Source organism: Barbus barbus, assembly GCF_936440315.1.
Source record: "Barbus barbus genome assembly, chromosome: 32".
In the NCBI taxonomy this organism is placed as follows: domain Eukaryota; kingdom Metazoa; phylum Chordata; class Actinopteri; order Cypriniformes; family Cyprinidae; genus Barbus; species Barbus barbus.
This window is the reverse complement of record NC_136760.1, coordinates 9,081,768-9,225,946: the sequence shown is the minus strand read 5'-3', so window position 1 is coordinate 9,225,946 and position 144,179 is coordinate 9,081,768. Positions and strand designations below refer to the sequence as shown.

The window sequence follows — 144,179 nt, the reverse complement described above, 5'->3', positions numbered from 1 at the left end:
TATATTAATCTCATACATTTTAAACTAATAATAATGTAACATAGTTAATTAAGATGCGGTGAGAACTGTAGGGATAAAAATAAGTAAAATAAAAATGGAAAACGAAATTGCAACACAAAGATAAATGATCAGCCAATGTATTATAGGAAATGAACAGAAATATTTTAAATAGTTGTTATAGCACAAAATGTTAAATATTTGGTGAAAAACAGATTTCACTTAGGCCTACTTAAGCTTTAGTTTAAAATAAAAGCTAAAATATTTGAATGTAGCCTACATGTAATTCAACGAAATTTTAAATAATAGCACTATCAATTAGAATAAGCACTGTAAATTTAAAAATAAGAACACTAGTAACAACATGCCACCCAAAACTATCCTGACTGACTAAACCTCCCAAATGTTGATATTCAGATGAAATGGCAAAAGTAAAAATAGCATCACAAGTGCTAAAATTAGATTTTGCGCTATTAAGAGAAAAAAAGATGAGGAGGTTAAATATTTAATAACATTAATTGTGTCGGATTAATACAATTTAAGATAGCAAACAACTATTAAAGTTCTTTTTAATCTGTCGTATAAATATATTTTATGGTGGCCGAGAGTGTCACGAGGCCGGACTGCAGGTCTGCCCTTCCCCACCAGAGGTCGCCATCTCCCTTCCTCCCGGACTCCACTCACAGGATTACACGCATGCACCTGTTTCATTGCACACACCTGGCTAATCATTACACCCACAGCTGATCCCCATCACCACGGACTATATAGCTTCCACCTTCTCACCACTCTGTGTGCTTTCATTATATGTTGTTACCGTGATTCATGTCCTGCTCTGAGATCTGCTTATGTTATGTTTTGTTTTGATTTCTGTTTATTGTGCCGTGTTGGCCTTTGTGTTAGTTTGTTTTATTAAAGACACCTCCCTGCATTCTTGGACCCAGACCTCGTTTCTGTTCGTGACAGAATGAAAGCACCAAAGATGGGTCCAGCGGGGAGGTTATTGAACATGCGCCAGGGGGATCGGAGCGTGGAGGATTACTCCAAGGAGTTCATCGGGTTGGCTCGGCAGTCGACCGTCGAGAAGGAGTGTCTGGTGGTCTTTTTCTGGAGCGGTCTAGCTGAGCCGTTCAGGTCCCGAGCACCATACTGGGACCCTGAGGAGTCGTTGGATGGTTACATCGACAGGATTCTTCAGGTGAGCGGCTCAGCCTTCAGGGTGGAGTTAGCGGCGGAGATGTCGGCGGGGCACGCTCGCAGCGCTCCCGAGGCAGCGGTTGCCATGCACAGCGCTCCCGAGGCGGCGGTTGCCGTGCACAGCGCTCCCGAGGCGGCGGTGCCCGCTCACAGCGCTCCCGAGGCGGCGTTGCCCGTTCACAGCGCTCCCGAGGCGGCGGTGCCCGCTCACAGCGCTCCCGAGGCGGCCGTGCCCGCTCACAGCGCTCCAGAGGCGGCGGTGCCCGCTCACAGCGCTCCCGAGGCGGCGGTGCCCGCTCACAGCGCTCCCGAGGCGGCGGTGCCCGCTCACAGCGCTCCCGAGGCGGCGGTGCCCGCTCACAGCGCTCCCGAGGCGGCGGTGCCCGCTCACAGCGCTCCCGAGGCGGCGGTGACCGCTCACAGCGCTCCCGAGGCGGCGGTGCCCGCTCTCAATCCCCCAGAGGTGGCCGAGAATGCCGCAGCGGCGCCCACTGTGGAGGCTGAGTATGCCACGGCATCCCGCTCCCGGAAACGGAGGAAGAGACGGAAGAAGGCTTCCGTCTCACAAGGCCAGGAGGCCTCCCAAGAGCTCACTGCTGGCCAGGAGGCCGTGTTAGAGCCACTCAAGCTCCTCGCCCTGCCGGCGCCACCCGTGCTCCTCGCCCTGCCGGCGCCACCCGTGCTCCTCGCCCTGCCGGCGCCACCCAGACTCCTCGCCCTGCCGGCGCCACCCAGACTCCTCGCCCTGCCGGCGCCACCCAGACTCCTCGCCCTGCCGGCGCCACCCAGACTCCTCGCCCTGCCGGCTCCACTCGAGCTCCTTACCCTGCCAGAGGCCGTTCCTGAACTCACTGTCTGCCCTGTCACGGCCACAGAGACCGTTCCTGAGCTCACTGTCTGCCCTGTCACGGCCACAGAGACCGTTCCTGAGCTCTCTGTCTGCCCTGTCACAGCCACAGAGACCGTTCCTGAGCTCACTGTTTGCCCTGTCACGGTCACAGAGGCCGTTCCTGAACTCACTGTCTGCCCTGTCACGGCCACAGAGACCGTTCTTAAACTCACTGCCTGGTTTGTCCCTTCGGCCCCACCCTGGCTGGGCCCTGGGGTTCCTGTTGGGCTGAAGCCCCCCTGGTCCGTTCCTCCAGACCCGCCCTGGCTTCCTGCGCTGCCTCCATCTCCAGACTCGCCCTGGCTTCCTGCGCTGCCTCCATCTCCAGACCCTCTGCCCCCACACGGACCTGGCCCGCCATCCCTCCCCCTGTTCACTGTTTCACCCCCCTCCGGACTGTTGGATCTTGGGGAACGTCTGGAAGCCGTTCCTTTAAGGTGGGGTACTGTCACGAGGCCGGACTGCAGGTCTGCCCTTCCCCACCAGAGGTCGCCATCTCCCTTCCTCCCGGACTCCACTCACAGGATTACACGCATGCACCTGTTTCATTGCACACACCTGGCTAATCATTACACCCACAGCTGATCCCCATCACCACGGACTATATAGCTTCCACCTTCTCACCACTCTGTGTGCTTTCATTATATGTTGTTACCGTGATTCATGTCCTGCTCTGAGATCTGCTTATGTTATGTTTTGTTTTGATTTCTGTTTATTGTGCCGTGTTGGCCTTTGTGTTAGTTTGTTTTATTAAAGACACCTCCCTGCATTCTTGGACCCAGACCTCGTTTCTGTTCGTGACAGAGAGAGCTCAACGCGCTGCAACTTCAGAAAACATATGCAGATAGAAAAATCATCAGCAAATCAAGAAAATATCATCAGTTTGACAGCAGGGGGCTGTTCCATAAAAGACGCTAAGAAAAGCGGGGATTAAAGTCCAAAACCTGACTTGAAATAACCTAACAAATCAATCGGGACTAAAGTGGTTCCATAAACGACAATTCAAGTTCACGCAATCTGACTAATGCTATCCAGGTTCAGTGAGTCAGGATAATGTGACGTACACGCTTATTCTGAAGCAGCCCTTAATGTCGATCATGGATCAAATCGATCCACCGTAGCAAACAGCGAATATTTGTGCTGTTTAATGCATTTGAAACATTGTGTTTTCCTCCGTGCATAACTGATACGTCACAGGTATATTTTTTACATCTGTAAATGTCAGAAAGCCATGCAAATATATCCATTTAGCTGTCAGGAGTGGGCGGGGCTTATGCGAGAGAACGAGCGCTGCGGCGCGCATGCGCGCTACACAGACAGAGCAGAATAGAATACTAGCGCAATAATTCTGAATAAAATATACATTCTGCTAAAATATTTGTTGTTGGACATTAAATGTGACACATAGAATTTTACTACATATAAGTGTATTTTTATGATAGCAGCAACTGTTAATCACTAGCTCAAATGAGTTAAATGTGTGTTCCTCTTATCAGTTAAAATGTACTCTGATTTCTATTATAAATTTACAATTTTAATTCAGTGATTTTAACTTTTGATTGTGTTTTTATGCTTTAATGCTTTAAAGAGCCATTTTAGATTGTAATGTTTTAATGTTCTAATAACCATAAAAGGTACAGCTGTCATAAATTCAGAGAGAAAGGCTGCATGGCTAGAAACTTCTGATCAACTTCTGATTTAACTATGTTAAAATGTTATTCGCCTACATATTTGGGCACAATACATTAAATACAGTTGGTTGTAGCCTATTTTTTATTTATTTGATTAGTTAAGGTGTATTTTCTGTATACTTTTATTTTTGGACCGATAATAAATTAAACTGACTGTATGTGAGAGAGTCAGTGGTAATATCGATGCGTTCCTATTGGTCAGAGTTAGAGGAGCTCAGCTTAGCCTGACAGTTAGCCTGCTCTGGACCAGGTTAGTTTGCCAGCATAAGTTGCCGGGGTAACTGAGTTTGAACTTTTTTAAGTTTGATTTATGAAACCGAATCTACCAAAAATAAGCCTGACTAACCGAAATAAGCCTGGCTTATACTCTAATCTTGGTTTATGGAACAGCCCCCAGGTGCTGCAAATGCTCACAACACAAACACATAAAGAAACACACTACAAATGCTCACAACACAACCAAATAAAGAATTTTATTTGCAGCGTGTTTCTTTGTTTGGTTGTGTTGTGAATATTTGCAGTGCATTTCTTTATACTTTTGTGTTGTGAGCAATTGCAGCACGCGTGTTGTCAAATTGATGAAGTTGTTTTCTTAATTTGGAGGTGTTTTTTTTTCTATTTGCAGTGCATTTCTTTATTTGGTTGTGTTGTGAACATTTGCAGGGCCTGTGTTGTAAAATTGATGAAGTTGTCTTCTTAATTTGCAGGTGTTTTTTTTTTCTATTTGCAGCGAATTGAGCTGTCTCGGCCACGGTAATATTTGGATTTCAGGACACACCCAATTTACCCTCATTATACTCAATGAATTGAAGCCTACTTCTGAGACAGATTTGGGGTAAAGTGTACAAACTTAAGCATAAACCTTTAACGTTTATCTCTAAAGACCAACATTCACAATCCACTTTTAAATCAAACGTGGGTGACGTGCAGTAACTGTGTTCATTGTACCAATTTCTGCATGCCAGCCACACCCCAGCAGTGCCTGTCATGGAAGCTGGCACAGATTGGCATAGCTTATCAAAATTCCACAGCATCTGTTCACTGTGGCACGATGGAACTGCAGAGAAAATGAATGCAGAGCAGAGGATAAAAAAGCATAGCTTTTTTAGCATAGCCTACTAAGAATATACTTTTATGAAAATTAATTTAAATGCATTTAGTCACGTTAAATATGACATGTTTTTTTTTCATCTTATACTTTCTATTAGAATGTGTGAGTGGTCAGTGTTGCAACGCAAATATTGATAATAGAAAAGTACAATGTCCCCTTTATAGTGACATAGTATGTTTTCCCTTGCATAACTTTGGGTTTTGTGTTTAGTGTGTGTTTATATCTTGAGTATATGTGAGTATTGTGGTTGTTGCTTATCTGCACAGATGGCATGTAGTTGGGGGAGGGGATTGGGGGAGTAGTGGGCTATGGGGTTTCTGATGATACCATGCAATGGTTACATGGGCATCGGTAATTGGGCGCCATATTGCCTGGTTTGCAGGGCTCTGGGGTAGCCAGTCACCCAGCTGGACCTGTCAGATGGCATTGAATCCAGCTCACTGCCCTCTACGCTCGCATCCTTTCCTCTCTGTCTCTCCCTCCTTCTCTCACTTTTATATTTTTAAACACACTGTCACTTTTCTCTTCACTATCTTACATTCATTTGAGCCTTTGGTACACCTGTCCACATATTTTTCAGCGTTTTAGTAATGAATGTGTTAAGACCAAGAACAAAGAAAGGTTCTTGTGCAGAAATACTTCTCATTTAACTGTAATACAGAATCAATTTTGATAAGAATATCACAGTTAATTTTTCATCAGCCAACATTTCAGAAAATTAAGACTTATCAAGCAGGAAGTGTGTGCACTTGCGTAGAACAAAAAGAAAAAGAAAGTTTTATGTCCAATAGGTAGCTGAATTTGTCCGCACACTGAAAAATTCAAACAGACAAAAAGGTCTACTAAACATTTCGTTTTTTATTTTTCATATGCAAAAGTGAAAAAGTGACAAAAGTGCAAAGTGTATTAAAAAAAGACCAGAGAGCAGACATGTCAGCCCATGCTTTCTTCAGTGCTCATGAGGCAAAAAAGCAACATCACACTTACATAGGCACAATTGCAAATTGTTGACAGCTAATCTTAATCAATGAGGGATAATTCTCATGCCAACAATTTCCCTTTACAAAAAAAAAAAAAAAAATGCAAGATCCATCTCTTCATTTAATCTTGTTGGAGTTAATGATTTAAAAAAATCCAAAAAGCCTCTCTTTGTAATAATTTTCTATCACGGTTTCCACCTCTCCTATGCAAAAGAACACTGTCAATGGCCAGGAAATTGAAATCAGAAAAATAATGTTTTGCAGACTCAAAATGACGAAAAACCAGAGAAGTGTGATCTTGTCTCCTGATAGCACTCATATGTTTAACAATTCTAGTGCGAAATGCACTTTTTTTTTTTACCAACATACAGTAAAGGGCAAGAACACAAAATTATGTATATCACATGTTGTTTTACATGTGATCAATTGTTTAATTTGATAAATTTGACCCATTTGTGGATGTGTAAATGACTTGCATTTTAAATAATGAGAACAAGCAACACAATCTTTACACAGAAAATTTCCATGGGCATCAGAGAGGGTCCCAGGAGTGGGGATGTGGGTATTTGCACACACCAATTTATCCCGTAGATTTGGAGGCCTGGAGTAAACAAAGAGAGGTGGATCAGTGAACAGGCCTGACAAATCACAATCACTCTGTATGATATGCCAATGATTATTGATTTCCTTTTTGATATCTGGACTCAAGGGACTAAAAGTAGATTTGAATACACAAGAAAATGTCTTATTCTTTGCTGGGAAGAGATGTCACTAGAGGCCTCAAAACAAAGTCCACAAAATTAGAGATTGGCTCAGTTAAACTATTAATACCTGCCACTATAGGTCGTCCAGGAGGATTTTTTACATCTTTGTGGACTTTGGGTAAGCTATAGACAGGTTTGGTTGGAGAGCTGTTGAAAAGATACTGTAATTCTTTTTCAGAAACCAAACCACCAGTGTGCCATCTTAAGAAAATGTTCAATTTCTTTTTGAAATTGTATGGTACGGTTTGATGTGAAAACTTTATAGTAGGTGCTATTTTGTAACTGTTGAAAGTCTTCGGAATTGTAGAGAGTTCTGGGCAAAATTACTAGTGTGACGAGCGTCCCGACGATCTATCAGCGTTGCCCTGGAAACGCACAAGGAACACCTGCGCTCGCCCATTACGACTGAAGCGACCGCACCTGTCCCTAATTTGGCCGCGGCCAGATAAGCCGCGTGAGCCGCACACTCGGGGAGTCTCATCTCCAACCCGCCTGAGATCTAACACGCTGCTCTCTTCATCTTCCCACAGAATCCAGCCTTTGAACGACCCAGCCTGCACAGAGCACAGAGCCGGTCCTTCCCGCCACGGATTCACACCAGAGAGCCCGACGAGCACCACTACCACTCTGCACTGCACTTCCCCTGCACTTGATATCTAATAAATCCACCCTCCGGGGTAATAAGTTGAGCTCTCCTTGTCGTGTGTTGCTTCCACCCCGCCACACTGGTGGAGAATGCTGGCAGATTAGTGGAAGTTTACACCGACAAGCGATCTCCATCATACTCACAACACCTGTTTTTTTTTCCTCTCATCTTGTGTTCTCACAGGCGGCGCCTCCTCCCTCAGAGATGGAAGAGCTTCTCCGGCAACTCACGGAGGTCAGTCTGCGCCAACAGCAAATTGTGGAACATCTCGCTTCGCGGCAGAGCCAGACTGACCATGAGATCACGGAGATTCGCATGGCCGCCCGCCAGCACATTCCGTTACCTGACCCACGGAAGCAGGCAACCCAGCTGCTGCCGAAGATGTCCGCCCACGATGATGTCGAGGCATACCTCCAGCTGTTCGAGAATACGGCCGTCGTGGAAGGCTGGGATCCCGAGGATTGGGTGAGTGCGCTGGCTCCTCTTCTTACCGGCGAAGCACAGCGGGCGTTCGTCAGCCTCCCCGCCGACGCGGCGAAACAATATGCGGATGTGAAGCGGGAAATCCTGGCTCGCGTAGGCCTTTCGCCGATATGTGCCGCCCAGCAGTTTCATGACTGGGTGTACCAGCCCCGAGTCCCAGCCCGAACACAAGCGGCCGACCTCACGCGCCTCGCCCAGCATTGGCTCCTGGAGGGAGCCCTGACGGCGGCTCAGGTAACGGAACGCGTAATCATCGATCGCCTCCTGCGTGCGCTGCCCCGCACATTCCGCCAGGCTGTGGGGATGCGGAACCCAACCACCACCTTGGAGTTAGTTGAGGCGATCGAGCTGGCGGAGGCGGCCCAACGCCGTGATGCCGGGGAGCGAGGGCCGCCTTTTCCCCGGAGGGTGGTCCAGGAGCAACGCGCGCTGGAGGGCACCACGCGACCGCTGAGCAGAGCGGCGACCCCTGGGATGCACGACGAGTCCATGCCCACGGCTTCTCCCTCTCCAAAGTCCCAGCCCTGGTTGGCAGGCTGTGTTGTCCACCAGGAGCCCCCTCGAAGCGCCCCCGAAACAGAGGTACGGATCAATGGCCGGCCCCACCAAGCGTTGCTCGACTCAGGCAGCGCCGTCACCCTGGTCCACGTGAGAGTGCTCCCTCCCCGCAGCGAAGCAAAAACGCGGCTGCCCATAGCCTGTGTCCATGGTGATACCCGTGAAATGCCGACCAGAAGAGTAATGATCTCTGCCGCTCCCAGTTCCTGGCCCATTGAGGTGGGCATCGTAAAGAAGCTGCCCGTTGACGTGCTGTTGGGGAGGGACTGGCCCGGATTCGACGCGCTGCTAACGGCCACCACACAGCCTGCCAACACCAGAGGGGGGCGCCGCGGCCGGCGACCACAGTCTGGACCCCGTCGCCGCCCCGTTCTCTTGGCCACCGACAGTGGGAGAGAAGGTGAGTCCCCCTCCCATGATACTAACCTCTTCTTTGATGTCTATCAACAGGTGCTGGGTGGGGGCTCCTTCGGACGAGCCCAAAGAGAGGATGACCGGTTAAAACACTGTTGGCGGCAAGTGCGCGTCTTAGAAGGAAAGGACTGCCAACCTAAACCGCATCCCTCTCCCCACTTTGTCGTAGAGAACGGTCTGCTATTGCGTCGCCCAGCGGAGGGGGGAGGAAAAGCGCCTCCTGGTGGTGCCCCGCTCCAAGACAGAGGCGATTGTACAGCTGGCCCATGCTCATCCCACAGCGGGGCACTTAGGAGTGCTGAATACAACTCAACGGATCCGTGACCGCTTCCATTGGCCTGGCCTGGAGGCCGAAGTCTGGCGCTTCTGTCAAGCCTGCCCGACCTGCCAGAGGACGGCCCCGAGATCTCCTCCCCCCTCGCCGCTCATTCCGCTACCCATCATCGAGGTGCCCTACGAGCGCATCGGGATGGATCTGGTAGGGCCTTTGCCGAAGTCGGCCCGGGGACACGAACACATCCTCGTGATCGTCTATTATGCCACCCGGTACCCGGAAGCAGTCCCGTTGAGAAAAGCCACCGCCAAGAATATCGCCCGCGAGCTGTTCCTTCTGTTTAGCCGGGTTGGCCTACCAGCAGAGATCCTGACCGACCAGGGAACTCCCTTTACGTCCCGCCTAATGGCTGACCTCTGCCTCCTGCTCCGGGTGAAGCAACTGCGGACCACCGTGTACCACCCCCAGACGGATGGCCTGGTAGAGCGGTTTAATCAAACCCTAAAACAGATGTTACGGCGTGTGGCAGCCGACGATAAACGGGACTGGGATCAAATGCTGCCATACGTCCTGTTTGGGATACGGGAGGTACCGCAGGGATCCACCGGCTTCACCCCGTTTGAGCTCCTCTTCGGGCGGCAACCCCGCGGTCTGCTGGACGTGGCCAAAGAAGCTTGGGAACACCAACAGCCCAGCCCACACTGGTCCCTCGTCGAGCACGTCGCGGAGATGCGGCAGCGGATCGACCAAGTCATGCCGTTAGTGCGGGAACACATGGCCAAGGCTCAACGGGCCCAACAACGCCATTACGATCGGCCAGTTCAGCCCCGAGAGTTCCAGATAGGTGACCGGGTAATGCTGCTAGTCCCCACCTCGGCCTGCAAATTTTTAGCCACCTGGCAAGGGCCGTATACGGTGGTAGAGCGCGTGGGACCTGTCACCTACCGTGTCCGCCAGCCTGGGCGCCGCCACACCGAACAGCTCTACCACGTCAATTTGCTTAAGAAGTGGGTGGGGACCCGAGAACAGACGGTCGCCCTAGCCGCTGTGGAACCCGGCCCCGTCGATGTTAACACGGAACTCTCGGCCCCCCAAAAGGCTGAGCTCCAGCACCTGGTCGGTCAGTTCTCGGATGTGTTCTCCCCGGTGCCTGGACGCACCCACGTCCTCCACCACGACATCAGGACGCCCCCAGGAGTGGTGGTAAAGCAACGGCCCTACCGAATCCCTGAGGCTCGTCGGCGTGCTGTTGAGGAAGAGGTCCAGCATATGCTGAAGTTGGGGGTAATTGAGCCGTCCCGCAGCCCGTGGTCAAGCCCTATCGTTCTGGTACCAAAGCCGGACGGCACCCTCCGCTTCTGCAATGACTTCAGACGTCTCAACGAAGTGTCGGAGTACGACGGGTACCCAATGCCCCGAGTGGATGAGCTGTTAGACCGCCTTGGAAGAGCCCGCTATATCACCACCTTGGACCTAACCAAAGGATATTGGCAGGTGCCCCTCACCGAAGCAGCCAAGGCGAAGACGGCCTTCACGACACCAAATGGGCACTGGCAATATCGGACCCTTCCCTTCGGCCTGCACGGGGCACCGGCCACTTTCCAACGGCTTATGGACATCCTCCTTCGTCCTCACCAGCAGTATGCGGCCGCTTACCTGGACGACGTAGTGATCCACTCGGAGCGTTGGGAGGACCATCTAGACCGTCTGCGGAGGGTGCTGATGGAGCTGCGACGGGCTGGGCTCACCGCCAACCCAGCTAAATGCCACCTGGCCATGCATGAAGCAAAGTACCTGGGTTACCAAGTTGGACGAGGGCTCATTCGCCCCCAGGATAAGAAGGTAGAAGTTAATTAACTGTCAATTTACCTTCTATTAATGATTGTTATTATTATAAAGTGTTACCATCTTTTCTTTCAGTATGTTGGATTTAGTTATTGTGCACTTTTTTAATGTATATTTGATTTTATGGTACAGTGGTGTTTTTTGCAAATGTTCAATTGTTGAAAATGTTCAGATTTTATGCACTTTATATGCAACAGCAGTATTTGCACTCTAAACATTTTTTTTATTTATGCACAGTATATGCAACAGCAGTATTTGCACTGTAAACCTTTTTTATTTATATAAAGTGTGAGTGAATTTAAACTGTATGGCTATGCTGTGGTTCCTGTGCGTGCGTGCGTGCGGGGGGCCTCCATGTCCATTTTGCTTGGGGCCCCCAAATTCCTTCAACCGGCCCTGCCGCCACGGATTCACACCAGAGAGCCCGACGAGCACCACTACCACTCTGCACTGCACTTCCCCTGCACTTGATATCTAATAAATCCACCCTCCGGGGTAATAACTTGAGCTCTCCTTGTCGTGTGTTGCTTCCACCCCGCCACACTAGCCACCCCCTTTATCAGCAGGTTTAACCACTATATCCTTATCGCTGCATAATTTGCTGATGGAGCTGCGACGGGCTGGGCTCACCGCCAACCCAGCTAAATGCCACCTGGCCATGCATGAAGCAAAGTACCTGGGTTACCAAGTTGGACGAGGGCTCATTCGCCCCCAGGATAAGAAGGTAGAAGCCATCCGCTCCGCCCCAAGACCCCGCACGAAAACCCAGGTACGAGCATTCTTAGGGTTGGCGGGTTATTACCGTTGTTTTATCCCCAACTTCTCCTCTCTAGCCGCCCCTCTGACAGACCTGACCAGGAAGGGGCAGCCGGAACAGGTCCCCTGGGGGCCCAAAGAGGAGAAGGCATTCAAGGTGATCCAGCAGGCCCTCACGGAGAATCCGGTTCTGCGAGCCCCCGACTTTGGCTGCCCCTTCCTGCTGCAAACGGACGCGTCCGATACACGGTTGGGAGCCGTCCTGTCGCAAGTCCAGGAGGGTGAGGAACACCCTGTGTTGTTCATTAGCAGGAAACTGACCCCAGCCGAGCGGAACTATGCCACGGTGGAGAAGGAGGCCCTGGCCATAAAGTGGGCAGTCCTGGAGTTGCGATACTACCTCCTAGGCCGCAAGTTCACCCTCTACACCGATCACGCCCCCCTACAGTGGATGGCAAGAGCCAAAGACACTAACGCCAGGGTGACACGGTGGTTCCTCGCACTCCAGGACTTCTGCTTTGAAGTCCGTCATCGAGCCAGGGCCTCTAACGCTAACGCAGATGGACTGTCACGGATCTGGACAGCTTATGCAGGTCTGTCAAGGGTCACTCCCCACCCACCCCAATTTTCCCCCCTAGTAATGCCTTTTGTTTCCACCAGGACCAGGACAACGCTTAGGGGGGGGGAGTGTGACGAGCGTCCCGACGATCTATCAGCGTTGCCCTGGAAACGCACAAGGAACACCTGCGCTCGCCCATTACGACTGAAGCGACCGCACCTGTCCCTAATTTGGCCGCGGCCAGATAAGCCGCGTGAGCCGCACACTCGGGGAGTCTCATCTCCAACCCGCCTGAGATCTAACACGCTGCTCTCTTCATCTTCCCACAGAATCCAGCCTTTGAACGACCCAGCCTGCACAGAGCACAGAGCCGGTCCTTCCCGCCACGCAGGCCCGTCGCGACAAGGCAGGCAAACCAAGCAATTGCTTGGGGCCCCGAGCTGGCCTGGGGCCCCAAGACAACGACTGGTTAAGAATAAAATGCAGCGACAAACTGTGTGAGCGCCCCATTGATAGTGAATGCAGTAAAGTGCAATGACACTGTTATCGGGATCCCCCTCAAGGGGGCCCCCCTCGCTGACAGCAGCCAGCCAACCACGCAATCTCTGCTGCCGGCAAAATACAAAACTTCCTCGGCAGTCATGAAGCGGAATTATGCTTCAGGAAGCCAAAAAAGAAAGAAGAGAAAGGAAGAGGAGGATAAGAAAAAACAAGACAGTGGTAAGTGATAAATTACACACATAAAATAGCTCTACTTGTCTTGTACAAATGGTGCAATTTTGCAGCAGGTAGGCTAGCAGAAATATGTTTATGTATGTTAGCTAAGCTACCTGCCTGACAGCAAATGCTGCTTGTAACGAACAGTTAGAGCAACTTTTTTTTTGAACGGACGGAATATGGTTACATACTGTAATATGTTTTTTAACGGGATAAGGAAGACGCAGATCTGTTCCAGAATCGCTGTTTATCATATTTAATGACATGACATTGCTATAGCTTTGTAATAGGTTTTGATGAAAGTGGCATAGCATGCTATACTAACTATTCCACTGTGATAATCTATTTAGGAAAACCACACAATAAATTCCGTGCATCAAACATTAGCTTGGGATGTTTTTAAGCATTGGTAGTCGACTCACAGCACTACTAATAATTAGTAAACATTTAATTATAATTTCATTGTTTGTTAACAGTAAAAAGTTTATTTATATAGCACATTTCATACACAATGGCAATTCAAAGTGCTTTACATAGAAGAAATTAAAATAATAAAAAGAAATAAGAATAATTAAAACAGTTTAGAAAAATAAAATAAAATACAGTACAGTCGGACGAACAGCTGCACAGTGCTCATTCAGTAAATGCATAGCTAAAGACTAAAGATTAATTAACTGTCAATTTACCTTCTATTAATGATTGTTATTATTATAAAGTGTTACCATCTTTTCTTTCAGTATGTTGGATTTAGTTATTGTGCACTTTTTTAATGTATATTTGATTTTATGGTACAGTGGTGTTTTTTGCAAATGTTCAATTGTTGAAAATGTTCAGATTTTATGCACTTTATATGCAACAGCAGTATTTGCACTCTAAAATTTTTTTTTATTTATGCACAGTATATGCAACAGCAGTATTTGCACTGTAAACCTTTTTTATTTATATAAAGTGTGAGTGAATTTAAACTGTATGGCTATGCTGTGGTTCCTGTGCGTGCGTGCGTGCGGGGGGCCTCCATGTCCATTTTGCTTGGGGCCCCCAAATTCCTTCAACCGGCCCTGCCGCCACGGATTCACACCAGAGAGCCCGACGAGCACCACTACCACTCTGCACTGCACTTCCCCTGCACTTGATATCTAATAAATCCACCCTCCGGGGTAATAACTTGAGCTCTCCTTGTCGTGTGTTGCTTCCACCCCGCCACACTAGCCACCCCCTTTATCAGCAGGTTTAACCACTATATCCTTATCGCTGCATAATTTATCAAGAGCATCTTTTTCTGATTTTGATAAATTGAACTTTTGCTTTGCAGGGGAATTACAAAATAATTTTTCAACATCTCTTTCCACCAATCTATAAAAGGTATTCATCAAATGATTTGTGACATAAGGGCATAAAGTGCAGTTTGGCTTGAATTTCCCACAATCACTGTTAGTGATTACATTCTCTTGATTTGTTCTCACATTCTTATAGAAACATTTCACTCTTAGTGATCAAAAAAATTTAACAGTTAAATTTTCGTTGCAAAATTATCTGCTGTTTTAGTGAGAACAAAACTCAACCCCTTGTTCAAAAGACTTACTTCATGGGTTTGGAGTTCCTTGGCTGTGAGATTGAAGATCAAGTTGTCCTTTGATGATCACCCCTCTTTTGAGTCAGTTGTGACATTCCTCCTCTTGCCGGCCCGTCTACTCCGACGGGTCTTCTTCGTCGTAGTTGGTAATGGCGTGAGATTTTCCGATGATTGTGACTCCGATGACACTCGAATAATCCATTCAAAAAGCTGAATCACTGTCCCCACTGGAGGCTGAAGTGTGGACCTTGCATGTTGACTTGACAGAAATACCACCTCGATTAAGCCAGGGATACATTTTGTTTTCATTGTAATCCATAGTATCTCTATGAAATTTTCTTATCTTTTCCTTGAATTCAAGCAGAGATGAGTTCAAAAGTTCTAACTGTTGTCTGAAGTCAGCTTCACTGTAGGAGGAGACAATCGAGGCTCTGGTTTCAGCAATCTCTTCTTTTATCTTTTTTCAATTATTTCTGTGTGTATTCAACAACTAGAAGAATCAGATCTAGAGAGGCCTTATTCATAATTTCGCACCATCGTTTACAAAAATCTGGATCTTCTCCCCCAATTGTTGGAGACTTTTGGATCCTAAGACCCCTGGGAATCCTGCTGGCCCTTTTAGATTAAGACCTGTAACTTTTGTTCTTTAACAGGTTAAGATGCCTCCACCAACTTAAAAAAAAAAGAAAAAAAAGCTTTGTTATTTGTTGTTTTAATTTGTGTGTGTATATATATATATATATATATATATATATATATATATATATATATATATATATATATATATGTATATATATATATATATATATATATATATGTATATTAGGGATGTGCCCGAAGCCGAGTACCTTATTCGGAAAGGCACGGATAATGGCTTCAAAGCGAATAATGAATTCATCCAAATAACATAAAAAAATATTCGGCAGACACAATCACATGTAGGATGCAGAATCTCTAATCTCAACTTTCAACTTCCCAGTTTATTAATGCCCTAATTACTTCATTAACTCTGTTACATTTAGTATTAAAACAAGTCCAGCGATGCTAATAACTATATCTGGCAACATGGCGGAGCGGAGTGGAGACGGCATTTGCGCCAAGCTCGTTCACTCAGCTGCTGCGAGTCAGCCACATGAATTTATTCAGCGACATGATTTTAAATAATTTTTCATATGTTTTCACATTTTATTTTTGAACATGAAACATTTACGGAGGTCTGGACCTCATAGCTGGCTATGGGCCTGGATGTGTAAAGTGAATGAGTGCAAACTAGCCTATATGAATAAAATGAGCGCAAATCAATAGCCGTGTTGGGATCTATGCGCGTCTCTCAGAAATCAGAGCTTTGTCTGGAGTTATATCAACTAATTCGCAAAAATATCCTAAAAACGGTCCTAACTTCAAACCTTTTCGAAATCCAACTGTAAAAACGCATTACATTAGCCTTTTTTTGTGAATGGCATTACATTTAATTATACAATTTGATCAAGGCTTTTGGAGCGTCAAAATGATTTGTTGTGCTCTGTAAATTACTCGTAAATGATCACAGACTCCAGCAATACATGATCTCCAAGTTCCCTTCCAGGAACTTCGAGCTACGTCCGAAGACGCTATGGGAACGCTATCAGCGTAACCGGCGCTCTGAATATTTTATACAACAGTCTAATGGATGGGCGAGGCGTCACGGGCGGGGTGACGTCACGACCAGGAAGTTATATAAGCACGTGCGGCGGAGCCGGCATCAGCTTTTCTGTCATTCAGCAAGCGCTCTGTGTATTGTCAGTCTGATTCTTTGTCTTGTGAGTCTTATTTGGTGTTGTCTGTCTTGGAAAGCCAGGGAAAAATGCCTAAAGCTAAGGCAAAGACTAGGGGCGATCCCAGATCGCGTTTCAGGTTGTGTGTCAGTCCCTGCCCTCGTTACATCACGAGTGGAGACACACACAGCCTGTGCGTGGTCTGTTTGGGTGCGGAGCATGCGGCATCAGCTCTCGAGGGAGCTGGTTGCCTGCACTGTGAGCGGCTCCCGCTGCGCACACTCCGCACCCGGAAGGCTCTCTTCGAGAAGGGAGCCTTCGCGAGCCTCCCACGCGGTGCTGGCCCCGCTGCTGCCGAGGCAGAGCGGCTGCTACACTCGTGGGGCTCGCAGGCTGATCTGGCTGGCGGGAGTGAGACGGGCATGTCTCTATCTCCTCCCGTATCCGCCAGATCTGGTGTCCCGTCTCTCGGGGAAGCGGTTACTTCCCCCCCGAGATGAGGACTCAGCGCTTCGTCTATCTTCCTCCGAGGAGATTGATGTGACGAGCGTTGAAGAGGTTACGCCGCCTCTCTCGCCCCAATACGAGGAGCTTTTGGAGGTGGCAACTCGGGCAGTGGCCAAGCTTGACATCAGATGGCCCCCCGAGAGAACAACTGTGCCGCGGTCCAGCCTGCTGGACGAGCGTTTCCTGCGCTCGCGGCCGCCACCTCCTCGCAGGAGCCTTCCGTTTTTCCCCGATCTCCACACCGAGGTGTCGAGATCGTGGGTGAAACCATATACATCCCGCCCTTTCATTCCCGCGGCAGATTACTACGGTAATGTACGGGAATTGGACGGGCGTGGATATAGGGCGATGCCCCGGATTGAGCAGACGCTGGCGGGCTATCTGTCTCCTTCCACAGCATCGTCCTTGAAGGTATCCACCAGGCCTCTGCGCACCACATCATCCCTGGTGGGCAAGGGGTATGCGGCAGCAGGACAGGCTGGTGCGTGTCTGCACACGATGGCGGTGTTGCAGGCGTACCAGGCCGAACTGCTGAAGGATTTAGATGAGCTGGGGGATGTCAGAGCTGAGGATATCTCAGAGCTCAGGAGAACCGCCGATTTGGCTCTCCGCGCCACCAAGGAGTCGGCCCGTGCTATCGGCCGCTCCATGGCAGCTATGGTGGCAACGGAGAGGCATTTGTGGCTGACCCTGTCCGACATTAAGGAGAAGGACAGGGTCTGCCTCCTGGACGCCCCGCTTCAGCCTTCTGGCCTGTTCGGCGACGCCGTGGGTACCGTCGTCGACAGGTTTCAGGAGGCCCGTAGGCAAGCGGAGGCGTTTCGGCGGTTCCTCCCCCGCCGCTCTCTAACTCTGGAGGCTGCTGGGCGGGAGCAGCCTCCTCCGCATACTAGTTCCTCGCACAGGGCTGCGCAGAAGGAGAGCGTCGCCTCTCGTGCTCCCCCGAGGCGGAGCCGAGGGCAGCGGCGCTCCGCGCCGGGGGCCTCAAAACCCAAGACAGACCTGAGGGATGTCTTGGCGGCCAAGAGGTCCGCGGCAAGGAAGTCCTGATGGGCAAGTCCCAGGACTTCGGAGGGTGACCCCTACTGGGGTGGAGCGACTCACACCGCAGCTCACGGTGACCGTCTCCCCTCGGTGCCCTCCGGGGATCTGTCTGCCAACCCTGCAGTTCCAGGGCACAGCAGGTCCCAGCGAGTACTATCCTCAGGTTCTACCGCCTGTGATCTCAGCGGGCCTGAGAGACTCGCCCCAGCCGCCAGACTACGCGTCCCCTGCCGGTACGCTCCAGCAAGACAGCGGTCTGGCCGCTTCTCTAACACCAGAGGTCAGTCTCGAGAGACTGATTCCCTTAGTAGATCGTTTGGCGGCCTGGCAACGGCTGCCGAATGTGTCTCTCTGGGTCCTGCGCACGGTAGAGGCTGGCTATTCCATCCAGTTCGATGGGCCGCCCCCGCGGTTCAACGGGGTCTGCGTGACTACGGTCCGCCCCGAGCAGGCTCTGGTCCTGGAACAGGAAGTCAACACTTTGCTGGAAAAGGAAGCCATAGAGTTGGTTCCACTTCACGAAGTGCACACCGGCTTCTACAGCCGGTACTTCATTGTTCCGAAGAGGGATGGAGGGCTCAGGCCCATACTGGACTTGCGTCTCTTGAACCTCTCAGTCAGACCGCTGAAGTTCAAGATGTTGACGGTCAAGCAGATCGTGTCCCAAATCAGGTCCGAGGACTGGTTTGTCACGATAGACCTCAAAGACGCCTATTTCCATGTGTCCATCATTCCCTCTCACAGGAAGTTCCTGAGGTTCGCTTTCGGGGGCAAAGCGTACCAGTATCGGGTTCTTCCCTTCGGCCTAGCACTCTCACCCCGCACTTTCACCAAGTGTGTGGATGCGGCACTGGTCCCGTTGCGACTGCAAGGCATCCGCATACTAAATTATATCGACGATTGGTTGATTCTTGCTCAATCAGAGCAGTTGGCAGTTCGGCATCGAGATGTCGTTCTTGCCCACATGAAAGATTTGGGGTTAAGACTAAACGCCAAGAAGAGTGTGCTTTCTCCAGCTCAGAGAACCACTTATCTAGGCGTGGTGTGGGATTCGACCACGATGCAGGCTCGTTTGACCCCTGCTCGGATCGAGTCGATCCTCACGGCAGTCAGGAGAGTGCGAGAAGGCCAGCCATTCACTGTCAAGCAGTTTCAGAGGCTGCTTGGGCTCATGGCAGCTGCGTCCAGCGTGATTCCTTCTGGCCTGCTGTACATGAGGCCCCTACAGTGGTGGCTCAAGACCAGGGGGGTCTCCCTGAGGGGAAACTCGCTCCGCGCTGTCAAGGTATCACGGCGCTGTATCCGTGCCTTAGACATGTGGAGGAAACCCTGGTTCTTGTCCCAGGGCCCGGCGCTGGGAGCTCCTTGTCGTCGCGTCTAGCTAGCGACGGACGCCTCCCTCACCGGTTGGGGTGCGGTCATGAGTGGCCACCCTGCCCGCGGTCTGTGGAGTGGTCGCCACCTGACGTGGCATATCAACTGGCTAGAGATCCTAGCTGTGTTCCGTGCTCTCAAGCACTTCCTCCCAGACTTGAGAGATCGCCACGTGCTGGTCCGCACCGACAGCACGGCAGTGGTCTCTTACATCAACCACCAAGGAGGTCTGCGGTCGCGCCCCTTGTACAAGCTGGCACACCAGATCCTTGTGTGGTCCCAGGGCAAGCTCCTATCATTGAGAGCTCTGCCCATTCCTGGGTATCTCAACGTCGGAGCAGACGTCCTGTCGAGACAGGGGCCGAGGCCCGGGGAATGGATGCTTCACCCCCAGGTGGTGAAGCAGATTTGGAAGGTCTTTGGCCAAGCACAGGTGGACCTCTTTGCGACTCGAGAGTCTGCGCAATGTCCCCTTTGGTTCTCTCTAGCTCCTCCAGCGCCAGTGGGACTGGATGCTATGGTACAGACCTGGCCGAGGCTTCGTCTGTACGCCTTCCCCCCGATCGCTCTGCTCCCGGGAGTTTTGGCGAGAGTGCGCCGGGACGCGGTAAGCCTACTGTTAGTAGCGCCGTTCTGGCCGGGCCGAGTATGGTTCTCGGATCTGATTTCCCTCCTCGACGGCACCCCGTGGCCGGTACCGATCAGGAGCGATCTCCTCTCACAGGCCGGGGGCACCCTTGTGCACCCCCGCCCGGAGTGCTGGAGGCTGTGGGTGTGGCCCCTGAGGGGGCACAACTCATAGCTTCCGGTCTGTCAACCGAGGTTGTCGAGACCATCCTCCAATCCAGAGCTCCCTCTACGAGGAAACTGTACGCCTTGAAGTGGAAACTCTTCACTTCATGGTGCGGAGACCGCCAGCTCGACCCAGTCAACTGCCCGATCCGCGCAGTTCTGGAGTTCCTGCAGGCCCGCTTCTCCGCAGGGTTAACCCACTCCACTATTAAGGTCTACGTGGCAGCTATCTCGTCGTACCACGCCCTTATCAGTGGCCAGTCAGTGGGCAGACACCCCCTGGTTACACGTTTCCTCCGCGGTGCGCTGAGGCTGAGGCCGCCTGTACGGCCCCGTGTCCCCACGTGGGACCTGGCGGTGGTACTAGAGGCTATGGGCAGAGCACCCTTTGAGCCTCTCGGGGAGATAACTGATAGACTCCTCACGATCAAGACCGTCTTCCTGCTGGCTATCACCTCTCTGAGGAGGGTGAGTGACCTCCAGGCCCTATCTGTGGCCCCTTCGCATATCGACTTTGCGCCCGGTTCGGCGAAAGTCTTCCTCTACCCCCGTGCGGGGTACATACCGAAGGTTCTGACGGTCGTACCACAGCCGGTCGTACTCCAGGCCTTCTGTCCTCCTCCCTTCAGGGAGCCCGACCAGGAAAGGCACAACTGTGTGTGTCCAGTGCGAGCACTGGACGCATACATCCACAGAGCTGCCCTGTGGAGAAAGACGGACCAATTGCTCGTGTGCTTTGGTCCGCCTAAGAGGGGTCTTCCAGCTTCGAAGCCCACTCTTAGCAGGTGGATAGTGGATGCCATCAATCTGGCGTACGAGACCTCTGACCTTCCCCCGCCGCTGGGAGTCAGAGCGCACTCGACCCGAGGTGTGGCGGCCTCCAAGGCCTTCTGGGCAGGTGTCTCCATGCAAGACATCTGCAACGCTGCTGGGTGGTCCACGCCCCTGACATTAGCCAGGTTTTACAACCTCGACATCAGAGCCACTCCAGGCTCCTCCGTCCTTTCAGCCTGACACTAGGCAGGGACTTGTCAGTCTGGCGGCGTTGGTATTGCGTTCCCATAGCGTCTTCGGACGTAGCTCGAAGTTCCTGGAAGGGAACGTACCAGGTTACGTATGTAATCCAGGTTCCCTGAAGGGAACGAGAGCTACGTCCCGAGCCACACTTCCGGCATCCCTGCCAGCGCTTGCTTCATGACTTGAAGCTGATGCCGGCTCCGCCGCACGTGCTTATATAACTTCCTGGTCGTGACGTCACCCCGCCCGTGACGCCTCGCCCATCCATTAGACTGTTGTATAAAATATTCAGAGCGCCGGTTACGCTGATAGCGTTCCCATAGCGTCTTCGGACGTAGCTCTCGTTCCCTTCAGGGAACCTGGGTTACATACGTAACCTGGTACGTTACTTCAAGTTCAAGTGAGCTTTATTGTCATTCTGCTATGAGTACTGAACACTTTCTTTCCATTTATTTTTTTTCTACTAGTGCTCTTATTTAAGATTGTGGATGCTTGTCTCTTGACAAATTTGTACACAGTTTCACTGGAAAACAAGGAGAATAAAGTTATTTTTCTTTTTTGATCAACATTTTCTGTAGTTTTAAACTGAAAATATTTGCAAAGTTATAATTATAATAAAAATAATAATTTCTTTAGTTATGCAAGGCATATTTGTTAAATGAAAACAACGAATCGAACAGATTTGCATTTAAAATGGTATTTTCACGTAATTTGACGGACTTCCAGTTTAAGCCACGCCCACTTCCGGATCCATCCGAATACAGATACAGATACAAATAATTTTGAGATTGTCACAGATACAGATACAGATACAGATACAAATAATGGCTCCACTGCACATCCCTAATATATATATATACACACAGTGGTGTGAAAAAGTGTTGGTCCCCCTTCCTGATTTTTTATTTTTTTGCATGTTTGTCACACTTTAATGTTCCAGATCAAACAAATTTAAATATTAATCAAAGATAACACAAGTAAACACAACATGCAGTTTTTGAATGAAGTTTTTTATTATGAAGGGGAAAAAAAATCCAAACCCACATGGCCCTGTGTGAAAAAGTGCTTGCCCCCTAAACCTAATAACGGGTTGGGCCACCCTTAGCAGTGGTTTGCGATAACTTGCAATGAGTCTGTTACAGCGCTGTGGAAGAATTTTGGCCCACTCATCTTGGCAGAATTGTTGTAATTCAGCCACATTGGAGGGTTTTCGAGCATTTATAAGGTCATGCCACATCATCTCAATAGGATTCAGGTCAGGACTTTGACAAGGCCACTCCAAAGTCTTCATTTTGTTTTTCTTCAGCCATTCAGAGGTGGATTTGCTGGTGTGTTTTGGATCATTGTCCTGCTGCAGAACCTAAGTTCGCTTCAGCTTGAGGTCACGAACAGATGGCCGACATTTTTTGGTAGACAGCTGAATTCATGGTTCCATTTATCACAGCAAGTCCTCCAGGTCCTGAAGCAGCAAAACAGCCCCAGACCATCACAATACCACGACCATATTTTACTGTTGGTATGATGTTCTTTTTCTGAAATGCTGTGTTACTTTTACGCCAGATGTAATGGGACACACACCTTCCAAAAAGTTCAACTTTTGTCTCGTCAGTCCAAAGAGTATTTTCCCAAAAGTCTTGGGGATCATCAAGATGTTTTCTGGCAAAACTGAGACGAGCCTTTATGCTTTATGCTTTTTGCTCAGCAGCGGTTTTCGTCTTGGAACTCTGTCATGCAGGCCATTCTCTTTCTTATGGTGGAGTCATGAACACTGACCTTAACTGAGGCAAGTGAGGCCTGCAGTTCTTTAGATGTTGTTGTGGGGCCTTTTGTGACCTCTTGGATGAGTTGTCGCTGCGCTCTTGGGGGAATTTTCGTCAGCTGGCCACTCCTGGGAAGGTTCACCACTGTTCCATGTTTTCGCCATTTGTGGATAATGGCTCTCACTGTGGTTCGCTGGAGTCCCAAAGCTTTAGAAATGGCTTTATAACCTTTTCCAGACTGAGATCTCAATTACTTTCTTTCTCATTTGTTCCAAACACTTTTTCACACAGGACCATGTGGGTTTGGATTTTGTTTTCCCTTCTTAAAAAAAACCCTTCATTTAAATCTGCATGTTGTTTTTACTTGTGTTATCTTTGATTAATATTTAAATTTGTTTGATGATCGGAAAACACCTTTTGGGGTCGGCTGTATCGCCGGCGATACGAACTCGGTTTTTTTAAGATAAGTGCAAAAGACACTAAAATGCTCTGTTGATTTTGGTCACATAAATAAGTGTTATACATCAATCGAAACTGTTAAGTGTCTACTTTTTTTTGAGTACACTCACGATTACAACAAAACTTTGTGGTTTTGGGGAAAAAAGAAAACAAACAGGGTGCGCTCTCTGTCTTCTCTGTCTCCGCGATCTGTTTATAGTAACGCGTCACTAAAATGAAGTGTAACTCAGCAAATACTCAACACAGAAACATGAGAGTTATATCTATAGAAAGCCTAACGTGTCTGCTTTCAACTGAAGTAAGTGTTGTCGAAAACAAATGTTCTGTGATAAAGTAATCCGTATGAAACCGACACGATGTTCAGTCTGTCCAGTCTAACTCATTATTTCTAATGTGATCCCACCCCCTCGTGTTCACATGTAAATAACCACGTGACCCGCGCGCGCTTGGAGACGCCCAACAACAAACAAACAGTCACGAGACTCTGTTCATCTCTCCTACTGTTCGTTTCTGGAAGAAGACGTGCTGAGTAAAGGCTGGATTTACCTCAGAATAAGAGGAGAATCCATCCAGAATACATCGATCGATCTGATAAGTAAGTAAATGCTTCTTTTTTGCATTAGTTAGCGTGTTATTGTGACAAACCTGAACGCGTTTAGTTGGGTTTTTCCCAAACGACAACATGATGAATGCTACGCATCTAAGAATGTTTAATGTTCACAAATAGATTTAATATCGTGCTAAACAATAACAATTAGTTTCTCAGATATAAAATATCCTTTTTTTAATGGTACAAAGTAGCTACATCCTTTTGTAGTTCACAGCATACGTGAGTCTATGGCTGCAGAATCATAACAGCTACTATAAAATCATACATACTAGACTATATGACTGCAAAATCATAGTTGTTTTTCTCCCAAACTGTAATTCCAGACTACAGTGTTTGAATATGATGGACAATTCATTGTATTTAAATTTCTTACGGCACGATGATGTTTTCATGCTCTATATAAAACAATAAAAGTAATATGAGAGTGCATTGTAACATGATGAATGCTACGAGTCTAAGTATGTTTACAACATGTTTATTATTAATAGCCTACTCTGTTCAAAAATAGATTTAAATAATGTGCTAAACAATAATAAATCGTTTCTCAGATATAAAATATTTTTTTATAGTACAAATTACATCCTTTTGTAGTTCACAGCATACATGAGTCTATGGCTGCAGAATCATAACAGCCTCTATAAAATCATGCATACTAGGCTATATGACTACAAAATCATAGTTGTGTTTTTTTTTTTTCCCCAAACTGTTGTTTTCATGCTCTATATAAAACAATACAAATAATATGAGAGTACATTGTAACATGATGAATGCTACGAGTCTAAGTATGTTTACAACATGTTTATTATTAATAGCCTACTCTGTTCAAAAATAGATTTTAATAGGGTACTAAACAATAATAATTAGTTTCTCAGATATAAAATGTCATTTTTTGTGTACGATAGTACAAAGCATGCATGAGTTTATGCTCACAAATGTTTTTTTTTTTTTGGTTGTTTGTATTTTATTGAATCAGGTGCCTGAACCACAGATGAATCCTGATGACTTTCTTCAAGATGTTTTCCTCTGAGATCGCTGTACCAACATCAGATGGTCAACTACACTGATATTCTATGGTAAAACAAGATCCTTGACTACTGATTATGTTTTTTTCTTCTTGAATCCATGGAAATAAGTAAATGTTGTTGAACAGAATCTGTTGCAGGAATGACTCAAAGTCTGTTCACATCTCTGTGGTTAGATCAGTGTGCACAATAATGTGTCTTTGACCTTCATTATGTATGTTTTGATTATACTGTGCTGTAAATAAAATACAAATAATTTAAAAACCCCATTTTTTCAGTCTCCTCACACTCTCTCTCTTACCTGCCTCAGTCACAGTCACACTGATGGCCCATTAGCAGCTTTAGGGGAGGGCCCTTTGTCTCTCAGGTGAGAATCACTTAATATTCAAGGCTATTACCACCAGGGCTCTGAAAACGGAAACCGGAAACGAACAAAATTTTGACTGGAACAGAACCGGAAACAGAAACTAAATCAAATTTTATAGTTCCGAACAGAATCGAAAATTTGAAATGGCCATTAACCGGTTAATAAGGGTATTTTATCGTTCCATTTAATATTTTAAATTTGCTGTCAACCAATCACGAATTCAAGTAGTACAGACTATACAAATGTGATGCTGACGCATCCAGCGAGTGAAATGCCCGCCCGTGCTCAGCTGTGAACCCTAGTCGCAATGGCAATGAATTCTGCTACCATCTGTTTTAATGGAAAATCTGACAGGGTAGCACAAATCGTCAGAACACCGGCGTTAGCGTTTATCCGACGTCAGTGTAAGATGGATTCAACAGATCTTACACACCAGCGGTGCTTCGATGAAAGTAAAAGCCAATAAATAATATTTTAGTAGGCTATACGTCGAGAATATGGAAACATTTGGATTCGTGCCGAGTGAGAGAGGTAGGCATCAGTTTCACCTTTAATTTGTTTTTGGAATGACGTTTTTATAGCCTATAGGCTATCCTTAAGTTTAGAGGATTTGTTGTGGAGAGAAACTAATTACTGTGTTTATTAGGGATGTGCGGGTCTAGTCGACTAGTCGACTAAACGGTACAGCTCCTACTAGTCGACACTGAAAACAATAGTCCATTACACGAGAGAGAAAAAATAAACCCAAAAAAACATTTTATCATTCAAATTACCATCATTTTAACGTTACATTTTAAAACATTTTAAATGAGTTAAAATAAAACTTTTGAAAAAGAATACATATCAAAATATTTAAATATTTTTAAAAGCATATCTGGGCAGAAACTACATTTTTACCTCAGACCTCTCATGCCTTGTTTTCACGTCAGTTGTGGCGAGCTTAGAATGACCACACGAAAGACCTATGCGTTAGCTTGGAGGCTAGCCAAAGCCAGCAATGTCAATCTTTCATACGTCGCTGCGGTCAGTGATCCCATGCACGCGATCTATTCTTCTAAACGAAGACCCACTTCGGTGGTGCTGCGGGATTTCCAGGCTCTTTTCGAAACTCTCTGCGTGCCTGTGACTTCAGTTCCTGCCGAGCGAGTTTTTTTTTGTTTGTTTTTTCAAGTGCAGAATCGTCTAGTCCAGTCTTTCGCCAGACCACGTTAACACATGTGCATGGAGTTAGTAAAACTAGCATTCTTTTGTTTTTAGACAATATAGCCAACATGAAGTAAATTTTTTAAAGCCATTTTAATGCTATTCCTTGATAAACGTTTTTACTTTTGTTTTTATATGTTGGCTAACTTTATATGAAAATGAAGAATTCTGTCAGTCTATTGATTGATTTTCCATTTCTGCATTGCTCCAGCCGATCTGAATAAATAAGCTATGCACCGGTTTATGTTGAGTGTTAAAGCCCTACAAAATAATTTTTATATTGTAGACATCTATCGATTAGTGATGAAAAAAAAATCACCGCGCTGGTGGAAACAACAGGAGACCACACGACTGAGAGCAGCTCCATGGTGTTTAGTGTCCGGCAGCAGCAGGTGACTTCAGCGCAGCTGAATAGTTCTGTGTTCAAATGCACGCAATAGGCTAAAGCTTGCTGCAAAACCCCAGCAAACATAACCATGAATGTGTCTGCGGGAAATAGTAAGGAGATATTTGAACTATTTACTAATAAACTAATGTTTTCTGAGTCTGTGTCGCAAGGATGAAGTTGCTGATCCTGACTCACCGTCTCCTCATTAGACGCGCCTTTAGAGAGAAATGCATCTTTATTAATTATGATTAAGATTATAATAAAAGAGTTTTTGTTTTCAATTTTTTATTTCGTTAAGTGATAATTTAAAGCTTTCTATAGATATATTTATCATGTCTGTGAGGCATGTATTCGCTCAGCTTCAGTTCATTTTTATGAAGCGCTCCTGTTCAAGACGAGACGGCAGAAAGCACATCATGTTTGTTTTCTTTGTTTTATAAAAGAACTACCTTTTGTTGGTATTGTGAGTGCGCACAAATACAAGTAGACCCTTTACAGGTCGGAATGATGTATTATTCTTACCTTTATCAAACAAACAAACAAAAAATGACGGCGTAGGCTATTTTAATTTTTTTCCACTGAATGCAATCCAAGTGTTTGCTGGTGCCTCCATGTCCAGCAGAGCGCGCTTTAGCTTCCACTCTCCGCACAAACTTACATATAGGCTATAGCGCACATTATTATTATAGCAGGTTTAACGTTTAAACATTGTTATATACTTGAACTGTTTTAGTATAGCCTATCTATAGATTTTATTTTAGGCAAGTCGTGATGATATGAGAAGGCTAAATTTATCAAACATAGGCTATGATCAGCTCATGCCGCTGGCCGCTTGGTCGTTACTTTAAAAAAAAAAAGTATAGGCTATTCAATGAACAAAAATGCTCCCAACGTTTTTCTAAATTAACTTAATAAAAAAACAAAACGAAATATAATAATTTTGCCATTACACACAAAACGGAACTATTTTAATAGCTGAAAAAGTAGTATAAACTGTTTTAGGAGAAGGGGGAAAAAAAGGGCTCGGGTCGGAAATTCTGATAAGCTGTCGGACGTGGGCCGGGCCTAGCCTGAGCGTCTCGGGCCAGGGCCGGGCTAGGGCCTAAATTTGAGGGCCGTGCAGGGCTCTGTTGAGTGTATGCTCTTTATTTTTTTCTGTTTAACGACCGCCTAATATTAAATGATGATAAGGCGAGGCAAGCATAATCATGACCTATTTTTAGCAGAATTAATTGAGGGATTTGACACTGTGATTCAAAGATTTAAGTATTTCAAGTGTAGGCTGTTATATAGACACACGCACTTTTTTTTGCCATTTTTGGGGGGTTTCTAGCTTTTAGACTAGTCGACTAGTCGGATACAAAACTTCCATTTAAACGACAGTCAGATTAGTCGTAGCAAACATCCCTAGTGTTTATAATGTTTGTAAACATTTTTGATTTACTGGCATTTTAGCCTACATCATTTCTGAATAATAGGCTAATAAAATGCAGGCTTAGCCTTTGTTTTTTTTCCCCCTCAAAACATTTTATACAAGTAGCGTTTTTTTGTTTTTTTTTAACAATTTGCAGCAAACATCTTTAAAAAATTCTTTAATGTCTTCAAAGCATTAATAGATTTTTTTATTTTGTTTAGTAGCCTACATTTAGAAATGTAAAAATCTAGAAAAGATGATGCTGTATAGCCTGTTAGCGCAGCGGGTTAAGATACCATCTCTTTCTGTATTTTTTATTTTTTTATTTATTTTTCTTTTGTGTAAAGAAAACACAGTACTTTATAATTATTATTATTATAAATTTTAATAAACGGTATTAACCGTTATTTCTTCTACTCAAACCGGTTTCGGAACATTAATAATACAGAGGAACGCAGGAACGGAAACGTTAAAATATCCATTCTGCTCGGAGTGAACCGATTGACATTTTTTTTCGTTTTCAAGCCCTGATTATTTGAAAAAATAATAATAAATTAAATTGTTGTATAAAATACAGATTGAGCTTTAAATATAGATTTTCATATTATAGGAAAAATTATGGCAGCTACTTCAGTGGAAATACTAGAATTAAAATATCCATTGCGTAAAGAGCTGATATACAAGTTCTCAAACAAATGGTAGCTGAGAATCAAACAAATGATGCAAAATGGCCAAAAGAAGGAAATACTAAAAGAGGCAGATAAACTATGAAGGGAAAACAGGAAATGAGGAAACTTTAGAGCAGATGAGGAGAGAAGAAAAGGAGATTGAAGCACAAGCAGAGGCGATGGAAGAAGAAATAGAAAGGAAAATTAAACAAACAGAAAAATTAATTGAAGATGCACAAAAAATGGTGAAAGATAGAAGTAAACTATTAGAAAGCAGAGAGGAAGTGAGTGAAGGGGAGGAGTCATCATTTGATAAAGAAACATGGGAACAAGGAAGAGAAAAAAAATACTTGGACCACTGGCTGCACAACTCCCAATTTTAATTAAGGGTACACAGGGACAGTATGTCCCCTGGGCCACACAGGACCTTGAGGGGCTGGTCACTCGCCTCCCAGATATTCATGAGGGGGCTGGAAAGTGGATTAAGGTGTTCAAAGAAGAAACTATGGGCACACTTTTAGCTGTGGGGAACATTAAAGCACTTCTGGCAAAGATTATGGGAGGAGCAAAGATGGAAAAAATTCTTCAAGCATCTAATTTGAACAGAGCTGTGGACTTTTCAGATTATAGAAATAATAATAGATTAATTAAAATAAGATATACATTTATTAAATGACGTCTTAATAGATGAATAAAAATATTGCACATGCTTAAAACTTTATATCTTATATCTGAAGACGTCTAAAATTTATATCTTGTTATTCCTGGGAGACAGTGTGAAAGTAAATACATTATAGAGTTTCAAAGATTTGGTTTTGAGTTAACTAAAAGATAACTTGTGCAGTGAAATGTTGAATGAGAGCAAGATTGGGTGACCAAGTTCACAGAAATTTTAATTCAAAGTCTATAGGACATTTTACAGTAATAATGGAACTTGTTGATTAAATAACAAAATAAGATAAAAAGGAATGATTTTATGTTGGTTGGGAAAATTCATTCACCATTACTAGACTATTCTGAACCATGTATGCAATTATAGAAGAAAAATTATGATTGAAGTCTTTAGTTTTAGCATACGCATTTCATGCCGTTGTAGAATGAAGGATTATTTTGTTTTATTGTAGTATTCTTAGATAATAAAGGTAGCTGCTTTCTGCCGGTTGCAAAGAAAAAACTGCTTGCTGGTTTTCTGCAATGAAGAACTTGCTTGACTAAAATAGAATAAGGGAACTGCTGTTTTTAACCAAATTACCTTTTTCATTTATTTTATTTATTTATTTTTATTTAACCTTTTTATTAAGGAACAATTGAAAGACATGGTTGAAAAGTGAAAATTAAATAAAACACAATTTAGTCAAGAGTTTATAAAGTTTCAATTTGATTAATGCAGTCTTTGAGTGCTAAAAATTTCAGATGGCTTCTGGAACAGAGCGTTGACAAAAGGAAGCAAAGAACTGGAGTCTGTCTAATTATGTGGCAAAGAAGCAAAGACTCAGCTGCAGAGAGAAGAAGAGTGAGGGGGTGATGGATTGTCAACTCCCCTCCTGAAAGAGGAGGGCACACGTCAACATGGAGAAAGGCTGACTTAAAGCAGGAAAAGGTGAATCTTTCACTTGAGACTTTTCTTAAGAGTAACGAGAACATCCTGAAATGCAAAACTGGCAGGATCTATCAAAAGCCAGAATGAGGAGAGGCAGAGAAACAATGGAGACCATACACCACAACATTAGACCTTTGAGTGCCATCACTGACTGACGACCCAGTGCAACAGCTAAACAGCTTCAAAAGACTGATCTAAACAGAAGGACTTCCATCCCTTCCCTCTGCATGCACAGATGCTGCATATTTATTTGATCACTATAGAGACTGTTTCAAAGTTTATTTTATTAACTGTATTAATCTTGATTATTCATGGGTCTCCCAGCAGTTCTCTGAATTCTGTGTTTTAACTAACAATCTCTATCTGCTTTTCAGTAGGTACCAGTTCAGCCTTATGTCTTGAAAAAGGAATTTTGACAGACAGAAGTGGGTGCTTGACTCGCAAATCAGATAAAAATGGAGCTGGATTTGGCATAGTGAGGGCTATCTCATTAACCAACTAAGGGAAATGTTCAACTTAATATTGAAAACAGTGCTGAGCTTTAAAAAAAAAAAAAAAAAATAGCATCAAAAAGGGTAGACAAAATGTCTACTAGGAAAAATATAGCTGATAAAATAAAAAAATACTGGTCACTCCATTTTGTTTAAAGGTAATTTAATAGGGCTAAATTGAATAAAATAACAATACAAATATTTACTCCAGAGATCCAAAATTATGAAATCATAAATGCTGTCATCACTGGGGGTAACAAGATAGAAATGTTGATGGCCATGGATCCTAGATTGTACAGAGATCTCCAATCCTCTACTTAAAGTAGCTCATGAGCAATAACAAAAAGTATGTGACTAAACTTTAAATTACACACACAAGTGACATTTGAGAAATTACCATTGGCTCTCTCAATTGCACAAAGCAGACAAATATGCTAAACAAATTAATCTATTAGATTTTTGTTAAAGGAAAAAGAATTGGTTTTATACTGCGGTGTTAAATTAAACTTTATGGTGACTGATGTTGTCCAGATACATTTGAGATTCAGAAACTATGTGGAATGCTACCAGGTCTACGCTCAGTAGAGTGTAACAAAAAGAGTTTGTTTTATCCTATTCAGAATACATGGCATTCCACAGCTAAAACCATTCAGTTCACAATCAGATGACACAGAGAAAAAATAAGGTTTGGCCATAAGGAGGATGTGAAAGAGTGTGAATGATGTTGGGGAGTGAATGAAGGTGTCTGACGAGACGCTGAGGCAAATCAATTATTTTGCCAAAACAGCTGTATGCTAATTTTAATATGTGGGTCCACAGGGCAAATTATGCCCAGTAAAATAATGACCATGGATGAATTTGGTTAAGTTTCCTGGTCAGTACCTAGGTCATCATTATTGTGGCAGAAAGGAAAACAGTGCCACACTTGCGCAGCGCAATACATGAGAAGGCAAAGCAAGCAAGCTTGCTCTGTCCACCCCATATCTAACTTTCTTTTCAGCATATCACGATGGAGCTGATTCTGTGTCAAAAGTATAAAATATTAACTTTCTGATTGTTAACATAAAGTGGGTTGAGTGTTTTTATGCTATGCTACCTATGCTACTGAGCAAGATAGGCACAGGAAATTATCTAGTGATATAGTGGAACTATACAAACAAAAAGATACATGAATTAGTACATTGTTGAGAATAAACTTGAAATCATTTGAAAAATAATAAGGATGCAAAAAACTGAGTAAAACCAAATTCTTTATTATATTATAGGAAATGGGTATTAGTCCTATAGTCAGTATATTGACAGAACTGGGTTTGTGAGAGCTCAAAAAAGGGGCCAGGACAGCCCTCAACCCACATGAAGTTTCCACAGGTCACACCAAACAAGACGACTGGCCAGATGAGCAAATGAGCATGCTTGATATCACTAACAAAAACTGTGAAGGTTTCCATTTACAGGTTACAGCAATTCTGTCAAGGCCAGGGAATGGTTTGCTCCACCAATAAGAACCACTTCAACAACCCCACACAGCATGAAGTGAGGGGTGAAGGGCGTGCTAGTAACGACCCTCCCTTGCCAATGAGGGAAAGACCACTGCAACGACTCGTAAAGAGTAACCCTGGTGAAGATGGAATGATTGATGGGAGATGGCTAATAAGATAAAATACTTTGGAGCAGATGTGGGCCAACAAATGGAAAAGAGGAAGTGGAAAGAAAAGGAAACAACAAGCAGACAACTCAGGAAACAGTGACAAGAAGAGACCAGTGACACAAGATGAAGTGCAAACTGATGAAAGAGATAAGCAAGGATCTCACATTCTTTTGTCAGAGAAGCAGAAAATAGAAAAGATATATGATGATCATCACATGCCTAATGCATCTAATTCTACAAGCTCAGGCCGTAGACAACAGCACCCAGACTTGCCTAGAATTGACTTTTAAACCCTCATTTGTATCTGGCATTGGCTTTTACGTAATACAAAATGAATAAGAATTGGATGAGAAGTAAAAAATATCTAGATAAAATAGACACATTGCAGATAATAATCATAATATCAGTTATAAAAAATTAACAATTCAAATGTATTATGGGAAAAGGTAGAAGAAAATAACTGGTATAAAATGGTAAATTACACACACACAAAAAAAAGGGGGGGGGGGACTGCTTAGTTTGCTTTGAAGCAAATATATAGTCTTATATATTGTACCAATACTCATACACAGTTCAAGGTGTAGAATAGAATGGTTTAAGAGACAGAGGTTCTCAAACTTTTCCATTCCACGAACCACCTGAACAAGTATAGGCTAATCTATTTGAAGACCCACCAAAATATTTGAGATAAAAAAACAAATGACATTACGGTAAGCTTAATCTTAATTAAAAGTTTAATATGGTAGAAATTAAGTATTTAAGAAAAATATCCATTTTACTTTATAGTACAACTGTAAATGTTCACTAAATACTATTTATGTTTTAATTTCTTCATTTACAGATGAGTATATGAAATGTAATCCGTGCTGAGAGTGTTGCTCATCACGGTGTTAAGCGCAGAAAATGCTCATATGATCCATCCGTGTGTGTAGGGGAGAGCGGAGCACAGCTCAACACTTTTTATTTTAGCAAAGCAAAAGAAGCAAAGCAGAACTATCTAAAAGAGTTTGGAGATTAAAATATTTGTGAAATAATTGTAAATATTTTAAATAGGCCTAAACAAACCAAGATGACAAATTTATTTCAGCCAGAAATGTACTTTTGCAATGATTAAATAACTGTTCAGCGATATCTTCAAAAGATTTTTTAACTTTGGAACATTTTTCTCTAGCCTAGTAATGATATAGCAAGGAAATAATAGGAAATGTTTCTAAATTTTGTTATGCTAGCGTGTGGAAATATTTAAATCTTGTAGTGTTACAATTAACCCTACATTTGTGCCCCGCTCACCTCGTACAAGTGAAATGCTTTTTACATACCATTTCTTTATTGGGAGGCAGACAAATTAATATGAAAGAACGAAAACAACTTACTCTTTATATGGAGTGAGTGAGTGAGTTTCTTCTCATTAATAGCCTAATGCGGACTGGGCCTCTTAATAGTGAACCATCGCTCTGAGACCCTTGCTGTTGTTATAACTAGTGAATGCTCGCACTTCAAAGCATACAACGTATGTTTAAATCGCGGCTTTTGAGATTCGAAAATCGCACTAAGCAATATCGCAACTCATAATTAATGTTGGTGTATCATGCAGCCCTAGACTGAACTGAGTATGTGTGTGCGTATCATTAAAACCCAAATTTAGCTACAGCCGAGTGACTTTGAGCGACCCACCTTGTCCCACTATGTTGGAAGGTAAATGCTTAATAGAAAGAGGCGATAAATAAATACCTTTAGAAATTGTACTCAAAAAATGGCATTATGCCCATGCTGGTGCTAGTTTCTCCAATCTACAACAAACTACAAAGAAGCAATTGAATTACAATGCATATGTTCCCGTAAATGGTCAACAGTAAGGAAAAAGAAAATACAAAAGCCACAAGGAAAAATACAATTAATGGCATTTCAGGAATTTGAATGTTATAAGAAGGGACATATTGACGTAGGAAGATGTGAAGAAAAATGAAGCAAAATATGGAAAACACCACGATGTAAAGATGACTATGTAATGATAAAACAAGGCCAACCACCTATATTTGATGACACCGATATTGCAGTGACAGACATGTGTGGATTAGAATAAGGCCTCTTAACAACATTACCAGAAAAATGGTCAGGATTATGTATTAGGGTTATGCTGACACATAAAATGAGCCACATCTCTCTAGAATAGGAAACAACAAATGAAGAAAAATCCAGATCTAAAAGAGCCTATGAAAAAGACCCTTTTGGTCAAGCTAAAGGCATTCCTAACAAATTTAATGCAAGAGATGAAGTTAAATCAGGGTATGAATCGATATAAATTGGAATTAAGAAAAAATAAATTACAAAATGGAGCAATTACATATATTACAATCAGCAAAAAAATATTAATTACACTGATGAGGCCTTATAACTTCTAGAAGAGCAATTGGATGCAACAAGCAGAATGACAGAGCAAAATAGAATAGCTTTATATTATTTGTTAACTGAAAAACGAAAAGTATGTGTTATGTTTGAGGAACAATGCAGTACTTATATCCCAAATAATACTGCTTCAAAAGGAGCTTTTAGTGAAGTAATAATCAAATTAAAAAACCTAAGGTTAAAACTTAAAGCAAATGTTGGGACAGATAATAAAATGTGGGATTGGTTTGAACTAAAGTTAGGAGCATGAGGAGCATGGATAGCTAAATTAGGAATGTTTTTAGGAGTTGCAGTATTAATAGGAGGATTACTGTTTTGTTGTGTGCTTCCTATACTGAGGTCACTAGTTGTCAAAGCCACAGCTAGACAAATGGAAATGCTAAGATGTCAAGATGATGAAAAATGGAATTTGAAGTGTAATCAAAATGTACACTACCAGGACTGGGCTTATGCACCCAACTGGAAGTCACAAACATTGTCAAATGATGGAGATTCTAGTACCTCAACTGAGGACAAAGAAGAAGTATAAAGATGAACCATACCCTGGGTGAATGTGCTAGCCTAACCTCTGCCCAAGGGTGGCCCTCTACGATGCGTAAAGTGTCTGGGCTGAAGATCAACTATGCTATTTTTGTGTGATGTTATATGTTTTATGTTTTGAATTTTTATTTCTGTTGTATACATAACTGTGACAACAAAAGGCAAGTGCTGAACCAATTGCACGCTCATGCTTATAACATTGTTTTATCTTAAATGAGGAATTAGGGAGACAGGATCTTTTACTCCTTTCTAGTCAATTGTGGGGGAGAGGTTTGGTCCTGCTGCTCCGCCAGAGTGCTGTTGCATAATCTAAGTCATTGGTGATAAAACTGTGTGACTTAATTTGGTCACTAGGTAGTAATAACTGATGAGACTGAATTATGAAACTGCACTCTGGGAAAGACAAATAAAAATGAGACTTAGTAAGTCTCAAAGGGGGGAATGTCGAAGACTTTTATTAATCAAAATACAAATTAATCAAGTGTAATCAATGTGAATATTGTTTTCCTCGTCCTTGTAATAATAACTTGGTCTCCTACACTGAATTTAGGATTCACTTTCACATTTGCTTGCTTTCAGTTTTGCACACGTGCTTCACGGTGCTTCTGTTTAGATCAAGCAGACATGCGTCGATTTGGGTATCCCAGTCGCCTAGATGTTCATTCTTTGCAAACCATTCCTTAACAGATCTCACGGCTCTTTCCGTGATTCCGTTCATTTCTGGTCGGTATGGTATGCTTTTAGTTAAAATGATTTTATTCTCCCTGCAGAATTCTTCCACTAGCTTTCCACTAATGTTATGAGCACCATCTGCTCGTAAGCTCTGCATTCGTCCCTGCCACCTGATCCACTCTTTCAGGCAGTTTATGACGTTCTGTTCTAACGCCGCCCTCATGGGCCAAATTTGCATAAACTTTGTGTGGTTGTCTATTGCTAAAAGGAAATAACAATTTCCTCTTTTGGTCTGTGGGCGTAGCGGCCCCACGAAGTCAATACTAATTTCCTGGGCGGGGAAATCCTTTGGTAACTCGCTCTCTTGGCTCCCTCTAGCGGTCATGAATTTCCTACACACCTTGCAGTCTTTCCTGACCTCTCTATAATGGCTGCGCCAATTAGGGATCTTTAAATTCCGAAGCCTCAACTCCATTTGAATCATATAGCCATTTATGTATCAAGTCGTTCTACTATTATAAAATTGTATCTGCCTGCATTTGTAGAGGCCTGCAGAAGAATGGAATGTGCAGACGTATGGTTTAAGGTAAAACTGCACATCCTGTTTTGACATGATAGGGTATCTTCCTTTAACATAACATAAATTGGGGCCTATTATCTGCTTTAGGAAACAGATGGAGACTGTTTCCTAACAACAATAACGGTATAGGAAATGTATAGAACACGCCTTAGGGGCAAAACTTGTATTTAAGCATGAACGAACAGAGAGTCGGGAGATTTCGCTGCAGCGTCTCTCGGTTTTATTGTCTCTGATAATAAAATCTAAATTCTGGCATCAAAACCCCAAGGCTTCAAAAGTGATTCTTGAGAGAAGAAAGAGGACACGACACTAGCAGGCAAGTGAGAGAGATAGAACTTCAAATTAGCCAAAAAGGCAGAGTTCTGCAAACGTGCACACAAGGTCGGAGCATCTTTTGCCACATTCCATCCTCCTCAGGGCAATATGGTGGTGGCACAACTACAGTCGACAGAACCACTGGGTTACTAGTGGGATTGTCTTGGGACATGTTTCGTGCAACATAAGCCTTCAACATATTCATGTGACATACCCTACTTTTCTTCTTCGCTCAGGAGTGCAGATGACATAGTTGGTATCACTTAACTTCCTCTCAACTGTGTAAGGTCAGGAGAACCGAGCCTGCAACGCAGAACCAGGTACAGGAAGCAGGACAAGCACAGACTCACCAGGCTGAAAAGTATGTGCCACAGTCTTCCGATCATACTGCATCTTCATCTTAGTCTGGGAGGCAGCAAGATGAACTTTAGCAATCTCACAAGCCTTATAAAGTCATTCATGAAAAGAACTGACATAATCAAGGATAGGCATAGATGAAGAACTTTGTGACAACAAATGCTCACTGATCAATTTAAGAGGTCCTCTTACGGTGTGCCCAAACACCAGCTCTGCTGGACTGAAACCCAGTGACTCCTGGACACTCTCCCTTGCAGCAAACATGATTAATGGTAAGCCTTCAACCCATTCCTTACCAGTCTCAAAAAAATTTTGGAGCATCGACTTAAGAGTCTGATGGAATCGCTCTAATGCACCTTGGGATTCCGGGTGGTAGGCACTAGCCAATTGGTGCTTAATTCCCAACTTATTTAACATCTGTGAAAATACTTTGGATGTAAAATTAGTACCTCGATCCGATTGGATCACCTTTGGTAAGCCAAAGATGGAGCAGAACCTAATAAGCTCTTGCACAACCGTCTTAGCTTTAAGGGTGTGTAAAGGAATTGCCTCGGGATAACGAGTCACAGCACACATGATAGTAAGAAGGTACTGGTGCCCTGACTTTGACTTTGTACCCTACACAGTCAATGATTAACCGTTCGAATGGCTCACCAACATCTGGTATCGGAATAAGTGGGAACAATTTGATTTGGGTTACCTGCCAATTGACAAGTATGACAGAAACGGACAAATCTGGACACGGATGATGTGACATAGTGAGTGTATGTAACATGTAATTTAAAGAACCATATCACAATGTTTTGTTTAAGATAACTATATCTTGCCATTTTTTTCACTTTTTCAATCACATGGAAGGTGCATATTCCAATGTGACCGATGCTTGTTAGTTTGGTGTCTTGATCTCTGTAAAAAGGAAAAGGTAAAAGGGAAATTAGAACGATATTGTTTGTTTGATAATCATGAGTCTTTCTCTTTGTCTTACCTTTCCCTATGGAGCATCCTGGTAGGAGGGGCCCGGCCCGCAAACAGGAAGCCATATTTATTCCATCCATGGGGGGAGGGGAGGAGTTTGTTAATTGAGAATGTGAAGAATGTTATTTGGGATGCATGTCTTTTAAATTGCTTATTGGTTTTCATGATGAAAACAATTTATTAAAGAAGATGCTAATGTCAATGTTTGTATGATGATGTTGAAGATCATGTAAATTCTCAAGAGAAGTTTAGTCCTATTAGATTGTAATTGAAAAAGGGTCATCATTGGACCGTTTGAATTTGAGGGGAGGAGTCTCGCTTATAAAAGCCTAATTGTTTGGTAAAGAAGACAGAGTTTTAGTTGGACTAGTAGCCAACGATTTCCTGTCAATATGTAAAGTGCCAATCTTTTGACCTGAAAAGACAATTAAAGCAACCTCAAGAAACTTCAGAGTTTGTGCTTGTTTATGCTAAAGCTAGTACCCCTCGAAATAAGACAGACCACATTAAGCTGCGACAAGACTTTTTGAGTGAAATGAGACAATTTATGCAGCAACAACAAAGGAATGAGAAAATTCTGTTTGAAGAGTTGCATAGTTTGAAGGCCACCATTCTCCCAAAGCCCAGGAGTGAATGGGGATCTGAGGAACAGATAAGTCAACACATCCATCATCCATCCCCTGCCTTCACCAAGGACTTTTTTACAACCGTTGGGTGGGGATACACTACCTTTACCCCCAGCTCACCCAGTGGACAGTTTACAAGCAGCAAATCAAGTGCAGACTCTCCCGTTTCGCCAATATTCCGAATAACGAATTCCTGAATTCATAGAGGGAGAAGAGGTGGAGAGTTTTTTCGTCATTTTGAACGTATTGCAAGAACTTTGGGGTGGACAACGGATGAGTGGGCCGCTCGAGTGGTCACCTTGCTTACGGGCAAGGCTTTGGAAGCATATGCTGGGATGGATGAGCAGAGAGCTGGTGACTACGAGGACATCAAGGCGGCAGTATTGGCCAAGTATAATGTGACGGAGGAGACTTATCACCTACGGTTCAGAGGCCTCACAGTACCATCCGGGGAGACCGTGAGAGAGACCTATAATCGTATTAAAGGCCTGTATAAGAGATGAATGCGACCAGAGACAAAGACCAAAGACCAAATAGGGGAGAATATCATTCTGGAACAATACCTGCGGATGCTTCGACCAGATGTAAGGGTTTGGGTCAAGGAAAACCAACCTCAGACTGGTGAGGAAGCGGCAAGGTTGGCAGAGAGGTACGTGGCAGCACATCGGGAACCACCCAAGACTAATAAAGGTACTGTGGGTAGGGGTAAAATGGAGGAGCCCAGTGAGAACACTGCAGGGCTTGTGGGGAAGAAGCCTACGGTTGCTGTGGGGCCCTTGATTTGTTTTTATTGCCAGCAACCTGGCCTCTTTTTGCCCCTTGAGAAAGTCTAAGGTAACCAATATGTGCTATGTTCCCAGAGATTAGTTTTCATGTGAATTGTCAACCCTCACTGGAAAATCTAGATACATCATGTCAGTAACTGTAAATGGTAAATTTTGAGCATAGGTAATGCGATCGTTGGCAAATAGTTTAAGACATGGAAATCACACAGCACCAGACAAAAATTTCTTAACAAAAGTTTATTTGCTATTCTACAACACTACTAAGCTAACATAACACAAAACATAATACGTAACACACAAACACACACATTGCAGGCAATGAACTTGAAGAAAGCTTAAACCAGCACTCTTTTGCTAGTTACTGAAAACTTTGCCCTGAGGGAATTTCTAACAGAAAACTTGTCTGTCTTTGCTCTTAAATTACTTCAACCAGAGGGAGTCGCAAGCAAGGAACTTTACTATCTTTACACTTAAAGATGAATGCAACCAGTTTCCAGCAGAATTAAGATGATTTGTTTGATAGTACTTGCTTTAAGTTGAGTTTCTGTCCCTTTCCTGGTTGAGGGAATCCCGGGTGCGGATTGGCTGCTGAAATCACTGTTGCGTGATGTCACTGGGGGTGCCCTCTTGCAATTGGTTGGTTTCTCTGTGACGTAATAACGCTCTTAGGAAGTCTGTTTCAGTTCTTACTGCTTCAGATGTTAAAGTTTCTTTAGAAGTTTGACTAAGTCTTGATAGTTGTTCGATGCTCGGCCAGATGTTAATGGCTGGAAGTTCTTAACAGCGCGATCAGAGCAGGAGCCGAAGTTTTAAACAGCGCGCGAGCAAGCAAAGAGAGCGGAGCACAAAGCTAGGTGTCTGTCTTTTAACGGGCTGACTTCAGTCCGTCCCTTTTGTGGTTTGATCCAAGTGTCTCTGTAGGGCGGAGCCCCGCCCCGCACGGCTCAGTTTTCCGTGCATAACTCCGTTGTTGCATTATTTAATAAAATAAAGAGCATATCCTAGCAGATTCCTATAAGTGTTTTAATCATACATTATGATGAGAAAAGTCAATTTCCATCTACACCAAATTATTGCTGACGCAACTAGCTTTCATACGAAATCAAACACCAAGTATTTTGCATACCCAAAGTACATATATCAATTTTATCTATTACGCGGTTATGGCATAGATTAAACGATCCTAAATCTAAATAATCACACCAAGCATGTGAAACTAAACAATAGTGATCGGGAAAAATTAGACATCAAAAGATTACAACAATACCATAGATTCCAATAACACAGCATGCTTCATTTCATGAAATACAACCTGAATATATATTGTAAATATATTGGACATATTGCTTTTGAGTATATTGCTTTAATAGCAGGAACAATTATATTTTGTTCTTTTTGGAATCCTTAAGCAAGATTTGAGTCTCTTTGTCTGTTAATAAGAAGAAAAGGAATGTGGAATGTGAGGAGAGAGGAGAGTTGTCCGGGGGTCATGAGTGTCCCGTTGGACATGTATCTGTGAGACTTCAACGTCCAGTCTCATCATATAAATGTCTCTCCTGGTTGATACAATCATTGAATTTATGCGTTAATGGTCAGGAGATATCGGGAGGGTCGGTGCTGGAGACTTTCCAGACACCAAGGTCTTCGTCCTGTATCTGGTTGAATTATGTGATAAGTGATAAGAAACCACCGTGAAGTCCTGTTTTAAATACATTCCAGATTTTTCCACACATATGCCCCTTTGTTTTAGGGGTCTTGTGAGACGTTAAGGAGAGCAGAGCAGGATGCTTGAGCACAGTGCTGGTCGTTGATTTAATTTTATGGCCACAGATAGTGAAAAGAGCAACTTCCTCCGGAATGTTGCAGTCCTGTTAATAGACCTGTGTGTGTGTTCTTGTTTTCGACCAAGATCTACACAGGTAACCAGTTTGCTTTGGTAATCTGTGATTAAGCAACTAGGTACCCGGAAGTGTACCCTTTGCGATCTGTACAGGTCAAAAACAGTGAAGTGCTTTATTGATTTAATATATTATTAAAAAATATATTATTGGTCTGCATATATTAATGGTTTTGCCCACTGCAAACCTATTAATAAGTTGGTTTCTTTACATATTTGTAATTTTTGTTTTTGTTCAACTCTTGCAGCTGCAGTCATGAAATGGGACAAAGAAGCTACAGAGGCTACAATAAAGCATCTTGCAGCAGAACATCTCAAACATGCACCTGGGAGGAAGGGAGATGGAGGGCATACAGGGGTGGAAAATAACTGAGGACTTTTGAATGAGTACTGTAAGGCATTTGTGTTTATTTCCATTGTAGAGGAGAACTGACCCCCGACTGAGCCTGGTTTCTCACAAGGTTTTTTTCTCCATTCTATCACAGAGGGAGTTTTGGTTCCTTGCTGCTGTCGCCTCTGGCTTGCTCAGTTTGGGACACTTAATTTCTAGCGATTATCGTCAATTTGATTTCACAGATGCTATTTAAACTAAACTGAGCTAGACAATGACATCTCTTAATTCAATAATGAAATGCCTTTAACTGAAAATTGAGTGTGTAATCTTATCATTATACATTACTAACACTCTATCCTCCAATTTGATACTGTTAAGTGCTTTGACACAATCTGTATTGTAAAAACTATATAAATAAAGGTGAATTTACTTGACTATAGGGGACTTTATACCCCCTCCCCATTTCAGACCAAATATCTTTGTCTTGGGGGATTTTTTTGTTGTTGTTGTTCACTTGAGAGTTAAATTTAGCTTTTAGAATTTAGTTTTATCAGCTTGTTAATATTTTGCTGAAAAGGTCATTAAAAATGGTTAAAAAGTGCTCACTTGTCGTTTCAAACTATTTTTTTTCTGTCCCTTTTTAATTGATCAGATCACATATTTCCAATTGCAAATAAGGCTACTAAAATGTCTTTGCTATATGTCTTGGACAGGTAAGGGGTATTAATTTATTATTAACAATTTTAAAGCAGTACTTCTGCACACTGCCTTTACTATGACTAGAATGAACGTCGATGTTGCAAAAACTTTCATTCTGGCCCCTCAGAGGACGTCTATTGAACGTTAAATATTCATGTCATATGGACGTTAATACTGAACGCTACAAAGACGTCTAAAAAAGACGTCGCATAAACTTTCATTCTGGCCCCTCAGAGGACGTCTATTGAACGTTAAATATTTATGTCGTATGGACGTTAATACTGAACGCCAAAAAGTCGTCTAAAAAAGACATCGCATAAACTTTCATTCTGGCCCCTCAGAGGACGTCTATTGAACGTTGAATATTCATGTCATATGGACGTTAATACTGAACGCCAAAAAGACGTCTAAAAAAGACGTCGCATAAACTTTCATTCTGGCCCCTCAGAGGACGTCTATTGAACGTTAAATATTCATGTCATATGGACGTTAATACTGAACGCTATAAAGACGTCTAAAAAAGACGTCGCATAAACTTTCATTCTGGCCCCTCAGAGGACGTCTATTGAACGTTAAATATTTATGTCGCATGGACGTTAATACTGAACGCCAAAAAGACGTCTAAAAAAGACGTTGCAAAAACTTTCATTCTGGCTACTCAGTGGACGTCTTTTGAACGTACGACAAAGACGTTAAATTGACGTCGTTTGGACGTGTCTTTGCTCAGTGGGTTCTGTCCCCCCTGGAGACCAAATTCAGCCAAAATATGAGCGTCCACAGACTCAGCTGATATTTTCATCTGCTCTCCGTATAGCGGACTAACTCTCTGACTTTTCCTTTTACAGTGGTGTTTTTTAGTTTAGCCTTTTTCAAGAGTTTCATTTCGTGATCTTTTCTCATCAACCCTTCTAACGTGGCTTGCGATCTGCTTGCGTTCGTTTCGGGCTGTCACGGGGGAATGCACCTGTCCGCTCATTGTAACCGGTCTCTGCCCTGGTGTTCCTAAGTGCAACGCATCTAAACCCAGCAAGCAATTTTGCGTCTAATAGACGTCTAATAGACGTCAAAACACAGCCCAGACGTCTAGGCTAAAACGAGGCTAATTTTGGGCTGTCAGTGAAAATCTAATAGACGTCTAAACATAGCCCAAGAATAGACAGCTATTGAATGACTACATATATACGTCTAATAGACATCTAAACATATAGCCCAAGAATAGACAGCTATTAAACGACTACATATATACATCTAATAGACAGGCAATATGGGTCTAGGCTAAAACAAGGCTGATTTTGGGCTGTCAGTGAAAATCTAATAGACGTCTAACCATAGCCCAAGAATAGACTAGTCATCAATTACACTACATATACATGTAATAGACAACAAAAGGAGGCATAAGGATTCTTTTCACTCAAATATAACAGGTTCTCATAAATGAAAATCCATCCAAACTACTTGAACATAAAGGGATTTATTAAGAACAATTATAATAACAACTTAGACAACATTCAAACATAAAAACGAACAAATAAAATATTGCAAAATATGTAAAACAACTTAAGATACTAATTTTTTGTATTAATTGTTAGCTTTATAGCCATAACCCCCGCCCCCTGCTCTCCCTGGTGCCTGTTTAAAATGACCAGAAATTGCATTTTTTATTTCCCATTCAGTCGCCAATGGAAAGTTGGTCATCACTGCGTCTGCCAAATGAGAAAAAGAAAACAATTATTGCTCAAGAAAAGCATTGTGGACAATCATTTTTAAAGGGGTCATATAATGGTACATGCACTTTTACAAGTTGATTGTACCTAAATGTGTGTTGGCAGTGCCTGTACACAACCATCATAAAATGATAGATATCCATCCAGTGTTTTTTTTTTAATCTTCTTGTATGTTTACCCCTCTCTGAAATCAAGCTGTTCGATTACAGTATTTTTTAATTATCATTCTAATGAAGGTGAAAACAGATTTTATTTTCATTTCTTTAGTTCTTCCCTCATTTTTAAAGGGATAGTTCACTTTGAAATTAAATTTTGGTATGTTTTAGCTTACCTTAAGGGTATCCAAGATGTAGGTGTCTTTGTTTCCGCAGTAGTTTAAATTTTGATATTTTTAGGTCAAACCGTTCTTGTCTGTCAGTCATATAATGCAGGTCTATATGGTCACCACCTGAAAGAGCATGCACAGAGAAGTCCAAATTAAACAATGACACCTACATCTTGGATGCCATTAAGGTAAGCTAAAACATACCAAAATTTAATTTCAAAGTGAACTATATATCATTCTTTATCACTTACTCGTATAACTCTAATGAACAAAGTTATAGGGGTAGTTCACTTAAAAAAAAAACTAAAAAAGCATGTAATCATTTACTCCCTTTCACTTGGTTCCAAACCTGTATGGCTTTCTTCTTTGGAACACACACAAAAAATATATTTTGAAGAATGTTGGTAACAAGACATTTAATGGTAGTCATTGACAAGTGTACTGTATATTCAACTGCTGTAGCCTACCTTGTTGACTGATTGCTGGATAATTTGCAATAAACAGTGTCTTTAAATCAAATAAAGTGGATTACATCACTCCACTTCTGAGGTTTTCACACTGGCTATCTGTCTGTCTAGTATCAAAATACTACAGCTGGTTATTAAATTAATTAACATTTTAAGGCCAAAGTAAATTTCTAATCTTCTGATGCATTATGAACCATCCAGAGCAGACCTCTCAGGTCATCTGGGACAGTAGCCAACTACTTTTATATCCCCAAAGTCAAAACAAAACATGGAGAAGCAGCATTCAGTTTTTATGCACCATATATCTGAAACAAATTCACTGAAAACTGAATGTATGCTGCATATTTTAATTATTTTATCAAGGTAAAGACTTTACTGTTTGCCACTACCTTTTATTAATTGGAAAGGAAAAAATATTTTTTAATAATTTATTTTTTATGTTTTATGTAAAGTACTTAGAAAATTTGCATTAAATCAAAAACTATTATTTCTTACTCTAATCTAAAAACAAAAATATACTGGGATATTTAATAATAATAAAAAATAGTAATGATAAGTTTCATAGTTTCTCCACATTGAATTTAACTGTTAGATACATTTTAGAAGGGCAAACAGTTACAATAACACCTGCAGGTAACGTTAACTTGTTGGGAGAAAAATAGTACTCTGCAATGGTAATGTTAAAATGTCACGGTTTCTACACATTATAACAACTAACTAATTTAAACAATGAACATACCAAAAATAAAACGCATACTTACAAGATCGAAGTAGAAATGTGACGCTTTTCAGAGTGTCGCTCTCCCGTTGCTCTCCGACAGCTGCCTCGGCTAAAACAAAATGGCGGAAGTGTTTATCGAGAGATCTGGCTAAAGTGATCTAGTCGCGCAATGCGAGTAGTCCCAGTAGTCATGTCTCAGTAGTGTTTTGATTCATTTGCCATCTAGCGGTTGAGAAATGCAATTGCATTTGATTTAATTTGAAATGATAGACAGTCATATCGTAGATTGTGTATGAATGTTATGTTTATGTGTGACAGCAAACATTAAGCTTTGTGAGCGAAAACATTTCTAAGACTAATATTCTTATACTATATATGGTCTGAATCAGGGCTATAGCCAAACCATACGTAGACCAGATTGCCTTGATTACGCCAGGTGGGCTAAAGCAGACCGCATATAGCCCGTCCAATTCGGAGCTAAATCGTGACTACAGATCGACCATGTCGTGAAATGACACATTGAACCTTGTAGATATCATTACCAATGCGAACACGATGGAATATCAACCATTTCATGCACTGCCTGGCAAAAAACTACAATTAATCAGTTCTGACTAAAAGTGGGCTACAAATAGCCAGGTCTGAATACGAGCTAAATCGTGGCTACGCACAGCCTACACATATAACATGTAAAATAAAGCAAACCAAACAACTTGTAATCACAGTTGACTTTGCTTACATGATGGAATATCATACATCTCACAAGTTATTTTGCAGAAAAATACATTTATCCAGATTAAAATGTTATTTGGGCTAAAAGTGGGTTACACATAGCCAGACTATATCGGGTCTATATTTAACCGAGACGTTGAAATGACGGCTATTGCTTGCTGGGAATGCTGATTTATTTCACTGACCTCGACTGGACAAACTACTTCTGGTTCAGCCTGGTAATCCATTTCTTAGCTGGAATGTTTCGAAGTTATCTCCTAGCTTTAATTTATAAAAAAGGGTTTTCAACTCGATCCTTCTTTACTCTAGATGTCGCTGTCCGCCTTAATATTGGGTATTCGGGCAGCGGCTCTTCATCGAAGGTTCTGGGCTGCGTCTCTTGCCACTCTAACCCGACAGCGGCCCTTCGACCTGAACTCCCTTCGCCGGCGGCTTGATCTGAGTTCACCCTGGCCGTGATTGCACTTAATACAGCGGCCTCTGGATGACATATCCACATTTGAGGCCATTGCGTGCGATCTGTTTTTCTCCTCAATGTGTTTAATAACGAAGCACCCATCTCTACCTCATTAAAACCAAAAATTCCACCTGAAATTATAGGCATTCCTACTGTTTTATAACCATTCTCTCTGGCTAATAAATAGATATTATCCACTATACTGTCCCGCCTAAGCATAGCTGTCAGATTTTCCTCTATTTCGGTCCGCAGACCTCTCTCGTGGCCAATCGTGTGCAAAACGTACAGTATTACATCTCCCGTTTTAATAGGATTTTTCCGACGCTGTAACAGCCTATATGACTCTTCTTGAAACTTCGGTCCAGCCCGTTCTTTTAATGCATCTGCCACTCCGGCATTGTGGGAGAGGAATTTATTTGCTGTGTTCACTAACACACAAGATTCTTCCTCATCCTCTAAACGTCCTTCTTTAAGAACAATTAGATTTCTGCCTTTTGCGAAATATACCCTATAAGGCTTTCTGTCCTCTGGTACAAATTCATCACAAGGGCTTTCGGGGTTGAAGGGTGGCGGAGCACTGGGATCCAGAGCGCTTTCGTTTTCCCCTGTGCGGGGCGTGAAACTCGAAGCTACTGACCCTCTCTCGGATCCTGTGTTCGTTTCACTAAAGTCTAGCAAATCCCAGCTTCTCTTGGGATTATTTTTTATCTCTCCACCGGATTCGTCAAAGATTCTTACTTTAGGAAATCCTTCTTTTCCCCCTTTATTCGAGTAAATAAAAGGTGGGATTTCCGCTCCATCCAGAACTCTGATATTCACTATAGAGGAAATTAAACTGATTTCCTCCTATGGTATTTGTCCGACCCCGCATTTACAATGTGTTGGACTAATTCAAACTAATCTACCGCCGAAATTCTCCTTCGAAAGGGTCACGGTGGTCATTTGTCTCATTAATTCACTCTGAATTTTAATGGGCTTTAAGTGTATACACTAGCAATACTCACTCTGAGTTCTTTGCTTTTTCTTTCTCTATTTTCAGGTCTTTTCACGCCCGCGCGCGTTTATTTAAATCCCTCTGGATTATCACTTTCGTTTTCTATTGCTGCGTGTGGGGGCTGTTTAATTTTCTCGTTTTATTTCGTTATCCCTAAATTATCTATCCTTAATCGATCGAGCCTCACGCGTTGGGCGCCATGTAATGTTTCTATACCGGTACAGGGAATTAAAACCCACTAATCATATCCATATTTCTCATAATAGGCTCATAATAGGCCGTTCTATACTCACCTCTCTGTTGAATGGATATTAGATGTAGTTTCAACTAGGGCTGTATACCTTGGAGAACCTGGCGATACGATACATACCTCGATACACAGGTCACGATTCGATACGTACCTCGATACAGAGCTGTCTCGATACGATTTGATACAATGTGACACGATTCGATACGATTCAATAAAAATACATGGGCCAGAGCCAATTAGTTAATGCTGAACACATTTACTCAAGAACTCTGCATTTTTCTTCAATTTATTGAAGACAAAAGTGCATTATAACAAAGTGCATTTTGCTTAAATATTTGCAACTTTAAGTGCTCTGATTAATTGTACACAAATTGTATTAATCTGGAAATTACCACAAGTCAACATTTAACTTTCCAAGGGTACAGTCTGAGCTCACACAAGTACAAAATCTTCTTCTTATTATTCTTAACTTCTTATTAAATCTTCTTATGATTCTTTTTTGTGACACCATGTACTGCCATAACATATTTCACTATGAAATCACTTAAATGCTACATCTTGCTTTAACATTTTCCATGAGTTTTTTTTAAACTCGCGGGCGCCGCTGCGCCCCCTAATGGCTGGGCGGAGTATCGATACTAAGGGCTAGAATATCGATACTGTATCTTTTTTTATTATATCGGTATGTATCTAAGAATCGATATTTTGAGCACACCCCTAGTTTCAACCCTCTGTTCCCGGTGGCCATGCTAATTCAGTCAAGTTCTGACCACTTGAAACTCGAAGTAAGGATTTATTTAGATTCTGATAACTAGTTATTTAAGAATTAATTACTCAGAGACTGATTTAAAAGTTTAACGAATCACCAATACAATGGTTTCGTTTTATTAAAAAATACAGTAATTCATAAGCAAATAAGCACGTGTCGTCTGTCTCCCCCCTCTGTCTGGGTTGGTTTCAGTTTCTCGAGCTGGCAGAGACCGTGACCCTTCACCCAGATACTACTCATTGCAGGGTTAACAGTTCAAATACAAAATAACAACTTCCCCATTTCTTAGATAGCAAGCATGCCTATTATTATTTTAAACTATGGAAAATTGTAACACCTCATATTGCACTTATATATTCGTAAATATAGGTGTCAAAACCATAAAGTTCATATATAGCAAATATGAATAACACCTCATGACTTTGTTTTGACTAGAAGGTCCATTCTGCAAGTGTATTTAACAAGTGCAAAATGCATCTCCTTGAAATCAACCATTTCTTTGCAAAGCTAGCTTCATAAACATATTATTAATAACTTCACAGCAATTCATATTCGTGCTCTCCATATACAGCACATACTGGAAACATAACATCTTTACATTTATATTTCTGTAACAAGAGTTTGAAGTTCCATTACCTCTAAATCATTTGTTAACATTTGCAATTCAGTAGAAAACCCACTCAAATTAATCATCTCTCTCATATTCTTCATTATTCTTTTGTTTAAAGATTCTTGTTTTCTCATCAACTTCAGAACCTCTTTTAGTTTAACACAGATCTTTTGATTTTCCAGCTCTGCCTTTGGCCCTCTTGTGTAGTTCCTCTTTTTGTCTCTTCTTGTCCTCCTTACTCTGGTAATGTCGCAGCCCCTGGTCTAAAAGACCCTGAAAATCAATTTCTATTTTTTCTGATTGTCTTGTTTGATTAGTTGGGGATGTATTAGAAAATGTCATACTATTATTACCATTTACATTGACAGTTAAAAAAAAAAGAATTAAGAACATACATACATGTCCTACCTTTCCAGTCCATGTACTACTCTTCAACTAAAATTGTTTGTTTTCTTAGCTTTTGCAAAGAACACACCAGTGACATCATCCACCCCCATCTTCATGTCTGGAGGCAGGTGGTAAATACACAACTGCAACAGCTCATATCCACTGGCCTTCAGGCTAGCACAGACCTGAGACTCATCCAGAGGGACCACAGGGATATACAGCCCTGGCGCCCCCATGTAGAAGCTCTCTCCCAGAGCACCAATAAGCAGGAGGTAACCACCTTTTTTAAGCAGGCTGGAGATATGGCCTAAGGCATGGTTGAAGGAAAGCAAGTCATGGCTAACACTCTCCAGGCAGAAAGATGACACCAGACAGTCTGCTCCAGAAGGGGGCAAGAACTCTGGTGGTAATGGAAAGGACTGGTGTACGTCAATTGGCAGCACATCAGACACAACTGAGCGAAGACGTGTTGCTTTTTCTGCCCAAGCCGATGAACTAGAGAAAATTAAAAGGTTCAGGACACTGGATTAGATTATTAGATATTAAGTGCAAGTTTTACATCTGGACTACTTATATTTATGTTTGTCAACATGAAATGGCATTTGCAACCTATTTCATTCTTGTGATATATATATATATATATATATATATATATATACACACATATGAGTGAAAGAAAATAGTACATACATACATACATACATACATACATATATATACATACATGCATACAAGCATAAAAGACTTGATGTAAAATAAGACCATGGACCCAAATGGGACTTGACTTCAAATGCACCTGTGAGAGAATTATGTCATATCAAAAAGGCAATGGCACGTTTTCAAAATACATTGTTATTTGACCTTACTGCCTTAACCCTAAAACAGGCAACATTTGAAAAGCTGGTTTGAAAAGCATATTTTATAAAATACTTACTATTTGTATTTTATTTTACAAAAAAAAAAAATCTTTATTGTAAACTTAAACTTCTATAACTTTTTTTATACTTTCATTTTTTTTAAAATGCTTTCATTTCAGCAATAATCTGTTATGTGTCTCATTAAAAAGAGACCAACCTTAGGTCTGTATTACAAAGTGTTCAGGAATTACAGTCATGCTGTAACAAGCATTATAAACAAGTGTTCTGTTTTCAGTGAATTTATCCTGGGGATACAAACATTAAAATAAAAAATAAGAGTCAAGTTTTGAAAAAAATCATGAAATTGTATTATTTGAGTTCCAATAAGATGGAAAATAGAAACAAATTAATTTTCTGATGTCTCTTTATGGTCTTGTCTTTATTAGGGTTAACTTATCTCTTTCCCCGCCTGTGATTTTTTAAAAAAGTTGCCATTCACCGCCAGCATTTTTGATTATTTTCACCTAAATTTGACAACCCTCAGAATATTTTCTGCTATGAATATATGAACATATTATATATCAAAATAAAGAACCGAGCCTCTACTTTAAAACACAAAAAGAAAAAGAAAAAAAAGCTATTTTATTCTATCTTCATGTGTTCATGTTTTATCAATATTGTATCATGTTTCTATACATACAGTTGTGGTCAGAATTATTCAAGATTCAAGATACAAAATTCAAGATTTTTATTTGTCACATACACAATTTTACAGAGTATAACCAGCAGTGAAATGTAGGTCAGGTCCGCTCCAAGGACAGTATAATAATATATAATACAAATATTAAGAAAAAGAAATGTAGAAAAAAATAAAAGATAAGATAAAAAATATAAATATAAATGTGCAGGTCAGAATGTTGTTGACTTAAATAGTAATAAAGAGGAATGTGCAAAAAAATTAGCAAAAAAGTTGTACAGGGTATGTAAATAGCAGCAATATGAGGTAGAGAAAAATTATGCCTGATGGCCTGGGGGAAGAAGCTCCTTTTAAGTCTCTCAGTTTTTGCCATCAGGCTACGGAAGCGCTTGCCAGATGGAAGCAAAGTGAATAGATGGTTACCAGGGTGATTTGAGTCTTTGATGATTTTGACAGCTCTATTTTTGCAGTGTTTTAGGTAGATGTCCTGCAGAGAGGGGAGAGCAGACCCAGAGATGCGCTCACCTAAGCACACAACTCTCTGTAGTGCTTTGCAGTCCTGATTGGAGCTGTTTCCATACCACACTGAGATTCACTGAGTCAATACACTTTCTATGGTCCCTGAATAGAAAGTTTTCAGGATTGCTGGTGAGACCCTGAATTTCCTCGGCTGTCGCAGATCGTACAGTCTTTGCCTGGCTTTCTTAACCAGTGTTTGGATGTGTGTAGTCCAAGTCAGGTTCTCTGAGATGTTTACACCGAGGTACTTGAAGCTACTCACCCTCTCCATAGGGGTCCCACTGATCATAAGAGGAGTGTAGGGCTGCTGCTGTCTCTTCCTAAAGTCCACGATCAGCTCTTTAGTTTTGCTCACATTCAGAGAGCGACAGTTGTCCTGGCACCATGATGTGAGTCTCTCTACCTCATCCAAGTATGCGGTCTCATCGTTGTTGGAGATGAGGCCCAGAACCACAGTATCATCAGCGAATTTGATAATAGATGTGGAGCTGTGAGAGGACACGCAGTCATGTGTGTAGAGAGAGTAGAGCAGGGGACTCAGGACACAGCCCTGTGGGGCTCCTATGTTCAGAGTGATGGAGTTTGAGGTGAACTGGCCAGCTTTCACCAGGTCTGCTGGTGAGAAAGTCTTGAATCCAGTCACAGAGTGAGGAGTTTAGGCCAAGGTCTGTGAGTTTAGAAGCCAGCTTGATGGGGACTATAGTGTTGAAAGCTGAGCTATAGTCAATGAATAGCAGCCTTACATAATTCCCATTGTTGCTGTCCAAGTGTGTGAGGGAAGAGTGGAGGGCGTGAGAGATGGCATCGTCAGTGGTTCTATTTGGGCGATAAGCAAACTGAAGGGGGTCCAAAGTATCAGGTATGGAGGAGCAGATGTGGCTCTTTACAAGTCTCTCAAAAACCTTCATGACTATAGATGTGAGGGCAACTGGGTGATAGTCATTCAGGCAAGAGGGTTTATTGTTCTTTGGCACAGGAATAATGACAGATTTTTTGAATGAGGTGGGAACCACGGAGGTAGCAAGGGACTCATTAAAGATGGAAGTGAACAAACCAGCGAGCTGATCGGTGCAGGACCTCAGAACACGGCCGGTTATCCCATCAGGTCCGGCTGCTTTCCTGACGTTCACTTTCTTTAGTGCCCTCCGAACCTCATCCTCTGACACGGTGATAACAGGATTATCGCTGCTCTGCCTGCTGCTTTCCTGATGCGCTGGACGGCAGAGAGACGCACCGCCGCCGTTGCAATCGAAGCGGCCGTAGAAGATGTTTAACACGTCGGCCAGCAACGGATCTGCTCTCACCTCCGCAGAGGATTTGTTTCCGAAGGCACAGATGGTCCTCAGTCCCAGCCACATCCGTCGAGAGTCATTGAGCTGGAAATGAGACTCAATTCTCTCTCTGTATCTGTGTTTAGCGGCTCTTACTGCGCGTCGGAGAGCATAGCATGATGCTTTGATGAATATTCTCATATTCCCGGTCAGAAGAGCCTCATTGTAAGCGGCAGTGCATGTGTTAACCGCAGCACGGATTGTTCTGTCCACCCACGGTTTCTGATTGGAGAATGTCCTTACAGTTATTGTTTCTGTAGCTTGCTCGGTTAGCGTGTTTACAAAGCTTAATACTACATCCGTGAACTCGCTGATGTCAGAAGAACTCGCCCGGAACATGTCCCAGTCGACACAGTCCCTTATGTCCCATTGGAAACTAATCCTAGCTCTAAGATCGTCCATCTTATTCTCCAAGGATTGGACATTTGCGAGCAGAATGCTCGGAAGAGGAGGACTATGAGCCCTTTTCCTAAAAGAATCCCAGCGCGTTTCCCGCTGTGTTTCTTGATCCTTCGCCTCGGGGGGTTATTGTTTACCTCCGCGTTCCGAAGAATCTCCAGAGGCCACTCTGGATTCATGGCTAAAGTGTCCTGGAACAGGTTAGTGTAGCGGTTCCGAATGTCCAAAAGTGTTTCTATGTTACAGGTGATCAGTGCCGACGTGAAATGTGTAAAAAGAGAAAGTAAAAGTAAAAAAGTAAATTAAAGCAAAATCTACGCGGCGCGACCTGGACAGCGTCCGAACACAGCGGCGCCATTTTGTTGATCCCAAAAGTTGATCCCAATTATTGGCACCCTTAGTAAATATGATCAAAGAAGGCTCTGAAAATAAACCTGCATTAATAATCCTTTTGATCTTTTATTTTAAAAATCACACAAATCTAACCTTTCATTGAACTTGAAAATGGGGGAAAATCTCATTATGAAAAAAATGTTTTTCTCAAATACACGTTGGACACAATTATTGGAGTAAAATATCTCTGAAGTATATTCCCATTCATATTCACACTTTTGGGCACTCCAGAGTGATTATGAACATGAAATTATCCAGCCATGGCTTCCTGTTTCACAGAAATATAAATGAGGGAAAACAAAGCCCAAATTCCCTTAATCATCCATCACAATGAGAAAAACCAAAGAATATATTTCTAAAGTGCAGCAAAAGAAAATTGAGCTTCATAAATGAGTGAATTGGCTTTAAGAAAAGAGCGAGAGCAGTGAAAATTCCCATTTAAAACATCAGGGCAATAATTAAGAATTTCCAATCAACATAAAATGTTACGAAACTGCCTGGAAGAGGACGTGTGTCTATATCATCCTAATGCACGGTGAGGAGGAGAGTTTGAGTGGCTAAAGACTCTCCAAGGACCACAGCTGGAGAATTGCAGAAAATAGTTGAGTCTCGGGGTTAGAAAACCTTAAAAATAAATTGTCAAACAGCACCTACATCACCACATGTTGTTTGGGAGGGTTTCAAGAAAAATTCTCCTAGCTCATCCAAAAACAAACTCCAGCGTATTGTAAGACCTCTCCGAACAGACACAGATATGCCATTGAATCAACTCATCACGAGGTCTAACCAATCACACGATCACATGTCAATTTCCTGTCAGCGTCTTATCGTTATCTACTCAGAAGAGTGATAATAACTAACTCAATCAGGAGAACAACAGTAGATCTTTGTCTTGCAACACGGGGAACTGGTATATCCAACAGGAAAAGGATGATTAAATTAATTGATGCCCTCAGGCCTGCAAAGGCACACAGGATCTATACAGTGCATCTCATGACTGTTGACCGTCTGTTTCCTGCTCTTCTGCACTTTCAACTCTTTTCTTTTGCAGACAATGAACAAAAAAAATTTCAATAAACGATTTCAAAAGACAATCAGAGCAACTACATCCACAAATGTTTTTTTTTTTTTTTTTTTGCTTGATGTGTTGTATGTAATCGGTGGATTTTAATTAATGTTTTATAACCCATTTTAGCATAGAAAGCTATTAACGTGTGTGAACTATGTGATGTTTGGTCTCTTATGAATGGTCGTGATAATTGCAGAACGATGAAATGAATGAAAAGTGGAGTATTCGGTATCATACTCAGGTGATAACACTTTATAGAAGTTATGAACAGAACTTCCAGAGAATTTTCTCCACGTGAAAAATAAATTGATAAATTGAGTAGCATGTAATTTATGCATGATAAGGAACAGTACGGGGCATGGCTAAGCCCTGCAACAACGTCTGATTGGAAGATCGCGTCGAGGGACGGACCAGCTCGGATTGGTCAAAACGCCAATGTCCAAACAAATTCAGTGCTCGCTTGCTCTCTCAATATTTGGTTCTTTCACCTTCGTTGACCGCGCTACAAAGTGCTCATGTCATATAATACAAAATAAGTGGAGCAGTGTGATTGATTGGTTAACCTTATTTCATTTTGGAAATTGTTGTAGCAATTTCTGTCTTAATCTATTATATTGTTTGCCGTGGATTAATTTATTATATTGCTTGTGGTGGATTCACTTTTATATTGTTTGCTGTGATTTTGTTGGACCATTGATGGTACTGTTTTTCCTCTTTCACAAACTGCAATAACAACAAACACTAATTGACACACCTGTGGAACCCCGTTCACATCAGCGATCTAATTTGCCAGCTGATCAGATCACTCCCAATAAAAAGGACTCTAGATCTCTTACCGGAAAAATGCGCTCTGGACAGATGAGCGAGCCGTGTGCTGAAGCGGACTGTTGCTGATCTTCGCTTCCCTCGGTGTTGTTGCTGGCTGGATTTCCTGTGCCTGGTGGAGTCGAATCCCAGATTCTGCTGTGTCAACGCTCGCAAAACTCCGACTAAAGGGAAGTGGTTCTTGTTTTTTTCCCCACGCTGATGTGGTTTTAATATCTGAGTTGAAGGAGGCGTTCTTAGATGTCCATTTCTGATAAGGTGACAGATCCAGGAGTCGACGGCAGGGCAGCAGATACGATAGCATTGTTGATGAGTCCGTTTGAAGTAGGAAAGGAAAGTTGTCATTTTAGTCATCTAAGAGTTTTTCTAAGTTGCCGGGCTACGAGCAAGCGGCCCATTGATTTCACGATCTCTCCACTGACAGACGCAGAGCGGCGCCGCGGAAATCCTGGTCCGGGATTTTTCGGGATTGGGATTGGCTGTTTGAGGTCTCGCTGAAACAGACATTCTTTGCCGGCGGCAGGGGAAACACGGAGCTAAATCCGGATTTGACTGGATTTGGGTATTGGTTCACCCTGGGACAGAATATTGGACAATTCATGTTTTATTGTCTCCCCTGGCTTTTGAGGATGAAATTGTGATTTTACTGCCCTTTTAAATTGCATTTTTACAAAACATAATAAAGTACTATTTTGGTAATTCTTGTCTTTCTCTCTGTGTTGGTGTGGCTGGGAATCTAGATTTATTTGAAATTTACAGACTTCCAATCTGCTACATTAGTGGCGTAGTCGGCAGGGTTCCCTTTCCACACCACACAGTGAAGAATGGCAGATGAAAATGAAGGGCAGCCTGAAGGCCCAAGGTGTAATGTGTCACAAGGAACTGGGGCCAGACTAGAAAATGTTCCACTTAATCAGCCTGTGATAAATGCAATGATGATGCCTTGGTTTATGGGGGTCCCATGGATCCCAAGGTTTAATGGTGACTCAAGTAAAATGAGTTTTTCTGAATGGAGTGGGCAGGTACAGGCTATGCTGAGGGCACAAGGGTTAAATGAGGAACAGAAAATTGATTTTATATATGGGGCACTTGAGGGTGAGGCAAAAAGAGAGATGAGGCTATTGAATCCAAGAAGACGCTTAACAAGCGTAGACCTGCTGAGTGAGTTAAAGAGGCTGTATGGGCGTGAAAAACCAGTAGCCCAGATCCGGGCACAATTTTTTAAATGCCATCAACAGGAAGAGGAAACTGTTTCTGCTTTCATTCTCCGTCTCCGGGAATTATTCTCCACATGGAGGGAGCAAGAACCAGCGGGCTCTGCCCAGGATGAGATGACTATTAGGGACCAGCTTGTCCTGGGTTTGAAGCCTGGTGTGGTGCAACAGGAACTCCAAAGGCAGGTACGTAGGAAACCTACATTGTCCTTCACTGAGGTGTGTAGTGAAGTGAGAGCATTAGAAGTTGAGTTGAAGATGGAGCCTGTCTGTGCCTCACGTATCTTTGTGCCACAGACAAACCAATCCATGGTTGCACCAAGCCTAGAGGAGTGGAGGGCGACAGTAAGAGCTGAACTTAGAAAAGAAATTACAGACCAACTTTCTGTTATTAAAGAAACCTTAACTGACGAGATTAAACGCCAACTTTCTCCTCAGACTTGGGTGCATAGAGATCCGCCTTTATCCCCTAGGGGGGCTGTTCAGGAGGGCCGGTATACTGCCTCCCCCAGGCGTCACCAGACTTTGGAATGGGACGACCGGGGCAAACCAATCTGTAGAGGCTGTGGGAAGGCTGGTCACATTCAGAGGTACTGTCAACAGGAGAGGAGGCAGTTAAACTAACAGCCCCAACCACTGAGAGCCAGGTGGTTGGGGAGGGGGACCAGGGAAACCAAACTGACAAACCATCTCTGGTGGGGACGTGTCCGGGAGTTGAAGTTGTTGTTGCAGGAGTGAAATTGCCCTGCTTGCTTGATACAGGCTCACAAGTTACATTGTTTAGTGAAACTTTCTTCCAGAAATGGCTGAGTGGAGAGCAGAAGCGAAGCCCACAAGATCTGCACTGGCTTTCTCTAAAAGCAGCTAATGGATTACAGATCCCCTATATTGGCTACGCCATCTTGGATTTTTCAGTGGGAGGAGTTACCGTGCCAGGTAAAGGGGTTATCATTGTAAAGGATGAGTGCCTGAGTGCTGAAAGGGGTATTTTAGGGATGAATGTCATTTCACATTGTTGGAAAGAGCTGTTTCAGGGAGTTCACCCTGGCCTGACTGTCTTCGGTGCAACTATGTCACGTGAAGCAAAGGGGGAATGGGAGCGTGCTTTTGCTGTCTGTCAAAAGGTTTCACAGGTTGAATTATCCGAGGGACAGATTGGAGTGGCCAGGTTAACCAAGACCCAGTTTATTTGCCTCCGAATAGTGAGATGGTACTGTGGGACACACCTCTATGGTGCAAAAGCTGGGTCAGATCTTTGTGTTTTGGTGGAGAGCCCAGAAAGAGATGACGAGTGGCAGGTGGCCCGGACTGTTACTATTGTGGTGAAAGGACGTCTCCCTATAAGGGTACGTAACCTCAATCCTTACCCTATATTGATACCTCAACGCCGCCCCCTTGCTAATGTTTTCCAGGTTGACCCAAGGCAGATCCGAGGAGAAAAGGATCTTGTTTTGAAGACTTTAGATCCAGGCGTGGTGGAAGTGGATGTGCAGACCAACCATATCAGCACAAAGGATCAGCATCCAGTCAACCTGCTGAAAGGTGATGGCTTAACCACAGACCAACAACAGCAGATGGACTCACTGTTACAGCGATGGAGAGACATCTTTGCAGCAGGTGATGAGGACTTTGGCCAGACCAGTGCAGTCCTCCACTCCATACCTACGGGTTCTGCACCACCCAGTAGGGAGCGCTACAGGCCAGTTCCACCAAGCCTGTACCCTGAATTGAGGGAACTTCTGCAAAACATGCTGGATAATGACGTCATAAGGGAAAGCTCCAGCCCTTGGGCAGCACCAATTGTCCTTGTGAAAAAGAAGGATGGATCCTGGCGCTTTTGCGTGGACTACAGGAAGCTGAATGCCCTAACCCACAAAGATGCCTATCCCTTGCCAAGGATAGAAGAATCCCTCACCAGCCTCAAGCAAGCTGCTTGGTATTCTACCCTTGACCTGGCCAGTGGATATTGGCAAGTAGATGTGGACCCGAAGGATCGAGAGAAGACTGCATTCACCACACCCTTGGGCTTGTACGAGTTCCAGAGGATGCCCTTTGGCCTCTGTAATGCACCTGCAACATTTCAACGCCTGATGCAGCGGTGCCTGGGGGGGCAGGTCCATGACTCTCTCCTGATCTACTTAGACGACGTTGTTGTATACTCCCCAGACTTTGACACCCATATCAGTCACCTGGAGCAGGTCTTCGAGAAGCTGGCAGCCCATGGCTTAAAGTTGCAGCCCCATAAATGCAGCCTGTTCCAGAGGAAAGTCACCTACCTCGGCCATGTCATCTCTGGTGAGGGAATATCCACAGATCCCGAAAAGACCGCTGTCGTTGAGAACTGGCCTATCCCCTTTACCATTAAGCAGGTACGCTCATTCCTTGGGTTTGTGGGGTACTACAGAAGATTTGTAAAAGGGTTTTCTAAAATAGCTGCACCCCTGAATGCTCTTCTAGTAGGTTCTGCTAGTATGCGGAGAGGAAATGCTTCCATCAACTGGACCACAGATTGCCAGATGGCATTTGATTCTCTGAAGACTGCTCTGGTGAGTGCCCCAATCTTGGCATATGCAGACTTCTCAAAACCTTTCCATCTTTACACGGACGCCAGCCTGGGAGGTTTGGGGGCTGTGTTGGCACAGCTACAGGATGGTAGAGAGAGAGTTATAGCTTATGCCAGCAGGAGCCTTAACCCTACCGAGAGGAATGACCAAAACTACAGTTCTTTTAAACTGGAGTTTTTAGCCCTTAAATGGGCCGTCACCGAAAAATTTAAAGACTATTTGTGGGGCAATAAATTCCTGGCCTTTACGGATAATAACCCTCTGGTCCACCTGAATACGGCACACTTGGGTGCCACAGAACAGCGGTGGGCCGCGCAGCTGGCGAATTTTGACTTTGAGCTTAAGTATCGCCCTGGCGCTTCCAATCGTAATGCTGATGTCTTGTCCAGGTTACCACAGGAAACAGGATCCAACCGACAGGCCCAAGTGGAGACAGCAGTGGTGGAGTCCGAGGCTAGCACAGAAGCCAAAGACCATTGGAGGGATTGGCAGGAGAAAGATCAGACGGTGGCTCAAATTAAGGGTTGGGTAGTTGGAAATTGTTTTCCAGGAGTTGAGGAGAGGAAAGCTTGCCTACCTGCAACAAACCGCCTCTTAAGGGAATGGAGTCGATTACACATCCAGGAGGGTGTGTTAAAGCGGAGGGCCCAAGAGCGTCATACAGGGTTGAGCCTCTATCAAATCGTGGTTCCCAAAGACAAGACTTATAAGTTGTGGGAGAAGTATCACAACGCCTCAGGCCATATGGGGATAGCCAAGGTTGAGGGCTTGCTGAGAAAAGCCTTCTTTTGGCCCGGAATGGGTGCTGACTTGCAAGATTGGGCATCCAAATGTTCAATTTGCACTCAACAGAAAAGAGGACCAGAGGTAAGGGCACCCTTGGTGCCTATTCTTACATCATACCCTTTGGAAACCGTTTCAATTGATTATTTGTCGCTTGGTAGGCATGGTGACACTTATCCGTATCTGTTGGTAATAACTGACCTTTTCTCCAAGTACGGATGGGTTGTCCCCACAAAAGACCAGACAGCAGCCACTACGACACGTGCCCTTTGGCGCCATCTTATCCAGCCATGGGGGTGTCCAGAACGAATCCTCTCAGATCAAGGGGCAGCCTTTGAGTCAACCATGGTGGTACAGTTGTGCAGTCTGTATGGGTGTACCAAAGTTCGAACTACACCCTACAGGCCCCAAGGAAATGGGGCCTGCGAAAGGTTTAACAAGACTGTTTTGTCTCTTTTAGGAACACTGAGTCCAGAAGATCAAGTGCGGTGGCCAGATCATTTGCCGACTCTCTTGCAGATGTATAACAACACCCCTCATGAGACCACTGGACTGACCCCACACTTTGTCATGTTTGGCCGACATGCCCGCCTGCCAGTAGAAACGGCTGTTGGGGCGCCACCATTGACCCAAAGACAAGACTTGGAGGGTTGGGTTCGCCAACATAACCAGACCCTACAGAGAGTCTACAGACAGGTGGCAGCAAAAACCAGAGAAAGCAGAATGCGGGACAAGGCCAGGTATGATCAGAGAACAAAGAAACTCCCCTTGTTGCCCGGAGAGCGGGTGCTCCTGCGCAACTTCCGCCGTAGAGAACAAGGGAAGTTGGCACCGTACTGGCAGCCCCAACTCTATGTGGTTCTTGACCAACTACGCCCAGGCCTGCCAGTTTTCCAGATAAAGCCTGAAGGAAAGGAAGGCCCCATCAGGACAATTCATCGGAATCACCTAAGGCCTTGCCTTTTCAACCCCCCTGAGGAGCCTCAACAAGCCCCAGAGACTGAACCGGTGAACCCCAATCTTTCAAATGCCTTGTATTCTGGGCCTTTGTCGCTACCTCTGACCTTTGTGCCCATAGCCTGTGCCCCTCCTGCAGTTTTAGTGGACGATGACCCAGTAGCCCCTATTGTGAGACCTGAGCCAGGAGATAGATCTCCCCTGCGTAGGTCCCAGAGACAAAATAGGGGTAGGCCTCCAGACAGGTATGGACATTAAGACTTTGTCGGGACGACAACTGTTAAGGGGGGAGGAGTGTCATATAATACAAAATAAGTGGAGCAGTGTGATTGATTGGTTAACCTTATTTCATTTTGGAAATTGTTGTAGCAATTTCTGTCTTAATCTATTATATTGTTTGCCGTGGATTAATTTATTATATTGCTTGTGGTGGATTCACTTTTATATTGTTTGCTGTGATTTTGTTGGACCATTGATGGTACTGTTTTTCCTCTTTCACAAACTGCAATAACAACAAACACTAATTGACACACCTGTGGAACCCCGTTCACATCAGCGATCTAATTTGCCAGCTGATCAGATCACTCCCAATAAAAAGGACTCTAGATCTCTTACCGGAAAAATGCGCTCTGGACAGATGAGCGAGCCGTGTGCTGAAGCGGACTGTTGCTGATCTTCGCTTCCCTCGGTGTTGTTGCTGGCTGGATTTCCTGTGCCTGGTGGAGTCGAATCCCAGATTCTGCTGTGTCAACGCTCGCAAAACTCCGACTAAAGGGAAGTGGTTCTTGTTTTTTTCCCCACGCTGATGTGGTTTTAATATCTGAGTTGAAGGAGGCGTTCTTAGATGTCCATTTCTGATAAGGTGACAGATCCAGGAGTCGACGGCAGGGCAGCAGATACGATAGCATTGTTGATGAGTCCGTTTGAAGTAGGAAAGGAAAGTTGTCATTTTAGTCATCTAAGAGTTTTTCTAAGTTGCCGGGCTACGAGCAAGCGGCCCATTGATTTCACGATCTCTCCACTGACAGACGCAGAGCGGCGCCGCGGAAATCCTGGTCCGGGATTTTTCGGGATTGGGATTGGCTGTTTGAGGTCTCGCTGAAACAGACATTCTTTGCCGGCGGCAGGGGAAACACGGAGCTAAATCCGGATTTGACTGGATTTGGGTATTGGTTCACCCTGGGACAGAATATTGGACAATTCATGTTTTATTGTCTCCCCTGGCTTTTGAGGATGAAATTGTGATTTTACTGCCCTTTTAAATTGCATTTTTACAAAACATAATAAAGTACTATTTTGGTAATTCTTGTCTTTCTCTCTGTGTTGGTGTGGCTGGGAATCTAGATTTATTTGAAATTTACAGACTTCCAATCTGTTACACTCACATGCTGTAACATCACACGAGCGAGACTCCAGAACTCAAACATTCCGTGAAGCTTTATGATTGCAGAAACCTTCAAAGCCTGAAGCTACGCAAAGAAACTCTGAGAAGAACTCCAAATGCATCACCAGTCGTGACTTTCCCAGAAAGACGTCATCCAATGACCTCTTAGCAACCAATCCGCGGCACCGTGGTTCCCTCAGCCAGAGAAGGAAAACCAAAAGATCAGATGTGAACTCAAACGCAAGCAAAAGCAAACCAAAATCTTCATCTCTTGCTGAGCTGGGCGAATTAATCCTAAAGCAGTAACGATAAGCTGAAATATCTGCTTAATGAGTTTTCTCAGGTTGAATTTAAAGAACTAGTACTAGACTTTTGGGAACTTCATGCAAATGCAGCAACTCATTTCCTGAACCTTGTGTTTGTGCATATTTGTGTGTGGTAGGTTAGTTTAATGTATTGTTAGAATAACTCCAATAAACTCATATTTCATTTATAAAGTATGTATTTTCTTGTGTTGTGTATTTTAAAGTTAAACATTTGCCCAGATCTTGTATTAACTTGCTCACAAAATTAATAAAATACCAGTTTTGTGTTAATTTTGTTGGTCATGGAATAAGACAGAAATGGTGGGATACACTAAAGTCGACTAAGACGCTGGACGACTAGTTGATAAAGTGTAAATTATAAATTTTGAATCAAATCAATTTAATCAAATCAACAAATGGATCGGCCAGATTCAATTCCCTAAGAAAATAAAATTTGAGTTAATTTCTTACAATATTCAGTTATCAGACACGACTGGAACTTCAAATGGGACTGACTTCGATGGTCAGATGAAACGTCTTAGGTTACGTATGTAACCCCAGTTCCTTGAAGGAACGAGACACTGCGTCAGGAGACGTTTTGGGGAACGCCTACAGCATAACCGGCTCTGAATACCAATGAAATCTGTCCAACGGATGGGAGGGATGTCACGGTCGAGGTGACGTAATGACCAGCTGGGATAAAAGCACGTGCGGTGAAACCGGCGTCAGCTTCTAGAATGAAGCAAGCGCTGGCAGGGATGCCGGAAGTGTGGGCTCGTGATGCAGCGTTTCGTTCCTTCGAGGAACTGGGGTTACATACGTAACCTAAGACGTTCCTCTTCAGGAACTCGAGCTGCGTCAGGAGACGCTTTGGGGAACGAGATACCCACGGCACCAGACTTCCAAATCCCTGCCCTGTGTGTATCCATACGGAGCACAGCTAGGGCAAGAGAATGGAAGAACCTGGAGTGGCTCGCATGTCCAGGCCATAGAATCGGACAAAGGTCAGAGGCGTGGACCAACCCGCAGCATTGCCCTTGGAGGCCGCCACACTCCTAGTGGAATGAGCCCTGACTCCCAAGGGAGAGGGGAGATCAGAGGACTCATAGGCCAACTGAATGGCATCCACAATCCACCGACTGAGGGTCTGTTTGGACGCAGGAAAACCTCTTTTAGGGAGACCAAAGCAAATAAGCAATTGGTCCGCCTTCCTCCACAAGGCAGCTCTGTGGACATATGCGTCCAGTTCTCGCACTGAACACATACGATTTAGCCTCAGCTGGTCAGGTTCCCGAAAGGGAGGAGGACTAAAGGCCTGCAGCACGACAGGCCGTGGTGTGACAGAAGGAACCTTGGGGACATACCTTGCACGAGGGTATAGAAAGGCTTTGGCCATGCCCGACGCAAAGTCCAAATGGGTAGGGGCCACAGAAAGGGTCTGCAAGTCCCCAACTCTCTTCAGAGAAGTGATCGCCAGAAGAAACACGGTCTTCAGGGTGAGATGGCGATCTGAGATCTCCTCAATAGGCTCGAAGGGAGGCCTACAGAGAGCGTTCAACACCACAGCCAAGTCCCAAGGGGGGACCCGGGACCGTACCGGAGGCCTTAGCCTCAGTGCACCACGGAGAAAACGTGTAACTAGGGGTTGTCTGCCCACTGTCAGTCCACCAAGAGGGGTGTGGTAAGCAGAGATTGCCGCCACATAGACTTTCAAGGTGGAGTAGGCTAACCCTGCGGAGAGTCGAGCCTGCAGGAACTCCAGCACTGTACCAACCGGGCAGTTAACTGGGTCGAGCTGGCGATCTCCGCACCATGAAGTGAAGAGTCTCCACTTCAGGGCGTACAGTTTCCTCGTAGAGGGAGCTCTGGATTGGAGAATGGTCTCAACAACCTCGGTTGGGAGACCGGCAGCTATGAGTTGTGCCCCCTCAGGGGCCACACCCACAGCTTCCACAACTCCGGGCAGGGATGCACAATGGTGACTCCTGCTTGTGAGAGGAGATTCCTCCTGACTGGAATCTCCCATGGAGAGCCATCAAGGAGGGAAATCAGGTCCGAGAACCATACTCGGCCCGGCCAGAACGGGGCTACTAAAAGCAGCTGGAGTCCGTCCCGGAGCACTCCCGGAGCAGAGCGATCGGGGGAAAGGCGTACAGACGAAGCCTCAGCCACGTCTGTACCATGGCATCCAGCCCCAACGGTGCTGGATGACATAGAGAGTACTAGATGTCCCCACATTGCGCCGACTCTTGAGTGGTGAAGAGGTCCACCTGAGCCTGGCCAAACACTCTCCAGATCTGCTTCATCATCTCAGTGTGAAGCATCCATTCCCCGGATAACAGCCCCTGCCTCGACAGGGTGTCTGCTCCCATATTTAGATGCCCAGGGATGTAAACCGCTCTCAGTGAGAGGAGTTTGCCTTGGGCCCACACAAGGATCTGGTGTGCCAACCTGTATAGGGGGCGTGACCGCAGACCTCCTTGTTGGTTGATATAAGAGACCACCGATGTGTTGTCAGTGCGAACTAACACATGGTGACCTCTCAGGTCTAGGAGAAAGTGTTTCAGAGCCTGAAACACAGCCAGCATCTCGAGCCTGTTGATGTGCCAGGCGAGATGATGACCTCTCCACCGACCGTGTCTCAACTGGTGAGGGATGTGTCCGTCGCTAGCGTTACGCGGCGACAAGGAGCTCCCAACACCAGGCCCTGGGACAAGAACCAAGGTTGTCTCCACATGTCCAAGGCACGTAGGCACCGCTGCGTGACCTTGATCATGCGAAGTGGGTTTCCCCTCGGGGAGAACCCCTTGGTCTTGAGCCACCACTGTAGGGGTTTCATGTACAGCAGGCCAATAGGTAACACATTGGACGCAGCCGCCATCAGACCCAGCAGTCTCTGAAACTGCCTGACAGTGAGTGACTGGCCTTCTCTCACTCTCCTGACTTCCGTGAGGATTGACTCGATCCGAGCAGGAGACATATGTGCCTGCATCGTGGTCGAATACTACACTACACCAAGATAAGTGGTTCTCTGTACTGGAGAAAGAACACTCTTCTTGGCGTTTAGTCTTAACCCCAACACTTTCATGTGGGCGAGAACAACAATCAACCAATCGTCGATATAATTGAGTATGCGGACGCCTCGTAGCCGCAGCAGGGCTAACGCGGCGTCCATACACTTCGTGAAAGTGTGGGGTGAGATTGCTAGGCCGAATGGAAGTAGCCGATATTGGTAAGCTTTGCCCCCAAAAGCAAACCTCAGGAACTTCCTGTGAGAGGGAAGGATGGAGACGTGGAAGTATGCGTCTTTTAGATCGTTCGCGACAAACCAGTCCTCGGACCTGATTTGGGATGCGACCTGCGTGAGCATCTTGAACTTCAGTCTGCTGACTGAGTGGTTCAGACGCCGCAGATCCAGAATGGGATTCAAATGGGACTGACTTCGATGGTCAGATGAAACGTCTTAGGTTAACCCTCCACCCTTCTTTGGAACTATGAAGTACCGGCTGTAGAACCCGGACTCTCTCTCGTGAGGAGGAACCACCTCGATGGCCTCCTTCCTTAAGAGAGTATGTACCTCCTGTTCCATTACCAGAGCCTGCTCGGGGCCCACTAACGTGGAAATCACCCCGTTGAACTGAGGCGGACGAGAACGAACTGGATTCTGTAGCCTCTTTCTACAGTGCGCAGGACCCATCGAGGCACATTTGGCAGTAGTTTCCACGCTGCGAAATAGTCTACTAAGGGAACCAGTCTCTCGAGACTGGCCTCTGGTGTAATCAGAGCGGCTAGTTCGGTGCCCTGAAGCGGCGCACTGGCAGGGAACGACCGAACGAGCTGCTCTAGAGACCCCTGAAGGGGTGGTGAGCATCTCAGCTCCGCTACGATACCAGGCGGAAGAGACTGAGATGTGTGCTCGCTGGAGACCGCTGCGCCCTGAAGCACCGTAGGTGGCAGGGTTGGCAGAACAATCTCCTGAGGGCGCTGGGGGAGCGACGACCGCTGTGTGATGCAGCAATCGGCGCTCTAACCCAGCGGGGACTACCCTCATAAGCCCTGTTCCACCACCATCAGGGCTTCTTGGCTGAAGACATCCTCACCTGAAGCATGGTCCTCAGATCCTGCTTAGGCTGAGAGGTCCCCGGCCGCGCACCCTTCTTTTTACTCCTCCTACAAGGAGGCGCACGGGTGGCCACGCTCTCCTTTTGCGCCTCCCTGTGCGAGGAGCCAGCACGCGGCAGGGGCTGCTCTCACCCAGCAGCCCCGAGAGCCGGAGAGCGGCGAGGGAGAAACCACTGGAATGCCGCCGCCTGCCTCCCGGCCTCCTGGTGCCTGCTGACAACCGAGTCAACAGCGTCACCAAACAGCCCGGAAGGCGACAGCAGAGCGTTCCGGGCTGTTTGGTGGCGCTGTTGACTCGGTTGTCACCAAACAGCCCGGAACGCTCTGCTGTCGCCTTCCGGGCTGTTTGGTGACGCTGTTTGGTGAGTCAACAGCGTCACCAAACAGCCCGGAAGGCGACAGCAGAGCGTTCAGGAGGAAGACCCTGTCGCGTTCTTTAATATCCGACAGGGTCAACCACAGGTGCCTCTCCACCGCCACCAGGGCTGCCATAGACCGCCCAATGGCATGGGCGCTCTCCTTGGTGGCGCGGAGAGACAAATCAGCGGTTCTGCGGAGCTCACAAATGCCCTCCGCAGAAATTCCCTCGCCCTCATGCAACTCCTTGAGCAGGTCCGCTTGGTATGCCTGCAACACCGCCATGGTGTGCAGACATGACCCAGCATGACCTGCTGCCGCGTACCCCTTGCCCACCAGCGCTGACGATGTGTGCAGCGTCTTGGTGGGCAAGGTTGGAGCCTTCAGGGACGATGCCGCATCAGGAGACAGATAGCCCGCAAGTGTCTGCTCCACACGCGGCATCGCCTCATAACCGCGCTCCCTCACCCCCGTCACGTTGCTATAGAAGCCAGACGAGGGGGCGAAGAGGCGGGCCGAAAAAGGTTCTCCCCACAACCTCGACACCTCAATGTGGTGGTGATGGCGCAGTGGATAAGACACATGCCTTTGGTGTGAGAGACCCGGGTTCGAATCCACTGTGAGACACCAATGTGTCCCTGAGCAAGACACTTAACCCCTAGTTGCTCCAGAGGCGTGCGACCTCTGACATATATAGCAATTGTAAGTCGCTTTGGATAAAAGCGTCAGCTAAATGAATAAATGTAAATGTAAATGTGGAGGTGAGGTCTGAAACCACAGGAAACGCTCATCTAGTTTACCTTTCCACAGTTCCACCGAACACTCGGCTGGCCAGTCGAGTCTCAACTTGGCAACAGCACGAGTGATCACCTCCACAAGCTCCTCGTACTGGGGTGAAGGAGGGGGTGCGACGTGTTCGGCGCTTCCTATGTCAACCTCCTCAGAGGAAGACAAGAGAAGCGCCGTGGCCGCGGCCGCTGCCCGAGGGGAGGTAACCGCCATGCGTGCTTCCGGACTCGGGGAGCGGTCGTGGGATCCAGCAGTTGAGGATGGAGATAGAGACTCGCTCGTCTCCGATCCCTCTGCCAGATCCCGTTGCGAACCCCACGAGCACCGTCTCCGCGCTGCCTCAGCGACAGCGGGACCCGCGCCGCGGGGAACGCCAATGAAAGAACCCTTTCCTGAAAAGAGGGCCTTTCGGGAGCGAAGCACACGCAGAGGAAAACCCTCGCAGTGAGGACAGTCAGCCCCCTCGAGGGCTGCCTCCGCGTGCCTCACTCCCAAGCAAAGCACACACAAGCTGTGTGTATCCTCCGCACACAAATAACGTTTGCACGGAGGCACACACAGCCTGTATTGCGCCTCACTCCTCCCAAACTTTGTTTTACAAAGCCTCTTGGACATTGCAAAACGGACAGACAACGGTAAATATGACTTACAAGACACAGAGCGCTTAGCTGAATGACAGAAAGCTGACGCCGGTTTCACCGCACGTGCTTTTATACCAACTGGTCATTACGTCACCTCGCCCGTGACGTCCCTCCCATCCATTGGACAGATTTCATTGGTATTCAGAGCCGGTTACGCTGTAGGCATTCCCCAAAGCGTCTCCTGACGCAGCTAGAGTTCCTGAAGAGGAACTAGAAAATTAGCTTTTTAGCAGCAAACACTCAAGATGGGTTTGGTGAACACAGGGATAAAAAGTACCCCATGCGTACAATGAAGTTGTGGGCCTATATTTCTGCTGGACATCCTGGACGTCTTGTTTAGACACATGGCATCATGGATTCTATCAAATACCAACACATAAAAAAATCAATAAGTGACTGACTCTGTTAGAGATCTTATAATGGGCCACGTAAAGAACGGGCGAAAAGTCTGATGGATGTATCTGTAGATATGCATGATTACGCACTTTCTGCTGTTACTGATCCCATCCATTTCATCACTGATCAACGAGCGCTTTGATTCTCTTGAGAAGTTGGTGAGTAACAACGCTATGAAAATTGAGGGCTTGAAAAAGACTGGATTTTGTCTCTGCTCGGGGAGCAGCGAATTGAAACTCGTTTAGCTGACCTGGAGAGATACTCAAGGCTGAGAGGGGTTCCAGAAAAGGTGAGGGAGAACATCAGGGATGAAGTCATCCGCATATGTGAACAAACATATCCTGAAGGGAAGGGCAAATTCTCCTTCGCTATAGACTCAGTTCACAGATTGGGGAAAAAGCAAAAAGAAAATGGCAACAAGTTCTGGAAAACAACTGGAAAAGCTGCCTACTATGTCGGTGCACGCACCTTCATTAAACCTTCATTAATTTTGGGGGCTTGGAGAAGTTTCGACATGCCCTGACATTTGTGCTTTTTTCAGTTGCTTATAAAAAATATAAATGGCTAAAGTCTAATAACACTGTAAACAGCACAAACTGGGCTACAAAAATATGTTAGCAGCATTTATGCACATGATTGTGTTTTTGAGAATGCAGCGTTTATGCGTGGTTAGTGAAAAACTACAATTTTGAAGTCACTGAAATAAGGCCATAAAACACATACAGAACAATTGTTCACAAGACTTTTGAGAACTGGATTTTCATGGCCCCCTAATGGCCCATCAGTGTGACTGTGACTTTGAGGCAGGTAAGAGAGAATGTGACGAGATTGAAAAAATGGGTTTTTAAAATTATTTGTATTTTATTTACAACACAGTATAATCAAAACATACATAATGAAGGTCAAAAGACACATTATTGTGCACACTGATCTAACCACAGAGATGTGAACAGATATTGAGTCATTCCTGCAACAGATTCTGTTCTACAAGTGAAACAAGTAAATCATACCTGATATATACGTGTGTTATTTAAGTGTTTCTGCTACTTTCCATGGATTCAAGAAGACGACAAAAACAATCAGTAGTCAAGGATCTTGTTTTACCATAGAATAACAGTGTAGTTGAACTTCTGATGTTGGTACAGTGCTCTCAGAGGAAAACAGTTTGAAGAGGCTGAAAGTCAGCAGGATTCATCATCTGTGGTGCAGGGATCTGATTCAATAAAATGCAAACAACCAAAAAAAAAAACAAAGAAAAAAAAACATTTGTGAGCATGTTTATATCAGGAGCATCTGTATATATATAGGTTTTGTAGCCATAGACTAACGCATGCTTTGTACTATCGTAAAAAAAAAGACATTTTATTTTTGAGAAACTAATTATTATTGTTTAGCACATTATTCAAATCTATTTTTGAACAAAGTAGGCTTTTAATATTAAATATGTTCTAAACATAGACTCGTAGCATTCATCGTGTTACAGTGTACACTCATATTACTATTGTTTTATAAAGAGCATGTGTCATGGTGCACACAGCAGGGAGGAACGATGAACACGCAGACGAGGATGTAACTTCAAAATAACAGTCTTTACTTCAAATAAGGCAGGGCAAGGCAGGCACAAACAGGAACACCGGGGAGTAACGAGTAGACCAGACCAAATCAAATTGAACAGACAGGACTATAAATACACAGGATAATCATAGATAATGAGACGAACACGGCTGGACAAGAATTAACTAATGATCACATAAAACAAGGACAGGAAACAAACCAAATAAGGAAACAAGAGGCGGGAACACATGACACACAAGACAGAGGACTGACAGCATGAAAACATCATTGCGCCGTAAGAAATTTAAATACAATGAATTGCCTATCATATTCAAAATGTTTTACTGGATTTCAAACATTTTAGTCACAAATTATAGTTTGGGAAAAACCCAACTATGATTTTGTAATCATATAGCCATCCTGAACATGAACATCATGTATGATTTTAAAGTATAGAAGATATGATTCTGCAGTCATAGAATACTTACTTTGTACAATAAAAAAGGATATTTTATATCTGACAACTAATTGTTATCGTTCAGCACGCTATTAAAATATATTTGTGAACAGATTATTAATAATAAACATGGTCTAAACATTCTTAGATGCGTAGCATTCATGGTGTTGTAGTTTGGGAACAACCCAACTAATAATGTGTTCAAGTTTATGTCACAATAACAGTTAACTAATGCAAAAAAGAAACATTACTTACTCATCAGATTGATCTCCTCTACTGGATGAAATATTGTTCTTCTTTTGAGGGAAATCCAGCCTTTACTCAGCAGCAGTGGTGTAGTGGAGGGTATACGCAGGTATATGGCGTATATCCACTTTTTTATCAGTTGGCTTTGCGTATACCCACTTCTAAATCCCTTCTGATGCGCAACATTCAGTATAGTGTCCTGAGTTACTCCTGCATTAACCAAAATCATGACAGTCCACCACATGAATAGCTAATCCAGTCGCATGTGAATAAATGCTAATATTCTCTAAAAACGCCTAGTAAAGACGGTGAGGACCGTGGCGCCGCGGTTTGCTTTGAAATATGGTTGCGCCCGCCCCCAGCACCCGCTCCCGAGAGAATGCCGACAGAGACAGAAATGCTGCCTGTTCATGCGCGAGAGGTCCGCAGAGTGGTAAAATAATAATTAATTATTGACTAATTTGAATCCGTACATTATAACGAAAACAATATCTTAAAATGAAAAGAAGGTTTTAACGATCAGAAATTTCTTAAACTGATGATCTCCTGTTAACGTTTCAGTCAAGGATCCAGTATACGAATGCATTCAAACAGTAAGTTCAAAACAGCTCTAATACAGAGAAAATCTACTGAAAGTAGCCTAAAACAACGCGCCAGGTGAGGCTCGCGCAGCCGGTAGGAGAGAATATTGTTGAGAAATCAAAACAAATTAACATAACTGCACAAAGATGAAACATACTGCGGTAAAAAGACAGGTTTTTTTTTTTAATGTATAACATATGATGCCTAGTTAAACAACACGAGAGTTAATTTTTCCCCCTGAAAACCAATACAATTGCAAATTTGGCATTGATTTTATGCAAGAGTTCAAATGAGTAGTTAAGGTTAAGTGCTGTATAATTTAGACCAGGGTTCCTCAAATCTTACCCTGGAGGTCCAATCTGCTGCAGAGTTTAGCTCCAACCCTGATCAAACTCACCTACCTGCAGGGCCTGTTCTAGACATTAGGAGGCCCTAGGCAAAATTCATGTTGGAGGCCCCCCACCCCCAATAAAAAGCACTTGAAACAAATGTGATTCCTAACCTTTTTATTTATACAACATTTCATTTTAAATTTGTATATTTTTACTTAGTAACAAAGTTTGAACACATTACTATTTTTAATGTTTTTGAAAGTCACTTATGATCATCAAGTCTTCATTTATTTGATCAGAAATACAGAAAGAACGATAATATTGTGAAACTTTAAATAATGGTGTTCTATTTTTGCAATTCTTTAAAATATTTATTTCTATGAGTCATAGCTGAATTTTCAGCATCTTTCGTGGCCTAATGTTTAGAGAGTCTGACTCGTAACCAAAAGCTTGCGAGTTTGAGTCTTAGGTCCGGCAGGGATTGTAGGTGGGGGGAGTGAATGACCAGTGCTCTCTCCACCGTCAATACCACGACTGAGGTGCCCTTGAGCAAGGCACCGAACCCCCAACTGCTCCCAGGGCGCCGCAGCATAAATGGCTGCCCACTGCTCTGGGTGTGTGTTCACGGTGTGTGTGTTCACTACTGTGTGTTAGTGCACTTAGGATGGGTTAAATGCAGAGCACAAATTCCGAGTATGGGTAACCTTACTTGGCCACACATCACTTTCACTTTTTCACTTTCATTTTAACACATCCTTATGAATTTCTTTGAAAAAATAAATAAATAAAAAATACTGACCCATTGAATTCCAAACTTTTGAATGGTATTGTTACAACAGATTTCTATTTTAAATAAATGCTCTTATTTTTGTATTTTTTACTTTTCTATTGCACAATATTTTATTTTTATTTATTTATTTTTTTGCTGTATTTTTTTAATCAAATAGGCTTGATGAGCATAAGCTTATTTCAAAAACATGATAAACTGTAATGTGTCCAAACTTTTGACCAGTAGCCTACTGTATGTACATATTAATCAAACTTTATCTAAGGTAATCTTTTTTTTTGTTTGTTGAGGATGTTATTATAGCCATGATAAAATTATGATTATTTTGCAGTAAGTTTTTCTGTAATTTATTCACAGTTCCTGAATACCACTTCAGTAAATGAACATCAGTGCTTTTATATTTTTTTTACTTGCTTGGTATGGACAGGGTTTCTCCCTCCCATTTAACCAATATTAACTATGATATTGTCATATTATTAATATTAATATGATTTTAGCCTATCTATTGCATTGCCACCTTAAATAGCCTGTACATCAGCACAATTTAGAAGTTTCACACATCTGAGGTACTTTTTTGAAACATTAAAAAAGGTCTAGTGTGTTTGCTTTTTGAATTTGAATTAGTGCTGTCAAATAATTAATCGAGATTAATCGCATTCAAAATAAAAGTTTTTGTTTACATAATATATGTGTGTGTACTGTGTATATTTATAGTGTATATATAAATACAAGCAATTATGCGATTAATCGTTTAACAGCACTAATTTGAATACAAAGTTCTTTGTTTTAACTTTTGTAGCTATTTTGCTAGTCAGCTCCCAACACGATGTCATTTACTTGCACAAATTCAAAGCTTTGTGTTTGGTAGCATCAGTGCAGCGGCGCTCATGCTCTTTTAAACTCGAAATAAATTGGTGAATGATCGGTCCAGAAAGACTGAGGCCCTAGGCAATCGCCTGCTCTGCCTATAGCTAGCACCGGCCCTGACTACCTGTGATTTTCTAATGATCTTGAAGACTCTGATTCGCATGCTCAGGTGTGTTTGATAAGGGTTAGAGCTAAACTCTGCAGGAATGGTCCAGATTTGTGGATCCCGATTTAGACAGTCAATGTTGACCATTTCTACTCGATTTGGTTAGCCTAACAAAAAAAAAAATAGTTCCAAACAAAGATCACAGCAGAACAGTCGCGCATCTCAGAGCAACACACTTTACTGAATTAATCATTTGAGTCATTTATTCAATAAACCATTCATAGAGGCGCTTGCTTCATTCTTGAATGAATTAGTCATCTGATCAAATCATTTGAATAAATAACTCAATGGCTCACTTGCTGCCACCTACTGGCGGTTTACTTTCATATTTAAAAGTAGCTTACTGTATTTTCCCCAACATATTTGTATATTAAAAAAAATAATTTTAAAACACATAGCATTATTTATGCAGTTGTAATTTTGGAAAAAGCATTCATGTTACATTTCAGTATCATTAAACTGTGTAAATGCAAATAAATGCTATTGACTTCTGCTTCTTCCATTTTATTCATGTCGTATTATATTAACTGAATTTTTTATGAAACAAAGGTTGATGACACATTTAATAAGGTTAAGAAAAAAAAACTGTCCTTTATATAAGACCGTTATATATGTTGCTGATGTTTTTTGGCTAGTAGAAGTTGTTAATGGCCGGTAATTTAAAAATGTATTTGCAAAATTGTATGGTGAGTGAAAAAGTTAATTTCAAACCCTGTTGCAGACCCCTGGTATAGTAGCATGTACAGGCAAGTCAAGGCAACAGGTTAAGTTGGCGTTTCCTTGGGGGATGGGAGAGTATACCCACTTCTTCAGGCACCACTACACCACTGCTCAGCAGGTCTTCTTGCAGAAACTAACAGTAGCCACGATGAACAGTCTCCTGACTCTTGTGTCATGTTGGCCGTCTCCATGTGTACACGGCTCACGTGGATATTTTTTTGCGGACCAGTTTATCATCAACGAACTTACAATCTTTAGTAAGTTCTAAATAAAAAGTTTTCGATTACCAGCTACCATCACATCTACAGATGATGCTTCTGTATTATTATGGCTCGTGTTTTTGTTAATGTACATTACTTTCTTTCGGCAACCAGTTGTCATGTCTTGACGATAGGACTTTCTCTCAGTATGTTCAGCTGAGCTACGTTTCTCAGGTTTATACTTACTACTCGTTGTGCTTTTTTAAATAATAAAATAATTTAAAAAATGATAAAATAATAAAAATAATATGTTAAAATGCTCTTATGCTCTTATCATTCTGTGGACAAAATCCCATGAACTTCGCCCCGATCGGGAGCTGTATATGCACATGTGCACTCATCTGTTTTTATTGCAGCTAACCTCACGTCGCTTCATGTCATCTTCCCACTCATTAAACTATGATAGGTCCTTTAATGCTAAAAGACGGTCACTGCGACACTGTAAAGTGATGAAACTATGGCGCCATGTGTTTTTTTTAAACCATTTCCATTGGTTTCACGACATTGGGAAGTCGTGGCCTAATGGTTAGAGAGTCGGACTCGTAATCCAAAGGTTGCGGGTTTGAGTCTCGGGCCGGCAGGGATTATAGGTGGGGGGAGTGAATGTCCAGCGTCTCTCCACCCTCAATACCACGACTGAGGTGCCCTTGAGCAAGACACCGAACCCCCAACTGCTCCCTGGGCACCGCAGCATAAATGGCTGCCCACTGCTCCGGGTGTGTGTTCACGGTGTGTGTGTGTTCACTTCACTTCACATATTGTTGGCTCGAAAAAATATGTAAATGCGCATGCCCAGTAGCCACAGCTGTATCCCTATAGCCTTAAACACAAATCAGACAAGAGAGTGGTTGACATAAAATACATTCTGATGTTTATTTATGTTCATTTTGTGCTTTATGTAAATATAATCTGTTCACGTGTTTGGACTGAAGCAACACAGTGATCTGTCACACATCGAAGAGCCACAAAACGGTATTTTTTGTTTGAATTTCTTTAAAAATGACAAAATTTGAAAGCTGAGAGTCCTGAGACATTGTTTCATATCAGAAGTAACCTGCTCTGTATTGTCTGTCTGCACGTTGTCAGTTTCTTCTTTGCTCTGCGATGTATTTTTCAGTGCTTGAGAACATGATGTGTAGTGTGAGAGGCTGCATTGTTTGTCGGGGATAGCAACAGTAACTAAGAAGGGTGGGTCTTTGCGAACGGTCAATTGTGCCAACTGTAATGAACTACTTGGCACAGTTGTACTTTCTCCCTCAGAAAGGATTGTTATTGATGTTACATTTACATTTAGTCATTTACCAGATGCTTTTATCCAAAGCAACTTACAAATGAGTACAATGGAAGCAATCAAAATCAACAAAAGAGCAATGATATGCAAGTATTATAACAAGTCTCAGTTAGCTTAACACAGTACACGTAGCAAGGGTTATTTTTTAAATTATACAATAAAAAGAAAATGGATAGAATATAAAAATATAGCAAGCTAGTGTTAGAGGACTTTTTTGCTTTTGTTAATTGTATATTAATAAAAAACAAAAACAAATACAGAACAGATTACAAAAGATTACAGAAGCCAGAGTTATTTTTTTAAATTTATTTTTAAGAAAACAAGCAGTTAGTAAATTAATAGAGTGCAAGTCTAATAGGAGCATTTTTTAAAATAATAGAATTACAATAGAGAGTGCTAGAATTAGAAGGTCAAATAAAAATGGAAGAGATGTGATTTAGCTGATTCTTGAAGATGGCTAAGGACTCAGCTGCTTGGATTGAGCTGGGCAGGTCATTCCACCAGAAGCGAACATTTCATTTAAAAGTCAGTGAATGTTATGGGAAGGTGAAACCAGGTGAGGGCGTGTGCTGTGATTCGTGAGGGAGCAGGACAGACAGATCCATGACATTACCTCACCCTCCTTGAAGGCGCATCCCGCGCCGTAATAGTAACACCGGGGAGGGGGGGTGGGCGCCCTGGAGGCTGGTGTTGGACAGGGATTCTGGGGAAGCCTCCAGGGCGGGTCTGGGGACTCCGGCGGCCATGGCAGGACAGGAGACTCAGGAAGCCATGGCTGGACTGGAGACTCGGGAGGCCATGGCGGGACTGGAGACTCGGGAGGCCATGGTCGTATTATTTTTTCGGGAAGCCTCAACCGAGAAACCATAGTGGCCTCGTCCCAGATCTTACCAACGGCCACTATGGTTATCAAGACCAGGGGTATATAGCCCCCCCCCCCCCCCCCCAAAAAAAAATTTATTCGGTACGTTCCCCTCTGGGAGCCGCTCTGGAGTAGCGGGCACTTGGGGGCGCTCGGGCAGCACGAAGCTGGACAGGACCAGCGGAGACATAGGAGGGTACTCTAGAGGCGCGGAATCTTGGGGGCGTTCTGGAAGCATGGACACTTGAGGGCACTCTGGAGGCAAGGACACTTGACGGCGCTCGGGCAGCGCGAAGCTGGACAGGACCAGCAGAGACGTAGGAGGGCTGGACGGGACCAGCGGAGACGCAGGAGGGCTGGACGGGACCAGCGGAGATGCAGGAGGGCTGGACGGCACCAGTGGAGACGCAGGAGGGCTGGACGGCACCAGCGGAGACGCAGGGGGGCTGGACAGGGCCAGTGGAGACGAAGGAGGGCACTTGCAAGGCACAGGCACTGGAGGACACTTGCGAGGAGCAGGCTCTTGGGGGCACTTGCGAGGAGCAGGCAGGCTTGCCATATGCTTAGATTGCGGGCTTACCATACTCTCTGGCGGTGGGCTTGGGTTGGCTGCTAATGGCGGCGGCTCCGGAAGATGAGGTTTAGATTTCAGCGCTGACCTGACAGATGTTAAAGATGGGTCCAATACTTTCGCCCCCAGGTCAGCGCTATTGGAGGCCCACTTCCAGGCTCGTGGGTACACAGACTTCGCCGCTGGTGGCGGCTGGCTTGAGGGGACCTCCTCCACAGTAAAAGATGAACCCGCCAGTATGAGCACATAGTCGATATTTTGCGCCTGGAGTAGTGGCAGGTGGCGCGAGGAGGAACAGGTGATTACTTAGACCGCTCCAGAAAACAACCTTCAATGAAACATCCTTCCAGTCTACTTGGTGGGAGAGCTGGAGGAACTCTTCAACATAGCTCTCTATGGAGCGGCCATCTTGAGTTATCGTGAGGGAGTGCAAGGAGATGCTGTCCATATCTTTGATCAGTATGGGTCCGGTCTTCTGTTACGGGAAGTAGACTTCACACAAATGATTATTTCAAAGCAGTGGTGTTTATTGACAGCAGAGTATTCAACGGATGATGAGATAGTAGGTATTACGTGCAAATATACATTGTAGGAAGAGATGAGTAGATAACTGGACTGAATTGTCTTGACAGGAATTCGTAGACGTTGGGAGAACCACACACCTCACTGTGAGACAGAGACAGAGCTAGAAGGAGATCGCTAGAAGAAACTGGAACCAAGAGACGGATGGTCAAGACGCTGGAGGGAACACAAGAAGTAAGTTACAGGTAAGTCGCTGTGACAGCATTCAGGAATCCACTTCGTAGGAACGTGTAAATGAGACCGGACGTCTGAGTGATGTGAGATGTGTGGCTTTATGGTGCGTGGTGATGAGAATCCAAATGACGTGCAGGTGTGTTCAATCAATGCTCAAGTGAAACCAGGTGTGGGCGTGTGCTGTGATTGGTGAGGGAGCAGGACAGACAGATCCGTGACAGTGAAAGTGATTTTGTGCCTCTTTGGCATGAAACAATAAAGCGATGTTCACTTGCAGAAAGCAAATTTCTAGAGGGCACATAAGTCTGAATTAATGAATTTAGGTAAAGGGGTGCAGAGCCAGTGGTGGTTTTGTAGGCAAATATTAACATGTTAACCTTTGCCAGAACGTTTTCCCCCCACTAGTTTAATGTTTATGAATGAATTTAACGTGAAAGAATATCATTAATCTTGGCAAACTATATATCATTCTGAAGCCTCAGGCATCGACGACAGATCGCTGTTTTCCGTTGGAGAGCTTATAAGGAATGTATTTGCTACATTTGTGTAAGCAGTACACATCAAAACATGCAGAATAAAAAAGCAGTAAGTACCATTATAATTGTAATAACGAGTCACAAACGCGTCCACTGCTGAAATCCCAGTTTAGTTAGAGAGGTAAGGGTCCACAGAACAACATTCCAGCGAGCACTTTTAGTCCAACGAAACAATAACGTTGTAATAAGGATGCATATTCCTTTGTTTACATTTCATTTCTTCGGGAGAGTTATTGTTCTATTCCGTTATGGAATAAATTACGCTCAAAAACAGCGTCTTGGTGGTAAAAAACAACAAAAAAAACAACATGGTGCTGTAGCATACAGTTTTACAAACAGAATGAGACCGTCCACGGAAAAAAAAGTCTCAGAAAAGCGGAATATAATTTATTTGAATTTGGCACTCTCTCCTGAAAGCGTGACGCTTGCTGTGACGCAGCTGTCATCTGAGGGGGGCGTAACTTAGCGATCTGCCTTTTCCATTAAAAACTTTCTTTTTTTTTCTTCAACATTTTTTATATGTGTGTGTGGGGAATGTGGCCGTATCTGCATGATTATCATATGTATGGACGCACATCAGCGTGTTTATTACCGACTCTATGACGGCTATCATTGTGATTCAATGATCATTTATTATTGATTATATGGTCCATCTGTTTGATTATCATCTGTATGGATGCACATCAGCGTGTGATTACTGACTGTATGACCATGTCTGCCAATATCAGTTAATGTCTGGCAATCAGAATATATACTTCAGTACTATATACAAAGCATTTTTTTTTCTTTTTTTTTTCTTCCTTTTTTATTAGTCCATTATTTTTGTATTTTTTTAGTGCTCAAATAAGTCACTTATATGATATCTAAAATTCTGTCTATTATTCTATAATTGAAAAACTATGCAGGAATATGTATAATGACTAAAATAGTTTATATAATTCTGCAATACATTTGGTGGTTATTTTTCCTCAAACAGGGGGGGCTGGGGGGACTATAAATATTTTCAGAAAAAATATTGCAGGAATCTCATTTTTCATGGTATTGTCTTCAATTTGAAATATAAACTGATGAGACACGTGGCTTTCAACCCATTACTTTTCTGGATTGCTCCAGGACTTATTTCATGTATTTGTATATGAAATAAAAAAAACATTCAGTGTGAAAAAAACATTTTTCAAGGCACGTCAGTGTCTATAACTTTTTATCTTTTTGAGCATTATCAACTCTGGATGATGGATAGTAAAGCATATTCTTTCCAAAGATACCTAATTTGTTTGCGTAGCACACTTTGTCAGGAACTGTTACCATTTTAATTTAGGTATGTTATTTTCACCTGTGAGGCCCCAAATGGGGGGGACGAAGGTTAAGAAGTTAATGCCTTGAATTTTATGCGAGCAGCTATTGGTAGCCAGTGCAAATTGATAAACCGAGATGTGAGATGCCCTTTACCAATAGGATTAACAGGAGGATCTGGTGGTTAACCGTGTCAAAAGCAGTGGACAGATCCAACAAGATCGGACCGGTTGCCTAGCATTTATATTCAGCTGCATAAAACTAAACAGGGTTGAAAACCTATTTAAATATGTTCACCATGGTCCATTTATGTACATAATAATCAATAATAAAATAAACAACATGAAATCACATTTTGGTAAGATATATGTCAACTTTATTGTCATTGCAATATTCAAGTAAGTCAAAACCCAATACTAACGTGTAAATTGTAATTCGGTAAGTAAAAGTCAAAAACTAACAATTCAGTCTCCATAGTTATTTTCATTTGCATTAACAAATAACATCCAAGGCAGCTTTCTTCTCGCACCATTGTTACATGACAGGAGTGGCGATCGATAACACCTGCTGGTGCAATCAGGAAATCCTGTGAAGGCTAGACCGGAGTTGGCTTCGAAGGCCATGTTGGCCGCATGCTTCTAAGGATCTGTCCTCCGAAGGATGCAATCTTTGAATTAGGACACAGCTCATGTCTTATAAAGAATATTGGTAACACTTTATAATAACTGCACGCTATGAATTATTAGGTAAGAATTAGTAAATAGTAAGTTCATCCTTTATAAAGCATTGTCCCAACATTAATAATCATTAGTAAGCAGTTTATAAATACAGCTATAAATGCCTTGTTATTGATTTACAAGCATATCTATTACAAAGGAGATTTAAAGGCTCAGTTATCTTCCTAATAGAAAAAAATAAACACAACACAGAGGAATTCAGAAATGTTTATGCAAAAAATGAAACTGTACAACTGTATTATTATAAATTATATCATTTTTTGCATCTTGAAAAAAAATATTTCTGTCTTCTTTATCCCTCTGTGTTGTGTTTGTTTAACTTTTCTGTTTGGAAGATAAATGAGCCTTTAAATCTCCTTTGTAAATGCTTTACCAGGTATAAATAGTCCTCACCCAGGTGTCCGTCCTCCTCCTGAGCCTCCTCCTTAGTTCCCGCCCGCCCCTCCCCTTTGGATGTGTCTACAGTGCAAGGACACACCTTCCGGGAGGGGGCATTATGTCAGGATCATGGACTGTTTTTGTTGTTTTTTGCTCCTCATGACTCAGTTTCGCCCTCATGTTTATTGTTAATTTGATTCCAGGTGTGTCTCATCTTCCTCCCTAATAATCCTGTGTTTAAAAGCCCCACTCCTTCAGTTAGTGTTTGTCGGTTCTTGAATGTCTTCCCTGCGTGTGTTCCATGTCTCCAGTGCCATTAAAGACTGTTACTTGAATCTCCATGTTTCCGTGTTCCTGGTGAAGTGTGACACTATTATCGTGTTTCTAAATAATAAGATTTATAAATGTACATTTAAATAGTTTATTAATAATTTACTTACACTTTCTAAATTATCTTATGAACCACTGACAACTCCTAAATAACTGGTTTGTAAATAATGTAATAATTTAGAAATAATAAATTGATCTTTGATCAATTATGAAAATAAAATTATTAAAAAATATAGCTGCAAGCAGCGATTACTGGGGTTCAAGCACTTAACACTAGAACCGCTACGGGGTAAATTTTACCCTTGGCTGATTTTCAAATGTACATAACAGATTTTCAACAAAACATTCAAGTCTCCCTGTCATTGATTTTTACTAAAATTATGTAATTTACAATCCAATGTTGTTAAAAATAAATGAGATAAAACCAGATCAAAAAACGGAGCATTTATACCTATAAGAGTCGTGCGGGTCAAATATACCCACTATATAATGCATGTTGCCGCTTATGTTTTAACAACGTAGATTTCTAGGCAACGCCTTTCACTCACTGATTTAGCGGTTATCAGTTTCATAAATAAAGTAAAAATGACTAAAAGAAGGCGGTTTAAGGAAGGTAGGTATTAGAAACACTAAATGTCATGAGACAATTTACTCAAAGAGGCTGTTTGTTTTTGGTGTTGTATCAGTAGCCAGAATTAACCTGTTAACCTTCGCCTCCCATTTTGGGCCTCACAGGTGAAAATAACCTACCTAAATTTAAACGGTAACAGTTCCTGACAAAGTGTGCTACACAAACAAATTAGGTATCTTTGGAAAGAAGACACTCTAGGCTTTACTATCCATCATCCACAGTTGATAATGCTCAAAAAGATAAAAAGTTATAGCCTTGAAAAATATTTTTCCACACTGAATGTTTTTTTATTTCATATACAAATACATGAAATAAGTCCTGGAGCAATCCAGAAAAGTAATGGATTGAAAGCCACATGTCTCATGAGTTTATATTTCAAATTTGAAGAAGATGAAAAATGAAATTCCTGCAATATTTTTCTGAAAATATTTATAGTCCTCCCACCCCCCTGTTTGAGGAAAAATAACCACCAAATGGATTGCAGAATTATACAAACTATTTTAGTCATTATACATATTCCTGCATAGTTTTTCAATGATAAAATAATAGACAGAATTGTAGACATCATATAAGTGATTTATTTGAGCACTAAAAATACAAAAATAATTGAGTAATAAAAAAGGAAAAAAAATGGAAAAAAATGCTTTGTATATAGTATGTATACTGAAGTATTCTGATTGCCAGACATGAAGTGATATTGACAGACATGGTCATACAGTCAGTAATCACACGCTGATGTGCCTCCATACAGATGATAATCATACAGATGGGCCATATAATCAATAATAGCTGATCATTGAATCACAATGATAGCCGTCATAGAGTCTGTAATAAACACGCTGATGTCCGTCCATACATATGATAATCATGCAGATACGGCCACATTCCCCACACAATACACACACACACACATATATAAAAAATGTAGAAGAAAAAAAAACCCTGTTTTTTTTGGATAAAGCAGATCGCTAAATTATACGCCCCGCTCAGATGACAGCTGCATCACAGCGTGCGTCACTCTTTCAGGCGAGAGCGCCAAATTCAAATAAACTATATTCCGCTTTTCTGAGACTTTTTTTTCCGTGGATGATCTCATTCTGTTTGTAAAACTGTATGCTACAACACCGTGTTGTTTTTGTACCACCAAGATGCTGTTTTTGAGCGTAATTTATTCCATAACGGAAACGAACAATAACTCTCCCGAAGAAATGAAATGTAAACAAAGGAATATTCATCCTTATTACAATGTTATTGTTTCGTTGGACTAAAAGTGCTCGCTGGGATGTTGTTCTGTGGACCCTTACCTCTCTAACTAAACTGGGATTTCAGCAGTGGACGCGTTTGTGACTCGTTATTACAATGAATCTGGTACGTACTGCTTTTTTATTCTGCATGTTTTGATGTGTACTTCATACACAAATGTAGCAAATACATTCCTTATAAGCTTTCCATCGGAAAACAGAGATCTGTCTTCGATGCTTGAGGCTTAGACCTTCAGAATGATACATAGTTTGTCAAGATTAATGACATTCTTTCACATTAAATTCATTCATAAACATTAAACTAGTGGGGAAAAAAAACGCTTCAGTGCGCCATCGCTCTGGTAAACGTTAACAGGTTAAATATCCAGATAAGTGAGTGCCTGCTGCCGCGTAGTCAAATAGCGATACACCAGTGCTTCTCAAACCTGTCCTAGAGACCTCCAACCACTAGACATTTTGTAAGTCTCCTTCATGGGCCACACCCAGTTCAAGTCTTGCAGATTCTACTAATAAGCTGATGAGTTGAATCAGGTGTGTTAAATGAGGGAGACATACATAATATGCATTGGTCGGGGATCCCCAGGACAGGTTCACGAGTTCACACTTACATATAATAAACTGAGTAAAGGTTATGCACATTTGGCGTGTAATGACTCCCGAGCCCGGGGGACTCCCCCCTGTCCGGGGAGAGGGGTCCAAGCTTAGTGTTTAGCCCGGACTCAGAGTGCTCCCCCCGAGTGCTCCTTCCTGTGCTGGGGTAGGAACAGGCTGAAGATGAGGAGTCGGAGTGGCAGAAGGATGCTGGAAAGTCTAGAGATAATGAAGGTAAGACATGCTTGATTATTTATAGGGGTTCTCTCTAGCGCTGATTGGATAGATGGTGTAATTATTAATGATGAATTGGCCGTGTTAATTATCTGTGCATGATCCTCCTGAAATTTGTTTATAAAACATCACTTTGAGAAACACTGGTCTACACTATACAGAGGTTTTATTGTCTTCTAAATAAACCACTGGGTTACAAGTACATGAAGAATTGATGCCAGGATTGTGGGAAGTCGTGGCCTAATGGTTAGAGAGTCGGACTCGTAATCGAAAGGTTACGAGCAGGAATTGTAGGTGGGGGGAGGGAATGTCCAGCGCTCTCTCCACCCTCAATACCACGACTGAGGTGCCTTGAGCAAGGCACCTTGAGCAAGGCACCGAACCCCCAACTGCTCCCCGGGCGCCGCAGCATGGCTGCCCACTGCTCCGTGTGTGTGTGTGTGTGTGTGTGTGCGCATTTGTTCACTACTCACTGCTGTGTGTGTGCACTTGGATGGGTTAAACGCAGAGCACCAATTTCGAGTATGGGTCACCATACTTGACAATACGTCACGACTTTAGGATCCTAAAATCAACAAGAAGAGGGGCTACCATCTTGCAGAGTTCAGCTCTAACCCCAGGAGCAGTGTTGGAACTGTGAAGTCTGCAGAAATGATGGTTGGCTAAACCTGCTTTCATGTCAACATTAAATGGTCAAAATGAAATCAACATGAAATTCTTTGTTTGTGCTTCATCCTTCTGCTTTTTATGGGATTAAAAAAAATTAAGATGGGAATCTCACCTGCGACCCTCCAGTTCACACACATACTTGAAGTAAGCAGTCCAGTCTATACTGCTCTTTTCCTCCTGTAGCCAGCTTTGCAGCTCTCTTCGATTCACTTCCAAAAAGTCGGACAGGATGACACGATCAAATCTCTCACAACCACTCATGACCTGGTAGAGAGTGGGGCCAGATCCCACATCAACTAAAATGTCCCCTCTTATATCATCTGTAATAAAAAGTGGATAATCAAGAACGACTGCAGTATTGACAATTTGCATCTGTTTATTGTTGCATTTTTCACTAATAATAATATTAATAATAAATATAGCTGCAAGCAGCGATTACCGGGGTTCAAGCATTTAAGGGATTTAAGCACATACAGAAAAAAATGTTTTGTGTTAACTGCTTTGTGAAGTTTCATACATAAAGTTTCAAGGATTGTTGGAGGGAGGGAGGGGCTCAAGCCTCAAGTTCATAGTCTTCCTCTCATAAGATTGCGTAATGTTGAATTTTCATGAACTGCAGTGTTTTTGGTTTTATGTCAGTCTTTTATGATACATGATTATTATATTTGTTTTAACTGTATAAATTTGAAATTTAAATACTTTTCATGAAAAATGTAATGAAACTAAATATGAAACTTAAAAGAATATAAAGCATTATTCAGCTAAAAAGAATGGAATAAATAAAAGCAGAAGTTGTTGGAAAGTATGTATAATGTTATAAGTACCGTGTTAAAGGTTACAATAACACCAATTGAATCACCACAAACATTTCTGAGGAAAAATCTTAGCTATAAGTAAACTTACACTTATTCTGAGTTAGATCTACTATTGTATGTTGTTGCCGTATGGCAACAAATCATAAAATACCTTAAAATAATATTTTTTTCCCAATTTGTTTTTAAAGCACTTCGATTTAAGCCATTCCAAGAAAAGAAAAAGAGTCAAATATTTTTTTTATAGGTCTATCATAATGTGTGCGGTAGAGAGTTAATGGTCTTCTTCTGCCATCTAGTGGTTTTAAAGGCAATTCCAGATATTTTGTCATTTAAATGTACTATTTTCACCTTTTTAAGTGTTTTAGAGGCAACCAATGTCTGTGTCCTAAAAGTTTTGCATTTTGCATGCTTGTCTACAATCATATGACAAATGTGCTCACCTTTCATGCAGTTTGGAGCTTTGATTTAGGATTAATAGTGTTTTGTCAAATTGTTTTGATAATTATTGACCTAGAGACTCTAAAGAATTGTACTGCAGTGATTTGATTGATGTTAAGTTTAAAATGTAGCACTAGTTCACAAAAGTAGACTTTTAAAATATTTGTGAATATTTAATGAACAATTTGATTGACAGCATTAGTTCCAGAGACAAAGTTGTTCAGAATGAGGAGATCTATCATATGACATGAACAACTAGTGTTTGTGTGAATATATGAACATAGTCTACAATTTGAGGTAATTTTCTATATATTTGTAGTATTTTTGAAGCCTTTTTAACAGTTATAGCGCCCCCTGTATGGTTTAATCTGTATGAAACTTTGCATGCTTGTTAGGAGTCATCTGACACATATTTTCACCAAGTTTCGGAAAGTTTTGAGTTTTCGTTTAGGTTTTATAGGCTTTTGGGTATGTTTGGCCATGCCCCTTTTTAAAACAACCCCGTTATAGCTAACCACATTTTTTTTGATAATTATTGATCTAGAAAGTCCAGAGAATCGTTCTGCAGTGGTTTGATTGAGACTGAGCAAAAAACCTACGACTTCTTCGCAAAAGTAGGTTTTTAACATAAAAGAGAATATTTAATGAACGATTTGATACATAGCATTACTCCCAGAGGCAAAGTAGCTCAGAATGAGGAGATCTATTGTATGATATGAAGATCATGTGTTTGTGTGAATATATGAACATGTTCTACAATTTGAGTTAATTTTAAACAGAAATATTGTGTTTTTGAGGCCTTTTTAACTGTTATAGCACCACCCATTGTCCAATCTCCATGAAACTTTGAATGGATATTAAGAGTCATCTACCAAATGTTTTCACCACATTTCGTAAAGTTTTGAGTACTCAATAAGGTTTTATAGGTTTTTGGGTATATTAGGCCACACCACTTTTCTAAATGACCCCATTAAAGGTAACCAAAAATAAAATTAAACATTATTTTGATAATTATTCATCTAGAGAGTCCTTAGAATATTACTGCAGAGGTTTGATCGAAATTGAGCAAAAAAACAAAACAGAGACTACTTCGCAAAAGAAAGTTTTTAACATATTTGTGAATAATTAATGAACAATTTGATTAACAGCAATGGTTCTTGAGGCAAAGTTGCTCATTATTATGAGATCTATCAAATTATATGCATATTGTGTGGATGTGTGAAACATCACGTGATTGCAGAGCCATAAATCTCGTTAGCGCCAACTAGTGGCCGATCACTTTCAAAATTCATACAGCCCTTTAGGGCCATGAGTCGAACAAGTTTTGTTCTGATCGACCTCCATTAAGCTTGTCAAATAGGTGCTTAAAATTCATTGGCCGATGGCGGCCATGATTTCTGAGATACACTAATGTCCTCATAAACATTCGTGCCCCTTTGGACCAAGACGCTGCATACTATTTTGCACGAAAATCAAAATTTCAACTTTTTTTTTTATTTTTTATAATTATTAATAATTATTAATTATTGATATTCATTGTCCATTGTCCAGTTTGGTTTCGATCGGGCAAAAAACCTAGAACTAGTTTGCAAAAGTAGGTTTCAGATATAACTCAATTTTGCGGAAAAACAGTGTGTCATACCTCGAAAGTTTCAGGCACAACTTTTGTTCGTGCTGATCCAAGGATCGCAACGATGTGTGTCTACGATAAACGGTTTAGTTTTTTATGCTGTAGAGCCCCGCTTTGGCCGATTGGGATGAGACTTTTTCAACCTTTCGCCAAATTGAGCTCTACGATCTGGCCTGGTTTCAAGTCTCTAGGCCTTACGGTTTGGGCTGCACGATCAGTTTTACGGCAGAAAAATAATAATAATAAATATAGCTGCGAGCAGCAATTACAGGGCCAAGCACTACAGAAGCAAGCATCAGAACAACTGCAGCCATTATTAATTGAAGCCATTTTAAGGTTATTGTAGTCCAGTTGGCTGAAAAATCATTTAAAACTACTAGTAATAAGATTGAATGACTTTTCACTTTTGACCAACAGGTGGCACCATTATCAAATCGATGTGGTGTGTTCCGTGTGAGGTGACAATGGCACACACAAAGTTTGGTGCTAATATGCCAAAACATTGCAGAGATACGACCTCAAGTGTCATTTTGGAATCATGTCTCAAATTCGTTGTTGTGGTATGTGAAAACTGTTTAGTCTATCAACACAAAATCCATAACATTTTGTCAGCATGGTCTGAAGATGATATGATTTGATTTTGGTGAAAATTGTACCAACGGTCTAGGAGGAGTTCGAAAAAGCAGGTTTTTAAAGAAAATAAATATGGCGGACTGGAAGATTGGCTGACTGTGGCAAAGTTGGTATCACTATTCTCAGCATGACCGAAGGAATCTATTAATACCATTCTTATTACAATAGGCAAAATTCACAGAAATATATAAGCATTTATTTGAAATTTCATTATAACTTTTCAAAACTTTTTGAGTACTTCCAGGTCATGGTCTCCATGGTACATATAAAGTTTCGTAATGGTACACCAAATCATTTGTAAAATATAGCATTTTTAATCATAATACCCTATTATAGTCAAAGGCAATTTCATGTTTTGTTCAATTATAGCGCCACCAAGAGGCACAATCCCACCCAATTTTTTATGTGTCCTTAGAGTGTGCCCATACATATGTGTGTCAAATTTTGTGAAAATATCTCATTTTGTTTTGGAGTTATAGACATTTGTGTGTAAGTAGATGAAAAATGACTGACTGTTGACTTTGTTTGATTTTTTGTGCCACTTATTATCAAAATTTTGGCAATTGGGCATTAGTGTATAGCCGGAACACTATGTTTTCGAACTTTCCACGATGGTTTCGTGTCGATCGGAGTAACGGTTTCTAAGAGTTGCGCTAAAATGCAACGTAGCACAAACCATAAGGCAAAATCTGGCAAGTTTAGTATCGCTGGACTCGGCAAGGATTGAGGAGTCTAAAAAGGTGACTCTTTTGGAAATAAGTCAAGCCCACCCAATTATAAGCGTTTGAATATTTGATTTTAAAACTAGGTGGTGCTGTTTCAAAACTTCTCAGGCTCCTTCAGGGCATCGTGCTGATGATCCATACCAAGAAATCTGGATATGCTTTGACTCGGCATGATACAACGAATCTAAAGTGACCATTTTTATGATTTTTGGCCAAACCATTCACAAGTTATAAGCAAAAATATGCATTTTTCATATCTCCTGACCACTAAAAGGCACAGTGCTGAAACAGTGCAGGTAGCTTCAGGTCATGTTTGTTATCACACACACCAAGTTTCGTCTCAATCCGTCAAACCGTTGCGGAGATATAGTCTCAGATCCAGTTTTGCGTGCTTTTCAGCGAATTCGTTAGTGTGGTATTCGAGAACGCTTGGACGAATCGACTTGAATTCCATAACTTTTTGCAACCATGGTCTGTAGATGATCTGAGCCAATTTTGGTGAGAATCGGACGAACCGTCTAGGACGAGTTCAACAAAGTAGGTTTTACGAACAAATGAATATAGCGAACAAACTAAACCTTACGATTTTGAGCCAAGGATTCAGAGGAAAAAATTATTTTCATTTTGTGGCTTACGGTTCAAAAGTTATTAGCATAACAAAATTGAAATTTTGGACTAGTGGTGGCGCTAGAGAGTTTGAGCTAGAGACTCCAAATTTGGTGTGGTAACTATTGACAGTATCATCTATCAGTGTGCCAAATTTTACAACTTTCCCGCAATCGGTTCTATGGGCTGCCATTGACTTTCCGGCAGAAGAAACGGAAGAAGAAGAAGAAGAACGCTAACGATTACAATAGGTGCCTACGCACCTTCGGTGCTTGGCCCCTAATAATAATAAGAATGCTAAAGATTACAATAGGTGCCTACGCACCTTCGGTGCTTGGCCCCTAATGATAATAACGCCAACGGATACAATAGGTGCCATCGCACCTTTCGGTGCTTGGCCCCTAACAAGAACGTTAATGATTACAATAGGTGCCTACGCACCTTCAGTGCTTGGCCCCTAACAACGCCAACGGATACAATAGGTGCCACCGCACCTTTGGTGCTTGGCCCCTAATAATAAAAAGAAGAATTCTAACAGATACAATAGGTGCATACTCGCCTTCGGTGCTTGGCCCCTAAATATAGCTGCAAGCAGAAATGACGGGGCCAAGCACATCAGTGGCAAAATGAGGAGCTAAGCATGGTACGGAGCATCAGAACAACTGCAGAAATTAGTAATTGAAGCCATTTTAAGATTATTGCAGTCCAAATGCCTGAAAATCATTTAAAACTACCAGTAATATGATTGAATGACTATTAACTTTTGAGCAACAGGTGGCACTGTGTGTTCTGTGTGAGGTGACAATGGCACACACAAAGTTTGGTGTCAGTATGCCAAAGCATTGCAGAGATACGGCCTCAACTGTCATTTTGGCATCATGTCTCAAATTTGTTGTTGTGGTATGTGAAAACTGTTTAGTCTATCAACACAAAATCCATAACTTTTTGTCATAACTAGGTGGCGCTGTTTCAAAACTTCTGAGGCTCCTTCAGGGCATCATGCTGATGACCCATACCAAGTTTCGTAACGATACGTTAATGCGTTCGTAAAATATAGCATTTTACTACAAAATTCAACATGGCCCACGCACAAAATGGCTGATATGCAAAAACTGGATATGCTTCAACTCGGCATGATGCAACGAATATAAAAAGATTTTTGGTCAAACCATTCACAAGTTATAAGCAAACATATGCATTTTTTCATATCTCCTGACCACTAGGAGGCACAGCGCCGAAACACTGCAGGTAGCCTCAGGTCATGCTTGTTATCCCACACACCAAGTTTTGTCTCAATCCATCAAATCCTTGCGGAGATTATAGCCTCAGATCCATTTTTGCGTGCTTTTTCGGCGAATTCATTAGTGTGGTATTCGAGAACGCTTGGACGAATCGACTTGAATTCCATAACTTTTTGCCACCATGGGTCTGTAGATGATCTGAGCCAATTTTGGTGAGAATCGGACGAACCGCCTAATAATAACGCCAACGGTTACAATAGGTGCCTACGCATTGCCTGCAAGCAGCAATTACGGGGCCAAGCATTCCAGCAGCAAAATGAGGAGCTAAGCATAGCATGGAGAATCAGACCAAGTGCAACAATGAGTACTAAAAACTATTTTAGAATGATTCCAATTGAAATGGCTGAAAAAATCATAATTACAACCTCAAGTAATGTGATTAAATGGCTTATGTTTTCAAATTTCCTACGGTTGCTTTGTGTCGTTCAGAGTAACGGTTTCTAAGATATTGGCAAATGTTTTTTAAGCACTAAAATGCAACGTAGCACAAACCATAAGGCAAAACCTGGCAAGTTTCAGGAGTCTAAAAAGGTGACTCCCGAGAAAATAAGTCAACCACACCCAAAGTTATAAGCACGTGAATATTTGATTTTACCACCAGGTGGCACCAATGATACCACTTTTATGATTTTTGGCCAAACCATTCACAAGTTATAAGCAAAATTATGCATTTTTCATATCTCCTGATCACTAGGTGGCACAGCACCGAAACACTGCAGGTAGCCTCAGGTCATACTTAGGTCTCAGTATGCCATACCGTTGCAGAGATATAGCCTCAGATCCATTTTTGCATGCTTTTTGGAGAATTTGTTTGTGTGTTATTCAAGAACGGCTAATCGAATCAACTTGAATTCCATAACTTTTTGCCAGCATGGTCTGTAGATGATCTGAGCCAATTTTGGTGAAAATCGGACAAATCTTCTAGGACGAGTTTGAAACAGTAGATTTTACGAATAATTGAAAATAGCGAAAAACTAAACCTTACGATTTTTGAATTTTGGACTTCATTCGACTTGGCTAGAGCCAATTTTAAATTTGTGGCTTACGGTTCAAATGTTTGAGACAGAGACTCCAAATTTGCTTTGGTTAGTATTGAGACAGTCCTCTATCAGTGTGCCAAATTTTACAACTTTCTCGCTAACGGTTCTATGGGCTGCTGTAGACTCAAGAGCGGAAGAAGAAGAATTATAACGCCAACAAAAACAATAGGTGCCTAAGCACCTTTGGTGCTTGGCCCCTAATAATAAGAATGCCAATGGATACAATAGGTGCCTACGCACCTTCGGTGCTTGGCCCCTAATAAGAACGCTAACGGAAATAATAGGTGCCTACGCACCTTCTGTGCTTGGCCACTAATAATGCCAACAAAAACAATGGCTGCCTAAGCACCTTTGGTAAGAATAATAAGAAGAACGCTATAATAATAAGAATGGTTGAGGAGGAGTTCGAAAAAGTAGATTTTCAACATAAATCAAAATGGCAGACAGGAAGTTTGGCTGACTATGGCAACATTGGTATCACTATTCTCAGCATGACACAAGGAATCTATTAATACCAGTCTCATTACTATAGGCAAAATTCACAGAAAGATATAAGCATTTATTTGAAATTTCATTATAACTTTTGACCATAAGCTGGCACTGTCTCACAGCTGTTTGAGTACTTTCAGGTCATGGTCTCGATGGTATGTACAAAGTTTCGTAATGTTACACCAATGCATTCGAAAAACTGAACATTTTATATCATAATACTCTATTGTAGTCAATGGCAATTTCATGTTTTGTTCAATTATAGCGCCACCAAGAGGCACAATCCCACCAATTTTTTTATGTACTTAGAGTGTGCCCATGCATATGTGTGTCAAATTTAACATCAAAAGTTATTAGCATAAACATGAATGAAATTCTGGACAAGTGGTGGCGCTAGAGAGTTTGAGTTAGAGGCTTCAAATTTGCTATGGTTGAGACTTTTTTTTCTTTTCTGCAAGCGGTTCTATGGGCTGCCATAGACGCAATGGTGGAAGAAGAATCAGAATCAAAATTAGCTTTATTGCCAGGTATGTTTGCACATACAAGGAATTTGATTTAGTGACAGTAGCTCCACAGTGCGACAGAATAACAGCAACAGGACAGGACACAGATAATAAAAAAATAATAAAAAATAAATAAAAAATAAAATAAATAATGTACAAATACACAAAAATGGACAATGTGCCAAATAGCACAAACACAATTTACAAAATAGACAATTTAAAGAAGAAGAAAAAGAATGCCAACAAAAACAATAGGTGTCTAAGCACCTTCGATGCTAGGCCCCTAAGAAGAATACTAACGGATACAATAGGTGCCTAAGCACCTGTGGTGCTTAGCCCCTAATAAGAATCCTAACTGGTACAATAGGTGCCTAAGCACCTGTGGTGCTTGGCCCCTAATAATAATAATCCTAATGGATAAAATACTGTAGGTGCCTAAGCACCTGCAGTGCTTGGCCCCTAATACGAATCCTAAAGGATACAATAGGTGCCTAAAGTACAGTGCATTGTAGGCTGTATACTGTACAATGAAAAAATTGTATGGTCCTGAACATTGTGCTTTCCATTTGTTAACAGTACTAACTGCTCAATAGATTTTGACTGGTTTATAATGCCAACAAAACGTGCTTGAACCCCTAATTATTCTGCCACAGAACCTTGTCAACATCACAGGCTATACTGGCCGAGGCCAGGCAGCAGGGGGTAAAATCCTCTTGCATGGTGAACCAACCGTTGCACGCATCAACTAAAATATATGAGACCCTTTTGTCTTCTTGCCCTTGCCCTTCCTCTTTCTCTTCCATGTTGTTGTCATCCTCCTCCTTCTCTCCTCCTCTTCCTCTCTGTACTCCCTCTCCATATTCTTCCTCTTCCTTCATTACTTTCTCTACTCCCTACTCCTTCTCCTCCTCCTCTGTGCTGTCCTTGACCTCTTCCTTCACATCTCTCTAGATCCATTGTTTTAAACCTGAATACAGTTTTGCTTTGGTGCATTTCTTGAATCATCCTTACTGTAATATTTGCAAAGTAGTATGTGCATTTCTCAAAACAATTTGTACAAACAGCACCACACAATGCATTCCCTGCAAAAGCCTGTAACATACTCAAAATCTTTAGTTTATCTCTAAAAAGTAAGTATTTGTCAATGAACATCAATGCCATCAGAATGAAAAGTCCTTGTGTCACTGTTTACAAACAAGATAATTGAAGCTATTTTAAGATTATTGTATTCCAAATGGCTGAAAAATCCTTTAAAACTACTAGTAATATGATTGAATGACTTTTCACTTTTGACCAACAGGTGACACCATTATCAATTCGATGTGGCATGTTCTCTGTGAGGTGACAATGGCGCACAAAGTTTGGTGTCAATATGCCAACAATCAAACAATCAAATACAAATAGGGAACACATGTCATTGATTGAACACAACCACTCAAAATTGATGTAACCTGTTTCAAATGATGTGACAACCAATATAAGCCAGTTCAGAGAGCAAACAGGTTGTTGAAGGTAGGAAGGAGAAAGTCTGAGAATGGATAGAAGAAACAATGTGAGAGGACGAGGACAAGTGCGTATACGAGGAGGAGGAGGAGGACAAAGAGTGGAAATATCTGATTAAATTCGAGCATCAGTCATAGACCATGTTCTTGTCCATGGACTGACAATGGAAGCAGGACTTAGAGTGCAACCCAATTTGAGCCGATTTTCTGTTTCCACCATAGTAAGGACATTCAGAGAAGAGAACAGGTACAGTATACTACTGTATTTTTGTAATAGCAGATTTACTGTACTACACTATATGCAGCTGTTTCAATAGACATTTGTAAAGTTCATCACTGTATGTATAGTACTCCATGAATATTTGTTGTAACTGCACATCTACTTTTTGTAGAATTGCAAGGCTGTCACATGCAGGTGGAAGGACAGCTATATACACTTTGGAGCAAGAGACCGTTATAGTGGGCGTGGTCCTTCAAATAATGTAATATGACTCATGTAATATGAAATCCAGGAACGAGTGATACAAGACAACACACACTTCCAGGGAATCGACAGTGTGAGCATTTTCACAATTGACCGTGTCCTCCATCGTATCAGGATACGAATGAAACAAGTATACATAATACCTTTTGAGCGCAACTCACCAAGGTTGAAAGAACTGCGAGCTCAGTATGTGCAAGTGTATATTCAGAAACATTTACTGTAATCCTGATTGTCTACAGTACTAACACATACTATGTGAATGACATTTCTCTTCAGTATATACAATGTATGTGAATCAGAAGTGCATACAATAGGCCTAATTGTACTCTACAGTATAGCACCGTCTCTGTACGACTTATAACATTCTAAATACAGTATATTGTATTTCTACACAGACAATATTTGACATGGAATCCTTGGACAGACCCCATGAATTCATCTTTGTCGATGAAGCAGGCTTCAATCTAACAAAGAGGAGACGGAGAGGCCGAAACATGACTGGACAGCGGGCCATTGTCGAAGTCCCTGGTCAACGAGGTGGCAATGTCACAATCTGTGCTGCTATCAGCAACCATGGTGTTCTACATCACCATGTTACACACAGGCCATATAACACCCAGCACCTTCTAAGATTTATTGCCAATCTAAGAGATATTTTATTTGAGCAGCAGGTTCAAGAGCAGCAGGGTCAAGAGCTAAATGAGAATCCCATTCCCACCTATGTAATAGTGTGGGACAATGTCAGTTTCCACCGAGCTGCTCAGGTAAGGGAATGGTTTAACATCAATGGGCAGTTTATGAACTTGTACCTCCCTCCATACTCGCCTTTCCTGAATCCGATTGAGGAGTTTTTCTCCTCTTGGAGATGGAAAGTATATGATGGACAACCCTACACCAGAGTAAATCTGCTGCAAGCCATGGAACAAGAACAAGAATTACAGTATCACAGAGACAAAGGACAAGTTTGTGAGATGCAGGGTACAGTATTGTAAAAATAGGGGTATAAGGAGGAAGAACAAAAAAAAATTGCAAAGAGCAAAGCGGCGTAGTAATTTCTGATCAATTTTGAGCTACTATGATAGAACATGTTTTCGTTCCTCAAAAGACAATGACGGAAAAAATATAAAATTTGTTTTGAGATTAAAAATTTACTTCTCCTAGAGAACTATGTTTTGAACAATGTGTTTTCTATTTTTGGTGTATTGTTTACTGACTGCTTGATAGTGTATATCATTTTGATCACTTTGTTTATGATTTGAGAGCAGTGCTTGATTTTGAACACAGGTAAAACTGTTTTGAGGCGAAAGTTTCATTTTGCGAGAGGAGTCAGAGGAGTTAGTGTTTTAGCAATCGAGAAAAACTGTAATGTAAGCTATTGTATGTGATCAGCATGCAGAGATTAATCAGTTTTGTACTAAGTTTCATTTTTCTAGAATTAGGTGTTTGATGTTTATTGCCATTTCAATATTGAATGTTTGAATTGGTGGTGGCGCTATATAGTTGGTCCTAGAGACCACAAAGTTGGTCAGATCAGTACAATTGTGTGCCTATTTTCATCATTTTCCTATGTTCCATTCATAGGGCTAGCATAGACTCCCATTGGAGAAGAAGAATAATACGAAAACATACAGATACGATAGGGGCTAAAAGCAACCCACAACCACAATTAGCAACTAAAGACATTTTAAGATGATTTTAGTCAAAATTGCTGACATATCATAAATGCAATGACTAATAATATTATTTAATGGTTTGTCACTTTTGACCAATAGGTGGCACTGTTATCAAATTGCTGACAGTTTGAGGTGGCAATGACACTTATAAAGCTGCTTTGCAAAGATACAGCTTCAGATGCAGTTTGGCATGATGCCATCAAATTTGTTCATGCGGTAAATGAGAACTGTTTTGTTGACAAAATTTTAAATGGTTTGAAAAAGTTTGTTTTAGAAACATTCAAAAAATTGCAGGAACATTTGTGTGATGGAAAATGACGTCATAGGGTCCACTTGAATTGTTTTGAGCCAAGGAATCATTGGAAAAAAATAATGTTGTTATGCAGCTACACAGCTGGTTATGTTATGGTTTGGTGCTTGGCTCCTAATAATAATACTTTGAATTGAAAAGATCCAGATTTTTTTTCCTTTTTTGGAGATTTTATTTTAAGGTTGTTTTAATAAAATCTGGTAATATTTCAAATTAAGTTTTTAGTCATTTGATTTAGCTTATTGCCACATTCACCATTGAAATATTTTGTATTTGAGGCACCTGGACAAAAAGGCAGTATAAATTTGCACATCACCAGCATAACTATAAAAACTAATGGCAACAGATGATCTTTCTGTTTCCCCTTCAGGAACTGGAGCTGCTTTCGAAAACGCTAAGGCGTTCCCCTAGCATTTTCTGACGCACCGTCTCGTTCCCTTGGGGAACCATGGTTACATACAAAACCTGGGACGTTCCCCTTCAGGAACTCAAACTGCGTCGGAAAACGCTATCGGAATGCCTATACGTAATGTGGGACGTTTTCTTCTTTAAAAGCTGCTATAATCAGCATGGGACCCCAAATGTTGAGATCAAATGACCAGAATACTACACACTGAATACTACACAGCAGTTCTTGAATATTTTCTACAATGACACTGCAAGCTGCTTTTGCATTATCCTATATCCATGCAACTATGTGTCCAAACTGTTGTGTCCAAATTGAGATTTCCTATCCACAACATTGTCAGCATAACAATATCACGTCAAATTTATGATGCAGTTCCATAACAATGGAGTCTATTTTGTTTAGGCTGGATATGTACAACTGCAGATCCTGCAGCACCATATGTGACACCGGTTTCAGGAAAGCAGCACAGCCTAGAAGCTGGAGCTGACCTGGCCTGACCTAACCTGCCTCTACCACTAACCTTTTTTGATTGATTGATTGATTGATTCATTGATTGATTCATTCATTCACTCATTCATTCATTCAATCAATTATTTTTTAATTTTATTTAATCATCATATTTTATAGCTACCACTGAGTGTGGCGTTTTCTCACATTTTTCTATGATTAGCCAATCTCCACATCCTATACTGTTTCTGTTCTCATATACAATCAAGTGAAAACAAGATGAGTGTCATGACAGCATTATTCTTTTGCCTATTTTGCAACCACTGTCATTTCCTTCAGGAAATACAAATCTAGGTGCTCTCTCTTACACACATGTATGCTCACCTTCAGTAAAGGCTTTGTGCAGACAGCTGAGTTTCCATGGCACGATACTACTTCTTCGCTCAAAATCTGCTCGAGGTGGAGTGTAGTTATAGTGCAGATAAGCTACAGGATCAAAACCCTGGTAACATGCCTCCATAGAAGCCACCATCTTTAACTTTTCTAGCGTCATCCTTTGTATTTCTCTGTCTCTCTCCATTCCTGCTCCTTTGAATCACTGTCCCTACTCTGTTTTTGCTGAAGACCATATTTATACTTGTGTGTGAATGAGTTCAAATGGTTCTTTGGTACATTTGTTAATGTGCAACTCTATGTCTGTGCTTAAGGGCAATCATATCCTTATTGCTTACTCTTATCTCTACAAAGATAAGGGTGTTCTGCTTACCTGAGAAGCACTCAGACCTCCTGTCTTTTTGACTTCAGGCACTGATGATATCTGAGTTAGCTTGTTTTTCACCAAAATGTTATTTAACAGAACAAAGGGCCTGTTTAAGTCCAAACACATACACAGACACACACTTGTTTGTTTTACTATATTAGTGAGGACATCTTATAGACTTCCATTGTTTTTATATCAGATTAATGATATGTTCTACGGCCTAACCTGACTTCAAGTCATTAACAAGTATTCCTGTTAACTAGCAAAAAAAAAAAAAAAAAAAAAAAATATATATATTAACTGCCTTTGTTTTGTTTTTATTTTGTACTGTTCTCTGAGGTCCACTTATAATGTTATCAAGATTTTTACATATAAAAAAAAACATAATTTAGTAATAATAGGTTATTTTCTGTCCTGTTTTGACCCCCTTCATTGGAACACTCAGTTTGAATTGGCTTGATTGCAGACTTAGAAGCAGGGGTGTTAACGACTTGAGAAATTTTACTTGATTGCTGTACTTAAGTATTATTTAGGGTTTTTTGTACTTTATTCAACTACAGTTTAAAGTGACTACTTGTGCTTTTACTTGATTACATTTCTAAAGAAACAAAAAATACTTTTAACTCCTTATTTTCCATTTTTATTTTATCATTAAACTTACATTAAATATAATACATGGAAGCTCAAACATGCATGCTTATGAGGTTTGTTTGTATGCATCAAGCACATCTGTTTTAGCTTCGGTTATAACTTTCATCGGATAAATTTGTGGCTTATTTTAAGTTTATTCATTATTTTCATATTCATTATTGATGTGGCCATTAGCTGTCTATGTACTTACTATATTGGCTGAATGCAAAAGTGTAAATAAAATCATTGATGAGAATTTAAATTCATGTTTTAGTGTCCATGATAACTTTTTATATTAAATGTTACAAAAATCTCCAAAAAGTGTGGGCATGAATGTGTGTTAAATTAATTGTAAATCATGTTTAGTGATGTTCTTACCTGGGAGTCAATAAGTTGTATTATAATAATATATTGAGTTATAATTAGACTTTAAATGAATTATTATTTAATTTAAACAATTACATGATTTGCTAATTAATTAATCTAATTAGTCATAAATAACTATTCATGGTTTCACTTTATTTTGATGGTCCCTTTAACACATTCTCTTTACCATAAGTAACATTTCACCTACATTTCTACTAACTCTCATTAGAGTGTTAGTAGTGTATTAGTACATTGGTAGGGTTAGGGTTAGAATAATTTGACGTACTTGCAAAGTTACTTACAGTCAGTAGAGTGTCTGTTGGGAGACCATCACAATAAAGAGTTAGCAGATATGAGGCAGACAGTCTACTAATGATCTAATGAGTTTGTTGACATGTAGTTCCAACATTACTTAGTGTCAACAGAATGTTCAAAAGGGACCATCAAAATAAAGCGTTACCCTATTCATAAATATATTCATGCATATATAATTTCAAAAAGTCATTATTGTATGTTTTGATTCTATGTCACTCACCATAATTCAACACAAGTTATATTCTGTCTGGATCACATCTGGCTCATTAAAAGGATACTCCACCCAAAAATTTAAAGTCAAGTCAAGTCACTTTTATTTATATAGCGCTTTTAACAATACAGATTGTGTCAAAGCAAATTTCCAATATCAAAATAGGAAAAGTGTCAATAATGTAAAATGACAAGATTAAACACTAAATTTTATGTTAAAGGCATTTCATTATTGATTTCAATGATGTCATCATCCAGCTCAGTTCAGTTTAAATAGTATCTGTACAATCAAGTTGACAATATCGCTGGAAATTAAGTGTCCCCAACTAAGCAAGCCAGAGGCGACAGCAGCATGGAACCAAAACTCCATCGGTGACAGAATGGAGAAAAAAACCTTGGGAGAAATCAGGCTCAGTCGGGGGGCCAGGTCTCCTCTGGCCAGACGAACCAGCAGTTCAATTCCAACTGTAGCAAAGTTATATTGTGTAAAGGACTCATTTGGTTCCCGAGCTCTTGTTCCGATGGCTGTCTAGGTGACGAGCGCAAAATAGGAAAAGGATCTGCCGCCCACAGTTGATTTTGATATTCTAGGTACTATCAAATGGCCAGAGTTTTGAGAACGTAGTGGACGTGGAGGACTATAATGCAATAAGAGCTCGCTCAAGTACTGAGGAGCTAAACCATTCAGGGCTTTATAAGTAATTAACCCCCTGGGGTCTGAGTGTGTTTTGGGGGCCTGGAGAAGTTTCGACATGCCCTGATATTTGTGCTTTTTTCAATTGCTTATAAAAATATAAATGGCTAAAGTCTAATAACACTGTAAACAGCACAAACTGGGCTACAATAATATGTTAGCAGCATTTATGTACATGATTGTGCTTTTGAGAAAGCAACGTTTATGCGTGGTTAGTGAAAAACTACAATTTTGAAGTCACTGAAATAAGACCATAAAACACATACAGAACATTTGTCCACAAGACTTTTGAGAACTGGATCATGTAGCCTACAATTTTTACTTCAAAATTATGTGAAAATCATCTTGTTTACTTGCTCACAGAAAACAATATATTGATTTAAATTTTTAAAGACATGTTTTGTGATCGAAAGCCTATGTGCTAGGGAGTGGCAATGGCCTTGAATATTAAGTGATTCTCACCTGAGAGCCAAAGGGCCCTCCCCTAATGGCCCCATAATGGCCCATCAGTGTGACTGTGACTTTGAGGCAGGTAAGACAGAATGTGAGGAGATTGAAAAAATTTTTTTTTAATTTTTTTTTTAATTTACTACATAGTATAATCAAAACATACATAATGAAGGTCAAAAGACACAATATTGTGCACACTGATCTAACCACAGAGATGTGAACAGACTTTGAGTCATTCCTGCAACAGATTCTGTTCAACAAGTGGCACAAGTAAATCATATCTGATATCTGAAGTGTTTCTGCTACTTTCCATGGATTCAAGAAGGAAAAAAAAAACAATCAATAGTCAAGGATCTTGTTTTACCATAGAATATCAGTGTAGTTGAACATGTGATGTTGGTACAGTGCTCTCAGAGGAAAACAGTTTGAAGAGACTGAAGTCATCAGGATTCCTCATCTGTGGTGCAGGTATCTGATTCAATAAAATACAAACAAAGAAAAGAAAAAAAATTTGTGAGCATGTTTATATCATAAGCATCTGTGTGTATATATATAGGTTTTGTAGCCATAGACTCACGCATGATTTGTACTATCGTAAAAAAAGAAAAAAATATATATTTTTGAGAAACTAATTATTATTGTTTAGCAGGTTATTAAAATCTATTTTTGAACAGAGTAGGCTATTAATAATAAATGTTCTAAACATACTTAGACTCGTAGCATTCATCGTGTTACAGTGTACACTTATTACTTTTATTGTTTTATAAAGAGCGTGAAAACATCATTGCGCCGTAAGAAATTTAAATACATGAATTACCCATCATATTCAAAATGTTTTACTCGATTTCAAACTTATTTGAACTCAACTATGATTTTGTAGTCATATAGCCATCCTGAACATCATGTATGATTTTATAGTATAGAAGATATGATTCTGCAGGCATAGACTCACGCATGCTTTGTACTATAAAAGGATGCACTTTGTACTATAAAAAAAGGATATTTTATATCTGAGAACAAATTGTTATCATTAACTACACTATTAAAATATATTTGTGAACAGATTATTAATAATAAACATGGTCTCAACATTCTTAGATGCGTAGCATTCATCATGTTGTAGTTTGGGAACAACCCAACTTCGTGGCCTAATGGTTAGAGAGTTGGACTCGTGATCCAAAGGTTGCGGGTTCGAGTCTCGGGCCGGCAGGGATTGTAGGTGGGGGGAGTGAATGTACAGCGCTCTCTCCAACCTCAATACCACGACTGAGGTGCCCTTGAGCAAGGCACCGAACCCCCAACTGCTCCCCGGGCGCTGCAGCATAAAATGGCTGCCCACTGCTCCGGGTGTGTGTTCACGGTGTGTGTGTGTTCACTGCTGTGTGTGTGCACGTTGGATGGGTTAAATGCAGAGCACAAATTCCGAGTATGGGTCACCATACTTGGCTGAATGTCACTTCACTTCACTAGTAATGTGTTAAATTTATGTCACAATAACACGTTAAATAATGCAAAAATAGAAACATTACTTACTCATCAGATCGATCTTCTCTTCTGGATGAAATATTGTTCTTCTTTTGAGGGAAATCCATCCTTTATTCAGTGCCTCTTCTTCCAGAAACGAACAGTAGCCGCGATGAAGGATCTTCTCACTCTTTGTTTATGTTTGGCGTTTACACACGAGGGGACGGGATTGCATTAGAGATAATGAGTTAGACGGGAAAGATTGAACATTGTTTAGTTGTTATTATGAGTGTATACAAATAAAACTAGACTCCTTACAGATTCGAATGGTGTATTGCTCTTATCTGTACGATCAAAAATGGCAGAGTAATTCAAGCTGATTTCTGCCTTATCAGGAAAATCAATCACAACAGTGTCCGATCTTGTTGTAAACTACAAGGACCGACGCTCTCAAGACTCACAGCTGAGTATACTAACTGACGATACTTACCTGTTGAAACTTACCTCTTGTTCTGCTCCTCTTCATCTTCCTCATCCTCAGATCCTGACGCCCGACGACGGACACTGTTGTGGTTACCGATCACTGGACACGCATCACGGTACACTGAGCACTAACGATTGATCTACATCCTCAGATGTTCACCTCCGATCAAGCTAAGATTACATTTGTGATCACCTCACTCCGGGGACCAGCCCTCAGTTGGGCCGAGTCGATCCTGAGCCAAGCCGGTCCCGCAACACATTCCTATGTCCAATTTCTCGCCCACTTCAAGGAAGTATTTAGCAGTTCACCGGGGGATTCATCAGTAGGCGAACAATTATATAAGTTACGTCAAGGCTCATCGACTATCCATCAACACGCTCTGAAGTTCCGCACCCTGGCAGCCACGAGCGGTTGGAATGAGCCTGCACTACTTACCGCTTTCCGACAAGGTTTAAACCCCCGGTTGAAGTTACACCTTGCTGCCTATGATGATACTTATGGGCTCGAGAAGTTTATTCAGCTCGCCATCCGCTGCTCTAACCGTATGAAGGCATGTATTTCTGATACTCCCTCAACATCTGCCATTGCTACTCCTCCAACTTCCCAGCCAGAGGCCAGACACTCACCTGAACCCATGCAGACAGACATGTTTCGATTGTCCCCTTCTGAACGACAAAGAAGAATCGCTAACAGACTATGTCTGTACTGTGGTGACCCAAACCACCGAATCTCCTCATGCCCACAACGTCCTACTCGACTGGCGGTGAGTGGCATCCAACCTACCTTTCCCAAGATGAACCCTTTAACTTCCAGTGCACATCTGATAATAGACTCCACTCTACTCCCAGTCACCATCCTCCTCGACTCCGGCTCGGCAGGGAACTTCATCTCCGGAGATCTCTGTCGAAGGCTCAACCTCCCGACCGCCTCGACAAAGACCACTTACCAGATCCAGTCCATAACCGGTATGCCACTCACTCCCAATCTAGTTGAGAATTGTGTTGGACCGTTGCAGCTTTGCGTAGGGCAACTCCATCAAGAATTCATCCACCTGTTGGTACTGGAAGAGGCAACTGTTGATGTCATCTTGGGTCTGCCCTGGCTGGTGAGACACAATCCAATATTATCCTGGAAGTCTGGCGAGGTGCTAAAGTGGGGTTCGTCCTGTTTCCCTCAATGTTTCCCGTACCTACCTCGACCTACTCGTCGGGAACCCGTTTCACTTCCCCTACAAGCCACCACTATCGAGAGTCCCGTGGATCAACGATCCGTGGATATCCCTTCTGAGTATTCTCCCTACAGTGACGTTTTCTGCCCCCAGCGAGCTGCCAGAATTCCACCTCATCGGCCATGGGACTGTGCAATTGACCTGGTTCCGGGTGAGTCTGTACCACGAGGAAAAATCTACCCTCTCTCACTACCTGAACAGAAGGCCATGGAGGAGTACATCGAGGAAGCCCTCCAGCAAGGCTATATCGTACCATCCATGTCCCCTGCTGCTTCCAGCTTTTTCTTTGTGGCAAAGAAGGATGGAGGTCTACGTCCGTGTATCGATTACCGTAAGCTCAACCAGATAACTGTCAAATTTCGCTATCCCCTTCCTCTTGTCCCAGCAGCCTTGGAACAACTCCGCGGTGCCACCATCTTCACCAAATTGGACCTCCGCAGCGCGTATAACCTCATTCGCATCAGGGAAGGGGATGAATGGAAAACCGCTTTTGTGACCCCTACTGGCCACTACGAATATCGGGTCATGCCCTATGGCCTTGTCAACGCCCCTTCAGTTTTCCAAGGGTTTATGCATGAGGTGCTCCGGGAGTTCCTTCACCGGTTTGTGTTGGTCTACATTGATGACATATTAATCTACTCCCGGAGCCTGGCCGAACATCGCCAACACGTTGCGGAGGTCCTCCAGCAACTACGAAAGTTCCAGTTGTATCTGAAAGCCGAAAAATGCCAATTTCATCAAACAACCGTTCATTTCCTGGGATACATCATCAGTCATGGTGGCATTCGCATGGACAAGGGGAAGGTGGAAGCCATCACCTCTTGGCCACAACCAACTAATATCAAGGAACTACAGAGATTTTTAGGATTTTCTAACTTTTATCGTCGCTTTATCAGTAACTACAGCACCATAACCAGTCCCCTCACTGACCTCCTGAAGGGAGGAAAAAAGTCTCTCCATTGGGACCATAATGCGACCAAAGCCTTCAACCGCCTTAAGGAAGCCTTTACGACCGCACCACTCCTAGTCCATCCCGAACCAAATTTACCCTTCACAGTAGAGGTGGATGCCTCTACTACTGGAGTGGGTGCGGTCCTCTCACAGCAGCAGGGGACCCCTCCGAAACTCCATCCATGTGCCTTCTTTTCAAAAAAGCTCAGCCCGGCGGAGAGGAACTACGACATCGGAAACCGTGAGTTGCTAGCTATCAAACTAGCTTTAGAAGAATGGAGACACTGGTTGGAGGGAGCCAACCACCCCTTCCTAGTCTTAACAGATCACAAAAATCTAGAGTACTTACGAGACGCCAAGAGGCTCAATCCTCGTCAAGCGCGGTGGGCGCTGTTCTTTACTAGATTTGATTTCAAAATTTCCTACCGTCCAGGTCCTCGTAACATCAAGGCTGATGCCCTGTCCCGGGTTCACTCACAAGAAGAGGTCTCCGATGAGCCCGAGGGGATCCTCCCTACCAACATTATTTCCAGCCCCATTGTATGGACCTCTCCTCCAGTTGTCTCTGATCCTCCTCCTGCCAATCCGCCGGGCTGTCCCCCTAATCGCCAGTATGTACCCCGGACTCAACGCACTCCTCTCATCCACTCCTCGCATACATCCCTTGGTACAGGCCACCCAGGGGCCAACGCAACTCTTTCGCTGCTAAGCGATCGCTTCTGGTGGCCAAACATGGCAAGGGATGTGAGAAGGTTCGTTCAGGGCTGCCCCGACTGCGCTATATCCAAGAGCTCACACCATCTACCTGCTGGCAAACTGGTACCACTACCCATTCCAAATCGTCCATGGTCACACCTAGGAGTAGACTTCATTACTGATTTACCACTCTCTGATAAAAATACCTGCATTTTAGTCATCATTGATCGCTTCTCCAAATTCTGTAGACTCCTTCCTCTCCCAGGACTACCCACGGCCATACAAACTGCCGAGTTACTCTTCAACCACGTCTTCCGCTACTTTGGAATCCCGGAAGACATCGTCTCCGACAGAGGACCACAGTTCATATCACGGGTATGGAAAGCATTCTTCTCTCTCCTAGGTGTGACCGTCAGTTTAACCTCTGGATACCATCCTCAATCCAACGGGCAGACTGAACGCAAAATCCAGGAAATAGGGAGATTCCTGAGAACCTTCTGTCACGGCCGCCAGAACTCCTGGAGCCAGTTCCTAGGCTGGGCCGAGTACGCCCAAAACTCCCTTCGACAAGGAGCCACTGGTCTCACTCCCTTCCAGTGCGTACTCGGTTACCAGCCTCCCCTGTTCCCATGGTCTGGGGAACCTTCTGACGTACCCTCTGTAGATCACTGGTTCCGGGAGAGCGAGGGAGTCTGGGACTCTGCTCACCACCATCTTCAGCAGGCAGTGCGCAGGCAAAAGATCTCCGCCGATGCTCGATTCGTTGGCCCCTTTACCATTCTGGAACAGGTCAATCCGGTAACCTTCAAACTGCAACTACCTGCACAATACAAGATCCACCCCACATTCCATGTCTCACTCCTCAAACCGTATTTTCCTTCTGTCTCCCCAGAGCCTGGTCCGGTCGAGGAACCCCCTCTCCCTCTCATCATTGACGACGGTGCCATCTATAAAGTCCAGGGGTGCTTCTCAATATCCCTCCTCGCTTCCTCACTCCTCCGTCCTTCATCCTATGACCCGGAAACCGATCGAGCTTAGCCATCTTGAAGGACATCTCAATTCTCTAATTGCACCGTGAGGAGGCGAGGAACAAAGGAGTGAGGAGCCTTCCAAAGGAGCTATGAGCGAGGATACACAGGTGTATCCTATGCGGAAGTCTTTTTCATCGAAAAACCTGACGCACGTGTAAATTCTCCTCCCCCTTCTCATCTGTTGTAATAATTTTTAATTTATATTTTACCTTTGCAATTTAAATAAACCATACATGTCATATATTTCAACAGGGCATCTTGCTTTATTAATGTTTATTTTGAAAGTCTTAAAAAACAAACTTTAACAACATAAGGGCAGATCCATTTTGCGCAGCTGATGACGCTCTAAAGTGATGCTAAAGGGAGCGAGGATATATCATTTCACTTGATTCAATTCCTCCATCCTCGCGTCTTTTATGTGCATCCTTCCCTCGTATCCTGAAGGGGTGGAGTTAAGATGCGAGGAAAGGACGCAAGGAAAGGAAACGAGGATGCACAAATAAGAATTGAGAAGCACCCCAGGAGATTTTGGATTCCCGGCGTCGTGGTGGACAACTAGAATATCTAGTCGACTGGGAAGGGTACGGCCCCGAGGAACGCGCATGGGTTCCCAGGGATGATATACTTGACCCGGCTCTATTAAGTGAATTTCATTCCAACCATCCTGATCGCCCTGCTCCTCGAGGACGAGGTAGACCACCACGACGCCGGGGTCGGCCCTCAGGAGCGGGCCGTGGAGAGGGGGGTACTGTCAGAGAACGGCCAGGCTCTCCTCCCAACCAATTGCCACGATCCACCTCACCAGAGTTCTAAGCACCTGCACCTCATCAACTATCAATCACCACACTCTTAAAAGCACTCTCCTCAATCACAACAGTGTCCGATCTTGTTGTAAACTACAAGGACCGACGCTCTCAAGACTCACAGCTGAGTATACTACCTGATGATACTTACCTGTTGAAACTTACCTCTTGTTCTGCTCCTCTTCATCTTCCTCATCCTCAGATCCTGACGCCCGACGACGGACACTGTTGTGGTTACCGATCACTGGACACGCATCACGGTACACTGAGCACTCCCCTGCACGCTGGAGGTTCCCGCTATCCACATCCCTGTCAAGAAAACATAGACTGAGTTTATCCCTGCTCACAGGTCTCCTGTATCCCATTTGACTTCTACTCACCTCAAGAAGACGAACCCCTCAGTTCTCCGGATTCAAAGACTCCCTAATAAACACTTTTGTTATTCCACTAACCTGCTGTGTCTGACAAGTTCATTACACTAACTGATGACAAAGAATTTACAGAGCAGCCATCAAGTGTTAGACTGTGTTCTAAGTTATTACATGTGGGAGTTTTAGGTCCGATAATTAACACCTCTGTTTTTTCTAAATTTAGCAGTAAGAAATTACGGTAACACTTTAGAATACTGTTTCTTACTTACTGCATAACTAATAAGGAATTATTGAAGAACTAACAGGTAATGATTCATTAACACCTAACTCACTACTGTTAACTACTAAGGAAGATGTGTTAACTAATCAGTATGTAATACAATTTTATGATTGTGTTAAGTAACAGTTAGCTAAACAATAACTAATGTATTCTATTACATACTGATTAGTTAACACATCTTCCTTAGTAGTTAACAGTAGTGCGCTAAGTGTTAATGAATCATTACCTGTTAGTTCTTCAGTAATTCCTTATTAGTTATGCAGTAAGTAAGAAACAGTATTCTAAAGTGTTACCGAAATTACTTGTCATCCAGTTTTTATATCGACTATGCATTCCGTTCAATTTGGTGTGTTTTGCCGGGCCGGGAAGAAATATAGAGCTGAGTATCATCAGCATAATAGTGAAAGCTAACACAGTGTTTGCTGATGATATTTCTTAAGGGTAACATGTAAAGCGTGAAAAGTAACGGCCCTAATACTGAGCCTTGAGGTACTCCAAACTGCACTTGTGATCGATATGATACCTCTTCATTCACTGCTACGAACTGATGGCGGTCAGATAAGTACGATTTGAACCATGCCAGTGCACTTCCTCGAATGCCAACATAATTTTCTAGTCTATTCAAAGGAACGTTGTGGTCGATAGTGTCGAACGCAGCACTAAAATCCAGTGGCACTAATAGACAGATACAACCACGATCAGATAATAAGAGCAAGTCATTTGTAACACTAATTAGAGCAGTCTCAATACTATGAAACGGTCTAAATCCTGACTGGAAATCCTCACAGATACAATTTTTCCTCTAAGAAGGAATATAATTGTGAGGATACTACCTTTTCTAGTATCTTTGACAGAAAAGGGAGATTCATGATCGGTCTGTAATTAACTAGATCTTTGGGGTCAAGTTGTATTTTTTTTAATGACAGGCTTAATTACAGCCAATTTGAAGGTTTTGGGAACATATCCTAATGACAATGATGAATTAATAATAGCCAAAAAAGGATCTATGATTTCTGGAATCACATCTTTTAGTAGTTTAGATGGAGTAGGGTCTAACATACATGTTGTTGGTTTAGATGATTTAACAAGTTTATACAATTCTTCATCACCTGTAGTAGAGTGAGTGGAATTGTTCCTCAGGGGATCTATAGTGCACTATATGATGCGATACTGTAGCTGATGGCTGGAAGTAAAATAGTTCATAAAGTCATTACTGCTGTGCTGTTGGGAAATGCCAACACCTGCTGATTTTTTGTTACTTTAGCCACTGTATTAAATGAATACCTGGGGTTATGTTTGTTTTCTTCTAAAAGAGACTAAAAGTAATCAGATCTAGCAGTTTTTAATGCTTTTCTGTAGGATAGGGTACTCCACAGCAAAAACAATACTAGCCTAAATAATCTAAAGTTCAAACATAAAAGACAAGTAAATACAAAATTAAAATGACAAAATACAAAATAAAAATGTAAAAATAATTAAAAACATAAAATTAGAACAAATAAAGTCAATAATAAAATTAACTAACTAATTATCAGTGTTGTATAAAGTGTCACGAGTCCGGGTCCTGCGCTTCTCCCTGTCGCCACAGGAGGCCACCATCTCCCGTCCTCCCGGACTCATCTCCCGTAAACACATACACCTGTCACATTACATACACCTGTCACATCAGCACTTTTATGATTCTTACAGCACTTTTCTGATTCTTGATTTCTGTACATTTGATGCAGAGCTTTTGTGGTGAAACATGTGACAGTGGCATTTGTGAAAGAAAAAATAAATAAATTTAAAACAAAAATGTAAAGTAAGAAAAAGTACGAAATCAGTTTGTTACTTCTAATACAGAAATCAAATGACACCGTTAGGGCTGCCACTAACGACTATTTTTATTTTGATTAATCTATTGACTAATTTTTCGATTAATCAATTAATCTAAACGATTAATATCCCGCCAAAAATATCAACAATTTTACTTACAAATATTTTATTGAACCAAATGAAATCCAAATTTATATGAAATCCTTTTTTAAAGCAAAAGTAAAGTGCAACATAGAGTGCAAGAAGCAAGTGTCCATCTCAGTCCAAATCACTGAAATCAAAGTTCAGTATTATAGTGTAATAATGACAACATATCCACATGTTCTAGTCTACAAATAAGAAAATTATAATCAAAAAACATTTTTTAAAGGAGTATTTACCAGAAATATTATTTACCAGAATTTATTTAGGTGAAAAATGTAAATGTGCAGTATATCTGAAAAAATACTTTTTTAAATATAAAATCAATTAATTGGAGATGAATTTTATTATTCAAATTTAATGGAACAATTAAAATGGAATCCAGAAAATAATGGAAAACAGAATTTGGTACAGATAAAACTATAAAACTCAATTAATTATAAATTTTGATTGATACAATTTTAAAAACTGAATTTGGAAATAAAATGGATTTCATAGGGCCCCATAATTATAATATTTTTTTTTTGTGTGTGTGTGGTAATAAAAATGTATTTAAGTGAACAATAGCTTTTAAAATGACTTCAAGTACATGTATAATAGCAATTATGCAATAATTAGTTCAAATAAAATATCAAAAGCAAGAAATCATATGGTTCTATAGACCCTTTTTGAGTCGACGTCACGATTACGTCACAGCACAAGCTGGAGGCAAAACAGAGGGAGAACTGGAGGCTGCCCATTCAAACCAGCGCAGATTCAGCAACATAAGGAGCTTTAAATATAGTCTTGTTGTGATGTTGGGTGCCAGAATCGACATAGTACAGGCTCTGATTTGAAATTTTATCGCTTACCTGCTGCCACTGCCAGACAAAAACGGACGACTGTGATTAAAACGCGATAAAACCAGAGGACTGGACAGAAACGACCGTCAAAATGCTCGCGTTTGCAACGCACACTTCTTGTCAGAAAAGGTTCAATAAAGTATTGTCTTTTGTTGTAATGAGTGCGTCTATAGATTTATGATGCATCTCACGATTATGTTGTGTATGAAATAATATGTGCATGTGTGTAAAACAACAAACTTATAAGCTTAATCATTTGTAATTGTATTGTTATGAGTAATTGTGGCTTGGAATAATAATGTTTCTGTAAAAATAGTTGCCTGCTGAAATTGAAAATACATCTTCATGACTAGATAGACACTGTGAGTCTGTCTTAACTACACAGGTTAGATGTGAGTCAGTCAACCGGAGGGAATCCTGTCAGATCGTCAATGCTTCGAGGAAAAGCGTGCGCGGGTCGGCCGATCTGGTTTCGTCCATTAAAGTTAACCGTTTCAAATAACAATCGCGGTCCTGGACAGTGCGTGACCTTACATATGTGGGTGAAATCGGATTTTCTCCAGTTATTGTTAAAAAACAAGCTAACAAACTTCATAGCTAGCGTTAGTGAAGCGGTCAGTGGAATCTTTCTGCCTCCAGCTAAGCTCCGCCCACAGAAAAACGTCACAATGTTTACTAACAGAAAAAGGGTCTATTGAACAAAACTGTTAAAAAACAATGTATTATAAACAATAGACCTAAAATGTAGATTACGCATTACAACAAAGGCCTGCAGGGGGCGCCGACGGCCTGATGATTATTTTTACACATTACTGTTTAATATTGACCAAGCACCATTTAATTCAAACATACACTTAATCTTTAATATTTGGCCATTTCTTTAGGACAGAAATGCTATAGCCGCTGTAATTACATGAATATGTGGACATCAAACCATGTAAACTCGGAGTGAGGGTTTGAGCTTTTATTTTGAAATCGCGATGTCCTGCGTTAGTGTAGATTTATAAATGATTTACCTTACAAATCTGATGAAATGGCACACGTAGCGTTCCCAGATGAACGTTATAATAAACACAAACACCCAACAACATGGAGAGATGGAGTATGAGATGCTCCACATGTAAATGATAACCGTTTCTGTGGAGCTGCTGTGAACGGAGTCGTTGTCACGCATGTAAATAATTAAAGAGTATACTGTGTGAACTGCATCGCATATAATTATTTAATTAAATCATAGCGTTTGTGAATTCACAATTATGCTTAATTATGATTTTTAAATGGGTTTAATATATCATGCAGCCTGGGAAAATAGTCTAAAAATGTGTTTTATGGATTCTCGTCCGTGAAATGCGCCACTTCCGGTATTTTGCCGGTTAGTCGACGCGAGCAAAATGAAGTCGATCGACGAATCGCGACAGCCCTATTTCATTTTGTCATTTATTTTACATTTTTATAAAATGTTACATTTAAAACATTAAGCACATGCTATTTCCTGACAGCCTATAGTGTGACATTATTTTTAGTAACTAAATTTAAGAATGTAACATTAAAGATCACATGTGTATTTAATATGATTAGAAGAAAAAAGGTAAAAAAATACCCCTGAAAATCAATTGCGTCTTATAGCAATAAATGCTTAAATAGTTGTGCAATTAAATAAATAAATAAACTTATTGCTCAAAATTATTTCAGGGTTTAAATATCTTCTTGTATCTGATACAGCACTATATTATGTGCTATTTTATAATGGCTATTTAACCCCTAATTACCCCCAAAATTTTGCAATATAAATCTATGGAAATATAATGTATATATAATAGATGTGACCATAAACTACACTGATGCAAAATAATGTTATGTCTTTGCATATCTATATAATTTCAACTTTATCCCTTGTTCAAAGCTCAGTACTTTGTTTAAAAAAAGCTATGACCACTTAAATCGATACTGGTCTGCGCTCCACTACAGTGCAAAATGCTTTGGCTTCTCGCATCGCCCGCACAGTGGTCGCGTGGCTTTGCCACACAAACTTTGATATGTAATCTCGATAAAACTTGATGTGCCAAAGAGGCCAGGGGGTAGCTGTGGAATCTATTATTTCTTGCGCAGGTTGCTGAATTTATGCCTACACAGAAGTAGGCATAAATAACTGATGATGGCACGTTTAATGTTTGTTTGACCAATCAGCAGAAAGGGGTGTTTCTTTACAGCCCATAAGCAGAGATCGAATATTAAAAATATTAAAAAATAAAAAAAACGAATGGACCAAATATACAATGATTCTGTTGAAAAACGCTACTATTAATCAAGGAAAATAAAGCTTTACGGAATTTACGGAAATTTACGGAATAAAGAGTTTTGTGTGTGTGTGTCTGACAAAGTAATCCGTGTGAAACCAACAAGGTCTAGTCCTTATATATATATATATATATATATATATATATATATATATATATATACTGTATATCGAGGGGTGAGAACCAGAAGGGCGTAAGTGATGGAGATATACATATCAAATGAAAGCTCTTAATGAGCTCTTTCTACTGACAAAAGTACTGTCATCCATTGTTTAATTATAAGTTTAATTATAAACAATTTAAATCAGTACACAAAGTCAGATCAAACTATGGTAAAATTTTTGTTTAGCCTCTCCTGTAAAGTTGGTGAAATGTCACTTATGCCTTTCTGGTTCTCACCCCTCAATATACTGTATAGATATATATATATAGGGGAGAGCAGGTTACACTGTGCCAATTTTTACTTATGGGTGTGTTTAAAGGGGTCATGAACTGAGAAACCAGAATTCCCTTGATCTTTTGACTTATAAAAGGTCAGAACTCAAAACGTTCTTGTTAGTTTAAAAACAGATTATTATGAAGCCAGTCTGCCAAAACTACAGCTTGTGGAATTTACAAATCTATGATGTTGTAACTTAATTCTTACTTTTTTTTTTTTTTTCAGATTAGCCACAAATGAGGGTTCAACACTAAAATCAAATGAAGCAATTTATGAACTTCAGCAAACTGTCTTTCTTTTGTCTTTGTGTTGTGCTTATCCCCCAATGCAAAATATGTTCAAGTATTACGCCATTAATTATATAATTAAATATATATAAGTCAATGACGTGACGCTACTTTTTTGTGTCCATATGGTTTAATTAAATTTAAAAGGGTTAAAATTTCAAAATAAATATGCAAATTAATTGCATACATTCTCTAAAGTCTAAAATTTCTGGTTTTAATTCATTTTGAGATAATATTTGGGAAATTATTGCAAAAATGTCAATGTGATGTAACCGTAAAAACCTTGTACCAAAAAAATGTATCTTGTTTAAAAAATGTGAAATTCTGAATAAAACACCCAGATCAGCTCGTTTGGCATAACTGTACATTAGTACTATTTAATAGTAAATAAAAGTAAATGGAGCACCATTGTTCTGAATATTATAATTAATTTGGGGAATTAGGGGAGTCAAGACAAATTCCTTGAGTGTCAAGGTGGTGTAACCACCATTCAAGGATCCATTTTGTTAATATTTTGCACGAAGGTCATGTAACAGGAAATTATATCACAGAGAAGGAACTCTGGTGATACTAACTGTTGCATGCAAAGGTTAGTAACTCGCTTTAAAATGTGAGATAATTTGACATTTTTAGGGTATGATCAGGTATTGTTAGGTATACATGTCAAATAGGTATACTACATTGGTGTCAATGTCAAGTAGTGTAACTTGTTACAAATTTGACTCCTATTACAAGCCTTTTTGTTATTGGCAAATTTAGTCAAATATCACTAATTTATGATGCTAATTAAAGATGTAATATAAACTAACCTACTATTTGAAACTATTTTCAAGTGTTAAATGTTATATTTTTTGAGAAAGTGGTTCTTTATCTACAACATTTTATTATTTACAACATATTATTAAAGCTCTGTGAGTCTAGGATAAAATAATTATCTTGCACAACATTAGTGTTTTTGAAATGTTTGGACTAGCTTTAATGCATATTTCTATTCCATTCACTTAACATTTTAAAGGGACAGTCCACCCAAGAATGAAAATTACCACCTGATTTACTCACCTTCAAGCCATCCAAGGTGCATATGACTTTCTTCTTTCAGGCGAATACAATCAGCATTATATTTAAAAAATGTCCTGGATCTTCCAAGCATTGGAATGGGAGTGAATGGGTGATATTAGATTAGATTAGATTAGATTAGATTAGATTAGATTAGATTAGATTAGATTCAACTTTATTGTCATTGCACATGTGGGTACAAGGCAACGAAATACAATAGAGAAGAATACAGCATAACATGAGGAAGGAGAGGAGAAAAAAATAATCCCCATACTATGCTCCTTCGGGACTGCAGTGTGAGAACAGGAAAAACACCTCAGCAACAAAAGCACAATCAATACAGAGACACAGGACTTGCGGGGGGGGGGGGGGGGGGGGGGGCAGGTCCAGATGTCCAGCCATCTGGACCTGCAGCCTCTCAGCGCTAATCACAGACCCGCTTGTCAGACTGATGGTACAAAGCGGCAAAGGAGTTGGATGGGGGTTTAGGAGGTGAATGCATATCTGTATATATGTGCGTATGTGTGTGTGTATGTGAGTTTGTGTATTTGTAGGCCTGGAGATCCGCCACGCTGGTATTCAAAACAAATTGTCTCAGTCCGCAGATTGTGATAGCGACACAGCAATTGCCATGGAAACGGCCTTGATCGGGACCCAGACGGAGTCGACAATCACCAGGTGTCTCTTTGGGAGGGGTCAGGAAGCAAGAGCGTCTCAATGCAGTGCTCTTCCGGGGGGTTGTTTTCAGCACGACCTTGTCCGAGGTAGTTCTGGTTGTTTAGGGAAGCCGAAAGAAGAGAAGATTGCAATTGTTTGGTCTTGGTGCGAGCAGCTGCATACCAATTTCACAGCTACTCTCTTTGTCCATTCTGGTCTCCAAATCCATAAATTTTTCTCAGCAAAGCCGTGAGCTTCTCCGTGATAGAATCCATATTGCTGTTGATAGTTTCAGTCTCAGTGCTGACCGCTCTACCCACTGCTTCAATCATGATGGGCAGCCTTGTGAGGCTTTGGACAGCTGTTCCCGTCTTCTGAATTCTCTGATAACCCAGGGCAAATCCAATCAGCAGAAAACCAGTTATCATGGTTCCGAATTACAAAAGTTCAGTCTGAATACTTAGGACCATGTGATATTTCAGTTTTTCTTTTTTAATAAATCTGCAAAAATGTCAACAATTCTGTGTTTTTCTGTCAATATGGGGTGCTGTGTGTACATTAATGAGGAAAAAAAATAACTTAAATGATTTTAGCAAATGGCTGCAATATAACAAAGAGTGAAAAATGTAAGGGGGTCTGAATACTTTCCGTACCCACTGTATATATATATATATATATATATATATATATATAGTGAAAAAATTATATATATATATATAATATATATAATTATATATATATATCTGCTGCCCTTAATATAACAGTATGGTGTTCTGCACACAGAGCAGTAGGAGACAAATGGAAAGTTCAGTCAAGTTATAGTTCCACCTATTCAGAATACGTTTCATTTCATTAGCACATGGCAAAATGGCGCACATGGAAAAGAGTACACCCAAAGGGAAATAAAAGTATCAAAATAACACGTATATAAAAGAAAACACATTCCACAAATCAATCAATGTCTATGATGATCAATACTTTTCGACCAGTGTATAACATTTCACATGAAACAATATTTTTACTTTTAGCGTGGAGCTACAACAAAAATGACTCACCCACAGCAGTTCTCCATAGCTCTGCTGCAGACTGTTAGAACTCACTGGGCCATAGCGCCACCGGCGCAACCAATAGGAACTGCGATCTCATTAACGCAGGATTTACTTAAAGAACTTAAGAACTGATATTTATATAACATTTATCTCGTTACATATATATATATATTGTGGCGGGCTGAAGAATCACACAACCGAGCAACGTGAGGTGAAGTCCCCGGAGGGTGTATTTATTCAAAGATAAACAATAAAAGGTGCAAGTAAGTGCCGTTCGTGCGTGGTTTCCTCTTCCCCTCTGGTGCTCGTGTCCCTCAGTCCTCAGCGTGGCGTGCAAAGTGTCCTGGTGCTGGTGGCGGGCTGAGCAGTTAGTCAGGGCTTTCTGGAAGTAAGAGAGAGAACACACGTTAGCGGTCCGTCTTGCAGGAGGCATTGCTCACCAGCTTCTCCTCTCCAGCGGCTTTTGTAGCCCTCTCTTAAGCCGCTGCAGCTGGACCTGATCAGCCCGCCGTGACGAGGTGCAGGTGATTCTCCTCCATTGCCAGGGCGACGCTGATAGGCTCCCGGGACAGGTGTCACACTCCCCCCCCCCTAAGAGTCGCCCTGGTCCCTCGGGCTAAGGGGGAGGATGGGGCTGGAGGAGGAAGTCTCATTGACAGACCTGAGAAAGCTGTCCCCCAGCGGGAGAGTCCATCGGCATTGGCGTGGGCGGCGCCGGCTCGATGTCGCACGTCAAAGCGGAAGTCCTGGAGTGCCAGGAACCACCGAGTCACCCTTGCGTTCGTGTCCTTGGCCCGGGCCATCCATTGTAGGGGAGCGTGGTCGGTGACCAGAGTGAAGGTCCGTCCTAGAAGGTAATATTTTAGCTCCAGGACTGCCCACTTGACTGCCAGCGCCTCCCTCTCAACCGCTGCGTAGCGTTGTTCGGCGGGGGACAGCTTCCGGCTGATGTAGATCACCGGGTGTTCCTCACCGTCCTGAACCTGCGAGAGGACGGCTCCCAACCCGGTGTCAGAGGCGTCCGTCTGTAACAAGAAAGGGCGGTTAAAGTCGGGGGCACGGAGTACTGGTTCCGACGTGAGGGCAGCCTTGATCCTCTGGAACGCCTCATCTTCGGCTTTTCCCCTGCTCACTATCTCCGGCCGCCCTTTCTTGGTCAGGTCTGTCAACGGGGTGGCTAAGGAGGAGAAGTTAGGAATAAAACACCGGTAGTACCCCGCCAACCCCAAAAAGGCCCGTACCTGCTTTTTTGTGGAGGGTCGGGAGGCGTTGCGGACGGCGGCTACCTTGTCTTCTTGCGGGCGAACGAGTCCCAGGCCGACTATGTAACCCAGGTATCTGGTTTCAGGTAGGGCCAGGTGACATTTCTTGGGGTTGGCGGTGAGCCCAGCCCGACGTAGTTCCCCAAGCACCCTCCAGAGCCGCTCCAGGTGGTCTTCCCAGGTCTCTGAGTGGATGACCACGTCGTCGATGTAGGCGGCTGCATATTCCTGATGGGGCCTTAGCAGGATATCCATCATACGTTGGAACGTGGCGGGTGCCCCGTGCAGCCCGAAGGGGAGAACCCGGTATTGCCAGTGGCCACTTGGGGTGGAGAAGGCGGTCTTAGGTTTGGCCTGGTCGGTCAGGGGGACCTGCCAATAGCCCTTGGTGAGGTCAAGCGTGGAGATATACCGGGCTCTCCCCAGCCGATCCAGGAGCTCATCGACGCGTGGCATCGGGTAGCTGTCAAACTCAGAGACCTCGTTCAGGCGGCGGAAGTCGTTGCAAAACCGGAGGGTGCCATCTGGTTTGGGGACCTGTTACGACCTGTGTTAGTTTGTTTTCTATTGCTTGTGTTCTTTTTCTTTTCTTGATTTCTCTAATCCAAAACAGGTTCTCCAATCATGGGATGTAAGCAGCCATTGGTTGCCAAGTCGGGGCGGGGTCTTTAAAAGGACGCTGCTGACACTCATCGAAGAGCTCATTCTTGGTTCGGTCGCACGTGGGTTGAGAGCTCCGGAATCCCTCCTCCGGCCGATGATCAAATTGTGTTTTAGAGATTTTGTTTTTCGGTTTAGTAAATGTGCATCTTGTGTAAACTTCTGACCCGTTCTCCTATGTCTAAACCATTTTAACAATGTGGAGCGTAGGGGTGTCCTGCCTTGTTTATTTTGAAATTGTTTGATCTCTGTTTTTGGGCAGGGAGTTAGGTAAGATAAATGTATTTTCTTTTGGTATTTAATTAGGTTATTAATTTTCCCCTCTTTTCTTTTTATATTCGTTTTGTTTGTTATTTTGTCCTTTTGGACACCCTGAAGATTTACTCTTTATTTCACTTGTTATTCTTTAATAAATTAATTACTTTTTGCTTCAATTTTGTGCATTTGTTTTTTTGGTTTTCGACCGGAGGGATGCGTGCTGGGATTCCATTTCCACAACCCAACCAATTATTTATTACGCCTCTTCAGTGTTTTATATCTTCCCTAGAGGCGGGGCGTAATAATTGGGGGCTCGTCGGTCCAATTCTATTTGTTTGATTTGGAAATTTGCCCGATCCAAATTGAGAAGTTTTCGGCTTTGCTGGTGAGTACCATTTATATATTTTTATGTTTTGATTGGCAGTTTTTTCATGCGTATTGGGGAAGTGGTAGGTTAATAGATGGAATTTAGTATGGAGGCGTTTAGACAGGCTCCTTCGTGTGATGTTTTGGAGTCCTGCCGGAAAATTGATTTATATTTAATCGCTGATTTCTATGATATTGCGATTAGTAAAACTGATAGAAAGAAGGAACTGAGAGACGTAATTCAAGCTGCACTGATTAAGCAGGGTATTTTGCAGTCTAGTTCTAACGTTGAGGTAACTGATGAAGATAGCGTTGATGTTGCGAGTTTAGATCCCGGGTTGCGCTCACTTAGTGGTGTAAACTCGGAGGATTTAAAACTAGCTATTCAGTTAAAGCAATTAGATCTCGAAATAAAACGTCAGGAACACACCACTCAATTGTTACGTTTTAGGCAGTGCGAACTAGAAACGCATGCTGATGATCGTCGTTCCAGTTCAGTTAAGACTCATTTTGATGTATCTACTAGTGTTGACTATCACTCACCCTCTGTGCCTTTGTCTGTGGCTTCTGGTCATCCTGCTGATTTTGATGTTAGTCGTCATCTAACCTTGGTGCCTGCATTTAGAGATAGTGAGGTAGATTCATACTTTGGCGCATTTGAGCGTATAGCTGCTGCGTTGCGCTGGCCGAGAGAGGTTTGGTCTCTTTTGATACAGTGTAAATTAACTGGGAAAGCCCAAGAGGTTTGTTCTACCTTATCTGTGAGTGATAGTTTAGACTATGATAAATTGAAAAGTGCGGTACTAAGGGCGTACGAATTAGTGCCAGAGGCGTATAGGCAGAAGTTTCGTGCACATGTTAAAAATGCCTCTCAAACTTATGTGGAATACGCACGGGAGAAAACTGTGCTTTTTGATAGATGGTGTCATTCCAGCAGAGTCGTTAATTTTGAAAATCTCCGTGAGTTGATTTTGATTGAAGATTTTAAAAATTCATTGCCAGACAGAGTTGTTGTCTATTTGAACGAAAAGAGAGTTTTGACTCTTGCCGAGGCTGCAGTCTGTGCAGATGAGTTTACTCTGACTCATAAAAATGCGTTTGTTGTACGTCGCGAATTTAATTCTCCGTCTTCAGAGAAAAACCTTAAAATTTCGAAAGTAGGTTTGCCTAAGCAAGCAATGCCAGTTGAAGCCCGTGAATGTTTTTACTGCCATGGACTTGGTCACTTGATTGCGAATTGTCCTTCACTGAAAAATAAAAATAAAGGGAGGTCAGCCAAAAGTGTTGGTTTTGTTAAGAAAATTGGCAGTCAATTTAGTTCGAATATTGATGCCGCGTATGATCCTTTTGTGTGTCAGGGGATGATCTCTCTTAGTGGATCTGAGCGAGACTTAGTTCCTGTAACTATGTTGCGGGATACAGGGGCCAATCAGTCGTTTGTGCTGGCTAGCATGTTGCCATTTTCTGAGAAAAGTTATTGTGGATCTGATGTTCTCATTCAAGGAATTGAGTTGGGGGTGTTGAAAGTACCGTTACATAATGTGTACATTCGATCCGGTTTAGTAACTGGTTGTGTCAAATTGGCAGTACGGCACAAGTTACCTGTGAATGGCGTGGCCTTAATTATAGGTAACGATCTCGCTGGAGGGAAAGTACTCCCATTTCCCGAGGTCATTGAAAATCCCGTGTATGATTCCGTTACTTCCGGTGAGTTGGCATCAGAGTTTCCTTCAGTGTTTGCGGCGTGTGTAGTCACGCGGGCTCAATCGCGAAAATTTGGTGATTCGATTGATATTTCGGATACCTTTTTGGCAGCTGAGGACCAAGTTAAAGGTGAAGTTCGCATTGTACAACCTGAGCTGTCTGATCCTGAGTCGCTGTCCGCGACTAGTAGTGCTGAACTAGAATCAGCTGATTTGTCGTTGTCCATTAATAAAGATGTGATTTCTGTTGAACAGAAAAAAGACACTACTTTATTGCGTTGCAGGAATGCAGCGTTTAATTTAAAGGAGATTGAGAATAAATCGATAGGCTATTTTTGGGACAACGAGGTGTTAAAGAGGAAGTGGACTCCAGCAGGGTCTGATGGTTTAGGTTGGGATATTGTTTTTCAACTGGTCGTGCCTAAATGTTTTCGAAAACAAGTTCTGAGTGTGGCCCATGATAATGTAGCAGGACATCTGGGTATTACCAAAACCTATTTTCGCATTTTGCGCTATTTTTTCTGGCCTGGAATTAAATCTGATGTTGCGCGGTATTGTCGCTCGTGCCACGTGTGTCAGGTCGTAGGAAAACCTAACCAGATTATACATCCTGCACCACTTAAACCTATCCCTGTTATGGGAGAGCCATTTGAACGAGTAATCTTGGACTGTGTTGGACCGCTACCGCGAACAAGATCTGGACATGTTTATCTGCTTACGCTTATGTGCGCGACAACTCGCTATCCGGAGGCAGTTCCGTTGCGTTCATTAAAAGCGAAGGCTGTGGTGAAAGCCCTAATCACGTTCTTCTCTACCTTTGGCTTTCCACAGGTGATCCAAACGGATCAGGGGACTAATTTTATGTCACGATTATTTAAACAGGTACTGTCCCAACTGAAAATTAAGCACATTACATCTAGTGCTTATCACCCAGAGTCCCAAGGTGCTCTCGAAAGGTTCCATCAAACCTTGAAGTCCATGCTGGGTAAATATTGTGCCGAGTCAGAGAAAGACTGGGATGAGGGGTTACCTTTTCTTATGTTTGCTGTCCGTGAGAGTGTTCAGGAGTCATTAGGATTTAGTCCTGTAGAACTGGTTTTTGGACACACGGTAAGGGGCCCACTCAAAATGTTGAGAGAGAACTGGCTGACTGAGCAAAAATCGGATTGTAATCTACTAGAATATGTCAGTGCTTTTAGAGAGCGATTACATAATGCTTGTAAAATGGCTCAGACTGCATTGGAAAGTACCCAAGTGAAAATGAAAAAGCGTTTTGACAAGAATGCCGTTTCTCGTTCGTTCTCTGAGGGGGACAAGGTCTTGGTTTTATTGCCAATCCAGGGTGCCGCATTACAGGCTAGATTCTCTGGTCCGTATGTCATTGATAAGAAGCTGAATGAGACGAATTATGTTGTTCGGACTCCCGATCGGCAAAGAAAAACTCGCATGTGTCATGTAAACATGCTGAAGCTGTATGTGAGTCGTGGGGAAGATATGGAGTTAAAAACCTCTGTTATCACTCCAGTTGCCTCGATCGTGATTGCTTCTGACAGTGAGGTTGATGAAGATGGACTGAATCTACAGAGTACCCTGATGTTGGGTGGCAGATTGAATAATTCCATGATTTTGGAGAATTTAAATTCTCATCTGGTGCATTTATCTGACTCTCAGCGCACTGATATAGTAAAGTTGATTAATTCATTTTTGGGGTTGTTTTCAGACGTTCCTACCCGCACTCAGGTACTAAAGCATGATATTGACGTAGGTGATCATTCACCTATGAAGCAACGTGCTTATAAAGTGAATCCAGTTAAACGTAAAGTTATGGAGGCCGAGGTAAAATATTTAGTTGCAAATGGATTTGCAGTTCCGAGTTTCAGCGCCTGGAGTTCACCCTGTTTATTAGTCCCGAAATCGGACGGAACACAGCGGTTCTGCACGGATTATAGAAGAGTGAATGCCGTGACAAAACCAGATTCGTTTCCCCTCCCGCTTATGGAGGATTGTATTGATAACGTAGGGTCTGCGCGCTTCGTCACGAAACTCGACATGCTAAAGGGGTACTGGCAAGTTCCCTTGACGGAGCGCGCGGCCGAAATATCTGCGTTTGTTACTCCTGATGCTTTCCTGAATTATAGGGTGATGGCGTTCGGACTGCGCAACGCTCCGGCTACGTTTCAGCGCTTGATGAGTCAAGTGCTGGGCGGGGTTTCAAACTGTAAAGCTTACCTCGATGATATTGTTGTTTATTCGAATACATGGGATGAGCACTTGACAACGTTAAGTACTGTTTTTAATCGTTTACTGGATGCATCTCTCACTCTTAATTTGTCTAAGTGTGAGTTTGGCAAAGCGACAATTACCTACCTAGGGAAACAGGTGGGGCAAGGGCAGGTTCGACCTGTTGCTTTGAAAGTGCAAGCGATTACAGAATTTGCAGTGCCTCGTACGAAACGTGAACTTAGGAGATTCCTAGGAATGTCTGGCTATTATCGGGGATTTTGTAAAAATTTCTCAGATGTTGTGTTGCCTCTAACAAATCTGCTTCGCGTATCACAAGTTTTTGAGTGGACTGAGGAATGCCAGACTGCATTTGATTCTGCTAAAAACTTTTTGAGTAGTGGTCCTGTTTTAACGGCTCCAAATTATTCATGTGCATTTCAGTTGGATGTTGATGCAAGTGCTACTGGTGGTGGTGCTGTCCTTCTGCAGGATGATGGAAATGGGATTGAGCATCCTGTTGGGTACTTCTCAAAGAAATTCCTGAAACATCAGTTAAATTACAGCACCATTGAGAAGGAGGCGTTAGCCTTTTTAATGGCTTTACAACACTTTGAGGTGTACATTGGTTCTAGTTCTATTCCGGTAGTTGTATATACAGACCACAACCCATTAGTTTTTTTGTCTCGGATGAAAAATTCAAATCAACGAATTATGCGCTGGTCTCTCTTTGTCCAGGATTTTAACCTGGAAATTCGCTTTAAGAAAGGCAAGGATAACGTGTTGGCTGATGCACTGTCACGGTCGTTTGATTCTGAGTAAATCTACTGTACTTTACTGTATGTAGATTCTTTGTGTGTGAGGGTGTTACGACCTGTGTTAGTTTGTTTTCTATTGCTTGTGTTCTTTTTCTTTTCTTGATTTCTCTAATCCAAAACAGGTTCTCCAATCATGGGATGTAAGCAGCCATTGGTTGCCTAGTCGGGGCGGGGTCTTTAAAAGGACGCTGCTGACACTCATCGAAGAGCTCATTCTTGGTTCGGTCGCACGTGGGTTGAGAGCTCCGGAATCCCTCCTCCGGCCGATGATCAAATTGTGTTTTAGAGATTTTGTTTTTCGGTTTAGTAAATGTGCATCTTGTGTAAACTTCTGACCCGTTCTCCTATGTCTAAACCCTTTTAACAATGTGGAGCGTAGGGGTGTCCTGCCTTGTTTATTTTGAAATTGTTTGATCTCTGTTTTTGGGCAGGGAGTTAGGTAAGATAAATGTATTTTCTTTTGGTATTTAATTAGGTTATTAATTTTCCCCTCTTTTCTTTTTATATTCGTTTTGTTTGTTATTTTGGCCTTTTGGACACCCTGAAGATTTACTCTTTATTTCACTTGTTATTCTTTAATAAATTAATTACTTTTTGCTTCAATTTTGTGCATTTGTTTTTTTGGTTTTCGACCGGAGGGATGCGTGCTGGGATTCCATTTCCACAACCCAACCAATTATTTATTACGCCTCTTCAGTGTTTTATATCTTCCCTAGAGGCGGGGCGTAATAGGACCATAACGATGGGACTACTCCAGGGACGGCGGGAGGGCTCAATTACTCCTAACTTCAGCATCTCCCGAACTTCCTCCTCGACAGCCTGTCTCCGGGCCTCCGGGAGACGGTAGGGCCTTTGCCTGACGACGGTTCCGGTGGGAGTATGGATGTCGTGGGTGAGGACGCGAGTTCGCCCGGGGAGAGGAGAGAACACATCCGAGAATTGACCGACCAGATGTTGAAGCTCCGTCTTCTGGGCGGCCGACAGGTGGGGACTCATATCGACAACCACGGGAGTTGAAGTGGCAAGGGCCGACAGCTGGGGGCCTGTTCCAACCCATCGTTTCAGCAGGTTGATGTGGTAGATCTGTGTCTCTTTCCTTCGCCCCGGCTGGCGGACCCTATAGGTGACTGGGCCGATCTTCTCCGTCACAATATACGGCCCTTGCCACTTGGCCAGGAACTTGCAGGCTGACGATGGTACCAGGGCCAGGACGTAGTCTCCTACTTGGAACTCCCGTGGCTGGGCCGCCCGATCGTAGTACCGACGTTGAGCTTCTTGGGCTTTGGCCAGTTGTTCCCGGACTAGGGGCATGACGCGCTCGATCCGCTCCCTCATCTCTTGCACGTGCTCGATCGTGGACCGATGGGCGGTGGGTTGCTGTTCCCAGGCCTCTCGGGCGACATCGAGCAAGCCCCTGGGCTGCCGCCCGAACAGTAATTCAAATGGGGTGAATCCGGTAGAGGCCTGGGGAACTTCCCGAATGCCGAAGAGCACATAGGGTATCATCTGATCCCAGTCCCTCCGGTCCTCCGCCGCCACCCGGCGGAGCATCTGCTTTAGCGTTTGATTGAACCTCTCCACCAGCCCATCGGTCTGTGGATGGTAGATTGAGGTGCGGATCTGTTGTACCTGGAGGAGGCGACAGAGGTCCTTCATCATCCGGGACATGAATGGGGTGCCCTGGTCGGTCAATATCTCCTTTGGTATGCCCACCCGGCTGCACAGCAGGAATAGCTCTTTAGCGATGGCCTTGGTGGTGGCTTTCCGCAGGGGTATGGCCTCAGGGTACCGGGTGGCATAGTCGACGACGACTAGGATGTGTTCATGTCCCCGGGCTGACTTAGGCAAAGGCCCCACCAGGTCCATCCCGATTCGCTCAAAGGGGACCCCAATGATAGGTAATGGAATGAGCGGAGAGGGGGGTGGACGTCGAGGGGAGGTGCTTTGGCACTCCGGGCAGGCTTGACAGAACCTCTTCACATCACCATCTAGTCCTGGCCAGTGGAAACGGTCCCGGATTCGTTGGCTGGTATTTGCCGCCCCCAGGTGGCCAGCCATGGGATGGGAGTGGGCGAGCTCCAGGATCGTCTCCACTTTTCCTCGTGGGACCACCAACAGTTTTACTCCTTCCCCTCTCCGCTGAGCGACACAGTAAAGCAGGCCGTCTTGCACTATGAAGTGGGGGGTCGGATGAGGGGGTGGCTGCGTCTCCTCGCCCTCGATCACCCTCACTTGAGCCCAGCAGTGTTTAAGGCGCTCGTCCTCCTGTTGCTCTCTGGCGAAGTCTCCCCCCCCCTTTCACCTGCTGGAAGATGTCAAAGAACAAGTTAGTGGATTGGGGGGTAGACTCACCATCGCGCGCGCTATCCGTTGTCAGGAGGACGGCTGGCTGGCGACGTTTTCGGCTGGGCTCTGACCGTTGGCGGTTCCCGGCGCGGCTACCCGACCGTGCGGGGGAGGGAAACATACGCTCCAGGCCGGGCCAGTCACGCCCCAGGAGCACCGGTACCGGCAGGTCCTTCACGACTCCCACCTCGAGGTTCCAGGTCCCCTGTCTTGCGGTGACCGTAATCCGCCGGGTTGGGATGTGGTGTGTGTCGCCGTGCACACATTGGATGGCCACCCTGGCCTTAGAATGGGGTGATGGGGCGACCACTACCGGCGAGACCAGGCTAATGGAGCTCCCCGTGTCCACCACGGCCTGATAGGGGCGTCCATTGATTCGGACACGGGCATGTCGTGCGTCTTGTGGGGGCTCCTGGTGCATCGCACAGCCGGTCAGCCAGGTCCGCTTAGGGGAATGGGCCGGTTCGGTCGGCATGGGCTCATCCTGGGCGTCGGGAACCGCTGGCCTGCTTGCTGGTCGCTGGGGCCCCTCTGGCGTGCGCCGCTTCTGGAACACCCTCCGGGGAAAGGGCGGCGCTCTCTCCCCAGCCTCCTGACGCATGGTGGCTTCTGCCAACTCCACTGCCTCGACAGCTTCTCCCACGGTGCGCGGGTTCCGCATCCCAGCTGCTTGCCGAAGGGGGCTTGGTAAGGCTCGCAGATACCGGTCCACGACGACGCGTTCGGCCACGTGCGAGGCGCTGGGACTTCCCGCTAGGAGCCAGTGCTGAGCCAGTCGGGATAGTTCGGCGGCTTGGGCGCGGGCTGGCACCTTCCCATCATATTGCCAGCTGTGAAATAATTGGGCCGCCGCAACTGGGGACAGCCCGACCCGGGCCAGGATCTCTCGCTTCAGCTCCTCATAGTCGTTCACTGATTCGGCTGGTAGGGAGAAATATGCTTGTTGGGGCTCTCCCGTCAACATTGGCGCCAGGACTCGCGCCCAATCTTCCCGCGGCCATCCCTCACGCTCCGCGATGATCTCAAACATTTTCATATATTTCTCCGCGTCGTCGTGGATGGTCATCTTTGGCAGCAGCTGGGTCGCTTGCGCACGTGGATCAATGGGCGGAACCCGCGGACTGGCAGCAGCCCGAAGGGCGGCCACCTCCCTCTTGGTCTCGCCTTGCCGAGCAGCCATGTGCTCCACGATTTGCTGCTGCCGGATGCTGACTTCGGTCAGGTGCTTCAGGAGTTCTTCCATGGCTGGGAAGGAGTCGCCGCCTGTGTCCAAACAAGAAACAGGGAAAAAAAGTCAACAAATGGCGTGCGTGAGCGGTGGTGATTCTTCAGCTTTATGCCAGCATTCTCCACCAGTGTGGCGGGCTGAAGAATCACACAACCGAGCAACGTGAGGTGAAGTCCCCGGAGGGTGTATTTATTCAAAGATAAACAATAAAAGGTGCAAGTAAGTGCCGTTCGTGCGTGGTTTCCTCTTCCCCTCTGGTGCTCGTGTCCCTCAATCCTCAGCGTGGCGTGCAAAGTGTCCTGGTGCTGGTGGCGGGCTGAGCAGTTAGTCAGGGCTTTCTGGAAGTAAGAGAGAGAACACACGTTAGCGGTCCGTCTTGCAGGAGGCATTGCTCACCAGCTTCTCCTCTCCAGCGGCTTTTGTAGCCCTCTCTTAAGCCGCTGCAGCTGGACCTGATCAGCCCGCCGTGACGAGGTGCAGGTGATTCTCCTCCGTTGCCAGGGCGACGCTGATAGGCTCCCGGGACAGGTGTCACAATATATATATATATATATATATATATATATATATATATATCTGTGAATGCAAGTGAGATATATATATACAATGCAGTTACAGCCAAAGGGAATCGAGGCTTCGTCAGGACAGCATTCTTGTAAGGCGCGGAGAAGAGTAATTAATTACACAACATTTTAATATGAAGAGGTGCTCTTTGGTTTTCAACTGCAATAACAAATAATCTCACTAATATCTCTCTCTTTTCATTTTACATTATTGACACTATTTTCCTTCTTTGATATTGTGCAGTTGCTTTGACACAATTTTCATTGTTAAACCCGCTATATAAATAAAGGTGACTTGACTTGACTTGGCTTTTCTGGGTACTCAAAGCACTTGACTGATAGACACAAAAGACACTGACTGCTGCTTTTTATATAACATATTTCCCGTTATGAATTATGATACCGCTTGGTTCGTTGGTACGTTGGGTCGGATTGCTTTCTCACCACAAACGAACACTTTCGTTTGAAAGCGTGCCGAGACAACCTCTTCAAGGAGGTCTCGGTACGCTTGTTTGGTCCGCTTTTGGTGTGCACCCGAGTGCGATTGCTGCTTTCTCACCTGCCCAAGTGGGAAAACGAACTCTAGTGCGATTCAACCGAACTAAATGAGGCAGGTGTGAAAGCACCCTTAGATTCGCCCTGCGAGGTCCGATTTTTCCGCAAAATTTAGTTATGTCCAAAACATACTTTTGCGAATTAGTCCTAGGTTTTTTGCCCGATCGGAACCAGACCACTGCAGAAATATTCTCTGGACAGTGAATATCAATAATTATAAAAAAAAAAAAGTACTCAGTGTTGCAATAGGGCAACAAAACGTTTGAAAGTGGAGGGCCAATTTTACGAAAAAGGCTATAACTCGTGAACAAAATAAGATATCGTCACCAAACTCGGTATACATGTGTATGAGCTCAATCTTTGGTCAAATAAAAAACAATTGCACAGCTCTACCACTTGGTGGCGCTATAAGACTTAAAAACATAAAAACAGCTATAACTATGCAAGCGTTAGTCCAATTGACTTGAAAATTAGTATGCAGTGTCTTTGTCCAATGTGCCATAAAGGCCTATGAGGACATTGGCGTATCTAAAGAAACATGGCCGCCATTGGCCAATGAATTTTGAGAACCTATTAGACAAGGTTAACGGAGGTCGATCGGAACGAAACTTGGTAGGCATGTTTGACTCATGGCATTAAAGGTCTGTAAGAATTTTGAAAGAAATCGGCCAGTAGTTGGTGCTAACAAGATTTGTGGGCTCTGAAATCACGTGGCGTTTAACCAGAGGCGGACAGAGGCGTGGCCTAATGGTTAGAGAATTGGACTCATAATCGAAAGGTTGCGGGTTCGAGTCCCCGGCCGGCAGGGATTGTAGGTGGGGGGAGTGAATGTCCAGCGCTCTCTCCACCCTCAATACCACGACTGAGGTGAGCAAGGCACTGAACCCCCAACTGCTCCCCGGGCACCGCAGCATAAATGGCTGCCCACTGCTCCGTGTGTGTGTGTGTGTGTGTGTGTGCGTGCGTGCGTGCGTACGTGCGTGCGCACTTGGATGGGTTAAACGCAGAGCACCAATTTCGAGTATGGGTCACCATACTTGACGATACGTCACGACTTACTTACTTACTTACTACACAGCTTCATTACTTGAGTAAAAGTACAGATACCCCTTGCTAAATTTTACTCAAGTACAAGTAAAAGTACTACAGTCAGATGTCTACTTAAGTAAAAGTACTGAAGTACTTGTTTTTAAAAGTACTTGAGTATCAAGAGTACATTTTCTAAATGTTGCATTACTACTGCCACAGTGCTTACATTTATGTACAGAAACGTCCTACATGGAGTTATGAAAAATGTTAATACCTTGGAGAATGTAAAAGGAATTGAAAGTAAAATCAAGTCATTTTCATCTTTTTACCATGTTGCTTTATTTAACATTTCTCACTTGCCCACAAGGCAATAGCACAATGGCAATGCTCTGACAAACCTCTGCTAGAGTTTTAAAGGATTTTTTGCACCCACATTTGAACCTGACTGTGTTAAACACACCGCATACTCAAGAACATCAAAGCAAATACTCAGCTTACATTAATGTGTAATATCAGAAAAGAAAATTCAGCTAACAATTGTGTGTACATGTGAGTGTCTGTTTTTTCATCAATCAAATCAATAAACCTAAACCAGCAAAGAAGGCAATATAGCAATGTTCTGACACACCTCTGTACCTGACCGTGTTATACACGCAGCATAGAGCAAAGAAGAGAAAATAATAATGATTAAAGAAAATCAGCTAATCAGCTGTGTTTAGGTCAGCGTACAAAGAAGGAAAAATAAAATTCAGCTCATTTGAGTGACAGTATTAAGCCCCTTCCTCTCACATTGACATACAGGCAAAGGCAGGAGAAAATACTTTCAGCTGAATAACACCATTCTCACACACACAATCTATGTGTGACAACTCTGTGTGTGTGTGTGTGTGTGTGTACTGTACTTCAATTCAATCAAATGTCATGAAGTCCTTGTTCAACTTGAGGAGAAGTTGGTTCTCAAAATTCTGTGAATGAATTGATCCCCTTCTTGGGGTGAAAAGCAAACCTGCTATGCTAAAAAGCCTTTCACACGCTGCTGAAGCTGGCAGGGCTGTGTTGAGCTTTAATGAGAGTGCAAGGGCAGCTGAACGGCGTTCAAAGCTGCAAGGATCGAGCCAGTGGGCTGTTACACCTATAAAGCTCCTTCTCCTGGCCGTCCAACAATCAGTAGTGGTGGCAATGTATGGTACCTTTTTCATTTCGTTCTTGAGACGTTCTTTCATTTTAGATGTAGCTGAATCAATCTTGCACCGCACAGTTGTGCGGGACATGACAGCCTTACTCGGTTGTAATTCTACAATAAGGTCTTGGAAGGATGGTTTCTCAACCAGGGAGAAGGACTGGAGACCTTGAACAATGAAGCGGAGGATAGCCCGATCAACCGTCTTCTGAGACACCTGCTTGGTCTCCAGCAGCTTCAGTTGCTTCGCCTTGAAGCCTGTTCCACCTTCTGATGGCCTCTTGCAGGCTGTTGAAGTCAGTTGACAGTATTCCTCCAGATGTGTCTCATGCCTTCTCTGTAAAAACACAGTATAATATTTCAGTTTACACTATAATAAACTAATAAATATTAGAAAAGATACCCATCATGTAGTCTACATAGCAGTATTATTAATTATGAAGTGCTGGTTGTTCATAATTTTCCAATGGCTCCAGACTAACATTTTAAATTGGTTTTACTGGTGCAACTAACTTTAATTTACGTGGACCAGAAAAGTATTTAGGTGCTTCTGACATTCTAACAAGTGCTGCAATATTAGGTCAGGCAAATACAAGACTTTGGGTAGCATATTTCTCATGTATTTAAATACAATTATAGGCTACAACAATTTTTTATGGTATAACAAGACAGGTATAAGTACACTCAAGAGCCTTCACCCACTTGAATAGGCATTTAAGACTTACAGTTCAACAAACACTATTGTAATCCTGTCTAGGCCAGCTGAACTGTTATTTAAAAAAAAAAGCCAAATAGCCCCTGTAGGGCTAGCTCTAGTTATTCGCTCTGGTGAAATAAGTGAGCTGAAATGCCCTGCTTTCAACTAGCATAGCCTACGACTGAACTAATTAGTCTTTTGCATTTTGTGTATGGTAAAAAAGACGTTTCGTACTCGAGCTCAGACTAGAAAAGATACATTGTATGCTCTCTCTATTTGTCAGGGGCATGTCAAAACATGAATCTGAAAGGACTTCAGTTGATTATCTATGTTACATGATTAGCTTGCCTCAGCTTATGCTAACTATTGTCAGGCCAAAGTTAGCATCTGAATGGCTAGCTACAGCTGGCAAATTGGCGGGTGCATGTGGCTTCGACTACTCAAACGTAACCGAGAATGTAAAAAGCTGCATTATCGCAGCTAGCCAATCATTTAGTGCACTTTTCTGTAGCTAGAATCTAGCTTAGAAATGTAAGGAAGTTTATTTCAATGTACGTACTTTGACATGCTTCCGCAAGTTGGAGGATGAATTTTTGTAGGCGGTGATGAAGTTCTGTTTTGGTAAACACAGCAAACACTTGAAGCGAAAACTATCATTAACTTGTTCAGAAAATTTAAATAGTCTGGCGAGGTGCGGCCACGGGTTGGCACATTCCCGGGATGGACCTGCTGCGTCTTCATCCATTGTTTCGTCCATGGTTTCGTCTCTTATCTAAATCATTATCTGACCATGGAGTTGACTTTGGCGGAAAGCTGAAGGTGATTGCTGATAGGCTGTCCCAATCAGTGGCGCCTGCACAATCCAACAGGGAAACAACAAATTGGGGGTTTCCGAGATTTTTCTTTTTTCCTTTTTTTTTTTTTTTTTTAGAAGAAGTAACGGGTACTCACGGTTATGGATAGAAATGTAGCGGAGTAAAGAGTACAATATTTGCCTCTCAAATGTACTTGAGTAAAGTCATGAGTACTCCCCAAAAATGATACTCGAGTAAAGTACAGATCCCTCAAAATTGTACTAAAGTACTGTACTCAAGTAAATGTACTCCGTTACTGTCCGGCTCTGCGTTTAACATATCCACACAATATGCATATCATTTGATAGATCTCCTCATAATGAGCAACTTTGCCTCAAGAACCATTGCTGTCAATCAAATCATTCATTAAATATTCACAGATATGTTAAAAACTTACTTTTGCAAACTACTCTCTAAGTTTCATGGAGATCGGACCATAGGTGGCACTATAACAGTTAAAAAGACCTCAAAAACACAATTTCTATAGAAAATAGAACATGTTCATATATTCACACAAACACTATATCTTATGATAGATCTTATCATATGATAGATCTCCTCATTCTGAACAACTTTGCCTCTTGGACTAATACTGTCAATCAAATCGTTCATTAAATATTCATAAATATGTTAAAAACCTACTTTTGCAAACTAGTCCTAGATTTTTTTTTGTTTGTTTTGCTTAATCTCGATCAAACCACTGCAGTAACACTCTCTGGATGCTCTAGATTAATAATTATCAAAAAAAAAATTATTTTGTTCTTTGGTTTAGCTGTAAAGGGGTCATTAAAAAAGGTGAGTGGTCAAGTTTATCCAGAAGCCCATAAAGCCTAAACGAAAACTCAAAACTTTACAAAACTTGTTGAAAACATGTGTCATATGACTCATAACAACCATACAAAGTATCATGGAGATCAGACCATAAGTGGCGCTATAACAGTTAAAAAGGCCTCTAAAACACAATATTTCTGTAGAAAATGACCTCATATTTTAGAACATGTTCACATATTCACACAAACACGAGATCTTTAGATCATATGATAGATCTCCTCATTCTGAACAACTTGCCTCTTGGACTAATGCTGTCAATCAAATCGTTCATTAAATATTCATAAATATGTGAAAAACCTGTTAGGATTTTTAGGGGTTCAAGCACGTAGTGCTGAAACCCTATTGTAATTGTTAGGATTTTTAGCGGTTTAAGCACGAAGTGCTGAAAGCCTATTGTAATTGTTAGGATTTTTATTAGGGGTTCAAGCAGGAAGTGCTGAAACCCTATTGTAATTGTTAGGATTTTTTTATTTTATTTTTTTATTCTTCTCCGGTAAAACTGATCGTGCAGACCAAACCATAAGGCCTAGAGAGCTGAAACTTGGTCAGAACATAGTAGTATTGCTCACTACTCAGATCTAAAGACTCGCCCCAATCGGCCTATTGAAGGCTCCTAAACCGCTTGTCGTAGACTCACAATGTTTACATTTTTGGAATCCTTGGGTCAAGGTCAATCAAAATGCTTTCTGTGAAATTGGGTCTAGGAGGTCCCGTTTTTGTGCAAAATTTAGTGATATCCGAAACCTACTTTTGCGAACTAGTCCTAGGTTTTTCACCCGATTGGAACCAAACCACTGCATAAATATTCTCTGGACAGTGAATATCAATAATTATCAAATATATCTTGAAATTTCAACTTATTTTTGCAATGGGGCCCCAAAACGTTTTGCAGCTGTCGAGGGCCAATTTTACTAAAACGTCTATAACTCATGAACGAAATGAGCTATCTTCACCAAATTTGGTACGCAAACATAGCATCTCAATCTTTGGTCAAATAAAACAAATTGTGCAGATCTGCCACTTGGGGCGCTATAAGATTGACAAAACTATAACTGGGTATGCGTTGGTCAGATCGACATGAAATTTGGTATGAAGTGTCTTTGTCCGAAGTGGCACAAATATCTATGAGGACATTCGCGTATCTAAAAAAACCTGGCCGCCATTGGCAAAAAATTTTTAAGCACCTCTTTGACAAGATTATCGGAGGTCGATCGGAACAAAACTCAGTGGACATGTTTGACTCATGGCCCTAAAGGTCTGTAAGAATTTTGAAAGAAATCGGCTACTAGTTGGCGCTATCTAGCTTTTTGGCTCTGTAATCACGTGGTGTTTTACATATCCTCACAATATGCATATCATTTGATAGATCTCCTCATAATGAGCAACTTTGCCTCAAGAAATATTGCTGTCAATCAAATCGTTCATTAATTATTCAGAAATAAGTTAAAAGCCTACTTTTGCGAACTAGTCCCTGGTTTTCTCGAATTAACTGCAGTAATAATCTCTGGTCTCTCTAAATCAATAATTATCAAAAAAATGTTGAATTTTGTCCTTTGGTTAGCTATAATTGTCTCATTTATAAAGGGGGCGTGGCCACACATACCCAAAAGCCTATAAAACCTAAACAAAAACTTCAAACTTTACGAAAGTTGGTGAAAGCATGTGTCAGATGACTGTTAACAAGCATGAAAAGTTTCATGGTAGCGCTATGACAGTAAAAAAATGTCTTCAAAAACACAATGTTTCAATTATACATGAACTTAAACTGTAAAACAAAGTTCATATATTACCACATACAGTAGTTATTCATATCTCATGATAGATCTCCTCAGTCTGAACAACTTTGTCTCTAGGATCAATGCCATCAATCAAAGTGCTATTTAAATATTCTCAATTATGCTCAAACACTACTTTTGCAAACTAGTCCTAGGTTTTTCACCCAATCGGAAAAAAAAAAACACTGCAGAAAGGTTCTCTGGACAGTGAACATCAATAATTATCAAAAATATCTTGAAATTTCAACTTATTTTTGCAATGGGACCAAAACGTTTAAAAGCCATGGGCCAATTTTACGGAAAAGGCTATAATTCGTGAATGGAATGAGATATCTTCACCAAACTTGGTACACATATGTAAGAGCTCAATGTTTGGTCAAATAAAAAAAATATCTGGAGCTCTGCCACTTGGTGGCACTATAAAAATTTTAAAAACTATAACTGGGTAAACGTTGGTCTGATCAACTTGAAATTTGGTATGCAGTGTCTTACTTCAATGTGGCACAAGTGAGTATGAGGACATTCGCATATCTCAAAAAACATGGCCGCCATTGGCCAATGAATTTAAGCACCTATTTGACAAGGTTCCCGGTGGTCAATCGGAACAAAACTTGATTGGCATGTTCAACTTATGGCCCTAAAGGTCTGTAAGAATTTTGAAAGTAATCGGCCTCTATTGGCGCTAACAAGTTTTTTGGCTCTGTAATCGCGTGGTGTTTCACAAATCCACACAATATGAACAACTTTACCCCAGGAATTATTGCTGTCAATCAAATCGTTCATTAAATATTCTCTATTATGTTAAAAAACAACTTTTGCGAACTAGTCTTAGGTTTTTCGCTCAATCTCGATCAAACCACTGCAGCGCAATTCTCTGGACTCTCTAGATCAATAATTATCAAAAAAAGTTTGAATTTCGTCCTTCGGTTACATATAACGGGGTCATTTAGAAAAGGGTGTGGCCTAATTTACCCAAAAGCCTATAAAACCTAAACGAAACCTCAAAACTTAATGAAACTTGGTGAAAACATGTGTCGGATGACTCTCAACAAACATACAAAGTTTCATGGAGATCGGACCATAGGTGGCACTATAACAGTTAAAAAATCCTTCAAAAACACAATATTTGTTTAGATAATGACCTCAAATTGTAGAACATGTTCATATATTCACACAAACACTAAATCTTCATATCATACAATAGATGTTCTCATTTTGATCAACTTTGCCTCTAGGATCACTACTGTCAATCAAACTGTTCTTTAAGTATTTGAGATTTATTTATTTTTTTAAACTACTTTTGTCAAGTAGCCCTCAGGTTTTAGCTCAAAATCACTGTTATAACATTTAAAATCACATTTAATTAAAGTTTACCATTTTGTTCATACAGATACGTCAGTGTTTTACAATTTTCCCATATAAAAAAGACATATAAAGTCTTTAAAAGAGAAGACTTGCAAAAAGTATTGTCACTTGTCATTTATTTCAAATATCTATATCTGCAACAAACAGTGATTTTATAACATCTCCATAAGAAAACCCATGAACAGTGCTGTTCATACAACACTGTGTTTTTAAGCTTTATAACTATTATAGTGTTATTTTTGCAAAATCTCTCTTAAATTCTGAACAACTTTGCCTCAAGGACCACTGCTGTCAATCAAAATGTTCTTTGAATATTTGAGTTTATTTAAAAAAAGAAACTATTTTTGTGAGCTTGTCCTAGGTTTTTAACTCAAAATCAGAAAAATCATTGCAGTACAATTATCTGGACTCTCTTGATCAGTAATTGAAAAAAGTTGAATTTTGTCATTTGAGTAGCTACAACGGGGTCATTTTGTAAATGGAGATGGTCAATTGCATGCAAAAGCCTATATCTGTAAAATGAAACCTCTAAATTTCATGAAACTACATGATCACATGAAACATATGACGATGTATAAGCATACAAAGTTTCATAGAGATCAAACCATAGGTGGTGCTATAACAATTAAAAATGTGCAAAAACATAATATTTCTATTGTATATGATCCTAAATTGCAATAAAATTATCTTATATTCACATATACACTTTATATTTATATTATATGATAGATGTCCTCATTCTGAACAACTTTGCCTGTAGGACCACTGATGTCAATTCAACTGATCTTTAAATACTGTATATTATTTAAAAAACCTACTTTTGTCACTTGTCGTAGGTGTCAGACCTCTGTGTGTGTGTCTTGTGTTTCCACGTGCTCCCTGTGTTTCTCAGGGAGCCACCGTCCGTGGCTCCCTGAAGTCACACCGCCATCCGCGGCTCACCCTAGCCCGGTGAGATTTAGCTGAAATTGCAATAATGACCACTAGATGGTACCAGAGGAATAGTAATTGAAGCTCATTTAAGTCACTTCAACAGTATCATCGATTTACCTTTTGTATTTATAATTTCACATTATAAAATCATTGTTAAAACATTTAAAATCACATTTAATGAAAGTTTATCAGTTAATTTATATAGATATCAGTTTTGAAAATGTTGTCATATTCTGAGTACTCAAACCTGAAATTTGTATATAAATAGTTAAAAAGAGAAGACTTGCAGTGAGTACTTTGTTACGTATCATTTATTTCAAATAGCTATATGTGCAAGAAAATGTGTGTGCATGTATACTGTCTCTGTCTGTGTGTGTGTGTAAATATTTCTATAGAAAATTACCTTAAATTGTAGAACATGTTCATATTTTCACACAAAGATTAGATCTTCTTCGTATCATATGATCGATCTTGTTCTGAAAAACTTTGCTTCTAATGCTGTCAATCAAATCATTTATTAAATATTCAGAAACATGTTAAAAACGTACTTTGGCAAACTAGTGCTATAGGTTTTTTGCTGAATCATGACCAAACCACTGCTGCACAATTCTTTGGACTCTCTACATCTATAATTATCAAAAAATAAAAATAATAATAATAATAAAATAAATCAATTATCATATTTTTGTTCTTTTAGGATTATTTTAACAAAAACCAAAATACAGAATTTCAGAAAAGTTGTCACAATTATATTCAGTTTAGTTCAGTTCCTGTCATGTTTGTTATGATCTTTGTCCTGCTGTTCCTGTTTAGTTCCCTCATTTACTGTGTGTATTTATAGTCCTGATTCTGTTCTATCTTTTGTTGGTTATTATCTTGTGTTATGTGTGGTTATTCCTGTATTCTCAGTAAAGTCTGTTTGGAATTAAGAATCTTTGTTTGCTGTTCCGATTGTGACATATGATGCTAAAAAAGCATGCAAAGTTTCATGGATGTTGCAGCATAGGTAGCACTATAACACTAATAAAGTTTTTAAAAACACAAGATTTCTATGGTAAATGGTCTCAAATTGCTAAAAAATATATATATATTATTCACACATACAGTAGACCTTCTTATTATATGCCTCTATGAGTAATGCTGTCAATAAATCTATTTATTAAATATTTGAGATTATTAAACAATATATACTTTTATGAACAAATCAATCATAGGCTATAAACTGAAAATCAATAAAATCAGTGCAGTACAGTTGTTTGAAATATTTAGGTCAATAATTATCAAAAGAAAAAATGTAACCTTTGTATTTGGATAATTATAACAGGACCATTTCATAATGTGGTCTTGATCTAGTGTACCAAAAAATCTACAACAATTAAAAGGAAACTCAAAACATCAGTAAAACAATGTAAAGTCATGCATTATATGATCGTAAACAATCATTGGACAGAAACAGATACTGTATGAAAGTTAAAAACACTACATTTCTATGCTTCATTTACTGTAAGTGAAAATATAAGCACTAGATGGAAGGAAAAGATCACTCTGACTGGTTTTGTCACTTTTATGTAGTCATTTTCTCAGTTTTTATTTAGGTACTGACGTTCAGAAAGTTTAAAATCAGTATTATTACACTTAAAATCACATTTATTCAAAGTTTACCTCTTCATACAGACGTCAGTTTTGTCAATTATGTGACATTATGATTAAATTTAAACCTGAAAATTATCATAAACAAAAGACATCCAGTAAGATTTTATTACCTGTAAGTCATTTGAAATATTTATAAATATCTATATATTCAACATAATGTGTATCTGTGTGTGAGCATGCTTACTCTGTATTAAGTAATATAGTGTGCTTTAAGTAGGCCTAATATAGTATAACCTTTTCATTACTCTGTGTGTCATCAGATTCTCCATCATGGAAGTGCTCTGGTGTCAGGCATACATTTCACATGTCAAATAGAGGTGTGATTCTATGTTAATGAGTTTAGGAACTTATTAAGATAAAATTATCTAGCAAGCAACAGCTGTTATTTCATTGTCTTGGTCAAGTATAGACTTGATATATTCTGGCAATGTGTAACCTAGTTTTAGCTGAAATAACCGAATTTGGTTAACGTTACATGTTGGGTTTTTTGGCAAAATAACTTTTGAGGTGTAGGGTGTTTTTGGCCAGGCAGTGCATAAGATGGTTGATATCACATCATTTTTGCAGTGTTAATAATATCTACAAAGATGTAAGTGTCATTTTATTACATTTTTTATTTGTAGCCATGATTTAGCTCTGAAAAGGACGGGATACATGTAGTCTGCTTTTAGCCCACCTGGCAAAATCTGTCACAGAATAGCCCATCTCCACCTTCACTGATCACTTCCACCTGCACCTCATCTAATCATGCGCACCTGATCATCGTCACCATCATCATCCTGCACACTAGAAATGCACGCACCTCCAGTCACTCTTGGTCCAATCTTGAAGTAACATGCTGCAAGCTGTTGTGACTACAAGGACCGACATCATACGAAGCTACTGGCTGAGTATACCACCTGAAATTCCCTACCTGTTATACTTACCTTCTGCCCTGTTCCTCTTCATCCTCTTCGCTCACAGAATCCAGCTCCTGGTTGAACACCGTCTTTCTCCAGGCTCTCTGGGACTCCAGTTATCCACGGATCTGCAACGAAAAGAGAGACTGTTGGAAACCTGACTATCTATTCCCAAATTCACGAAGAATCACAACTCACCTATTTCCACGTCGTCCACCTTTGCTGTGTGTTCATCACTCTGTGAATAAACCCTTTCATTTGAACCACTCACCTCTGTGTCCTGCAGTTCCGTTACAAAATCGAGGCAATAAGTGGCGTAATTAACGTCTTGGCTATAGCTCTAACGTTATATCAGACCAGTGATGAGCATGGCGAAAATAAACTTAAAAATGTTTACATGTAGTTTTCGCCAACACAATGTATTTTGAAATGCAAGTAAACTTTTGAAACATTTAAATGAACATTATTTGATATTAATTTAATTTTATAGCATTATTAAAAATAACATTATTATGCCAAAAATAATGCTAATTTAAATGTTTAAAAAGTTCAGTTGCATTTGATATGTCATGTATTCCACTAAAGACTATAGAATACCCTTAAACAGACTTTGAACCCACAAGCTGTTAAATGTAACATTCATACACATTATATGATATTATTTCATTGTCTTTCAGTTTATAAATAAAAATTATATTACAATTCACAATCGCAAGATGGCAATTGTTGCCGTACTTAGACATGACTAATGGCAACGTGAGACTTCCAAGTAGACATCACGGCTGTGTTTTTAATTTTGTTTTTACATGACGAAACAGAGCACTAAGTTTAGTTTTCGGAGAGGACTCAGAAAACATTGCTAGTCCACCCCAACACTTATAATAATAATGATAAATGCTAACCAATAATTAATTATATTTTTTAGTAAAACAAGCAAAATGTCATGTTTGTCATACGCCATAGCTATGCATGACTACACACTAGACAAATTCATGTAATGAATACATGTGAATACATCTCAGTTTTCAGTCAAGTAATGAATTAATACATTAGTTAATGAAACAATTATGTTTTATTTAGTGACAATAACAGGAAACATGAATAAATGAGTAAAAGAATAAATACATTAAACTTCTGTTTGGGGATTTAAAGGGTTAGTTCATCTAAACATATAAATTTAGTCATTATTTACTCTTTTTCCACATTGTCCAAGCCTTTTTTCTAAACTTAAAAGGTGATTTTAGTATGTTCATTCAACATCAGTCAATGGAGCCTGACTTTTAGAAGCTTCATGACATTATTTGATAATGCTTTTTGAAGCTTCTGAAACTCAGGCTGCATTGAATGATGTTGTATGAACACAAAACAACAGAAAAAATAAATAAAAATCACACCCTCTGTGTCTTTTAGTCTTTTTCTAGATGCTTTCAGTAGCTGTGTGCTCACTGATTATAAAGAGACAATATCAACATATGACTCACATTACGCAGTAAGGAGCGTCATCATTTCCAGGATGCTGCTGTGTACTTCTCCATCCTCAGTGCTGACAGCAGTCCTGCAGACATTTCAGATCCTACAAAAAAACACAATACAAAAGCAGTCATTTTAACCGTACAAAATCATTTGATCCCTGTATTAGAAGTAACAAAGTTATCTTACTTTATATTTTTGTTTTCCTCTTTTTTCTCCATAAATGCTACTGTCACCATTGCAGGTCCTGATCCACCACAAAAGCTCTTCAGCAAATGCACAGGAATCAAGAATCAGAAAAGTGCTGTAATAGCTGTGTTTGAAAATACAACAATTAAAATAAACTACAACTTAATATTTAAAATAAGTTTTACTGATGTCTGTAGTATACTCACTCATAGACTTTGATGGCAGCATTGCTTCATCAGTCAGTCTTAACTGGATAAACACATGTGTGTCTCATCTGTCCCTGTAACATCCAGACAAGAATCAGTGATTTATGTGCTCAGTAATACATTTACATGTTGAGGTCGTTGCTGATGAGTTAACTGGCTTTTTATCAAACACAAATGCTCCTCAATTTATCAACAATTCTAATGAACAAATTAAACACATAACTTATGTTTATATAGTCTATGTACATTTGAAGAGTTCAAATTACCATTTTTTATCAGGCTGCTATGTTTAGGTTCAGTAAATTTACTCTAATGGCAATGTATAGGTCCTTTTCTGTGCAATTAAAGTGAAAACTGAACATAAATATAGGGGCCTGAAATGCTCATTTTAGAAGAAAAGTTCAGACGACATTTAGAGGTTTTGCATCTGAACTCTTCATTTGTTTATTTACATTTCTTACATTAATCTAACACTTTAAAGCAGTGTTTACAACACCGAATTCTACATAATACCACACATACATCAGTAACTCAGATGTCTGTTCATGTTGTGATGTGCACATCTTTAATTGTTTACATTTTCCTGTCAGATGTTAAATAAACATTTACTAATCGTCTTTAAAATTTATATGGTTTTTGTAAATGCAGTTTAGAGGTGTACGTGTGCTTACTGGAACTCCACTGTTCACTATAGTCTACATAATAAAACATTTTTTTACAGCAAAATCACAAATATACTATACTATTTAACGTCTTAAGCAAATCAACAATTTACTATACAGTAGCTCAAAAAATTATATTTTAACACAGGGAACTGTGTTTTAGTTTATAGTACTTACATTTGAAACCACCCACGTCGTAGTTCTCCATGACGTTCGATGATGAGGTAT

The 144,179-nt window shown here is 42.0% G+C and overlaps 1 protein-coding gene across 1 annotated transcript; it reads right to left on the bottom strand.

The window, feature by feature from the left end:
* Positions 1 to 49,276: 49,276 nt before the first annotated feature.
* Positions 49,277 to 99,466, bottom strand: pnmt (phenylethanolamine N-methyltransferase; the record flags this gene model as incomplete). Its single annotated transcript, XM_079389107.1, has 4 exons — positions 49,277 to 50,070; positions 50,216 to 50,689; positions 86,021 to 86,228; positions 99,298 to 99,466. 3 exons carry the CDS (start codon positions 99,464 to 99,466, stop codon positions 50,239 to 50,241), a joined length of 828 nt encoding a protein of 275 aa, XP_079245233.1. The 3' UTR covers positions 49,277 to 50,070; positions 50,216 to 50,238.
* Between the last annotated feature and the right edge of the window lie 44,713 nt (positions 99,467 to 144,179).